This window comes from Anas platyrhynchos, chromosome 3 (assembly GCF_047663525.1).
Source record: "Anas platyrhynchos isolate ZD024472 breed Pekin duck chromosome 3, IASCAAS_PekinDuck_T2T, whole genome shotgun sequence".
Taxonomy (NCBI): Eukaryota; Metazoa; Chordata; class Aves; order Anseriformes; family Anatidae; genus Anas; species Anas platyrhynchos.
Window position 1 is genome coordinate 45,013,395 of NC_092589.1, and position 120,798 is coordinate 45,134,192.

The window sequence follows — 120,798 nt, forward strand, 5'->3', positions numbered from 1 at the left end:
GTCACCGAGGCAGGATGTCTTAAGTTAAGCAGCCCCTCTCTGTTATGATTTCTGTTTGGGTAAGGCAACTCAAGCATGAGAGGGCTGAAGCCTCCTTCTTCACTGTCTCTCCTACTGCCTCTCTCCCTCCTCATCTGTCTGTACTGGACATGTCTTTGATATAAAGTACTAGCCTATACTTAACACATCAGGGAACAGGGGCTATTCTGCAACGTTTTAACAAGATACATGTTCTAAACATGGTTTTGGCTGGTCCATTTTCATACACGAGTTCTACATATTACACACATTCACTATCAATCTTACAGCACATATCATACTTATAAAAATCATATTTTAATATACTCACAAAACAATGGTGTTACTACAATTTTACACCTGGCTTCCAAGACCCATCCCTTGAGAAATTAGCAAACTTCTTTACCTTGTCCATTTAGGCCCAAGGTTTTTTTTTGTTTGGTTTTGTTCTTAAGTTGCATATTAATACTAAGCATTATTACAGCCTCACTGACCAGGCTAGAATTATTTATGTCTTTGGGGTGAGGCATTGACCTGTGTTGTAATGGCTGAGAGTTATCACAGAAATCCATAGCTTTCACTCATTAACTTCAGTGCTCAGGACTGGAACCAGGGACATAAACTCTTCTCCCTGTATTAGTGTAATCAATTTCATTCCCACGTCTTGTGCCCCAAAAGAAAACAAATAAAAGGCAGTTAGTGAAACATCAATATTAGAAAAATACCATTTTTCTGCTGTGAACTTCCATTTCTTAATTGTAGTTCATTGTTTTTAACATCTACTGAAAGCCGCCAACACAGATTTTTTCTTTCACAGTTCTGCCAGAGCCAAGTGACACATTGATGGAGATGTCATTTTAGACATGCAAGGCACTCAAACCAATACATCAATGCTAGCATGGTAGTTTGTCTAATATTATCTACATTTCCTAAAGGTTCTTGGTACCTGGAGCGTCTACCACAAATTAATTGTAGTATCTCTGTCCCTGCATGATGCATGCTGTCACACTTTTCTCCTTTATCAGAAATTGTATGCAATGCCTTGAGCTTTTTAAAATGATAAGAACAGAGAGAAATCTTAAGAATGTGGTGGGAGGTAAAAGTAGATACTTTCCTTCCCAACTTAACTAATGCATATTGGAGGAATGGAAGTATTTCCAAGATAAGTGGATTAGTCATTGGCAGCCTTCAAAAAATGATGACACAATTATACTAAATATGATTTGTCATATCATTATGCAGCCTTCAAAATGTTCTTTATTTGAGAATGAGAAGGGATGCTGGAATTTTTAAAACTCAGCACCCACACAAAAGCTAAATGTAGTTTTTCTACTCTCTGGCCCCTACATCATCCCTGTTCATATAGTAGCAATAATACTGAGATGGACTTTCAGATGCTTTCTCTTCATTCATCCGATGAGTTCATTAATCATACATCATCCCAAAACTGCAGATTAAATAGTGATAACAGCTTTCACAAGACATTTTTAAGTGTTGTATCTTTGTCTCTGGGAAAGGAAGATGGGAAAAAAACTTAAAAACCATGCTTTGCTAGTCCTGGAAATTTTGGAATGACAGTGATGTGAGTCGGGAAAGGAAAAGGTTGAGGGGTTTAATAGTAGAAATGAAATAAATAATACTAGCACAGAAATAATGGAAGTAAAGATAGCTTCATACAACTTTGAAATGGCTCATTCCCTCACTTATCTTCTGTCATGGGGATACTCTGCTCTGTGCATAGCTGTACCAGATGAAGATGACTGCTTATTTCTGATTTTACTGTCAACTTACTGAATGTGTTATCTTGCAGTTTCCATTGGCAAATTATTACATTACCCAGAAATCATGGTTATTTTACAATTACATAAATAAATTCATTGCGTGTAAAGAGGTCATCAATAAATAAGTGGAAACATACTCTTTTTTCTTCAAAGAACTTTGTAAGAAGAACTTTCTCAACAAAAATATAAATGGTACATGTAGGTCTTCTTATTGCAAGGTTTGTCTTAGCGAACAAAAGTGATGTTAAAAAAGTACATGTAACTCATTTTTAAAGCATACACATTTAATATTGCTTAGAATTTTAGTTTCCAACATTCAGCTCATTAAATTAAAAGGATAGCAGAGCATTAACATGGTTTTATTACTATACCACTATGAAGACATTTTAATATCACAACATAAGAAACAACTTTTTGATCAGATATAGTCATAACTACTGGGAGGAAAAAAAAGCGGGGGGGGGGGGGGGGGTTGGGGGGGAGTGTGGATTTATGTGGTGGGTATATCTTTCATGCTTTTCAGCTTACAACACATTTGAGCTAGAAGCCATGTCTGCCAACGTCTGAGATCTCCAAGAGGGCTGGGCTGTGAAATAACAGGCTCAAAGAACTTTTCAAAGAGACAGGATGAGAGTGACCATTTCACTGGAGATGGAGAGCCTGTCTCACAGGCAAGGACAGTCAGCATGCAATGAGCCAGCCAGAGGGTGTACACGACCAGTCATTACTGGACTGCTCAGGTCTTCATCCTTCTGATAACTTATGAAATCCTAACTCACACACCAGCTCACGGGAGCAAATCACTCAACAAATTAGACTCTGGTGTATGGTTTTGACCTGCTAAAACCTATGAAGTGCAGCAGGTCTACAGGGCTTCAGCCCACCCTACCAAAATCTATGCCTGTAGCATCAGGAGAGTTGCTTCCACCTACCTGTGCAGGTGCAGGGAGCACTATAGCAGGTACACTGCTAAAATTGCTCAATACAGCTTTGAACTGAGCTCACTAAGGCAAGGTTAAACCCATAAAGCACATGGGTGAGGAAGGAGGTCATTTTTGTCTTCCATACTGAGGTGGCATACGGAAGCACAAATGACAGCAGGGTGCCTTTTTAGAGCCAAAGTTGCTTTTACTAATGTGCAAGAAACCTCAAATCAAAGATTTTGAAGGACGGATGTTAACAGAGGGTTTGCTGGTGAGCAGGATGTGAATTATGCTCTGATTCCTGATACTCCGCAGTACATGGGCACAAAGTGAAACACACTGACACATATGGAAAAGCTGTTTATGCTGTTAGAGCAGTCAGGCAATGGCACAAATTGCCCAGAGAGGAGCTGGGTCGTTATCCCTGGAGATACTTAAAACCCCAAAGAGACATAGCACAGGACAGCTGCCTCTGGATAACCCTGCAGAAGGCAGGGACCTGGCTCAAAACGCCCCCAGGAGCTATTTTCCACCTGTGTTTCCACGCTTTGTGCACGGCTTTAGGTGCATGAGTCCCTTGTGTGTACTAGGCAACTACTGTGGGGCAGAATCCTTCCACACCTCCCTCCCCATACGGCAAGCCTCCCCCGGCCGCCATTTTGTCCTCGGCGGGCCTCCCCGCCCGCAGTGCGGCGCGGAGCGCTCCAGGGGGCGCTGCAGCGCCCGGCCCGGCCCGCTCATGGCGCACGCCCCGGCCCGCCCCGTCCGGGCCGCGGGGGGGTGGAGGTGTCGCGCTGGCAGCGGCGGCTCCTGGGCCTGGCAGCCCGGCTGCAGCCGGGAGCCGCTGCCCGTCATGGAGGCGAAGAAGATGAACCTGCCGCGGGGCCCCGACAACCTCTGCTTCGACAAGGATGAGTTCATGAAGGTGGCCGGGGGCAGCGAGGGGGCTCCCGTGGGGTGAGGGGGGTGTGCGGTGGGGTCAGCTCTTCTGTATGGCACGCTGAATTTGGAGCGCTCTGTGTGTGCATAAAGTTTTTGCTTACATCCGTCTCCCTTTCCTGTTTGCTTTCCAGCCGGATTTTGACGTTGATCACTTCGTGTCGGAGTGCAGGAAACGTGTGCAGCTGGAGGAGCTCAGAGAGGATCTGGAGCTCTATTACAAACTCCTGAAAACGGCCATGGTGGAGCTCATAAATAAGGACTATGCAGATTTTGTTAATCTCTCAACAAATCTAGTAAGTGTTACAAAGTGGTACTGTCAGGCTCAGGCTTAATACATCTTACTGTGATTTTTATTTTTCATATGAGAAGTACATGGCTTCTCTTTTGGTTTTGTTAGGTTTAAGAAGGCTTAAACTCTGACCCCTTACATTGAGAGAAACTGAAAGACCATTCCTGCAGAATTCACCAGCAATACAGAATTGCTGTTGGCCCATAATAAATGTTTTAGATGTATTAAATACATCTAAAAATCCTAAAAATAATTCATTAGGAAGATAGATTCAAGGCAGACACTTCTTGTTTTTATCTGCTAACACTTGTAAAAATTAAAGGGAATAAGTTATTAAAATATTAATAGCAAAGATGCAAATAAAGCCATTTGTAGAGATTCTTTAGGACTCTTCAAACTTACTATATAGCTGTGTATTCTTAGAAAATCCAGCCCACTTTGCTGAGAATTTTAATCGCTTTCATATAAAAAATTTGTTGTCCACTGTGTCTCCTGCTCTTTTATTCCAATTTATAACATTATACAGGCTCAAAGTTTATCTTCTCTAGAAAGGGGAAAAAAAAAAACATAAATTAAGGTTTTCTTTCATTGTTGGCTTTATATGCCAAAAACGGTCTGATACCTTTACGCCCAAGTTGGAAGTAACATATTTATGCATTGCACTTAAAATTGGAGGCCATAACAGGAGATGTCTCATCGCGGTTCTCTTTAAGTATCTTTAAAATGATAGACTTTGTCAGTAATTTACATATGAATTTACCAAAAGAGTTACAATCTTTTTTGTTGTAATTTCTCTAGGTTGGCATGGACAAGGCCCTTAACCAGCTTTCTGTACCTTTGGGACAGTTAAGGGAAGAAGTTATGGTATGCTCAAAACAGTCATTATACACGGCTTGGTAATCTTTAATTCACTTTCATATAATATATAAACATTTTACTTATGCTAATAATTACAATTGTTTTCTCTCTAAAAATTCTATTCCTAGGTAACATGAGAGGCATTGTTTTCTAGCAGTTGTAGTAGGCTTATGTTTTTTGTAGTGCTTCTCGATCCAGAGGTAAAGATCAAGTTTTAAGTGTGATCAACAAATGGACTCTTGCAAGATAACTCTATGCAGATATTGTAATTATTTTAATATCTGAGTAACTTGGAGATGGGAGTAAATAAGTCAGATTAAAGGCAGTCCCACTGGAGACTTTTTCCTTGGCCCTCTGGTTGAACCATGAAAGATCACCCACTTCAAGTCAGTCTAATTCTTGTTCTTAATAAGTCTCACCGTGACTTAGCATTTAGTGAAGGGCAAATTTCCATCATCTTGGCAGCTGATTCAAGTGGATATTTGTTGCATGAATGTTCCATCAAATATCTTAGCCTTGATGTCTAAAGAATAGGTTCACATATATAACATGAAATAGGTTCACCTAGAGAGCTATTTATTGTATAGAAATTGCTACTTAAATCTGACTTTTAACTTCAGTTTGAAGACATAAAATCATACTGGTTTTATAACTTTGTTCTGGGTGAAAGGTGGGTTGTACTCTATAAGTTGTGGAGAAAACACTTTGCTTGAAATAATGATAGCTGTCGTGGCAGTACTTTAGGAGCAGGTTATACTAAGATTATACTTAAGTTACTTAGTCTTATTTCTGTCTTTTTCTTTTTGAGAGTAGTTGACATAGTATAACTTTTATTTGTCCTATATTCTTATTGATGTCTCCTGTTTCAGGAATTTAGAATTTAGATTTTTGTTTTTTAAAACATGTTCTTCATAGTGGGAATCCAGCTTTTCATACCGACTTTCTCTTTCACAGAGTCTTAAATCATGTGTCAGTGAAGGAATTCGGGCGGTGGATGACCGGCTGTCTAAACAAGAAGATATTAGAAGAAAAAAGGTACAACAAATTATTACCTTGAAAAGATCTTCACTGGGTCGAATTCTGGTTTTGACATTAACCCCAGTAAAATAGAGTTTAAAAAGTTCTATGCTGTCCAGATGCATATTCCACAGAATTTTGCACTTCTAAAAATACGAGGGTTTGGTTGACTGACTTCATTTTTACAGTCTTAATGATACAAGTCTTTTTCTCACTTTTTTTTTTTTTTACTTTATTTTCCAAAAACATTTATGTTCAGTTGGCTTTTTTTTTAGTTACAATTGTTCTTATTTCTGCTTGTAGTATTATATAAACTTGTATATTGCAAATATAAACATCTGGCTATTTAAATTTTGTATGCAGGAAAATTAATATTTGTGGTTTTGCTTAGCTTGGAAAAATTCAGGGGTTTCATAGGCTTATGTGAGCAATACTTTAACTGAGACATGATTCAAAAATTAAGGTGGAGGGAGAGAACTTGGAACAGGAAGAAAAAATTACACCCAAAAAAAAAGTCCAAAAGATTTTCAGGGTTGTTATATAATGTAATGGGATTGGGGTCAGACATAAAAAATCTTTCTTTAATTACAGATGTGTGTCCTGAGACTTATTCATGTTATTCAGTCAGTTGAGAAAATTGAGAAAATTCTACATTCCCAAGGCACTAATGAATTGTCCTCTTTAGAGGGAAACAGGTAAAAACAAACAAAACAAAAAAAAACAACCAAGTAAACACTTTCTTTTTAATATCAGTGGGACTAATTTAATTTCATGATATTGGAGATAAACTTGCAAACATTAGGATATATCTTCAGACATTTAACTCTGATAGAATATGTGATTTATTTTAGTATTTTTTCAACTTTAGTCCTCTGTAAATTTGTCATTCTGAATTACTCGTAGTGCTGAAGTGTGCATCAATTTGTATTTTTTTTCCTAGGAAGTCTCTAATCCTGTCATGTCCAAACTGCTCTCTAGTCCTCTAGTCCTGCAAATGCACGTCTTTTTCAATATTGTTTGGAAGTAAAATGTGGAATAGCTTTTCTTGCTTTCGCTTCTTATGTATAACTGAAAGGACTGCTGCAATAATAGTCTAAGGCAGGCAAGCCACACAAGTAATACTTCTGAAAAGTTCTGAAAAGACAGGACTGTGACAAATTCCAGTCAGACTGCTGAGTTTTGATTTTCAACAGCTTAATGGAAAACATCCTCTCCCTCTACCTTTGAGAGAGGGAAGAAGTATCTTGGCTAGTTTTGGTACCAGTGTACCAGCCAGGCACATGGAATAGTTAACTGGGATGCAAGTGCAACTTAAAGGTGGAGGAAAATGACAATTTCGTAAGCTTGTTTAAATGTGAGACATGATCTGGGGCTCTTCTACTCTGTACACTGGATCACATGGTAGTGAGTGGGGGGAAGTGAACAGACAAATCAGTTCACACCTAGAGTGACGAAGCACATGCAAATATTTTCTGTCACGGTGAGAGACTTTGCAGAATCATGTTTGGAAGTAAGGTTGTATGTACGTGACTCAAAATTTAGGCCAAGTTTTGGGACCATACAGACCTGAGAAGCATAGGACTGCTTCTCTAGAGATAGCTGTGTTTAGTTTTATTTTATGATGGAAAGGGGAAATAAACAAATCTGGATCGTGAAGAGCACTTAATGCAGTTTCTTGAGTTCTGTTAAGACCGACTTTTCTGTGACAATAAGCAGCATTTCATGTAGAAAGCAATGCTTCATAGTGCTGGTGCCGGATGTCTTGTTCCTCAGCTTCTGCTTCACTCATTTCGTATCATAGTAGATTCAAAACAACTCTAATTTTGTAGTCTGTTCCAGATTATTATTGTGTGACTGCAGTAGTACCTATCTGAATTCCAAGTGTTTGTATTAAACAACAAAAATTGGGGGAAAACGTTATCTATCTATTGCAACTGAAAGTGAGTATATTTGCAAGGATCTAACTGTTCTCATTATCTCTCTTCCAGCCCACTCGTAACTGGACAGGTTTTAGAGAGAATTGCCACAGAATTTAATCAACTACAATTTCATGCAGTACAAAGCAAAGGAATGCCCCTTTTGGACAAAGTGAGACCAGTAGGTATTGTATTACAGCCAGCTTAACACTGGTAGGATCAAGCAAAAATATCTAAATAGAAAGACAAATTTCTTTTTCCACAGAGTTCTACTGAATTGATTTACAGGAGAAATGACTTTCAAGAGGCTGTTTTATCAGTAGAATGGAAGTGTTATTTCTTCTGAGTGTTTATGCTTTGCTTACTAACGTCTTTAGGGTAAATTATTTGAAATGGTAGTAAAAAAAACATAACAAATGCTTTTGTTAGTCTATTATGTCTTGCAGTTTGTCTGCATACTGATAGCGAGGCCTAGTTCCGGAGATTTATGTTGGTTTTGTTAACGGCAGTGTACAGATCAAAATACAAGTGGAATGTCTTAGAAGTGGTTGACTGGAATAAATTGAAGCTTGTCTTTTATTGATATTTAGTGCCTAATTCTTGGTATCTGTGCTAGTAGGCTAGTGTCCCTGATAGCCCGTTTTTAATAGCTGTCAAATGTAAAAGATGACTTGGTGTTTGTTTATTTTTTTGCCTTTTTTCCCTAACCATTCACTGGAGAGAGGGAATGAAAAGTAGTGCTTAAAAAGTATGTCATATGGAAATGGGGTAATGTTTTAAGCAGATGAGCATGAAAGCTGTCATCCTTAATGGCTTTTGAGCTAATGAGATGCTTCATAGTTTTTCACTATGTATAAATGCCTGTTGGTGATACAAACTTGTTTTATCTCAAGGCTTTAAGGATACTGTGTTGATTCATGGACTGTTCACAAGACTATTCTGGCAACCAAATTAACAACAGGGGTAAATGTGAGCAGCAGAGTAGTATTTATGGTGGGAGGACCTTTGTTCCTTTGTTGTGTGGCTGGCTTTACAATACTTACCAGGACTTCTGTTTTGTACCTATTGTTGCTGTACTGGTTTTGGCTGGAGCAGAGTTCATTTTCTTCACAGTAGCCCATATGGTGCTATGCTTTGAATTTGTGATGAAAAATTTGATAACGCACTGATGTCGTAGCTGTCATGAGATCATGACAGCTGACTAGTCATGCAATTGGGTTTCCATGACTAGTCAGCAATTGGGTTACTGGTTTTGCATGTTCAGAGCAGATTCTGTGGTTATTGAAAAAATTAGTTTATAGATGGATGGCTGCAATATAGCATGCAAAATGCCAGAGAGAAAATTTGACTTGTTAAATGGGTAGTTCAACTATGATTAAATTATCTTGCATCATTGAACTCGCTTTAAATACAGAGCTGCAAGGGACCATCCTGGGCCAGGAGTATTATCTGCAGCTAGTGTGACAATGAATTGGATATAGTGGAAGAGATGTTACAGATCAGGAAATATGGTTAGCAGGCAGGAGGATGTGTGTTGACTGAAGCAACTGTTAGGCAGAAGCCAGAAGGAGTCTAATGGCATGTCGTTTGTCACCAGTGTAATTCAGTGTCTTTGGTTTGCAGTTGCTTGTCAAGCTGTGCCAGGAACACACCGCAGTTTTAGTTTCTGACACTTAGGAATAAATGTCACAGTTGTCATCCCTGGTAACACATTGAAAAGGTTTTGTGCATTATCAAACACAGTGGTTCAGTTGAATAAGGAACAATTACTGACCCGTTTCTTCAGTATGAAGGAGACCTTGCATAACTTAGCATGTCTCTTTCAATATACAGAGGAAAATAAGTGCCTTTTTACATAACTTTTAACTTTGGTAACCCATTAAGCTGTGTTCATGATCATTTAATGTTGACAGTTATCAAAAATTGTGTACATTTTAAATGAAATTTGAAAGCCAAATGAGGTATTTCTGGAAAAAATGTACTTCAGCATTAATGGCAAGGCTTTGCTTTTAATTTTTTTTTAAACTACTATATTTTGTTTCTCTTCATAGCGTATAGCTGGAATAACAGCTACATTGCAGCAGTCTCTTGAAGGGCTGCTCTTGGAAGGCCTTCAGACTTCAAATGTTGACATCATACGTCACTGTCTTCGCACTTATGCAACAATTGACAAAACAAGAGATGCAGAGGCGTTAGTTGGTCAAGTACTTGTGAAACCTTATATAGATGAGGTAAGATAAAATCAAGAATCCTGAGAAAATGATCTGACTTGCAAGAATACTTGTTTTTTGTTTGTTTTTTTTTTTTTTGTTGTTGTTATTTTCCAGCTTTGGATAGGAGCTTCAGAGTGCTTCTGTGGAGAGAGAAAGAGAACTGACCCCTAACAGTGTCAGTTTGTTGTTCCTATTTAAGAAAGAAGGTGGAGGAATTCTTTCTCCTGTTACCAGTTTTTAGTTATATCCCATTGTCTACATTTTGCTTGGGTCAGGGGGGAAATCCAAATAGCAAACCTTAAGCAAGCACATAGCTGCAGTAAAATACAGTTTACTGTGGAGCTGGGTGCATTGGATCAGGGCAGAGGTGTGCCTTTCTCATCTACTGGCTCAATACCAGGCAAAAGCAGTACAAATAGTTCTTAACTGCTGTTCCTTTTTTTCTGTAGAAGCAGTATCTGCTGTTCCCAGCTGTACCAGGACAGTAGCAAGAACAAGGATTTGTTTGGGAAGTGTTTGCTGTTCTGTAGTGGAAAAAAAATGTGTCAGGTGGCCAATTCTCAATTCATGAGAAACTTATTTGTAGGACATCAGTTTGCAACAGTGAGTTGGACCAATTGCAGAGTACTGATTACATTTTCTGAAATTAGAGGACTTTATGCTAATTTTCTTGACTGCAGCCTTTGCTGTGCCTGTAAAAAGTTTCATCAGCAGTACCTTCTGGTACTGTTTTGTTCTTACTGCTTCCTCTGGCCTTAGCTGAATAATCTATGCTATTTTTTTTTCTTTCTGTTGTAGTTGATGTTAATGTAATCCTTCTGAAAAAGAAGGAAAGATTAATGAGTAACCTGCCACAATAATGGGTCAGCAAGTCAGTCAGTTGTGCCCAGTTTTTCTTGTCTGTCAGCACACCTGCAGTTGCCACTAAAAACATTTTTAAGCATCTATGATTATATCATGGCAGCTCTAGTTTGAAGCTTCAGTGAAAATACAAAAATGAATTTTAAGATTTGATTTTTTGCTGTGTTTAAACAAACCTGATAAAACGAGTTTGTTATGGTTTTAATAGATATGCTGAAGTGGTGTTTCCATAGCAACAAGCCTACTTTTCCCCATTTTTAAGAGGGGAGGTGGCAATAAATGTTAACAAATTTTTCATCAATGTGTTGGGAATTATGTCTGTCTTAGGTATTGACTGTGTATCATTTCAGGGGATATTTGTTCCGTGCTGTGAATCAGTGCCCTTTTTACAGCATAAGCTCTAACACTGACTGCCCTGTTGCAGGCAGTTTCCCTGCCTTTCACTAGGCTGTCAGAGTGTTTCACAAAACCATTAAATTCAGTGGTCTTACAGAGTAGGTTAAACTGGGCCCACAGCAGGTCTGTGAAGTTGTTGAACAAGAACTAGCATTATGAACCTCTCAGCAGTATTACGATGATGAATGGTCCACGGCTTTCACTGTTGTGTCTGTGGGGAGGAAAGGCCATGAAGTATGAGAGCTGCCTTGGTGATTGCAAATAACCACTTGCTTGACCTGGGGTACGTTAATAGAAGGCAGAACAGATCTCCTTTCTCTCATCATTGCCTCTGAAATAGATAGCACTTTTCAGCAGCTTTGAGTCACAAGTTACATTATTGCTGCATACTTCCTTTTGCTGTCCACATTTTATTTTATTGCTGTTACTCTTTAAATGGAGATATTTTTAACTGTTCTCTTTGCTCTATAAACCTCTAAATGAGGTGTGATGTCAGACAATCTTTTATTTTTCCAGTTCCTGAATATTTAAAATGTATTTTCTCTACTCATCTTCCACAAAAAATGTAACCACTCATAGTATAGAGTCAACATTTCTTATTAAGACCCATAAAAGCAATGTGAACATTGTTCCTAAAAGTGTTGAATATGTTCCTTTAGGCAATAGCAATTGCCTTTTCTTACACTGGTGTGACTTTCTTAATATAAATGGAGAAGTGAACTTAATAATAATAAAAATAATTAAATACCTTATTTTTATTTAGAGGCTGTTTTCCATGTAGTTTTTCCAACCTAGGCAAGTGAAAAGTTCGTCTGTGTAACCTCTGGTGAAGGAGTTGTTCTTCTGAATCAAGATGGGGAAAAGAAATTACCTTTTTTTTCCACTCAGTAATGCCTTCTGCAGCCAAGAGATGGAACCTTTCCTTTCCCAGTGGAAGAATAGTCTGTCTCATAAAAGCAGGGCTATATGTCATTGTCAGTAGGATGTTCCTTTTCTTCTGTAAGAAAGGAAACATTTAATTTTTTTCTGTTTTTACCTTGTGTGCATACAGATTTATAAAACAAAGACAGCTGCTGGCTTTTGGATGGTAGAAGAAGTAGAATGGTGGATCCAGACCTTTCCACTTAAGAACAAACTTCCCCCTTGGGTGCTTTCTAATACTGTAGCAACAGCAGTGGGGACTGGTCGTGCCCTCTCAATTTTACCACTATCCGTTCTATCCCCACTTCTGCACCATTCTGCTTGTTTATGTAGTGAGAGGCAAAAAATAGAATAACAAGAAATATAAACTATTGTCCTTTTCCCATATTACCCACATAGTTTGCCTTCTCTTTTCTCAGTGGTTATCCCTTTTCCCTGGGCTTGAAGTACTGTCCTGTGAAACCACTTTGCCAGCTGCTTTAAAGGCTTAACTTTGTAATGGAAGATTCTTGGCTCTTGGCTTACCTGCATTTGGGAGTGGACCAACCTAACTCTACATTTAAAAAAAAAAAAAAAAAGGACATTATTCTAAGGCTTGATTAGCTTTTGCCAGTCACACATTTACCATCACAGACTAGTTGACGTGATAGTGATATGTACAGTGGGTGGGGAGCCAGGCACGTTGGCTAACAACTAAAAGCTAGAGGCTCATTTGTATTCTTGTGGCTGGTCTTGCTGATTAGAGTTATGCATTAAGGAAAGCAATAATTTAAGCTGGCACGTTCCGCTTGGAAACTAGGAAAGTAATCTACCAAATATTGCAATATTTGAGGTTATGATATGGGAAGTTTTGAGTGAGTAGACTTCTGAATTTTACATTACGGTATTTCATACTCACTTTTCTGACATTTAATATTGAAATCTTCCTGGCAGGTGATTGTGGAAGAGTATGTTCAAGCTCATCCTAATGGCCTTCAGGCCATGTACAACAAACTATTGGAGTTTGTTCCTCACCACTGCCGTCTCTTGCGTGAAGTTACAGGGGGAGCTATTTCAAGGTGAATACCTTAGGGTTTCTTACAGTTGCACTAAAGTTACAGTAAATGCAATATATACTTTTGAAATATCTTTCATTGTTACTTACCGTACATAAATGACTTACCTGGTCTTTCCTGAAGATTCATATTCAAGTTTGATTTCTGCCTCATATCTGTGTTTTACAAAACAGTGAACCCATTTTCTTCATTTTCTTGATGTTGGGGCCCAGACCTTCCGAGAAGGGAAGGAGAGAATCCTGTATTTCAGTAGTAGAATTGAGCATTGTTTACAATACAATGTGCCAGATGCCTTGTTGGTTTTAAATCAAGGAAACATGATCAGATGCTTCATCCAAAGAAAAGGGCATAACAAAACTATTAGAAAAAAAAAACAAGTTTTAAAGTAACTGGGTTGTTAGCATACATCAAAAAGTGGGGAAGATCCTCAGAGATTTGACTCACTGTATTAATGGAACTACAAGTTTAATTGATTTGTATACTACTTCCACTGTTTTCTTAAAAAAAAAAAGTGCTTAATTCCTTACGCAGCTAATTTGCCTGTTTCAAAGTTTAAATAATCTGTGTCTACTAAATTGTATCCATTTATCTGCTTGTAGACTGGTTAGTGTAATGGACTGCTGTATTTAGCAGAACTATGGATGTATCCCCTAGGGACTGCAGAATTACTCTTCTAATTATTTGTCCATTGCTGAGCTTGTTATTACTCTGAGTTTTACTAACACTTCAGTTCTTTTAATCCCTCACCAAGTTCTAATCTTAAAAGTAGAAAGTTTTGACTTTTGAGTACTGAACTGGAATTAAATGTTTGTGTGTCTTCTGCTCTCAATTTATAAATTTTCATAATCAGAGTAGCCTTTAATCTTTTGCTTCAAAGCATAATATTGTGCATAAGTGCAACATGGAACAATTAAGACAGAGTTCTTTCATGCCATCATATTAGTCACGTTACTTCTATTTGTTATCTCCGAAGTTTGGAGCTGTTTAAGTCTTGAAAGCCTACAAGTAGGAGTTCTCAGCAGAAAAGTACTTGCTTTCCAGACACGCTTGCAAATATGGAGCTGATAAAATTTTAAAACACTTGCAGAATTCTAAAAAATATTTCGTTGAGACCATGGTATCAGATATGAAACCTGAAAGGAGAACAATTAAAGAGAATCAGCATGCCTATATTAAAAAAAAAAATAAAAATAACGTAGTTACATTTTGTCTGATGCAGTACATGTCTTTCTAGTTATCCCTACCTCCAAATAGAAGCCTGGTGGTGAAATATAACCATGGAATAATTAAACTTTTATTTCAGTGAGAAAGCAGACATTGTTCCTGGATACGATTTCCTAGTGAATTCAGTGTGGCCAGAAATAGTACGTGGTGTAGAAGAAAAACTGCCATCGCTGTTTAACCCTGGAAATCCAGATGTGTTTCATGAGGTAATAACCTTTTTTCCATTTGCTATTCTTGTGACACACACAAGAATTGAATGAGCCATGTTCTCCAGGCTTTTTCACTGCTGCTCTTGTATAAATTCATGTTCTTGCATAGCTGGGAAGAGGAGGCTATCTTACAACACTTGATCTTTTCATAGGCATTCATTCTCTCCTTGTCTTTGTCAGTGCCCTCGTTCTGGCTGGGATAGAGTTAATTTTCTTCCAGCTAGCTGGCATTGTGCTGTGTTTTGGATTTAGGTTGCAAATAATGCTTGTAGTTGTTGTAGAGCAGTGCTTATGCTAAGCCAAAGACTTCTCAGGTTCTCACACTGCCCTGCCAGCGGGGTGCAGCACTTTATTTATTTATTATTGTTTATTATCGTGATATTTTTACTTCATTTGCTGTTGTATTGAACTGTCTTTATCTCAACCCATGAGTTTTACCTTTTTTCTGATTTTTACCTTTTTTCTGATTCCCCCATCCCACTGTGGGGAGCAAGCAAACAGCTGTGTGGTGCTGAGCTGCCTGCCAGCTTAAACCACAGCAGTCAGGAAGGCTCATGCAGAAGTTACTGGAAGCTGTTTAGTCTTGTGAATTTGGCCTTAAATGTTTGCTGTAGGAGTAGATGGCCTATCTCAGCTGTAGAATTTTAACATATATGAAGGTGGGAGAGTATGACAACAATATTTTGGCAAGACTGGGACTTCTGTATAGGAAGGTTTATCGTTCATTTTAATTAAATGTCTGGGTTCTGACTTGCCCTAATGCTTCTCAGTTTCCCATAAAGCTTCTATCATCCTTCAGGTTTCACCTCATGCCCTGCGTAGTGCAAAGTATGAACTGTGCTGCGTGGTTTACACAAGAATGTATTTTCTCTTCAGAAGAGCTGGTTTTAGTGCTTTAAATTAATTCTTAATAGCCTGTTATTTTATGCTAGGCTGATACTGACCAGTGATGCTGCTACATTTATTAAAAAAAAAAAAATCCCAATTACTTTCAGTTACTTCATGTAGTCAGTCCAAAGTTCTTTCTAGACAGCTTTTGTCCACTTAATGATCTCGAGTCTGAGTCAGAATCACAGTATTTTATGTAAAAATCAATAAGAAGTTGAAATGCCAAGTGTAATGCCAAGCTATTACATCCATGGAAAAAAAGAGTAGGAGCAGTTACAAATTAAGAAGGGGAAAAAATTGTAAACGTTTGCTGTCCTGATGGTAATCTAAGTAATGCAACGCAGACTTTAGACAGTGGTCTTCTAGCTCCATTTTGTAGGTTGATGGAAATGCAGAAAAGTCTTTTTCTCCATGTTTGTTTACTTATTTTGCATTTGTATGTAGTTTTAATGCTGAAAAGTAGTACTTGTTACAAGGTGCTTTTATGTAGAGAGGATTGAAAACTATTTTTTTCAAATCATCCTGTGAAAATCAGGTAACAGTCTTAAGCATACATGTTAAAATAACTATTTACTTCTGCAGTTTTTAAATTGTTTCAGGTTATTGTGTCCTTATTTCTGACTCAGGTTTGTGGATTTACAGGCATTTAAAAATAATACTCCCATCTCTAAACATTGATTTGAGACTGTTAAGTTTAAATGCCTGTATTCAAAAATTGCTGCATTTTGTTTCAGACTCTCACAGTTTCTGTTAAATAACTTCTGTGCAGTCAACAATCCAATCCTGGAAGCTGAAATGGGAAGCAGCCTTGCTGTTAGTTCCCTCTCTTAGATATAACGTTATAAATAACTAGATAAATGCCTGAGTTGCCTTCCGTTTTGAAGGTGATAGGTTTTTTCGGAGTGTTTTGTTTCTATCTATGGCTAGAGATAGAAGGCAGCTGAGCATTAATGGCTTGTTTGCCTTTTAGAGTACTGGGTTTATTATCTAAGAAAGCAGGCTGAAAGAGCACTGATGTCTCATTCTCCCTGCATTTGACTCCCACAGCTCTTACGGTTCCGCTGTGTTATAGATAAAACCACGCTGGGATGGGTGTAGTTACCTAAAAGATTTCCTGTGCAATTTCCAGAATACCATCTCCCCACACTGAAACTGCCACATCACGAGAAAAACGTGCTGTAATGGTACACTGAAACGAAAGTCACAAATGTACTGAGATATGCAATACAAAAATGTACTGAGATAAGCAACACAAAAGCATGCCCGTGTCAGTGCTTGGCCTGTGGTCCCAGGGTTGTTTCTGAGAGCAGAACCTGTAAGCAGCGCCTCAGGGACTTCTGAGGATGTTTTAGTGCTTCATCAGAGAATCTGAGTACGTTGCTTGCCTATGGGTTGTGGTAAGAGTCTTGCTGCTGCAGCCCTGCTGCTGCTCTTAGCACCACACCATCAGAAGCACTGAGACGGTAGCTTACTGAACATGCAGAGATTTCAGTGAGACATGTAGGATTTCTTTTATGGCTGCTGTTTTGGGGTTAGGAGTGTCCGTTTTTTTTTTTTTTGTATAGAAGCCATTTGCACATAGTCGAACTTTTTCATTGCAGAGGCAGATTTTAACTGTAGCTATGTTTTTACTCCTTGATTTACATAATCTTTTTCTATGTACTGTTAATACAGTCTGTTTTGTGTGAAATAACATTTTCATGTACCATTTTGCCTCTCGTTTCTTGCTCAAGGCTTTGGTGGCTTTCTGCATTGAATATGTTAATTTATTATGTTTATTTCAGGCTGTTAATAAGTTACTGAGAGTAAGCCCAGAGTGTATTTCGGGATTGATGCATTTTTTTCTTTGTTTGCAACTGGCTTAATACACTTTGTAAATATCTTAATAAACAAACCCTTCCAGTTGTTTGAAGTTTTACTGCAAATATTTGGTATTTGCAATACATATTGTTAGGGAAATGGTTCTAGAAATTCCTGTAGTACAGTTTCTATATAATAGAAAGGAAATACCATACTTCCCTTCTCATGTGTGTTTGGTGATGTCTATTTCTGGATTTCGTTCCTGATCCTTTCCATTTGTTGTATCCCTTTATCTCTAATTTCCTGGGACTGACTTCAGTACTGTGCGCCATTGTTGTTCTACTCCGGTGATTCAGCTCAGAAATACCAATACATCTGTCTGATCAGCTCTGTTTTCCAGACAATTTTACGCTTCTTAGAGGTGCTGTGTACTGTTTTTTCTTATTATAGAGTAACACCTACTAGATCGTTGGTTTTAGTTTCACAGCAATCCAGGATTTTAGCCTTACAAGATTAGTTGATGGCAGCAGTGTCAGCCCATTCTGAGTCTTGAGCTTGACTGTAGTCTAATGCAAGAGATCTATTGAAACCGTTGTGACTTTCATTGCTTAATGGGGCCTTGGAAGTGATCAAAATGCTCATTCTCTTTCTGCAGAAGTACACTACCAGTATGGATTTTGTACGGAAATTTGAACGACAGTGTGGCTCACAGGCCAGCGTGAAACGATTACGATCTCATCCGTCCTACCACAGCTTTAACAACAAATGGAATTTGCCTGTTTATTTTCAAATAAGGTTGGTATGCATTTGTAGTCATCAATTCTTTCAAAAGTAGAGTTGTCACAGCAAAATGATACAGCTTATGGTCAGGTCTCCTCATTATGTTACAAAGTTCCCCTTGTCAACAAAATTATAGAAGTCAAACTATGAGAATATAATTACTGAGCCAAGTCATTGCTTTATGCGTCTTCCAACACTTTAGCAAAATCATAGAGTACATATTGCAGGGTAGCTGGCTGTCATTACACTGAATTTTTCATATGCTGCTTATGAACAGACCTAGGTAAGTCTTAAGTCTGGTTTCAAGTTCTGTTTTTCAAGTGCCATTTCTCCCTGGAGCTAAACTGTATGTTGAGTGATACTGTTTGTGCAAATCCAGAGGAATAATTACAGTGAGGGAAAAAGATTTTCTTCTACAAAATAAAAAAATAAAGGGCTGACAGCTTCTAGCTTTTCCACATCAAGCTATGCTTCGGACTTGTTAATTTCTGTCCCAAAGGACAGTTCTGAAGTTCTAGATCTTGCAGGGTTGTCTTCTCAAAGATGGCCCAGCAATTTTCTTTATGTAAGAAGCTATGTCTTAAACTCTAGCTTACTTTTCCAGCTGGTGTGATGTACCTGCAGCATTATGTTGTAAAGATCTTGTGGAAAGAGAGCAGAGAGAACCAAGAAAGCTCCATTTTAATTGTAGTAAAGCTAAAATTTTACAGAAAGGAACCATATTTGTAGGAGGTCTAGCCTATGCATCTGATTTTAGGGCTGGTTAACAGGCCTCCGGGCAAGAAAGCTGCTTGTTGGTAAAGTCTGTTATTTGTTAAATGTTCTGTGTGTCATCTCTCTTGGTCCAAAGTCTTCTGAGAGTCTCTGGACAGCTTCATACACTGTTACATGAGCAGAGTTTGTTGCCTTGAGGGTACTGCAGCAATGTTAGTTGTGAATCCAGTCAAAGCAGAAGCAGCTAATAGTTTCCATCCCCAGTTTTGTTTCACATGTCTTCTAGTTCCTGTACGTACAACGAGGATGATTACTTGGTTTTGTGGATTGCTTTTGTTTATAGTCCAGTATACTAAGTAAGTTTTTAATATTCTGCCTTTAGTTTTGAACATGCCAGCCCAAGTACTGTATTAAGTGTCTGCAGTGTGTTGTACTTGGACTGTATATACCTTCTGGTCTTTGCATTGTACTTCAGTAGGGTTCAATAACATTTTCTGTGCTAGCAAAACCAGTTACAGGATGTTCTTTCCCTTGCTTCTCAGTATCCTGCTCATTTATTTGTTCCGCCACAGCTGTTGCTGGGGCTAAACTACATGTTGGATCTCTGAAATGATCAGATCTTTTTTTCTTAAAAAGGGAGGAGGCAGCAAAGGGAAGAATTCTCAAAAAAGAGGGAAGAAATTGAGGTTTATTTTTAATGTGGATCACTTTTGTGACTATGTTTATAGCATGATTCTATAAATGGTAGTTACTGTACAGCCGTAGACATATTTATGCAGTTTGTTTAATCCAGGAAAAAACTACAGTAATGCCAAATCCTGGAATCCTGTGAGGGCTGGAGCTAATACAAATCAGTGGCAGGAGTGTGGGTCTGGAAGCAGGCAGGGTCTTCGTGTTTTGGTGATCCAGTGCTTTTTATAAAATGATGGTTCTGGCTTCCTCTGACATCCTCTTCTGTTTTTTTGCTTGCACAACTGTTCCTGCAGCTATGCAGTGAGCCAATATGAAGTACTGTTACCTTGGGCAAAAAAGGCTGACTTTCAACTCTAATCAATTTCTCCAAACCACTTCACTGTACAAATATTGATGCTGCCCCAAGGGAAGGGGCAGGAGCACTCAATACAGTAGTGGTGCTGACTGTGCAGACTCTAAGGGTCTGTGGAACTGTAGCAATTATAAACCTCTTAACAACAGAAGGACATCATTAATAGGTCCCTGAATCTGCCCTTTTGTTTGAAAGTGCAACTTTTCTAATATGTAACCACTTGATCAAACGTTGGTGCTGCTGCTCATAAGATGGAAGTGAAGCTTCAGCATCTTCTCTCTGTTCAAAAATATTTTTTTTTCCCATTGGATACTTTGGGGTCTGGCTAATACAAAGAAAAATAAATATTTTTATTTTTAGATTATTATAAATCTGAATAGTTTGCTATTTCAGTAAATGGTTAGATAACAGCAGCTGCTTCATCTTTTACCCTATCATTCCTTTATACCTGAATCATCTGACAACTTTTGGAATTGCCCATGAATTCTTCAGTGCACAAATGTGAAAATAATGCCATATATTCATTATGTATAGCAGCAAAGCTTTTTCTTTGAAGTGTGTAACTGTCCTCAAATCATACAGGATTTTTATTGAAGTGTTATCTTACATTGTGACATTTACAGTTAAGGTTGCTCTTTTGTTTTTTTCCAATTGCAGAAATTGCTCAGAACAAACAGACCTCACTTAAGCCTGTACAAATGATTCTTTAAGGAATAGATGGATGTAGATGCTTTTCTTTTGTAGCAATGCAGGCACAAGCACCCCCAGTAACTCCGTTCCTTGCCGTCTGTTTCATTTATGTCATTACAGCTGATAGTGGAACTGTAATGAGCCTACATGGTAGATATTTTTTGCCCATCTAATAAATATTCAGCAAAATTTGTATAATTCTTAAAAATCTGATTTGATTCTCTAATACTCTTCACCGTAAGACCTGAAGACACTCCTTTCTCAATGAAGGTGTTGTACAGGCAGGAATGAGGGTTTGAAACCATTTCACAAATATTTCTAAAATACGTGCTATGTCTTGGTAGCAATTGAAAAACATAAGTCACATCACTTGCTTTTTAATCCAACCCCTGGTGTGTCAATCACAGATCGCTACTTACAATACTGTAAGCACGCATCTAGTCCATTAGTAGTTTGAACAAGAAAAGCTAGGTGGGTCCCTGCTCTGATCTGGAAATTACAGTTGAGAGGTTTTAAGATGAGCCTTGCAGGTTCGTAATTGGTAACCTTGGTAGGTGTACGGATTACTCTGCACATAAAAGCAAAAAAGGAAAAATGACAAAAACTTATTATGGAGGACTGTAAAATACAGTTTTATTTCAGCATTAGAAGTAAGAACTTGGTGAAAGGATACATTTCTACAACTCCTGCACAACGAGAGTATTTACCTAATACTTCTTTAAATGTGAATAAGTATTGTAATGTTTTAATATTAATTTTGCTGTTACACCTCAAAAAATGAAGGGGTGGAATTTTACATTTTTATATTTTTTGTTTGTTTCATTTCATTGGTTTCATTGGTTTCATCAATTTTTTTTAAAGGTGGGATAGGGGGTGTCAGGGCATCCTGTGAGGAACTATTGATCTTTCAGGTGCAGAATTGTTTGCAGAACCTTATGCCACTGTTCATTAACAAACATGTAGAAAGCTAAAGGCTCCCACTGTCACATAGCATGCTTGAAGGTCAGCTAAAGCAAGTATGAAACAATGTATTCACTTACAGTGTGAAAACAGTACCGATTAGAGGAAATAAAAAGCAGCAACAAAACCATTTCTAATAAAATCTAAGGACTTGACACTGAGCTATGGCTTTGATAATGCTTGTAATTGTGATTTTCATAATTTCCCAACGTATAAGTTTCATATCTGCCTGTAAAATGTCAAACATTGTCTTTGCAGGATTAAAAAAAAAAACAAACAAGATCTTTTAGTGTATGTGCACTGATAGCATAGATACTGAACATTGAAAAGCATTTAGGCATCAATTTAAGCAATCATTGATTTATAACATTCAAAACTTCTATTTTTCAGATTTAGAGAAATAGCAGGGGCCTTTGAAGCATCGCTTTCAGATTCACTAGAGGAAGCACCAGGTAAACTTTAATTGCAAAAATTAATTATTTCCCTATTAAGAAGGAAACACCGTTTTAAGTAGCAGTGGTTATTATCTGTTTATTATTATTTACTAATGGGCATCCTGAGGGTTCACATGAGCTTTCTGTTTTCTTATGAACTCATTAAACAGTGGAATACATTTTTGTAGGGAAGGCAATATAAAATTACTGTTCAGTGATCGCTTGCTAGAAACCCCTTTTTACCAGCAACAATTAACATATTTGTGGAACTGTCCCCTCAGTGCAAGAAGGAAGTATTGGCATCCTGTAAGTGACAACCAAAAAACAATGCTGTGTTATCTGGGAAAACTTTTCTTTATTTTTATAGACATCTTCCCTGCTACATAGCCCTATCTATTGGCAGCATTCAGGGTTGCTATAGTTCGTTTGTGTTGGTGTCTGCTCCAAAAACGTACGTTGATCTATGAGCAGATGAGGAGGTAAGCATAGGAAGGATTACAGTGGAAGGACAAATCTGGTGTATTTGTTAGAAGTACACTCTAATTAGAAAAGGTACTCCAGTAACTGAAGTAACAAATGCCTGTGAAGGAGGTCGCTAAGAGTAACTTGTGCATGTGTATTTTTACTTCTGACTTTTAAGTTATAGAACTGAAGAGCAAGGAGGAAAAAATAATGGTGATGAAACGCATAAATCCTACAATTTCAAGGCATTTATCTGAATCTTGCAGACACATTCCTTAGCTTTATGCCATATAATATTAGTGCATGAACTGCTTTATAAGTATTTGGTTTAAATATGGATATTCCTACTGTGTTTTCAATAAATATTGAAGACTTCTTTTTAAATCTCAGATACTGCAATTATTAACATCAGTGATGTTCCGTCTTTCACAGTGTGCTTAGGAACTTGACCTTTGTTGCCTGATTGTTTTCAGAGGGCAGCTCATATTGCCTTTTGGCCACTCACATGGTCTGGACGAGTCTTCTGAAGTGCTGGTCAGATCAAATGTTTTTACCACTGTTAGCACACCGTCTGTGGAAACTTAGTCTGCAAATTTTGGCACGTTACTCCGTGTTCATTAGTGAGGTAAGAAAACTATGTACTTAGGGTTTTGGTGATTAGTTATGTCCATCAGTAAGAGACCTCTTGAAACAAAACGTGTAACTTGTTTCTAATTACTATTCTTCTGAACTTAAAAATGCTGAAGAAGATCACTCAACCAGTTCATGAGTTTGTTTTATATAAAGTATCACTGCAAAACATATCATTGGGCACAAATACCAGTATTGCTCAAGTATTATTGCGTGATGCTTGCCAAGATTGTACTGTGTTTAAGGCTGCTTCTTCCACGGACAGAAGTAGCCATAATCTTGTGTTTCGTACAGTTGGTATCAATATGTTTTCATATTGATACTGTGAACTAGATTGTGAAACTGAGCCAGGGGAAAACTAACCTTGCAAAAAAATCAGGTGTTGAGTTAATACAAATCAGCTGCTCCATGGTCAACTGACTCAACATCGTAATTCACGCTTCTAAGCAGTGGATCTTGTGCTTTGCCCCATTCTTAGCCATACAAGTTTCTCTCTCCCCCTTTCTTGTGTCACAGAATGACAGCATGATAGAATAATTTGGGTTGAAAAGGAGGTCTAGAGGTCGATGATCCAAATTCCTGCTTGAAACAGGGCCAGTTTAGATAAGGTTATGAAAGACCTTTTCAGGTTGAATTTTGAATATCCAAAGGCAAAAATTTCAGTCTCTTGGGGAACCCTTTTACAATGATTGACCACCCTGGTAATTAAATATCTTTTTCCTTTTGATATAAATCCCTTTGTTGTACTTCATATCCATTGTCTCTTACTGTCACTGTATCTCAAGGCAAAGTCTGATTCTACCTTCTCTATACATTCCACTTAGGTAGCTGACGACAGCAGTAAGATCTCCCTTTATCTTTCTCTGGAGACTGAATAGCACAGTTCTCTCAGCTAAATTGTCTTACTAAAAGTGCTCATTAGAACAGCTGCTGAGTGAGGCGTGTGATTTACAGCTGAGGGCTTGAGGAGGTGGGAGAAAGGAGATGATTGACAGCAGTGAGTCATGTTTTCTGAGACCAAAAAAAGACATTGAGTAGCCTTGTTGCAAGCACGATAGAAGGGGAGGAAGGGGGAGACCCAAACTGCTCTATTTGGTGACTGTTGGCGTAGAAGGTGCTCAAAACTCTTGTACACAGATCTCTGAGCGTTGCTCCTTGTAGTGTTGTAGTAGGACAGGTTGACTGAAAGACTGAAACAATCTATTGTTTCTGCAGTTGGTTGTCTCTGCAATGGAAAGTTAATTGGCACAATCCACAGCTGGTTTTGTGTTCTGGCATATGAAAATAGTCTATTTCTGCAAAGCAAATAATAATCAAATTTTTGATCTAGCACATTCTGTTTATTTGAACACCACACAGGTGGTAATTACTCCAGGATGGTATTGTCCTGTGGCATAGTAATAAGAGCTCTAAATTACTGAGCTATTTTGTGCACCAAAAACTGTCTTAAAAATACTGCTTTTAATGCAATTTAGTAATGTCAGTATCCCTTGCAAGTGTTACATTCTAATGCCAAAATCTTAGGAAAACTTTATGCTGTTTCTGTATATACAACTTTAACTGCTTTTGCTATTGCTAGGACTCACATCTCAGTTTGATGTTTCAGGTTTCTGTAAGGCCCATTTCCAGTGAGAATGCAAAGGAAAGCAAAAAATCAGTGCCAGCTGGCAGAAAGGAATCTTCCATAAGCCTCAACCCTAACGAGGACCAAGGGAATGGGTCTTCTCCAGAAAGTCAGCCTTTGCCTTCTATATCCAGTACTCAGCTGGTGTATATTGCTGCAGATCTGGACAAACTCCAGGAACAGGTTTGTGCTTGAGACTTTACTTACAGAAGTCTTTGTCAGTCTGTGTGCCAGTACTATTTGGCGTTTTGTTAATGACATTATTACCAAAAAACCACAACGCATTTGTTTAAATATTTTTTTAATTCTAAAACTGGAGTAGTTTGATAGGAAAAAATACTACCTGAAATACAGGGTCTATTCTCTGTGTAGTTTAAGTGGCAAATTACAGAGAAACCACTTCAGGTATTTAAACTTTTAATCAGTAGCTGCTGGACTTTACCACTAGAGCATGTTGTTTCTACTCACTTCCACTGTAAAATGCAACTGTCCACAGATCTACTTTTGCTAGTAATCTCTCTGATGTCTCAAAGTGTGGTACAGTATTCAGCTTTAATGTTATTCTCTTTTATATATTTACTGTTTTTAATCTTTCAGCCTCAAAAAGGTTTTATAATCAAGATTATTGTTCTATCATCATGTTTTACTAATGAACCAGAATCTTTGAAAGAGCTGTATGGTATTTATTTGCTTTCAGTGGGGACTCTTTCATGTTTTTCAGCCAATGAGGCTGGAATTCCTGTATCTTGTGAAGTTGCCTCTGGGTTGGTACTATTTTGTTAATTATAAGTTATTTCCCTGAGGATAACTGTAAGGTAGAAAATTGAATGATAGACCTTAAATCCAATTAATATTGTATTTTCCTGATATTAGGTTTCGATAAACACAATTAAAAATTCAGAAAAGACCGAAGGTGTCTTTTAAAGCACTTGTAACTTGCAGAATGTAGAAGAGCCATTTAAATATATTTATAACAGGACTCTTGTTTGTTTGTTTGTTTGTTTGTTTGTTTAGATTCCTGACATCATAGAAATGGTTAAACCAAAACTTGAAATGATTGGCTTCAAGAACATGTCTTGTATTGCAGGTAAACCTGAGAGGCTGAATTCAGTCTCTTTCCCCATTCTCCCAAGTCCCTCTACTAACCAAACAAAATCAGCTTTTATGTGAAGTTTTTTATAATTTAAGTGAGAAACTTGAAATCACTCATGTTTTATTGCCTAATGATGCCTGCTTCCAATGTTAACCATTTTGTGAAAGAGCAACTACCTTGAAGTCTAGAAAACATTTGATTAAAATTCAGTGAGTCCGAAGTGCTTTTTTGGGGAAGTAACTTGTCCAATAATTAGGATGCTTCTACAGGAAGAGAGGGACCCACTTAAATCTAAATCAAGATTACGGGTAAATGGATAGATGTCTAAGTCCATAAGAGTGGTAGCTGCTTGTGTAAATCCCCAACTCAGTAGATGATCTTTTGTCAATCACAGCTTTGTGTCAAGCGTTTTTCAGTCAGTCCATGGGGAATTGAGGTACTGTGAGAGAGAATTTCACAGCCTCAGTTTCTTTGGTAGGTTTGAGCCTTTTGATTCAAGCCCCCTGCTGCATCGATAATACTGAGAAGAGAAAAAAAGTGAACCTGGAGAATATCAAGTTACCCTTTTTTAATTGTCTTCCCTGTATCTGTTTTTTCTGGCTGAGAAATGGTTGACATGAAATGGTTCACATTCGTGGAGATACTTTATAAATGGTTGGTGTGTATTTATTTAGCAAGCATCCTGTATTCAGCACCAGCAGCCATCTAGGACAGGGAATGAGATTGGGATGATGCTGGATTCACATAATTTGTAATGTGATTGGGCAGGGTAGCTCAGTCTAAACTTCAGCTTTTTTACTTGAATAGAAGCCTTGGAAGACTCAAAGACTTCTTTATCAGCCTGCATGCCTACCTTGAATAACAGAATTATCCAGGATCTGAGTGAGTCCTCTTTCACTTACCTGAAGAGTGCACTGGAAATTCCAAGATTATATAGGAGAACCAATAAGGTTAGTGCTGGTTGCAGAAGAAAAAATAAATCTCAGAAGGGCCTGTACTAAGAATCTTAACTGGGCAGTACATTTACGATTTCAGGGCTGTTCATACCTGCTTGAGAGTCAAGAAACATATTAAATACTGAGATGACTTAGTCATTACTGTTTACCTCTTTGAAAAGAAAGAATTGTATTTTCAAAATTTTAGGTAGGGTAACAATGATGAGAGCACAGGTTGAGACGGAAGGAAGGGCAAGACAAAACTGTTGTACAAAACCAGAATGGTTAATAAGAATAAATTGATTTCCCTCATCTCATAGCATGTATTGTAAGATGTGCTGCTGTTGGGTGGCAGGCTGGTAGGGTTTGTTTTTTTTTTGTTTGTTTGTTTTTCTGTTTTTGGAAGATGGGTTGATCACAGCAGGGAGTGACACTTCAACGTGCTATGTCAAGAATTTTTTTCGTGGTGAGCTAGCTTCCTAGATTTCATTCAGGAATGCCACACACAGAAGGAACAAGATAAGAATGGTTAAAAAAAAAATAAAATGTTTTGGTGAAAAAAAACAAGAAAAAGTAATTAATAAATATGGTTCCAAAACCATGTTCAGACCTTAGCCTGTTTTGTTGCTGTGCCTTGTCCTTGCCAATTCGCACAGTTGTTATGGTAGCTGGTTTAGTCTCATATAAAAAAAAAAAAATGGCAGTATAAGAAAGTTTAAGTAACAGGTATTTCAGATGTCAGAGATTGTGTACCCTGGGTATGATCTGTTCCCCTGCAATGCAGGAGGTCTGTCCAAGCTATTGCATGGATCACCCCTGGAGAGATGAAGCAGTCTGCTTCCAAGACCATCTCAGAAGAAAGTAGAGAAGGGATATTAGAGCTATCCCAAAAGCTTTCTTCTGAAAAACACAGTGAGGGGGTGGGGTGGTATAAGAATAGAAGGAGCAGTGGTTTCAGTTTAGTGAAGTATGATATGAAATAGCAGCTATTTTAATGAAGATGAGGTAGGCTGTTGTGTATACAGAGCGTGTTCAACTTTCTGAAGTCAGCATGAGCAGCAAGTGGGCAATAATAGGGGTGGCTGGCGCATGCATCTCTCCAAAAGCTTTGGTCATTTTGGACCTTGTTTCATAGCATTTTACATAGTATAAAGCTGCTGAATGATTTGGTCAAGGTTTGTTCCATGTGTATGAAGATCTCTTTATTGATTATTTGTGAATAATCTATTTATTGGTTTACATGCAGGCTCAGCATTTCACATATGTGCTATAAATGGTGTCCATGTGTTCAGTAAATAAATACAGATTCTTTTTTCCACCTTGTTTCCCTGCCTTCTCCCAGGAAGTGCCAACTAAAGCTTCACCTTATGTTGACAGTGCTCTTAAGCCCTTCTACAGACTACAGAATGAATACAGAGATATATTGAAACAGCCCATGATTCATCAGTGGTTGGAAGGCGCCCTCTCTGAAAGCACACAAAAGTAAGAGAGCCATGCACAACATTCTTTGTACTATTTAAAAACTTCATTGTCAGTTGAATGGGCACAGGAGAAAAGAGAAAACACACTACAAGTTAACACAGCTGTGAAGATAATGGGAATATGTCCCCTTTTTGACCTGGTGGATTCGTTCAGATTTCTATTAGTGTTTTGTACTCAACAGATGAAAAGCAGGGCTGGGAACTCGAGACCTGACCTCTGCTCAGATGTATACAAACTGACATTGTGGATAGAGCATATGGAAATTGTTTCGCTCTAGTAATGCAACAGTAAACTAAAACCTTGCATTTTGTCTCAGAAATTACTTAAGTCCTTAACCTCATGTTATGTCAGCAAATCACGGTCAAATTCTCAAGAAATTTGAGTTTGACTTTCCTTTGACAATTTCATTGTATACAATGATAATGCAAATTTTAGTGCTTAAAAAATAAATAAATTTAAAAAGCTGAAAAGCCAATTGTTCCCAGCTTTATAAGGCAGTCATAACACAGTGCTTTCCTTCATTCTGGTTTCCTGGCTAGCATCTTGAGGACTTCTGAGTGTGAATATCCATCTGCATTAAGTTCTTTAATGAAATTTGTTTGTCCGTCTACTTTCCTTTCAACTTCATACTGCTGTGAGATGTTGTCTTCTGTGAGTTCAACCATTTCAGTGTGTACAAAAAGAAAGTAATAATTGCTTTTGTTTGGATGTTCTGCCTGATAATTTCATTGGATACGTGCTACTTCTGGCACTGTGGAAAATGAGAAGGAGGCTTCAACACTGAATTGTAATCTTTAGGTTGGCCTCTGTAATTAATGGTAGAAATATCAGTAGCTTCTTCTCAAAACCATTCCTCTCAGCATTCCTCATAATTTTTCTGAGGGCCAGTGCTGTGCATGCAGTAGGCTTTTCTGTAAAAGTGTAATTTTTTTCTCATTAATCTTCCTTTATTTAGGTATTATGAAACTGTTTCTGATGTGTTAAATTCTGTTAAGAAAATGGAAGAGAGCCTGAAAAGGCTGAAGCAAGCCAGAAAAACTGCAGCTTCAAATCCTGTTGGTACGAATGGAGGTATGAGTGATGATGACAAAATCCGACTGCAGCTGGCCCTAGATGTCGAGTATTTTGGAGAGCAAGTAAGTTAAAAGAGAAGTTTGCTTACTGCTATTAGGGAAGGGAGTGAGATACAGGAGAAAATGGGAGCTCAACTTATTTTTTTGGTCTTAAAAACTTTGTGCTTTGTTGGTTGTTTTTTATATCTGTGTAATTCAGGTGACTTGAAACCTTAATGATCATAGAATCTCCTTGAGCAATGCGTGCTTTCTGTGCTTTTGTATACAAGTGAAAAAGGTATTTCTCACTATTCAGAATTCAAGTACTGCTTAGTACTCAGAAGCACAAAGAAATACTGAGTGGACAGACCAAAGGACAGGGTATTTTCTTAGCTCTGATGGAAAATTCTTTATGGCCTTGCTTTTGTTTGCCTTCTGCTGGGTAATTCCTGCCTTCACTCACTGCATAATCAAAGGTTTATTCCCAAGAGCTTGGAAGGGGTCAGATTTCTTTCTTGTTGTGCTATGTAACAGTAAGTTCCTTTTGATGCTGAATACAAAAACTAAAACAACAAAGTAGAAACAAGTAAAAGAACAAAATATTCCAGGAAATGGGTGTAGTAGCTTAATCAAATTGTATAAGCATGCTGATTAGTAGTCATTATTTCCATGTGTAGGTTTCAGAAAAAAGTAGACTACTAATTGCACATCCATGTCATTAGTTACCAAGCACTTGTTACCAGTCTTGGTTATGAGCAGATGCTGTCTGTACAGTAAAACAGGTAGGTAAATTCTTCCTGTGTGTAAGGAGATGAATCTCTTATTTCTGAGGCTTACCACAAAGGAGGAAGATTTGGGTGGAAGCATGGAAATCTTATTTACTAGCAGGAAATACTATTTGGCAGTTTTTAACTCGGAGCTTGAGTTGGGTTTGTTCTTCTATTCCTATCCAATGATGTGCATTAACATAATGTGAATTTAAGTTAAACTGGGATAGATTATTCATAATCATTTAGGAGCTGATTTGGTACAGGTGGACATTACCAAGAGTTCCAGCAGCAAACACCTTTCAGGATCACTTTATTATGGTTTCATTTAGATTTCAGTGTACTTTTGTTTTTCTCATGGTTGTATTTTTCTAACTGCCAAATCAAGAGATTCCCTAGGTAAGAAATGACTTGTAGCAAACTCTCTGTTGTTGTCCTCATCCCACAGGAAATTCAAGGCTAGAACAATGGGCTCTTGCAGCTTATTGAAATGCTCTTGTTTCTGTGCTGTTGGCTGTTGTTGGGTGTATCCATGTTTGCCTTAAATCTTTCCTCAAACCCCAAATGAGGATTCTGGGCAAAATTTCATTTGAAATGAATGCATTAAATGCATAGTTACAGCCAAGGTTCTCTTTCTGACTGTTTCATTGGAAACAACTTCCAACTGACTTAGCTTAAAAGTTGCCTAGAAGATGGTTAATTATTTTACTGTGAGACGCTCTGTTGAATGGAAAGACTTAACTGAGCAAAGCTGGATACAGCTTTTTTTTTGTAGTGTGCACTACATGCAGTTATATTTCTTTGCTCATCAATGCAGGACAAAACATATGCTTTACTAATTGTTTTAAGGAGAACAATCCATAAACTTTTGTTGTAAATAAAATCAACGTTTCTCTTGTCTTTCTAGATACGGAAGATGGGATTGGATACAAGCAACATAAAAAGCTTTTCAGCCCTTACAGAGCTTGTCCTGACTGCCAAGGATCAGGCTACAGTGGAACAATCCTAGATACTTCTGAAGCGTGTGATTGAAGATAAACACTGTCCATAAAAAAAAAAAAAGACTTCACTGTTCTTTATTTTACCAAATAAGTTGCAATGAAGTGCTTCCTGTTGTATCTTAAGCAACAAATAGGTGCATCAGCTGTCAAGATACGCTCGTTTCACCGAAAGATTGAGAGTTTACCATAGTTTTCCATTATATGGAAAGCAGTCAGAAATTCTTAACTTTTTACTATAGAATAAAAGTGGAAGGAAATATTTTTTTTCTTGTTTTATTTTAAATCTTATCTTGTAAATGAATGAACTTACATGATGAAAATAGTATGTAATAAATTGTCTTCTTATCTTTGATGTCCTATATGTTTTCGAGTCAAATATATTTATTGCTATCTGTCTAAAGCTTTCAAAGGGACAGCTGTTATGGAATAAAGACAATGCTCACAGGAATAGAGTCTGCTATTTATTGCTACAGCTCTGTACTTACCACCTTTCCCTCATCACGGGACATGGTTAGCTCTTGTTAGGGTTTCATAAAAACATAATGTTTTTATGTTAAAGATCACTTTTTTTCCATGGACCTTGTTGATTAGAAGTGCTACATTTAAAAAAAAAAAAAAAAAAAAGCCCCTAAAGCACTTCACACTTCAAAAATAATTTATAATATCAGCACCTAACTTTCTTGCTGTTACTTTCTGGCTACCTGCTTTCTTTCAAGGTAGAACTTAATTTGCTAAGCTAGAATGTATCAGTGTTGGCGTAATTGTGATTCATCTTATATTGTATATTAGAATTCAGAGCTATATTTTGCCTAAATACATGCAGAATTTCTCAGACTTCACACCTAGCTACCTCAGTACAAGGTGCATCTTTATGTAGCAGGAAATCTAAAAGTTTTACCATGATTTTAAATGGTAGGAGGACTACTATCTGGCTATCTGGAACCTAGAGTGACTTGCCTATTGAAACTTTATGTGAGGGATAGGTAAGTCTGGGATGAGTTGAAGAATTTGAGAATTTCAGCATAATTGTCAGCTATGCTCAGTGATAAGCCCTGTTGTTTCGATGACACGTTAAAGAGTCTGTTATCTTTTGTTTTCTTTCTCCAAATCTCCCATGTTAGAGCACGATTTTAGGTGCTAGTTCACCAGACTGCTGATGAGCAGTTGACTGCAGCTGAGGGCTGGGTGAATGACACTTGGGATACCTGGAATGTGTGGTACTGTGCCTCTGGCAGAGGAATGCAATGGGAGACCATAAGTGTTTCCTACATTTCAGTGGGGTTTTTGCATCTGGATTCTGATGGGACAAACAGAGGGCTGGCCAATATGTGGCAATAAGAGAAAAGTTACCAAGAACTGGCAGACCTAGAAGCTGATGTGCTTTGGTGGTGGTTAGGATACGGTTATGTTATATACAACGTGAAAATTGCCAGGAGAAAGCATGTCCTAATATGTTTCAATTTATAAAGAGGATGAGAGCCTTTTTAAATGGTTAGCCTGGCAACTTTCCTCAAGAGTCTGAAAGTCTGTCTTCAGTTCTTTTTGGCTTCTACATTGCTACCTGTACTCATGTTTCTGCAACTGGAACTTGGGCATCAAGAAAACTGATAACTACACGGGGAAAAAAAATGTTTGTTAGGACTTCATTAGCTCTACAGAGTGAAGAATAAAATAAAATAAGCATTTTAGACATAAAATTGATGTCGGAAACAAGTCTCAACAGAATATACGCTGTTGGGGAAGCAAAGGGATTTAATTGTGGGTTGTTTTCTTCTTTTACCATTTGAATGGTACATACACATAGAGCTTATCCTTTTCATACTGTAGTGCTCCAGCACTTTCCAGTCCTTGCTCTGTCCTGCTCAGTTCTAGTTCCCTATCATGTCCTTCCTTACTTTGCTTTTCCAGGGTGGCAGGGGGCAGTATTTTGTTTTTCTCCGTGTAATACTGACCAGGGTGTGGAGTTCTCCAGCCATGTGTGGTCCTCACCTGTGAAGAATGTTATTTTGTCCCAGAGCCTGCTGGCAGCATGGCCAGGGGCCCCTTTTATTTGTCTTCCATCTCCATGGTAAAAATGGAAACTTTTGTGGTCTGAAATTCCATTTGTGGCTGATGCTACACACTGACTTCAAGGAATAAACGGAATAACTTTTAATATAGCTTATATAAGCACTTGGAAGCTGTCTCTTCCATGCTTACAGCTATACTGGTGGCTGTATTGTGTGATAATTGGCAACTTACTGTCTTATAAAACATAAATCTGACAGTACATTTCAAAAGCTGGAATGAGATCTGACTTAGACATAAACCCAAGTGAACTGTGGCAAAGCAATTTGGAGGTGGTTTTATTTGCAGTTTTCCTATTCTGCGTATTGATAGCTAATTGCTGCTGTATAAAATACAAGCACAGTATTTATGGGTTAGAGCATCTGGAATACATACATACAGTACAATATTCATGCATTTATCCAATTGCAGCATTTGTAATCCTAGTATTCTTAAGAAAGATATTCCTCAGTCTCTTCCTATTAAGACAGAAGAAGGTCATCTACCTACGTTACAAACAGCAAGGCACTGGCTTTACTGGGTTTGGATTAGATAGAAATCTATGCCACTGTGTATGATGGTGAGCTACCGTGCTCTGCAGAATACACCTGGCACTGTACCCCAAAGACGTTTGCAGTTACTGTCTGAATGCCATCAGCACCAAAGACAATCTAGAAATGTGAGGTCAAAGTCCATGTTCCAGTGTAATCAAAGGAAAAGCTCGTGCAGGCTTTCCTTAGTACCAAAAATTCACTTCCAATTCCTCTCTTCCTCATTCACGTTCAGGAATCAAGACTAATAATTAATCTGCTCTTCCAGTTTTTCAAACCTTTATGACACTAAGAGTTGCACTGAACTGCTGAAGCCATTTTATTCACATGTATCAGCACAACAGCCATTAGTATAGATCAGCGCCATTAATAGTGGGGGATTTTTTGGTTCTTAATTCTTTTAAGAACATATGGTTTGGATGTGTTAAGGTTTACAGATTTGGGCTCTAACCAGTAATGTTCTTTTTCACTACAAAGCTGTAATAAATGCCTCTCAGGTTAGAAGATATTCTAAGTAATGGAATTGTATTGGCATAGTAAGCCTTATTATTTTCTAAAAAATCCAGAGATAATTCTGTCACATTATGAGAATTCATACATTGCAGTTCATTAATGCTACCAAACCACATTTTTAGCTTTTCCATGGAGTTAAGAAATAAACATACCCATCTGGGCTGCAGAAAGAAGAAACTTCCTATAAATGTGTTTTTGCTTCTAAGGCAAAATCTTGTCTCAGTGGGACAAGCAAAGCCTGCCCATGATGTTGGCAGCATTTTAAAGGAAAATAGTGCTGATCAAGCTAGAAATTTCTGTGCATAATTATAAAACTTTCTCTGTAAAAAGTGAAAGGGAATGTCTCTTGTGAAACTGACCAAAGTAAAAGTGACCTCTCAAGAACAGAAGAGTTTCCTTTTTCTACCTTTCTGTAGTAAATGCTGCTTGCGCTCATAATTTTTTTATTATTATTATTATTTTTAAGTCAGTGGCTTGCTGACTACTGTTTTGTCCCCATTGTATCGAAAAGATTGCTGGGGCAGAAGGGAGACAAGATGGGAAGAAGGAAAGAAGAGAAGCTGGGAGAGGAGTGTGAGTCACCACCCCACGTGAAACAGATGACCGAAATTGGAATGTTGCAAATTTTTAGCTTTCAAAAAGCTGTATTTCAAACACTACCTGCTTCATATCAAAGCTAACTAGAACACTCCACATGATCATAAAAATAGCTGATGAATAAGAAAAAGGTGATGGGAAATGTGTATCGTTTTTTTCTTCTCCACACCTTCCCCCCTTCCCTCTGCCCCAGTTCTTGGTGCTTGCATTTAAACACTCTGCAGTGGGTTTGTTATTCTGCCAAGGAAAAGCATTGCCCTTGACTTCTCTTCAAAAACAGCTAAAAGGAATGGCTTGTTCAGTGTTACTTCAAGTGGTCCCGAATCTTCCTTCTGTGCTGTGGGGTCTTCTGGTGGATCTGTTTCATCGTTTGTCAGTTTGAAAAAGGCATTATTTATGATCTGTAAAGGAAAAGATAAAAGTAATCGGAGTCATGATAGTGAGAGCTTAAGTAGATGAAAAAGCACATGAAGTAATCAGTTGAATTAGATCAGCTGTAGCCAACCCAGGACAGACTCCATGGATGTTCAAATAAACCCTTGATGCACTTGTTCCATAACATGAAAAGTCTCTACAGCAGCTTGTACACTTGGGCTGTATGAAATCCCAGTACCCATTATCCTGACAAAGCTTCAAACGTAGGACATCTTCCAAAAAGAAAAAAAGTCAAAGGCACTGAAATTACACTTTTAGAACATAATTTGCTGCCTTTTAATGGAAGATAGCCCTCCCCTTTAAGATCCCCTTTCTTTCCCTTGGGACCTGAATGGTTGAACCTGTCTTCAGGTGAAACAATGTGCCATGTTTGGTTCTGTTTTTTGCAATTTCTGGGAGCAGTCCCACAGTGGTCAAGGGAACAGCCCGATAACTGCCAGAGAAGCTGTGGATGCCCCGTCCCTGGAGATGTTCAAGGCCAGGTTGGATGGGGCCTTGGCCAACCTGATCTAGTGGGTGGTATCCCTGCCCATGGCTGATCTTTAAGGTCCCTTCCAACCCACGTTGTTCTATGATTCTGTGTACTGCAGCCTGTATCATTCAGTCTAGTTTTGTTGCTTTGAGTTGTTCAAGCTGTTGGTATGGAGGCTAATTTGTGTGCACAGAATCTAGTGTGCCCAGACCTCAAACCTGGTGCTTGTGTCGCATCCTCTGCTGTAATGATGAAATGTAAATGCTGTAGAGCAAACCTGTTCTGCTGTGAGATTAATTGAAAGAGGATTCAGTACCATTCAGTCATCTTGAACGTCTGCTGCTGATCAAGTATCCCTCATTGCTTGTACTGTTTTGTTTTAGGTCAAATTTTACAGTTAAACAGACTAAAGCTGAACAGAAAGCATTTTTTGCTTAACACCAGTGATATATACCATACCTTCCTAACAGTTAGATTGGTGTCACTTATTTTACTGAGATCTGCCCCTTTCCCCAGCAATGCAGGCAGTTTCATATCTGCAAGAAGTTCCTGTAGATCAGAGCTGTCTTCTATTTTTAACTCTGGCAAAGTTAATTTAATATCTCTGAAAAAGATGGAGAGAGAGAGAGAGATGAGAGCATGTCCTCTGATATCAAAGCATGGTGTTTAGGCGGTCTTTGGGCAGCCAGTGGACATCTCTTCTACTAATACTGTGTCATCCCTGTGTTTCTGTGAATCTCTGCACTAGTTGTTACACCCTCCCTGACAGGATCCGACCCCTGCAGGAAAGCAGGGAGCAGGCAGGGCTGCACTGTGCACCCACTCCCACTGATTCCTATGGGAGGACACATGTGTGTCCAAGCTGTACCTTGGGGACAGATCCTGGAGCCAGGCCACAGACTGCAAAGGGAGCTTGGACTCTACTTTGTCCAGGTCGTTGCCATTGATGGGCTGCAGCAGCACCAGAAGAGCGTTCTTGCTGACAGGGACTTCAATCACAGAAAAAGTCTCACTGGCGTCAGTCTTGTACTTGAACGTCCCAGTTACCGACAGCATGGGGACCGAGATCGCTATGTTTGAATCGACCCAGAACTCCTGAGGCTCTTTTAGCCGGGAGGCTTTCTTAGCTTTCACTGAAAAACAGACCAAGAAAGAAGTTGAATCTTCCCTTTCATCCTTCCTCCCCTCTGTCCCTTAACCGGTATATTGTTTGTTTAAAAACAACACACCACATTAGATAAGGACAGTGTGTGTAAAATCACATTTAGCTACTGTAAAAATACGTATCCTCTCTTTAATATGCTTTCTGGTAGCATCAGGCAAAGGCAGTGCAGATTTACAGAAGAGAGTCTGAAAAATCATCAGGACTGTGACCTGCTATGTTTCTACCAGCTGTGTGACCAGGAAATGCCATAAATTTGGTAGAAATTTCTGCTTGCTCAGTTACCTGCTCCCTCCCAAGCTGCCAAGGTGGTTCCTGGGTGGCTGATGGGTCTGATGCGGAGGGTCTGGATTTCCTCGCCATCCCATGAGCAACTGTGATGACCATGTGCTAGGATTGCTTGTTTGGGACCATATCTGGCAGGGCCAGCTGCTGGAGCGCCCTCACACAGCTGGAGCTGGCTGCTGAGGCAGCCAGGGGGCTGGTGCAAGGGAAGGTGGTACAAGCTCACCCTGGGGTCTTACCTTTGGCCATCTTGAGAATCAAAGCAACGGGGAAAGTAGCAAACACAACACCAAAGGATTGATTGAGCCTAGGAGGTCAAGAGGGACATACCTGAACACTTGCTAAACCTTGATGTAAATTTCTTACCCAGTTCACAAGTATGGGAAGCCTTGCTCTCACCTCCTGCTGCTTCTGTGCAGCTTTGCATTTCAACATGTTATCTGCTCATTGCCATAGATCAGTGCTGCTGCCCAATTAGGCAGATAATCCTGTTGACATTAAAGAAACTACTGCCATCAGTGAGAAGGGCAAAGATCAGTAGTCTTGAAATTGCTGTTTTGTGGAAAGGGGAATTAGGAAAACAGATTTATACATTCTGGTAAAGAAAGGAATGCCTTCATTAAAGTAATATCAGTATAAAATAGGAGCTGGCATAGCTGTACTGCTAAATAGTCTATTCTCCAATAAATCCAGGGAAATGCTGGATCCTAATACATTTAGTATATAATAAGGTGTGCATAGGAACACTTGTCTCCTAAATAACCTTGTATAAAAAGCACATTTAGGCACTTCCACTTAGTGTAAATTCAACAAAAAGCAGCAGCGGGTAGGAGATGTGAAAGGTATAAGCAAAATAAAATAAAATAAAATAAAGAGTTGTTCACTGTTTTTTCTTATCTCATAAGAATGAGGGATGGAAGCTGAAAGCAGAAAGGAGATGCTCTGCTTGTGTAACCTGCGGAACTTACAGGACAGCAGATGTCAACAGTGTAACAGAATAAAACAAAAGGGGGAAAAAAAAATAAAGCATTCAGAGAGTTAAATGTATCAAGCTGGGATAATAACTTTTTAAATAGTCTTGGGAAGGACATAAGAAATGTCACAGATAGAGGAAGCAGTGTCTAACTGCCTGCAAGGCAGCAGGTGAGGCAGTAGGCTCCTTACTGGTGGCTCCCATCATTTCTGTGAAGCAGCACTGCCCTCTGGCAGGGTGGACGTGTGAGGGCACAGACCTTGGATTAGCTCCAGGCAGTTTTTATGTTCCTGTTAAGTAAAACGACCTCCCATAAAGAGTTGACTCAAAGTGCCAGGAAGCTAATTGCCTCTGGAACATTAAACATGAATTTGGATGCAGAAAGTTTGCTATCTGAAGCAAGAGTGCTGCACATCACAATTTAGTTGTATGCAGATTTGTTAAATGCTGCCAGTAGGGAGAAAAACAAACAAATCTGATCTGGCAAATAAACCAGACTGTTTCTTCAGCAGTACGATTTAAATTATTTACTAATTTACAATAATGCATTTGGATCTGATCACACAAAAGTTCAAAGCTCTAGTATTGACTTTGGGGCTGAGTCTATTAATACTGGGACAGCCATGAACCACAGCAAATCAACCCCACTGGGTTTGAAATGGCTCCCCATGGCCATCTGCTGCTGAGGGTCTGGATGCCTCTGCCCTCAAACATGCAACTAGGTGTGTAATCCCCTGAAAAGGCTCCAAGAGAAGTTAGAAGTCTTGATATGACTATTCACATCTGGGTTTACAACAGTGTTGTTCTTAGGACATGGGAGAGACCTGTTCATAGAATCTTAGCATATCCTGAGCTGGAAGAGACCCTCGAGGATCACTGAGTCCAACTCCAGGCCCCACACAGGACCACCCAAAAATCAACTCATGTGTCTGAGACCATTGTCCAGACACTTCTTGAACTCCAGCACGCTCCGCGCCATGACCACTGCCCTGGGGAGCCTGTCCCAATGCCCGACCACCCTCTGGGTGCAGACCCTTTCCCTAACCCCCAGCCTGACCCTCCCCTGCCCCAGCTCCATGCCATTCCCTCGGGTCCTGTCGCTGTCCCCAGAGAGCAGAGCTCAGCGCCTGCCCCTCCGCTCCCCTTTTAAGAGAGCTGCAGGCCGCCATGAGGCCTCCCCTCAGCCTGCTCTGCTCGGGGCTGAGCAAACCAAGGGACCTCAGGGGCTCCTCAGGCATCATCCCCTCTAGGCCTTTCACCGTCTTTGTAGCCCTCCCTTGGGCACTCTCTGACAGTTTTATGTCCTTTTTATACTGTGGTGCCCCAAACTGCACACAGTGCTCATGGTGAAGCCACACCAGCACAGAGCAGAGCAGGACAATCACTCTCCTCAACCAGCCTGGCAATGCCATACCTGATGCACCCCAGGGTACAGTTGGCCCTTTGGGCTGCCAGGGCACACCATTGATTCATGTTCAACTTGCTTTTGACCAGAACCTCCAGATCCCTTTCTGTGGGGCTGCTCTCCAGCCTCTCATCCCCCAATATGGGTTGCTCCATCCCAGGTGCAGAATCCAGCATTTGTTCTTGTTAAACTTCGTATTGTTAGTAATTGTCCAGCTCTCAAGCTTGTCAAGACTTCTTTTCAAGGCCTCTCCACCCCCAACAAAGTCAACAGCTCCTCACAATTTAGTATCATCTGTGAATGTACTCAAAACACATTCTAGTCCAACATCCAAGTCATTTATGAAAACCTTGAAGAGAACTGGCCCTAAAATAGAGCTCAGCAGAACCTCATAAGTGACTGGCCACCAGCCTGATGTAACTTCATTTACTGTAACTCTCTGAGTCTAAACCATCAGCCAATTGCTCACCCATTGCATTATGTTTTTGTCTAGCTGAATGCTGGACATTTTGTTTAGAAAGATACTGTGAGAAACCGTATTGAATGCTTCACTGAAATCCAAAAAGATTACATTGACTGGCTTCCCTTGGTCAACTAGATAAGTGACCTTGTCATAAAATGAAATTAAGTGTGATAAGCAGGACCTTTGCCTTGTGAACCAACGTTGCCTATGACCAATGACCACATTATGGAGTATCTTCTGACAGAACCCATGGAAAGCAAAGAAAACTGGAAATCCAGTTTGCAAGTGGGAAGATAAAGGCACAAAAGCATTTAATGCACATCTGAGCTCCACCCTTTATCAGTAGAAACCTATTTAGAAACTTAAATCTCACCGCAAATTTATTGAAATACAGTCACCAGTATACAAACTGCCCTAAGGTGTGCCATCTCCGGTATTACATTCAGGCACTAGGATGCTGAAAAGCAAGTACACTCTGGTGTACTGGTTCTGGTGCAGTAGTATTTCTGGGAACAACCCTAGGTAATTAAAGGATTGCTTTACTTCCAGTTTCCACTCTTCCAGACTGGAAGAGTCTGGAAACTCTTCCAGTTTCACTAACTGGTAGCTTACTTTCTGACCTAGGAATTGCCTCCAGACTATGGAAAAGTATTGCTTATGCTTGCTTTAAATCTACATCCTGATGATTTTTGCCAGAAATCCCTCATGACTTTTAGTTCTTTTGTGGTAAGAAATCAAGTATGGTACTCTATTATTCATCTCACCACACCTTTCCTAACCCATAGTTTCCTGGTCAAGGAAACTTTCCCTGAGGCCATCTCCCTCCACCTCCTCTCCATTGCCCTTGCTGGCTTGTGGCTGAGTGAGGGGAGGCAGCGTGCAGGCAGGACCCTGGGAATGGGACACTGCATGGGGCTGTGCTCCAGGTTCTCATCTGAGCTGTTCCCCCTTGCTGTTTGACCTTGCCTCCTTCCCAGGAGCAGGGCTGCTACCTGTCCACCCAGCCTGCCTCCAACACAAGTGCTTGCTCACCTGCCAAGCGGACATCCACTGCAAACAGCAGATCGGTGGATGGGTCAAGGTCTGTCAGTAAGCATTTGCTTCGGCCCTCGCTTTTGGCCTCCACAAAGGTGTTTATTTGCTTTGTTGCCTCACTTGGGTTTGTAAAGTCCACAGCTCGGGTGTAGAAAGCATCAGCTGAGGGGAACAAATCATGCACGAACTGTTCAGATAAGGGTATGCCAGGGGCAGTGAAGAGGCAGAGTGTCTTGGAAAAGAGCAGCTCCTCATCCCTGTTTTTGATGAGGCTTTCAATAGTCCTCAGGCTTGCAAGAACCTTGTGCCCATCCACCCTAGAGGTGCAGTCAGGATCTCCAGAGGGGGGAACAAATCCCAGCAAACCCTGCAAATCAGCGGCCGTCTGGTTGGATGCACCCAGGTAGAAAGACACCAAGGAGCCATAGAGACTGGTTGGGGACAGGAGGACATTTTGGCCTCGATGTGCTTCCCTCAGCTCACTGTAAAACCGCACACCCAGGACATACACAAAGTCCTTCAGGTAGCTCAGTTTCTGCCTCCCACGGCCACTCAGGTTCGGGGTGTCCAGCTTGACTTTGTCCTTCAGGTCATCTTCATAAGCAGGTGTGGTTTGGGACTCAATGGAGGCAGGGACAAATGTTTTCCTTCCCTCTTGGGCCAGGTTTTCCATATCCTCACAGGTACTCTTGTTGAAAGAAAACAAACTGAAAGGATGGACATAGACCCGGTCACAAGCCACCACAGTGAGGCAGAGGAGCAAGCAGAGAAGGTCTGCTGCGAGGTTCATGTCGGAAACCACTTCCACAGTGTCTGCTGAAAGAAAAAGTGGAGAGGAAGGAAGACCGATCAGCCTGTTGTAAATACTATTTCTTGTATTCATATGGTGAGGTGCCCATACTGCATTGGAGTTACAAGGACAGGAATTGCAGTGTATAGTGCCAGCTGGGCTGCCTGCTCCCTGAAAAGGACGGGGTGAAATGGCCAACAGTTTCATGGCAGCAGGTGGGGATGTGCCAAGCATGGATTTGACTACATTACCAACTGCGATATCCTGAAGATTGAGCACTGGAAGCAACATGGTAGTGCTGTGCAATGAGTTAGGCTTGCGAGCTAGACTGTGCTTGTTCTGGCAAAACATTATAATAATGCAGCTATATTGCTCCCAGGACCTAGTCAGAGCTATCTCTGCAAATTGCTGCACTAAATCTTGCTGACACATGGACGAGTTAAGCGATTTGCCTGCTGTTACAGGGGAAGTGGGTTTGGAAACCAGGTCTCTTAAGGTCCCACTGCTGAATTCTCCTGCTTTGTATGTCTAGTCAGCATAATATCTGGCACTAACGAAGCATTTTGTGTTTCCATAGCCCAGTGCAAACATTCTTTCTAGCTTCTAGGCAAACACACTCAGGGCTCCCTTACAAAAATGTGCTAACACGGAAACCAAGAGCTTATTTTCATAGCACCTTCATTATTTGAATACAGAGTTAGAAGGGATAAACTCTGGTTTTCTCTTCTGTGCGAACAGTTCTCCTGTGGTAAAAGACCTCCTGCTGCTCTTGTTTTTCTTGACTAGAAATAGAGAAATTTCTTGAACATTGATGTTGCCAGTGTTTCGGAACAAAGGACCTGGTGCATATGGGAATGCAAAAGGCATAGACACACATACATGCATGTACTTATGAACATCCACATGTATACACAAACACACTGACAAACTGTGTTTATAATTCTCACTTTTTCTGTATCCAGTTTTTGATAACTAATAGCTCTGTTGTGCCTTCCTTGGATTTGTAATCTATATCTTTGGATTTGCATATCTGAAATCCAAATGAGTCAGAAATTACACTTCTGTATGAATAATGCTTATCATTTGCCAAAAATGCTGTTAATCAGAGCTGTATTTTTACACTAATAGCTGTATCTTGTTAATTGCAACTCTGTTCACCCTTCTTATCTACCTCACAGAAGCCACTGCTGGCAGCAAGCTCCCCAGCCCCACTGGTGCCCAAAACTTGCTTCTCCCCTCAGCCACCATGCCGACCTTCATGGGCAGAAAGAGCAAGAAGAGAGTCCTCACTGCTAACACTTACACCAGGCCCGGTCAGTGGTGAAGCAAACGTGATTTAGTTCCCTAAAGAAGTCAGCCCAGAGCCTTTCAGAAAAGCAGGAAAACTTGAGCTGAAAAATTGGCATTCAGAGCAGATCCATTGAGTGTGCTTACTAGCCTCTGTCCGTGCCGGTGTCCCCCCGTGGATGATGTCTCCTCTGGGGCAGGCTCCTTGTGGCACCTTCTTGCTCCGGGAGCTGTATGTGGTGATGTTTGGGGCATTTATGCCTTTCCCAGAGGAGGGGCCTTTCTAAAAGTCTCCAGTGGCATTGCACAAAGCTACTTTACATCACGGGCTGGGAGGCCAAAAAAAGTTAGTTCAGACCAGATAGGGCCTGATAAAACTGGAGCATGATTTATCACTGGGTGCACAGAAAACTCCAGAGATCAATACACAACCTTTAACCCGACCCAGAGCATTTGTGCAGCCTGCAGTTACACATTTACTGGGATGGACACAGGCACTTCATTATGTAGGAGAACTGATTATAGGACCTGAAAATAACTCTGCTCATTTTGTGCTGGACTCAAGGAAATGCAGGTTTCCTTGTGCCTGCATTTGGTGCACAGTCAGACCAGATCTTTTCCTGTTGGGTAAGTTGCCTTTAAGCTCTGACTTGTGGCTTGTGTACCCATCAGTGAGTGGCATGTCAATTTTTACCATTTTTTACCCTCTTGACCTATCCAGAAGATCAAAAGTTTGCTTGTTTTACTCTTCAAAGCAAAATGTGGTGGAGAAGATGAAAACTAGATGGATTAGGTCACCAGATCCAGCTGACAGGTAATTCACCCCTTCTACTCTCAGCTTCCCAAGTCCTATTTAGAAAGATCTTTCTGCTGCTTTTGGAGTGGTCCTTCAGCTTTGGCATGCCCCTTCTTCCTCTTTAAGCAAACAAATAGCCAGTTAAACCAGGGATGATGCAGTTGATCTGTGCTGTGTTGCCTGGTTACATGGGGGCACTGCTTTTCATTTGAACAATTTGACTACTTTAGCTGTAATGAGTCCTGAGCATAGGCCCGTATGACATGCTGTCATGTAATGAGGCCCAAGCAAACAGCTTGAAATATTTAAGGTGTTTTCTCCTCTTGCTGCTGGGGCATCTCAATCTGAGAAGCATCTGGCAGCAGAACAATCCCTGAGCATCTGCACCATCTCCAGATGGCTATGAAATGCATGGAGCCTGGCCATGGATCCAGGCAATAGGAGAAGCAGGCACTCTGTGGCTCCTGCAGTGCACCGTGGTCTCCTCTTGATGTCTGCAGGCACGAGCCCCAAATCTCTGGCCACAGGGGATGCTGCCCTATGGAAGAGTGGGGGCAGGAGGCAGCTGAGCAGAAACTCCCACTGGTAGTAGAGCCTTTGATTTCACCCCTTGTTTATGCCCCAGTTCAAAGCTCAGATAAACCTCACCTAATTATGCTCATTCAATTAATATTTCCCTACTAAGATGCATTATGCACTAGAGTATTTCTTAGACCTTTGTCATTTATCTTTTCAGTTTCTAATAAAGGAGGAGATTTTGAGCTATGAAGAACATACACTGCCACACCTGGGAACATATTTTGCCCTATTATGACTTAATTACACTCAGTTTTACATTCTACTTCTGAGCCATTTTAAGGTAGAGTGCACAAGCGTTATTCCAATTACTATATGTGGACTTTTTTTTTTTTTTTTTTTTTCTGTTGGGTTGCCATGGTTTTAGGAATGAACATATGCTTGAGGATAGATCTAGACTTCAGCAAGAGGAGAATCTCTATCGTGCTTTTCAGCTGTGGTGTCCGCAGATTTTTTTCCCCAAAGAGAGCTGTGCCAGAAAAATTGCACTGGGAAAAAAACAGGTGAAAAACTTTCCAACAGCTAGGGAATCCAGAAAGTAAAAGCAAGATCCTTCCCAAAAGCATTGCCTGTACAAAGAAAGCCCAAGGCCTGCACCCATTGCCTAACAAATCTCATTTTGCAATTGCCACAATAAAGGTATAAACAAACACAGACCTCTCAAAGCCTCTGTCCAAGGAAGAGGTTCCCGTCCTTCTTTTGCTCCACTCCTCCTGATCTCAGGAAAGGACTCATGTCTCCCTTTTATACCCACCCTTACATAAGCTGGCCTGAGCTCCCTTCCCCCCTGCGCTGCCCTCATTTCTCTTCAAAACCTGCCTCTGTTTTTCCTGTTTGTTATTCATGGTCACAGCTGCCTTCTCCAGAGAGGGAGCACAGAGTGGCTGAAAACCCTCTCCCGCTGGTACTGTGGTCCCTGCTCCACGTGCAGCCTTGCTTCTCACCCACCTTGTGGCATTGAAATGAAATCCCATTGCCAGCCAGCCTTTCTCTTCTGCTATGCAAGTCGGGGAGCAATGTGCCACCCCATGAAAACTTCTGGGTGGTGTTGCTGCCCCTGCTGCCTTATGTAAATGCTGGCAATTCTGCTTTGGAAATTTTAACCCTAGCAGGGGAACGCTGATCTTAAAACCAAGAGTGAGTAATTAGGTGTTGAATAGAAAAGCATGTTTTTTTCCAAGCTCAAATTTCAATTGATTGGCAAGCCAGCGGGGCCAGACATACTAGGAGGATGTCTCCCTGTCTCCTGTGAGGTTAGGATGGGATTTATGGAGAAAGAAGTCACCATGGATAGGCGATAATGGGTTGTGCTGCTCACAGACTTGGCCCACAGGCAGTGCTGAGATTTTTGTAGAGATCTTTGTAGGTGGAGCTTGCACTTCTGACCTCTGCAGACTGTGAATCTGTATTGGGTTAACTCAGACAGCCCGCACATAGTTATGTGTCATTTGGTACTAAATTTGAGGGTTTCTTTCTTTGAGACTAAAAGTACCCGGAATGGGAAGCAGGCCATAAACCATCTGCACAACCTGTGGGTTCAAGTTGGTAACTGCAAGTCTCTACACCCCATCAACACTCATAATGCTTCCCTCTCTCTTTTCCTTTGGTAAGGGAAGACCACATGAGGTCTGGACAAGGCACCAAGAGGAGAGAACAAACTGCAAGGACAGGAAAAAAGGGAAAAAGAGGAAGCCTGTGTGGGAGGGCCTGACCAAAAGGAGACAAAAAAGTATTGCTTTATCAGCAGGTGCAGTGGTTGCTGCAGGGGTAGCAGGCAGTCATCATGCTGGAAGGGAGAGCGTTTCTGAGACACCTGAGAAAATCTCTGCAGAGCAGCCAAGTGCCTGGGGAGACCAAGGCACTTTGGGTTGGAAGAGTGACCACTGGGATGGGGAGAGTAAAGGTAAAATGATGGAGACAAGCCCCAAGTCCTTACTCACTGTTTTGCCACAATCAGCAGGATCCCAGTAAAATTGCCATGCAGAAAATGTAGCTAAAAGGAAGTGCACTTCCTCGTATATAAACTGCAGAAGGCACTGCCATAAGATGCTGTGGAGACTGAAAGCGTTAACTGGTACAGAAAGAGATTAAATGAAATCACTGAGGACACAGCCATCAGAGGCTGCGGAACACAAAGGTCCAGGTACAACAGCTAACTTGGGAAATCCCCGCACAGCCGTCTGTCTTGGGTTTAGTTTCATCCATGTAACAGCTCACATGCTTCTCTCCAAGGGCTTGTCTACAGCTTGTGATGGAAATAGAGATGTCTGAGCGTAACTTGGCCGGTTTAACTTGGCTCACCCTGCATCGCCGACGGGAAATACTGTTTTAGTATCCCTATGTCAGTGAAGCATCACACCTAGCAAACCTGACCCCAGCCATGGCACTGCTGGGCACTGCTCCATTGCACAGCACATTCAGGAGCCTGCTGTTGACTCTTCAAAATCAATAAGTCTTGGACAATTTGATCAATTTTCAAAAATAGTGGGTAGGCTCCAAATATTAGTTGGCCACTTTTTATGTTCTGTTTTGTTTTCCTTGCTTAGTCAAAGTACCTGTAATAACTGGTGGCAGAGTCACGGCACCAGGGGCTTAAATCTGTCTGTCTCCTGCCAGACCTTTGGGCTCTGCTCTCCCTTCTGCTGCACACAAAGTACTCGGTGGCTTTTTCCAGAGTAAACACGTAGGGAAGAGAGAGGGGGTAGAGATCTGCTGATGGGTCAGGCAGGTTCCTGCACGGTAGTAAACCAATTTTCCCCGGTTCTGTGGGAACTGTGGCAAGTTGCCGTGGGCCTGATTTTATTTGTTTGGTTTTCCTATCTCTGGTGGGGAAAGGCTGTGCAAAGTAATTTTTTTTTTGGACTATTTTAATGAAACTTTGATAAGGAATAGCTTTGTATGTGATTTTTATTTTCTCTCTGTTTTCTCTGTACACCTGATTCCTGCCCTTGTTGGCTGGAAACACTCTTCTGTGAAAGCAGCTGCGGAGCACGGGGGATGTACTCAGTGCTTGCCCAATTTTTTGTGTAAAGAGGATTGCAAAAATGCTTCTCAATAATAGCATTCAAAGTACAGATGACGAAAGAGAGATTATCCCGCTTCTGCTGCAGGGTCTCACAGCGAGGAGCAGCACGGCTGCTACAAAACTCAAGGACCATGTGCGTACAGTTTAACCCCAATGCCAATTTTTCAGTACAGAAACTGAACCAAACTCGTGCTTGACTTGGTGATTAGCCAGCATAACCGCTGTGGTCCTCCCACCTTGGCCTTCACCTGCCTCTGTCCCGTACTCATCCCTGTGCTGGGACAGAGGGACGCAGCGTGCCAGCCTGGATGGTGCCAAAATACACAGGGTGAGTGGGAGGCTGGAGGCTGACTCATGTAGCTGACCAGAAATGATGCATGGGGCATGATGCTCCCTTTTCGCAGGGGCAGAGGTTCCCTGCAGGATCGTCACCAGCTTTATCTTCTTCTGCTCCTCAAGGAACGGTCCCCTTGAGGTCTTCGTGCTGGTGACCATCCACCTGCAGAGCTCATCAAACGGTGCAATACCTGCAAACGATCTGGGTCCTTCCCTGCAGCAGGTGCTGTGAGGAGTGGAGACAATCCCAGACTGAAGCAGCCAGGACAGCACAAGGCTGTCCTAAGAGGGAAAAGGGATACAAAGATGTGACATGATTCACCTTCAGCCACACAGCAGGCTAGAAGCACCTCAAGGACAAGAATCCAAGTTTCTTGCCTCTCAGCCTCGTGCATTACCTACTTGATCACGCTGTACCTGAATACCTCAAATGACATCCACGAGGCAGAAGAGCAGTGACGGCAATGCCTGCACGGTGTGATCCCTGCCTCAAAGAGCTGGAGCAAGCTTTGTTGTGAGATTGACTCACTTTGTGAGATGCTTCTGCTGAATGCTTTTGTGTCAAGGAGGGGTTTTGCACCTTTCCAATGTTTCTCAGCTGGGTCAGCCACTGAAGTCTTCAGGCTGTTCCCTGCAGTGAGTGAGGAAAGCAGCCGGGTGACTGCTGTCTGGGAGATGCTACAACACCGGGTCCAGAAGGCTCTGCCACCAAGCATCCTCCTCCCCTGAGTGTTGTGAGATTGCCACCACAAAGTTCAGTGAAGCTTTACTCCCTGGGGATCCTCTTGGTGAGACCTGGAGAGGTTAATCCTTGGTGGCCCCACTGGGATATTGAAATTCGCATTGCGACCCCAGGGCACCATTCAGGGCAGTTATTTCCTAGCCTGGAAAAATCAGTGCAATTAAAAGCAACACCATAGAAAGACCTTTGGAAGCTGGGGTATCCTCACCCCAGCCTCCCTCAGCCACCTCTACCGCTTCTCCTGCTCCTCTGCCCACACTTTCTTGCCCCGGGTGGGCAGGTAGCAGCAGGACTCAGCTATTTTGGCTGCAATTCAGTGTTCCTCTGAGAAGAATATTTGCAGCAGTTTCCCCGTTCTCCCTTTCTCACTGGAGGAGTGGTTTTAATCATACATGGTAGATGCAGTTTGTTAGTGGGAAATGGACTGGCTAACTCCCTACTGCGGTGGTGCAGGGACTCTCTTCTTTCCAGGAGTTGTAGCTGCCAAAAGGAAGCTCCTACCCACAGAGACAGACAGAAATGGGGGCAAAAATGCAACTCTCTTGGGCCAGCAACCACAATATCCCCCCCCTCCAAATACAGTCCATGCTATAAAAAAGGCAGAAGCCTCTTGAGACCTGACATAAGGAGGTGGTGTTTGAGCTGGCTTGGATTTAAGGGTACACAAGTGCTACTAGCCAAACTGTGGGGCACGTTGGCCTGCCTCCCATTCTCAGATCCCATAGACAGATGAAGAGAGGTGGAAAGCAGCGGGGCAGACAGGGGCAGGCAGCTTTACAGTAAGGCTGCCCGGGCTGCTGGAGCCCCGCAGGGCTGCATTGCAGACACATCAGCTCCAGCAGGGCTAGCTCCAGCCAAGGCAACAGGACTACGTGCAGAGCTCAAGCCTGCAGAAGGAAAACAGCAAAGGCAGGAGCTAACCCAGCAGCCTGCAGAAGCTCTCGCCTTCCTCTCCTGAGCCGAAGCTGCCTCCATGTGGCGAAGCTGCCTCCAAGTCCTCGCAGCACCTGGCTGCCTCCACCCTGGCCAGGGGTACTGGGAGATGCTCTTGCCTTCCTTCGCTTCGTGCAGCCCATAGTTCTGAAAAAAATGGGGAAAAAAAAGATTAAATTTATACCCACCGGTGGCTTTTTGCAGGAAATAATAAAAGAGCTTGTGACTGAAGTTTCTGAGGTTTCTGAATTTCCTGCTCACTCCTTTCTACTGGGTGGTTTTTAAGCAAACACTGAAATGTTTGCTGCAGTTTAGGATTAATTTTATTTTTATCTTGCCTTATTTTTCCACCTTTTCTATGTTAATGGTAAAATTACGTTTTAGCTTACTGCCTAAGGCAGAAAGCTGAAGAATAGGAAATTCGGCTCGGGGTCCTCCTAGTGAGAAAAGAATTAAGCCTGCCTCCCAGTCAGGCTGCTGAAACACATGCTGATGAAAGCCTCTGTAAACCATAATCCCCCCTTTAGCCCCCCCCAAATAAAATAATAATAACAAACAAAAAAAACAGTGGAAACAGTGGGAGCTCTTATAACCATTCTCCCAGGAAAATCTGAGCTCCTGTAGGGCTTTCCTCTGACTCATGGGGTTTGAAGAGATGCTGTAGCTTGGCTCCTCTCCCACACTGCCACTTGGTGTTTCACAGTCCAAAGAAAAAGAATAAAACTAATCTTAAAAGCACCCTTTTGTTTGTAAAACGACCCCTTTCCAAAGTAGCGAATTAATGAAGCAGCGTTGGCTCAGCTCTGACAAAAGCCTGGAAGAGCAGCTCGGAAAGCTGTGCCTGTTTGTCTTAGTAAAGTACTCAGATGGCTGTCTAACAATGACATTTCAGCTGCCAGCACAGATAACGCTGTCATTACTCACCAAAGCACAAAAAAAGATGTGTTTCATGTTTTTTTTCTGGGCATGCAACAGAGGGGAGTAGCGATGTTGGGCAGAAAGAGGACAGACACGGTCAGGGAAGGCAGAGATGATGCCTGGCCCTGGGATGCCATGAGCATCAGGGACCCCCAGGCACCGTGGGCTACACTGGGGAAAAGTCAGCCCCAGGAGATGTCTGCTCTGTGTCAGCATTTCATAGCCAGGCAGCGGGCAGTGGTGGCAGAGCTGCATGCAGCGTGAGCATGGCTGAGTCCTAAAACAGCATTTGGGACAGGCACCTCTTTAGGACAAGGCTCTTTTGCTCTTACACAGCACGGAGAAAACAGCCTGGCTGTGGCCTCTCGCCTCTTCCTGCTGTGCAAAATGATAATGAGCACCCACTATAATTTTGACTTCCTGCTCTGGATGAGATCTTGATATCTTGCAATTCCTCCAAGGTACATTTTTTCTTGACTAAGCCCAGAGCAGGATTTCCAAAGGGCACTTATTGATGTCCCTCCCCTTGATTTCCAGTAGTCTTTTTCTCATTGCTCTGCAGCAGTTTTCACTGGGATGGCTGTGACATTTAGTAGGGCAGTCTAGTCCTCAGGCCTGGCTTGCAGTCCCAGCACAACCCCTAAAACCCTGCACGACCTTCCTGACCTCCCCTCCCTTTGCTCTCTTCTCCCTCTGGAAATGAAAGATAGAGAAGGATGCTCCGGCCCCTCTCCAGAGGGCAGGCCAGAGAGAGCCTGTAGGGCCTTACTGCTGAAAGCTGAAGGAAAAGTCCTAAAATAAAAATAGCCCCAAGCTGGGCTCAGTTTGTCTGGTCTCAGCTGTAGGTGGAGCATTGTAATGTCCCAAGTTAGCAAAGATGCGTGCAGGAGCATATGCAAACTCTGCCAGGCTGCAAGCCACCAGGCAGAAGTCCACGCTCTGCATTGAGCCAAAGGAATGGAAAGTATAAGAAATAGTGTGGTTTCATGTGACTGTGGCTGTGACATTTGGATTCAAATCAATGCACAAGTTCAGAGGGCGCCAAGCGGTTTAAAATGAGACTAATCTCAGAGGCAGAACAAAGATGTTTTATATAACTTCATACAAAGTCAGAGGAAGAAGGAAGGTCGGAGAGCTACCCAGTTTCACAGATGGCACCTCAGTCTATGTAATATTTATCCATAAATTGTTGCAAATGTAAGGAGAGCTATAAAAGGACTAAGGCAAAACCAGTCATGCCTCTCAAACCCCTAGAGAAGAAGCACAAAATGAAATCATCTAGCCTGAAAGAGTCCCTTAGAGAAAAACAGATGACAGTGAAGGGGCTTAGCTAGCAGTCAACAGCACTGGAAAACTTGGGATCAGTCAGGTCAAAGGCTATGGATAAGCCCTGCGATGTTAAACTCATGACAGGGCATGAGGTTTACCCATGACAGGGTTATGAAAGACTTAATCAGGTTGCTGTCATTTGTACAACCAACTTTAAATCCTGAATGACCAGGGTCCACCTGGTGTTGATGGGGAAGGAATTACGTAAGTGTGACTAAGAAAAGCACACGCCAGATGTTAAAAAGCGGGGGCTGAGAGTCAGAGCTGTAGCGTGAAGCTATGCAGGATGCCAGGGAGAAGTGGACCTAATAGTTTCCTACAGCAGGCCTTTTGGGTTCCCTTTATGTCTCCTTCTACTCCTTGAATTACAGCTTGAGTGAGAGAAAATGGGAGTCTCTGGCAGTTAAGACAACAGAAAAACAAACTAGACCCTCTGCCTCCTCAATGAAAAGGAGACAATTCAAGGACGCCTGACCTGATAGCAATGATGGTGGGAAAGATGTAGAGCTTAGGGATATGGTTTAGTGGGGACTGTTAGTGTTAGGTTAGAGGTTGGACTCGATGATCTTGAGGTCTCTTCCAACCTAGAAATTCTGTGATTCTGTGAAAGGAAATGACAGAAACGCCTGCTCCAGCACCATGGCTGTGCCACAAGAAGATGGTGAGAAAAGTCTCATCAGCCCAAAGCTCTGAAGAACAGGAACAAAGGTATCACCTCTGGGGCAAAAGAAAAGCAAAACACCTCTCCAGACTCCACTCCTAGCCATGGGCTGGTGGGATTTCACAGAGCACTTGCCTATGGGCTCCAAGAGCTGCCGACATCCTCGCTGCCAGTGATCCTCATCTATAGCTAGTGGTGTAAATGATATCTGTGGGCAGAAGCAGTTGAGCTGGTACTCACAGTCTCTACAGGCTTTAGAGCCAAGGCTGAGGGTAACAGATAAAGCTCCAGGTGTTCCAGGAGTAGACATTTAGTGATGGTGCTTGGGGAAGAAAACAGCGTTCAGCTTTAGCATACATTGCCGGCCTATGCATCGCTGATGTTGCTACACTGCCAGTTTGAAAGCCTGCCTCGTCCCGTGGCTCGTAGAGAGATATCTGCAGACCACATGAGCTTAATGGTTTCCAGAGCTGGCCTGTCAGGGATTAATTGCATTTGCTCTGACAGCTCTCTCTCAGCTGGCAGTGCCTTTACACCTGTGCAGGCACCCACTTTGCAGGGCAAGAACAGCCCTGCCCTATCAGCCCTGCTGGGAGAGGGTCGGGGGGCTGGAAACTTGCTGTCCCCCTGATAGTGCAACCCTGGAGAAAGGACTTCATTGCTCAGGGCTGTCACAAGCCCTGCTCTTACGTTGCTTCAGTGTCACAGTATGTTCATTGCAATAGCTTGTCAAGTTAAAGTGTACAAAGCCTGGTGTCAAAGCCTCTTATCATCTGTGTTTGCCTACCTTCCCTGTGTTAACACCTACTCTGCTTTTTCTCAGTGCACCAGCATGTCTAAGGACCAAAGCCCTTCTACATTGGCTGTTTGTCTGCCTGTATCCTGAGGTATCTGAATATTTTGGTGCCTGTCCCCAGTGGAATACCACACAAATAATTGCTTTGCTTGGCATCCCTGCAGTTATCCCCAGCAAAGAGGCCAGGACCAAATAGGTGTAATTGTCCTTTTATTTGTATCAGGGTAACCCCTTTGTGTCAAGCCTCCCAGCCATACCCACCTTTCAAAAACACAGAGGTCAAACCACTTCTACAGCATTTCCCCTTTCTCTCTTATCTCCCCATTGCCTTATACCTAATATGTATATTGTTGTTCCTGCAGGGCAGGAAATATCTTGAAATTGCATATCTACACAGCAACGAGCACAATGCAGTTTAATAGTCCCTACTATATATAAAACTAATACATATAATTTTCCCTATCCCGAAACCAATGAATGAAGGGACTCGGCCAGAGATGCTATCAATTTATTTAGTTCACTCTTTTCCTAACATAATTTTGTGATTTATTGCAGCATCCTATCCTATATAGGATGCAAATATTCTTGTGCATGAGAGCAAGACCCATGTTTCACTTTCCTCCCACCTATTACAGTCCCTGAGGATCTGCAGACAGCACCAAGCAGCAGCAATAACAAGAGTTGTCTCAGGGGAGAAAAGCACTTCTCACTGGTTTCAAAAGGGAATTTCATGGTAAAAGAGCAAAACTGCTAGAAGTCCTTTTTCTTGTAAAACTCTTGAGTGTAACTAGTTAGATACAAAGTTTTGTGTATAACTGAGAACTGAAATATTTTGTTAGCATTTTCTGCTCACTCCTCTTTTTCCCAACTGCTCCATCTCTTCAGGCCACTTTCAGCCAGGTTTGATACCAGGGCTGAGACCTCAGAGATGTGAACTTTCCTGAAGTGTCAGGGGAAAGTTGTCTCTGCCCTCTGAGGGAAAGGCTGAAGTGTGAAACATCCCTTATTAACATACCAGAGCATTCACTTAGGACAGAAACTTTATGAATTCCCCTACAGCACAAAGAGCACCCATCAGAGCTCAGCCCACACATTTCTGATTGCAGCTGAACTCTGAAAAGCGGGAACTCCCTGAGGTGATATGTGGTCACTCCCCTTGGGCTGTAGCAGGTGTGGAGGCTGTGTATCCAAGATGCTGAATGTCTCCTTCCCCGGCTTTCACATTAGTCTGGAGTGTGAGAACATGCCTTGCCCCACACAGAGATGTTGGGGATGAAGTGCATTCCTGTTTTTTTTACCACTGAATGTGGGATGTTGGGTACATCACATCTCTGAGGCTCACATTGGCACTTATGACCTTCTCCTGCCTTAGTCCCTTAGCTGGGATCCATCTCACATGACTATACACATTTAATAGCTGAGCATCTACCCTCAGCTACTCCACAAGGCTTCACCTAAAGGGAAATGAAAGACGTGGTCATCTCCAGAGAGATCTTATGGATGAGGACACAGAGAATCACTTCCTGGAGGCACTGCTCTTCTGTACTGACTGTAGAGAAAGCCGAGGTGAGTAGTTTGGAGTCTGTTCTGCAGACCTAAAGTTCGGTCAGATGACTGCCACGTTTGGAGCACAAGGCCTGCCTCTTCTCACACGTCTGGACAGCATCCATACATTTGGACAATGGGAACTTGGTCTCAGGAGGGAGTCTGCAGACATCAACAATGGGTGCAATTATGGGGAATAAACATGGGAATATATGCTGTGAAAAAGAAAGCTTTCCTCACAGCGCTGCTGTGACAAATAGCAGAACAGAAAGGAATTAATTCTGTTTCACCTAATTGCTCTCCATTAATCATCCCTTGGCAGCAAGCTCGAGTGGTCGACCAAAGGGCCAATTAAAGCAAAGGGAGGCTGACTGGTGTTTGTACTCAGGGCTGTGTTTTGTGTTACAGGAACTGTAATTTGTTCCCAGGGCAGCATCTCTTGCCATTCCACGCATGGAGGAGTACCCATGCCTGTCTGGCTCTGAACCCTGCCGTTATTTCTTCAGAGCATCCATGGTGCATGGACTGACATCCTCTCCAGGACAGCTTTTTGCTGTCTAATGTGAGATGTGATGTGGCAGGTAGACGCTGGGCAGCAGAAGAAACACAACAAGAGATGAGCAAGGTCATGAAACCCAGAACTCAGTGTCAAGTATGTGTGTATTTGGGTTCAAAATCCTTTATTACAACACACACAGAAATCCTACAAGGCACAGTGTGTTAAAACCCTTTCCCCAGGTAAAACACCCTGTCACTTGCCCTGCCCTGAGCTGTCCCCACAAGATGCTAACACCCCAAACCCGGGGCCAGCCCTGGGCTACCCCTCAGCAGAGCAGCCCTAGCCCTTACACCTCAGCCCTGGTGTCCCTCGACAGGGACAGCACCTGGCCGCTGGGACAGCCCCACCATCGTCATGCCGGGCTTTTCATGTGTGGGACAAAAAGGGCGAGCCTGCCGCGGTTACAAAGGCTACACCCCGTCCTGCAGCTTGCGTTTCGCTCCATTGGCTCCCCATACCTTGAAGTCAGCGGCCAGGGGTGGCGGGGAGAGGTGCCAAGCCCCACGCAGGCCCGTCACCGCCGGGTGGGCACAGCAGCCCTGCCCCGGGGAGGATCTGGCACCACCTCGCCACTCCCGGCCCAGCAGCTGGCGTGGCCAAGCCGGCCGCCTTCCCTCCCTGTTTGCTTTCAGGGTGTTCATTGTGCTGCTCCCGCGCTGCTCGGAGCTGCTCCCACTCCTCTCTCCCTCTACCCTTGTCCCGTTAAGCCTCATCTCCTCGTGTTTCTCCCTGGTGGGAGCCATGCCCTACCTACTCCGGGACTCGAAGCCCAGGCCGCCACCGCTGCCGCGGGAGGCGCGTGCCACACACAGCTCGGGGAAAGCCTACGAGGAGCTAAAGCAGGAGTGCCTGCGCAGGGGCAGCCTCTTCGAGGACCCTGACTTCCCCGCCAGTGACGCCTCCCTCTTCTTCAGTGAAAAGCCACCCGTTCCCTTCCTCTGGAAGAGGCCTGGGGTGAGTACACGACGTCCTCACACCCCATCATCTGGTGGGAGTGCTCCCATGTACAGCAGGGAAACCCAATGATTGTTTGGGGTGCTTTGCTGTTTGTTTGGGGTCCTTGGCAAAGAGGAGGGTTGGAAGGTTTCACCCCATGGAGCTGCGTGTTGCTGGCTTACATCTGGTGACAGAGAGTGGAAAGGTAGGGGCACTGTAAGAGAAGCTAAAATCTGATAACTATTGCAGGTATTTCTGAAACACCCATTTTTTTTGAACTGTCCTGTAAAATCCTATACCTTTTCCATATTTTCTTGTCCTTTTGAAGGTCTTTGGCTTAATCATTTTAGAATATCGTATGTAGATTTTCTTCTTTTCTGCCTGCTGTAGCTTATTGTGCATATGTTTACGTACATGCACAAAGAATTTCTAATTGGGCATCTCTCTTACATTATTGCCAAACAAAAGCAACATTAAGATGAAAATAAGATGGCATGCAAGGGATTAAGGGTAAAATACATTATGATGACATGACTATTTGAAAACCAACTGCCATTAATGGAGGAAATTCATAATTAAAGTTAAACCTAAAAAAATCAAAACTTCTAACTTTTAGAGCATGAGACATACTTGCTTCCATCACGAAACACTGAGAGGCTGTGAATACATGCCATGATCGCTGAGCCATTCAGCAGTAGCCAAGGGCTCGATGAGTATCTCTTAATGCATCTTGCGTAACAGACATTAATAACACGGGGATAGCCCGAAGCTTCGCCAGTCACATGCTCTCAGATCACGAAACCAACATTGCTCCTGGTTCCTTCTCCCCAGTTAGCTTTAACTAGTAGCCAGGAAATTTGTGGCTACTTTTCATTTCTTTGTTAATGATTGACATTTATTCTCTTTTTCTTCATGGTCTGAAAGCTTCAGAATTAGTAGAAAATGTCTCTTTGCCAATAGTGGTACCAAGAGAGAAAAAGAACAAAATGGGCTTAAAATGGGTTTACGTTTTGGCTTCACTTAATCCACAATGAGGGACATTCAGATGCTTTGGTGTCTGATAGCTAACGTAGTGTCACTACAGAGCATTATTATGGCTATTACTCCTAGACAAGTTTCAGCTATGAAAAAGCAAGAGATAGCCCCAAAGGCAAGTGCAGACCCTCAGGCACTGCTGCCCACCTTGTCTGGAAGTACCCCAAAGGCTAGGTGTGCTTTCAGGCTCCCCCAAAAAGCAGGCTGGAGGTTTGGGGTTGCTTTGCTCAAAGATGTGACTTCTGTGTCCTTATGAGTGGTGGTAAGGGACATAGGAGAGTAGACTTTCTGTTATACGCAGACTCTCATCGTCAGGATGTTTGTAAGCTGAAGTGGAAATATTTCTACTAGGAGTAAGCTACCTGAAACAGGCTCTGCCTTTACACTCCAGTGCCCGCCATGCAAAAAGGTGAACTGTGAGCAGCACAATGAGAAATAAAGCTCAGGGGAGGCTGTAAGGATGCAAAATTACAAAGTTTCAACTCCTCAGCATTTAAACTAAATCAATTTAATGTCTATTAGCTATCAGTGTGTTTACACTGCCCCTGTGTGTGTGGGTATCGGTGTTCAGACTGCTTCTCATGGTGGCTGGTTTTTACTGCCTTCCTACCAGTGTTTTACAGTGGTTCAGCTCAAGTGTAGCACAGTATATGCAGGTAATTGCAGGCCCAAATAACGTTAGTCCTCAGATTTACACCTTGTTACAGTTTATTCTTTAGTAATGAGGGTAGAGAAGGCTTTCTTGTTATTTTCACATGTATATATATACCTGCAGGCACAAAATTTTGTACACAGAATAAACAAGACCCTCTAGCTAGCCCAGATCTGTACATCTCCCACTGCAATCAGTGAGCTGCACTGATTTGCACCTGGTGTATGTCTAGATTTCTACATAAATCTTAAGTGCCCTAAGATTCAGAAAGATATTTAGTGATTTTGTTTACCAATCCCTTATCTTTACAAATGAAATCCTTGAAATTACACCTTATCAAAAAATTAGAATAATTTGAAAAATAGATGACCATTTTCTCATTCTATCTTCCCTTCCCTTCCCTTCCCTTCCCTTCCCTTCCCTTCCCTTCCCTTCCCTTCCCTTCCCTTCCCTTCCCTTCCCTTCCCTTCCCTTCCCTTCCCTTCCCTTCCCTTCCCTTCCCTTCCCTTCCCTTCCCTTCCCTTCCCTTCCCTTCCCTTCCCTTCCCTTCCCTTCCCTTCCCTTCCCTTCCCTTCCCTTCCCTTCCCTTCCCTTCCCTTCCCTTCCCCTCCATTCCTTGTCCTGTAAATTTAAATCTAAATTAAACTGTTGGGCTAGTATATCTGTCATTTATTTCTAGTAGCTCAGTATCTGGGAAAGCAAGAGACATATATGTTGAAGAATTAAAAAAAAATAATAATAATAATAAAAAAGGGGGGGAAGACAAATATGTTTTACAATGCCAATTGAATCTGTGGTCTACAGGAGGAATTAAGAAGGAAATTCTCCTAATATGAACAGCCGCTGGCAACCAGTATGACAGGAACTATATGCTGGAACCAGAGAGATAAATACAATCACAAAAATAGGGCCACCATAAACAGCCTCAGCCTCAGCTTTTCTTAGATCTCTAAGAGGGAGATCTTTTCTTAGACCTCCCTCTACCAATGTATGCCAGAGGCTCAAGGGATGCAATTTGTTTCCCTTTGACTCGAAAGAAACATAGCTTCAAAGCAGCAGCAGGAGAGTTGCAGGCACCTCCTTTCATCTCCCTGAGAAATTCATCACCCTAATTCTAGGCAATACCCTTACGTAGGTGAATCTTTGAATGTGCTGTGTGTGGATGCAAGATCTAGTCCTGGGTTTTGTCTTTTTGCATACTGAAAGCACAGATATGTGTTATTACACCATCCAGTCTGAAAATCCCTTTAAGTTTAATATTATTCTTGCAAGTGTAGCTCTTGGTTTTCTTTTGTGTAGCAGAGAATGTGACACGGGCCCATTCAAAGTCCTTTAAATTCCTTTTCATTGTTGGTGTTGTGTTTTTTTTTAATTTGTGTTTGCTTTAAACACAGAAGATTGAAAATATTTTCTCATCTGTCCGTTGTAGAGCTGCGTAACAGGCACCGAGCCATGAAACTCTCACAGCACTCAGCAGCATTTGTGTCCATGTCGGTGGAGAGGCTTTTTATCTCAACCCTCGCTAGCATGCAGTTTCTTGGTAACACTAAGCGCTGTGAGAATCGTGTTCTCCAGCAGCAACAGCACTAAAATAAGGCACGTTATTAAAGATCAGCTGCCTTATCAGCTGTCGTACTGGTGTTTAAAGGCAATGAGCTGTGCTCTTTATCGCTCGCATCCTGTCACACATGGCTGGGTGTGTTTAACAAGCAGGCGGGCCAGCTGATGAGGGGGTGACGTTTGGTTTCCCCTTGCCAGGTGCGCTGGGGACATGGCACGGCCTCACCACCAGCTCCTCCCCAGAAAAGGCAAATAAAAAATACACAAACCAGCTTCATGCCTGAATATCTCCTCCGAGGGATTAGCTTCCCAGGAAAGTTGCTTTCCTCATCCGTGTCTGTGTGCCGTTTTCCTCCGCCATCCAGGCAATCATTTCTTATTGTGTGCTGCCAAAACTGCTGAGCCACCAAAGTCACCAGGTCACAAAAGCAAAGCAGAGCATGCCCTGACAGGACAGAAAGTCAGGCTGATAAATTTGGAACATGGCCAGGCTGTGCTGGCCGAGATGAGAACAGCAGTACCAGTTCATCAGGGACACTGTCCTGGCCACAGCTTTGGCCAGTAAGAGATGCTCCAGGAGTAAGTGAGGGAAGCTGAACTGAATTACCAATATCCTACCCTGATAGCCTAAAAAAACGCAGAGACAGGAACCAAAAAGTAACTCCGTTTCCTTCTAGGCAAATGCAGGGGTTAAGTGACTGAGTGTGCTCTGCTATATTTCCTCCCTCCTTAATTTGCCTTTTTTTACAAGCTTCTGTTGATTACATAAAAAAAATTCATGCAATAGGGCCTGCAATAGCATATCATGGCAGACTGAGAAGCTCAAGGAATATTCCTCCAGTAGTATATTAGATGCTCTCTTCCTCCTCCTCCTTCTCCTTCTCCTCCTTTTCCTCCTCCTCCTGCTCCTTTTCCCTTTTCTGTTCAGTTCAATCAATTCAATTCAATCTGCAGTTCATGGGAAAGGGGAGAAGGGAGGCAAAGTCCTGCCACATATATTCGTTTGCCACTGTGATTTTTCTGTCCAGCTGAGATACAAGAGAATTGCTTTAATGCCACCGTGATCACACAGTCCCTATAACTTCTGAGCACACAGGTGTGCTCAGAAGGGTGGGTAATGTCAGCTCCTCGTAAAACCTGACTCTCTAAAACAAACAAGGCTGGAGTCTGCCTTTTTTGTTTCCTTGTTTGAGGAGGAAATAGGGCATACAGCGTCTGGCAACCATGAGACTATGTATTATGTACAGGTAAATACAAGGCCTAATACTGTGTTTGCAGGTAAATTGCCAATTTTAGGGTGTTGGGGTTTTTCTCAGCTGTTGGGGGAAAAAAAAAGTAGCCAGGGTTGTAACTGAACTTTGAGATTCTGGACCAGGATGTGCTCTATTTTAACAATTGCCTATGGGTGAATAAAGAATGCCAGCCTTTCATTAGCAGACAACTAATTAGGAAAAAATGAGGATAGCTGATTCTTTAATTGCTCTGCACTATAATTAATTACAAGGATTAATTACAAGCATTCCCCATCTAGTTCTTTGTGGTGGCTTACACTGCTGCATGAAAATATAGCTCGTGCACACACAGGGCTCACATCTGGGCTCCGAGTGACAGTGACATTTTCCTGGCATATTTTCAGTCACGTCTGTGTCTCACTCCCACTCTTCCAGGACATTGTCAAGGATCCCAAGTTTATCCTTGGAGGAGCCACGAGAACTGACATTTGCCAAGGGGATCTTGGTGAGTGATTCCCCCCGGGTGAATGCGTGCATGCCATGCAGAGCAGCAGGAATATCCTCACACACAAGGGGATGTTGTTGCTCCTGACCTGATGGGAGCAGTGAAGCTGGAGGCACCTCCCACGCTCACCTTGCCCACCGCCACCTCTTTGGTGGCACTCTCCCATCTGTGCCAGGGACCATCCTGGTGCAGAGGGATTCAAGGCCAGAGAAGGATCCCCATGCAAGGGTACTCTGACCCCAAGGGAGCTTTTCATCCACCTGCACCTCCAGACTGCCCTGGCTGGGCAGGGGCACACTTCCTGGGGACACACAGGATCTCTTTTCAACGGGGGGTGGAAGCTAACTGTGACATCTCCCCTCACCCCCACACCATCTTCTTTTCCTCTCCATGGAAGAAAATGAGGCTTTTTCTTCCCCCGTCTCAATTCACAGGTGACTGCTGGCTATTAGCAGCCATAGCTTCTCTCACATTGAATGAAAAAACACTAGCAAGAGTGGTACCACTGGATCAAAATTTTGGGCCAGATTATGCTGGAATATTTCACTTCCAGGTAAGATGAAAATCTAGCACAGCATGACCACATTTCTGGGCAGCTGGTCATTGCGTGTTGTGGTCTGGTTTGTGGTGGGGTTGTGGGTTATTCCAGAGGAAACATTAAAAAAAAAATAAAAATGGGGGGGGAAGGATTGCTGAACTTAATCTGTTGTTCATGTTTTGAGGAACAATCTTGAGGGCTATGTCAACCTCCCACATGCACAAGCATAGGCACTTCTGTTCCGTGAAGAGAAATATGGCTTTAGAAATCATTTCACATTTTCCACACAAACTCCTCTTAGGATGTAAAGCCTTAAAGATGAAACAAGATTTTGTCTGTGGTCTGTAATACGTATCTTGAAGATGGTTTGAATCACCTAGTGACCACTTGTATGTGACTCACTGGGGACCATATGAGTGCCATTATCCAGCTAAGGAGCTGTGGTGCAGATTTACTCTGTTAGACTTTTTTTCAGACAGATTGACTTTCCTTCAGAGCAGTCTAGCATGGTAGAGTGGGAAGGAATGGTTTACATACGATTTCTGAGCAAGCCTATCCTTGTCACTAGCTGACACTTAGAAGCATTGGGACACGAATCTCCTACACTCAGGAAATGTCATGCTGTCAACCAACTCATGCTCCATCTTTTCTAAATAGTTTTGGCAACACAACGAGTGGCTGGATGTCGTGATTGATGATCGATTACCCACCTTCAAGGGCCGGTTGGTTTTCCTGCACTCAGCTGAACACAACGAATTTTGGAGTGCTTTACTAGAGAAAGCCTATGCCAAGTAAGTCTAGTGTACCACACTATACATAAATGATTTATAATTTGTACATATATTATACACAATTCAAGTTAACAGCTTCTATCTAATATTTTTTTAAGCTATTTTTCATTTTTTTTGCACTTACTGCTGCCCTAATCTAAAGAGCTTGTGAGCTCATCCAGCTCCCATCACAACATTAGATACAACCCTAGCTGTTAGCAATGGAGTTGGATCAAAGCCTGAATCCTACCATTTGTGTCCCCGCTGAGACCTCAGATGATGGTTCTGGCCAGCTCTAGATTTTTAACTGATTTGGCAGGCAACAAGCCACTGATATGCGAAGATATTCAGTCCTTGCCAACCTGGTCACTGACACTAATAAAAGAAAAGCCCCAGGCTTTAAGAATATCGAGGAACAATTTCATTAAAAGTGTAATTAGCAAGGAAAGCAGAAGTATCCCAATATACATCATATATCTCCTGAGTACATTCTGGGGCACAACTCTTCAGTGCCCTTCTGTGCTTTGAAAGCCTGTCTCACGGTTAGCATGTGTTTTCCAGGCTGAATGGCAGCTACGAGGCTCTGAAAGGAGGAAGCACAATAGAAGCCATGGAGGATTTCACTGGGGGAGTAGGAGAAATGTATGAGGTTAAAACGGCTCCTGACAATTTCTATGAAATCCTAGAGAAAGCTCTGAAAAGATGCTCAATGGTGGGCTGCTCTATCGATGTAAGTAACAAATGGGGTCTGATTTTCTCAGCTTAGTTTTGTGGTTTCTGCATTAAAAAAAACCTACTTTTTAAAGGGTGGTTAAATCATTAACAATTAGATGGATATACATTTAACTCTCTAAATAATAGCTGTGAACTGATAGATATGATAGATATGTAATATCGATGTGGTCCTTAATACAGCTGTCAAAAACAAAAGAAGATTCATCACATTTCAGCAGGTGACAGCTACTGGATTTAAAACAATAATGATGTTAGTATGAGCACTTGGGGAAGGTGAATTTCCTGTCTTACTTGGCCCCTTGACATTAAAACCAGCCATAGCTTTGTGAGGACTTAAAGGCTCTACAGACTAAAAATTGATTTGCTTCATTCCTGGATTCTGCAACAACATCTCTTTGGTCTTGTGAGACTCAAGAAAGTTTTCAGGGTCAGTCTGTTTGTAAACAGGGGCTGGAGCTTAGAATGCATCAGATTTATCCCTCCAGGTACGGAAATCTCTGAAATATCAACACCTGAGCCCACCTGAGAGCACCTTTTCCCATCCCTTACCTGACTCAAACTACATTTGAATAGCAGTTTAGGTCGATATCCTGGAACTGTGCATGGTGTTGATACAAAATCATAGGGACATAGAAGGGATCTGAGCCAGGAACCACCTTATTTTCCCTCTGACTGTATAGTGCTCCAAAAGAGAAATCCCCACAGCTCTAGGGAGCTCCCTTTCAAAGGGCACCATTGCACCATCACTGCCTGCATGGAGCAGAAGGACAATTTCCCTATTCACATTTCCCCGTTCTGGTTAGCCACTGACCTCCCACATAATGGCTGGAAGGGACCAAGTTACACCACTTCAGATCTCACTATGAAAAGAGGTATTCACGTTTTTTTTCCATATTACAGACCAGCAGTGCTGCCGAGTCAGAAGCCAAAACCCCCTTTGGCCTTATAAAGGGCCACGCTTACTCCGTGACTGGCATCGATGAGGTACGTTTCCTGTGGTTTGTGTCAGCAGCACGGGGCAAGGAGAAACTTGGTCAAAAGGCAAGGGACTGTCCCCCAACCTTAGGCAATGGGAGGCATTATCCTGGGGGAATTATCCAAATTGCCATCCATCTTTCCCTGCCACATCTTCTGTAGCAGTGCACTTTTAGCCCAGCTTAATGACACGCATTTTCTCTTTTTCTTTCTTCCTCAGGTGAGCTATCGGGGCCAGAAAGTGCAGCTCATAAGGATAAGGAATCCCTGGGGACAGGTGGAGTGGAATGGCCCTTGGAGTGACAAGTGCGTGCGCTGTGCCATACAGGCCATGCAAAAATCAAGCTGCTGCTCCACATCTAGCTTTCTGCAGGCACAGTTATTTCACAAAAAAATTAAATCAAGAATTTGCATGTGCTTAACGGTATTACTGCCATACTGGTGTGTCACTCTCAATATTTTCAAGGCTGCTCAGTTGACACTGTCAAGGATGTTTAACCCCCAAAACCCAGTATTAGCAAAAACATACATTAATATAAATTGGATATGTTCGTTCTAAGACACTTCCAATAGTAAAGATATATGTTTGGTGTGATTTTCTCTTTATTTTTTTGCAACCTAGTTCCTGTAGTACTTGTAACATAACATCTGTTTTTAGTCCTACTACAGGTAATCTATTAACCAATTTTGTATTACCCCCTCTGTCTTACGAGTTTGTCATTGCATTTACTGTTCTGTGTTTCTAAACGTATTAGGAATAGGCAAAAACTTTGCAAGTTATATTATAGATGTGTAAGACAGGTGATACCCTCTATGTGGTACCTGCTAAAGTTATGGAAGGACACAGAAACACAATAGGATTGGTCTGAAAACCAGTCTGCTTTTACTACTAAGTTAAATGAAGTATAAATAATACAAAAGAAAAAAAATGTATGCATTAAAAAATAACACTATATTCCCCCCTCCCATCCCAAACATACACTTTCTGATACATTTTTACACGTATGAATCACTTCCTTTTTGTTCCACTTTCCTCTACTGAGTTTTTTCTTATTCACACAGATGTAGAGGAGAACCATAACCTGGCTGGGCCTTTAAAATTGCTGAGACACATAGTCATCGCTAGCATGCCTTTGAATGTAAATAAATGAAATATTTTCACATCAGCTCAAATACTTTGTTGTGTTTATGATTATATCTCAAAAAAAAAAAAAAAAAAAAAAAAAAAAAGAGGTTAAGATCAGGACAGGCATCTGGCAGTTCAGGTCGTTTATTGAAAATGCTGTATCTGCAAAGTGGAGCTCTGACTGCACTTGGGAGGTTTTCTGGAGCTCTGGATGCCAGTACAAAGCCCTGCTAAAGCAGAGGGGCTCCCAGGTGGCTAGAGGAATCTGTAATAACATTTTGCAATGGTTGCTGGAATTGAAAACCTAACACAAAATGCCCTGTGTATCCTATCAAATTGGAAATGCAGTAGGGCATTTCCATTTTTTTCCAAAAAGTCTTGGTGTTTTTTTGTTTATTTTTGACCTGCTACAGCTGGATCTGTAGAGGTGAGTAAAAAAGAGGCAGAGATTATATCTGCAGTCCCAGTTAGTCCAGCAATTCTCTCTGTACAGGGCAAAGAGCCTATTCGGTTTCCACTGAGTCAAGTTTGTAGAAACATCTGTCCCTAAATTACTGAGAAACCTAAAAGAGGAGATGGTGCTACAGATGGCAAACAGATTTAAGGAGGAGTGTGACTTACAAAAATCTTGTGGTTTAATGATAACCATATTTTACTCAATCCCACCACCTGACAGCAGTCCCAGTGCTGAGTGCAGGGAATAACTCAGGCAGGACTCTTCTAAGGCAGCTTTAGGATCTTTGTCCCAGTCCTGCTTCCAGATACATTAGTTGGGTCTCTGCCGCTGTGTGGACTGGCAGCAGGGTTCAGGAAACCTCTTAAAGGCCTTTGTGTTTATGTGTGCTGCTCAAATAAAACACTTCTGGATGAAGAGCAGCCTACTGATCTGTCCAGGTGGTTGTTCTGGGCCAGGGAAAATTAAATGCCATAGACCCATAGTAAAGCTTGGCTTTGTTTTCTTGCAGCTCTCTGGAGTGGCGTTTGGTCAGCCCATCAGAGCAGAAACGCTTGTCTCAGACAGCACTGGATGATGGAGAGTTCTGGTAAGCCACAGGGTTTTAGAGCCTGACTCCAGTAAGAAATTGAGGTGCTGGTGGCCAAAATGGGTGACAAGGAAGAAATCTGAGTGAGCAAATGCTTGGTTTACTTGTAGGAGGAAGCAGGTTCTGCATGTTTTGTGTGTGTGAGTGTGTATTTTAATAACAAAAAGTCTTTTGAAGGTCAGTTTAGTTAATGGCATTAGCATATTTCAAATACTGTGTGTCTCCCGTGGTTGTAACAGCCTTTAAATCCTTACCAGGAACATACGCACACTACAGAAGGGAGCATTGTACTGCACTGTAGCGCCTATGAAATGCCTTCAGGGTTGATGTTAGTCATACACTGGTAGGGAAGGAGCGCTTAGAAGCATTGCTGCTTGTTACAGAAAGTACAAGAACACCAGGATATGTGTGAAATGATGGAAAGATTTAAGAAAAGATGAAAAAAAAAAAGAAGTAGCAATTGCTTTAGAAGTGTGAAGCGTTCTTCGTGCCAAATTCACTATCTCAGACAGAGCAGATGGCTGACTTGCACATGATTCCCCCACCCCACCCCGTATCAGCCACGCTGTGCACTACTGACAGTGTGTCTGGTCGTATTTTCCAGGGCCAGATGCTAATCTCGTTTGCACAGAGGTAAATCCAGAGAGGTATTCAGCATGATGATTCCAGACCTTAAGTTAAACCAAAGTTCACCCTTTGGTCTGGAAAGAGATCTAATACGGAGCATTACATCATATAAAATGGTTTATCTCACACTGATAGCTCTGGAAGGAAGTAGGTCCAGTGACTGATCCATTACTTAAGCATTTTTACATAGCATATCTTTTAGTTATTTTGCTACTGACAGAAAAAGGCAGCAGGGCATTTGAGTGGGTTTTTGTTTGGTTTTGATCTTTTTGGTTTTTAGATATGAATAAAAAAGAGGCAAAGACTTTACCTGCAACTCCAGTTCCTCCAGCACATCTATCTGTTCAGGGCGTGGCTTAAAGCCTGGCTGTGTACTGGAGATACAGGTGTGTAAATAGGCATCAAATGAGCGATGAAATTCATCAGAAAGTTGTCTGTCCAACAGAGCTAAGCTCATAGTTAAATAAGTCCTCAAAAGGTCAGTAAAAATGAAGAAATATGAGCACACCCAGGCAAATGTTGGCCTTCCTTGTACAGCGTCTCAGACATTGAGGGCAGAAACAAAAGCCATCAGGGCTGAAGTTTTCCCTGAAGGGTTTAAGTGGCCAAAATTCATATGCAGAAGCTAAGAAATGCTTCCAGAACCAGTCAGGCAAGTCTGATACCAGCTAAACCCTCCACCCAGTCCATCAGACTTATTTGTCCTAATGTCTTTTGACTTGTTTGTATTTCTCTCAGGAGTGTTTGCCCCGTTGCCCCTTCTAAGCTCCTTCTAAGACACAAGACACACCTTGGTAGTTCCCCCATCAGGCTGCATGGACAGACTTTGCATGAGCAGTGAATGTGGTGTACCCATAGAGACATTAAGGTGGTCAGATGAGGAATGAGATGAACAGAGCTGCTTCTCTCCAGCTTTCAGTTTGCTCCTCCTGCTGATGCAGTTTACCTGAGGAGCTGGAGAATGAGCTATATTCCTCCTTCTGCAGCAGGGGGCTTCCAGCTAGTCTGTTCACCACTCCTGGTGGTGACTTTGCTTGCCTCCCTAGAAAGCTGGGGTGATCTTTGTGAGGTGTTTTGAAACCTGCTACTAGAAACAGTGAGTAGCAAAGTAATTAGGTCTTCAAGAGTTCAAAAGGTGTTCTCCATGACACACATTTTATCTTTGTGCTTAGCATATAACATCAGGTACAACAGAGCTCTTGTTGATGACAACCAGTTTGTACTGAATTAAACCTAATGGCAGGTTTCACCCTCAGCAAGCTCAACAAGTATTCTCTTGGTACATCATTTCTTCAGGTGTCTGCAAGGTGACAGGGAGCTCAGGAGACCTACTGTGCATTCAGGAACAATTTCTGTAGCTGTGCTACAAGTTTGGGACCCGGCTTATTCCATGTGCTGACTGCATACAATGCTATGTTCATTTCTCCTGCACAGGCTCACTTCTGTTAATTGAAACAGAAGAAACGGAAGAGGAAATGCACCTGTTTATTCTCATGTATTGTTTTTGGTTTCATCCTAGGTAGAACAAGAAGGTTAGGAGGAAAGGCAGTGTAGGGAGGGAAAGTTGACTAAAAGGTATGGGACATTTAAAGCAGGATAAGTGTCATGTCATCAGAGTGGCTTCACTCAGTGTCAAAAGGCACCACGGCTTTGGAGAAATACATGGGGTAAGGCAGCCAAGGTGGGAAAAGTGATCTGATAAGACCTTTTTTCCTTTCTGTTCTTTGGAGTTGGGAGGACTGAAGAAAATCTTCATGGTAACATACTCAGGGACTGCTGACCTCATTATCTATCCCGAAGATACTTTAGCTGTGTTTTTGCAGTTCAGATCTGTCCTGGGCAGATGACATGGTGCTTCTACTGAATAGGAAGGAGGCATCCTGCTGTTGACTAAGAAATCAGCTTCTCACTCACCCTAGTCTCTTCTCTACTAAAATCACAGGGTCAGAGTCTTCTCTTGCCTTCACCAGTGCAAATTCAGGACAGCTGCACAGAAGTCAAAGAAGGTGTTTTATCTCTTAGGTTCCAAATCTGACCCATAAAGTGCAAGTACTTCATCTGCTTTGCAGCATGCTTCCAAAGAGCCCAAAATCACATAGTGTGGCCAGGAAACTGAACCACTCAAGAGACAGAGATTTTGCTATACTGCCCATGCTATAGTGTAGTGAGCATTGCAGTGAGAATTAGCAGTGTTTGTGGCATGCAAGGCTAGCATTATATGAGAACAGCTGATGAGAAAGAGGACAAATCCCAGGAAAACAAGTCCTGCTGTTTCTTCCCACCCTAAAAACAAGTTGTAAAACGTCCCAGAGCAGGTGTACATTAATGCTGCCATGGACACCTCTTCCTTATACAGCATAAAAATGGAACTAGCTTTGTCCAGTGAGCTGCGCTAAGGGCTAGCTGAGTCCTATTTTCCTCTGCCACAGATACACATGTGGTCGTGGAGAGCTTTTTCTTTCCTGCTACTCCATTTTGCTGTTATGCATCAGTCACCAGAGAAAAAGGATAGCTACAGAAGTTCATGTCAGGGAAGAGCAGTTTCTCTGCTCTGTTCCCATAGCCCATGGCTGCATACCATGCCCAGCTGGGTGCCTGGCTCCAGCTGTCCCTTTTCCTGGCTGTTTGCTCAGTCCTGAATACCAGGCTCCTCAGCCAGCAGGTCTGTCAGTATCTCTTTGCCAGTTTACTTGCTAGCTTAAAATCACATGGCTTATCAGCTTCTCAGCATGCTGAGTAGGCTAGGTTCAACCAGCCCAGCATAGAAACTCAGAAATAACTGCAATTTGGCATTTGCTTCCTCCTTTCCATGGCCATGTATATGTATCCACCTTGGGTTTTAAATAATTATGCTGCAATATGTATGACACAGTAGCAGGAAGCAGTGTCTATCACCATCAAGGGCTGGTTGGAGCCTTTACTTAAGCCCAAATGTACCTTTTGTCCCTCTGTTTGGCATATGTTTTTGCTAGGACAAGGTCCTATGCACCCATAATTGAGAGGAGGGTGAGCAACTTGAGCCTAGGCACCTTACCAGAAGGCCAAACGTGACTTTAGCTGCATTGTGGACAGGCTAGTCGTACCATGGCCTGACTAATCCATTGCCACGTGTCCCCTGTAGTGCTGTCCTGGGCTGGTGTTGAACGCACAGATGATTTGTAGGCAGACTTGGCTTCTGCCATACAGGGTCCTGGATCCTTTGGTTGGCTCTCCATCAATGTGGATGCAGATCTTAGGACTAGGATATAGTAGCCTGGGGGAAGGGGATGGTCAAGTATCTTTTTCCACAGTAGGTTTTCTTCCAGTGTCACTTCATTGTGTCCTACACTCAACTGTACCTGAATAAAATTAGTGGAGTTACAGTAAAAAGAAAGGTGTAAGAAGTGTCAAAATCAGACTGAGACAGTAGGGTTGCTTATGCTTCACACCACAATGAATGAAAGCAACTTCTCCCCCAGTGTACATCACCATATCTCCACAGTCACTGAAGGTATTTAGATCCACATAGGGCGGTCTGGCCCTGGGCATCCTTCACTGAAGTTAATGATTGCCTGTTCCTTTCCATGTCTTTCATCCAGGATGAAATTTGAAGACTTCAAAGTGCATTTTGATAAAGTTGAGATCTGCAACCTGACTCCAGATGCCCTGGAAGACAGCACTGCCCACAAGTGGGAGGTGACCATCCATGAGGGAAGCTGGGTCCGGGGGTCTACTGCAGGAGGATGCAGAAACTTTATAGGTAAGTAGATGCAGCTTTGAAAGTGAGAAGCAGGCACAGAAGTCCTTACCCACCCTCAGGCACCTCTCCTATTAACCCATAGCCAGGATTGTGGATGCAGGTCAGGCCAGCTGAGTCTCAGCTAGTAGGAACCAGCCAAAGGTACAAATACAGTCCAACTTGAGGCTTTCTTCTTTCACAAGTCTGTTGGATCTGATTTGTCTCTCACTTACATTTGCATGAGCAGGACTGGCTCCAAATAAACCACTTAAACTGCAGCAGTAAGTGTAAAATGAGACAAAAACCCAGCTCAGACAGCATGTTTATGTGGCTCTGAAGTAGCATCAAGGATCTGAATTGTGTTACTCCGTATTGGCACCAGCACTGTGGAATCATTGTAGCTATGTATTTTGAACAAAATTCCATCTGACAGCTTTATTAAAACCATGGTAACTTAATAAAATATCGGGCCCAAAATCTTTTCTACACCTAACTCCATGAAGAACTTTGGGATTCAGCTAATTTTCTGCAGAGCTGAGTGGAAAGAAGCATGACAACTAATGGAAAAAATAAATTTGAGCAAAACCTCAGCTTAATTGTCCTTTTTGTCTACTTTTTTTTTTTTTTTAATAGTAGTAGTGGTGGTATTATTCTGAGGCAAGAAATGCTCTGGTGTTCTTTACATTGGCAGACACTTTCTGGACAAATCCACAAATCAAGATGCATTTGACAGAGACAGATGATGGGCAAGATGATTGCACATTCATTGCAGCGCTGATGCAAAAGGATCGCCGCAAACTCAGGAAGTTTGGAGCTGAAATGCTAAGTATCGGCTACTCTATCTACGAGGTACTCTATTGCTCTTGCAATGCTTGCAGTAGCCACCCTGTCAATATTACCATCTTTCTCTGGATTTGTAGTACTGGCAGTCATCAGATATTTTTAGGGCCCTTGCTCTTAAAATGCTCTTCTGAGTTACATCAAGCCCCATGGAGAATTTTGCCTTGGTTAGGATGGAGTCCTTTCATAGGAGGATTTAGGAGTCCCATGGGTAACCAGGACCAACTCCTCAGCCCCATGACTGTGTTGTCCCCTGCTTGGATCGCAGAGAGGGAATGTTGCTTCTTATGAGTCTCATGGGGCTCATCACACACAGTGGTTCCTGTCCCTGTGTGAGGTTGGAATTGGAAAATCTTTTGAGGCGCTTTCTCCATGCAGAAGACAACTGTGAGGTCTCATCACTCTGTGACATGCCACCTAGGATTGTGATATTTAATAGCAGAGAATGTTTAAGCAGGAAGGAAGTGTCCTAGTGTCCTCTTAGACTGTCTTCAGGGTGGGAGAGAAACCCTGGTAACAGGTCCTTGCTGTAAAGCAGGAGCTAGATTGCTGCAAGTGCTTGGGTGAGGGTGTGACAGTCAGCACTGCAGCTGGATGTCAGGCTTGTGCCAGGGAGAGTTTGGGTCTGTGACTGGGAAGAGGGCAGGAGTAGCCCTCAGTACACCACAGCCAGTGCAATGCTGCCTTCGATCCCCTCTAGAGCCCCAGTGGAGATGGACACCTGAACAAAGACTTCTTCAGGTACCACGCCTCCAAGGCCAGAAGCAAAACCTACATCAATTTAAGGGAAGTATCCAACAGGTTCAAGCTGCCGCCAGGTGACTACATCCTTGTTCCAACCACATTTGAGCCACACCAGGAGGCAGACTTCTGCCTGAGGATCTTCTCGGAGAAGAAGGCCATCACTGAGTAAGTCAGCAGCAAGCACTGGACCCTCTGGTGCTCTCCTGTGCATAGGGCTGCCAAATCCTGGAAAGGGTCTGGCTGCCAGCTGTCCAGCCCTACAGCAGAGCCTTGGTGTGGGAAGCGCCTATTTTTTTCCCTCTCTGGAATTTTTATGTGCTTAGTAAGGAGAAAAAGGGAAGGTCTGAAAATGAGCTTTTGGTTTGCAGTGTGCCCTCCTGTGCCTCACACCTCCTGTATGAGGTTGAGTTGGGTAAGGGCTCGTTTGCCTTCAAACTGGTTGGAAAAAAATATCTGTCTGCAGATGCATTTGCCCGTTTTTGCTAAATCTGGCTTTTTTGGAGAGGAGTTTAGGAGGTAGAGAAATCGGGGCCCTGGTGAATCCACTGGAAGCTTACAGGGAATAATTGCTAGCTGCCTGCTACTCAGCTCGTTCAGTAATCTGCGAGTGCAACAGTGCTTCCTTACAAAGTCTGTCCACATATCAATTTTATATTAAAAATTGAGGAAGAAGTGTGCACAATGAATACAGAATTAGATTAATTCTTTAGCAGAAAGCACACAGAGGGACTGTGCCCTCACAGAGTCCTGCTTAAAGTATGTTTTAATGGCTTATACCAAAATTTAAATAAAGCAAAAATCTGTTTGATGAATTTCACCCAAATGTAATCAGTTCAGTAAAAAATGCAGTTTTATCTTTCGCCTCTGGAAAATGTTAATGAGCAACTTGGTGCCCTTTCCACACCAAGCAGATATTGAACATCTTCAGATATTGAATGTGGTTTTGTTTTCCCCAGGGATCTAGATGAAAACGTTGCCATTGATCTCCCTGAGGTAAGTCTACAGAGTTAAAATAGCAAGAGGAGAGCTCAGCAGAAGCCAGCACACACTGCTTTTACTGTCTTTGGCTAAAACATGTTCATTTCACAGGAATGCTCCACAATTGCCAGCTTTGTGCGAGTGACTGAAACATTCAGTTCTGCTGAATATGGTAAAAGAGCTGTAACAATCAAAATCACAATCGTTATGCTTCTGCAGCTGCTTCAAGGCAGTCAGAGTCAGACAGCACCAGAAGCTGGTCTCAGCCACCACAGGTGCACCGAAAGTACCCCACTTAGCCCTGGGGAGGCAGGTGGCCTTTCTAGCTATTAAAATTCCATTTATTGTGAAAAAATAAGGAGCAAGAGTATTTCCACAGGCTTGCATTTGTCTCACATACAAACCTAGCAATATCCTCATGGTTTGGGAAGGAAGGCTTGATACGTGTGTACCTAGTGAAATTCTTTTTGTTCCTGGATGACCTGGCCTGCCTGCTGAGTACTAATTGCAGCTGAATCTGAGTCAGCTCCCATTTAAATGTATCCCTGCACATAATCTGTTGATTGTAGTATGAATTCCCATGGAAACGAGCTAAATCATAATCCCATGAGTCCCTCTGTATTAAAATCCTCCTCCAGGGACCAGCTAGCAACTGAACATCTCCATTTCTAGGATCTCAGGGCCATATTCAAGGTCAAAGTAAATCCGTACAGTGTCATTAAGGGACCGCATCTGAACTTGACTAGTAGAAAGTAATAAACATGAATATAGTCAAAAAATAAGTGTAAATGGCCAAGCAGTGTCACCAGGGTGACAGTACACTAAATGTCACCTGTATTATATCTTCTGTTGGTAGAGAAGATATCAGCATCCTGTGCTGTTCTGTTAATTGCCTTCTTTTCCCCAGTTTTCTGGCACAAGAACTGCTCCCTGTTTGCATGGTCACCCCAGATATAGCAATGGCCCTACGTGGTGGCATCTCTCATCAGTGTAGACTGAGGCCTGGGCTCTACACCCCTGCAACAGCACTGAGGCTCTCAGCTGGCTCAAAGTGCTTCCAGGCATGGGTTGACTCTGTGGAGAGCACCAAATCACAGCCAGTTCCAGCTGCTGCCATCAAGAGAGGCCAGAGGCCCCTGGATGATGTCTCTGGGAAGAGCTTCATTGGGCTGGGTTGTTCAAGGACTGTGGAAGCAGAGTGGTTCAGGGATGGAGTGAGAGGAGAGGCATTTTACAGGATAGGTGCCCTTGTTTTTAAGATAGCCAAAGCAGTGGTACGCTGTGCAGTTCCCCAGGCAAAGGAAATGAAGGGTGAGAATCCCCTCAGGAAGCTTGGTGCTTGGGAGGCCTGAGGTCTGCAGTCAAAGCATAACAATGCTCAGGAACCCATACACCTATTGTAAGATATACTGTGCTCCCCTAATGCAAAGTGGAGCTGTGTGCAGGAGAAACATCTTGTTTTACAATTCTTATAAATGTCTTCCTATGGTTGATGTTGCAGCCTCCAAACCCAAGTCCACAAGCAACTGAAGAAACTGAGGAAGAAAAACAGTTCCGGGCACTGTTTGAGAAGATCTCAGGAGAGGTGAGCGCAAAACCCTCGTAGGTCATAACACGTAGACAGTAGGAGAGAATTCTGCTCCTACTCGGGGCAAGGTGGGGCAAAAATGCTGTATTTTTGGGGGCAGTAAGCTTAGTTGCAGTGTGCTGTTTAGGCAACAGATGTCACCATGCCTTATATCTAGATGGAAAAGGGCGCAATCCCAAATGAGCAAACCAGAGGACCAAAGCTAGAATTCAAGCCTGAGGGAGCCGACCTAGTTCTGTGTCCAGCTGCATTTATATTTTTCTTCAAATCAATGGTTCCATCTTGAGATTGCTTTCAAACAGCCTTCGGCACAGCAGCACTCCAATATTTTGCTAGCTGTTTGCTTTTTATCCTTTTCTGGGTTCTGTATGATTCTCTTTTCCTGAGATGCAGCAACGTACAGATGGGTGATGTTTGTGTTTTCTGAGGTTTTTGGTATGTCTGATTCCAGAAACACTCAAGTAACAGATGCTGCTCTTTTTTTTTTCTTCTTTTTTTTTTTCTTCTTTTTTTAATTTAGGACATGGAGGTATCCGCAGAAGAACTTGAATATGTTCTGAATGCAGTATTAAAAAACAGTAAGTGCTGATAACCTCTGTACTGTTTCAGTGGCATGCAGCAAATGGCTGTGAAGAACTTTATAAAAGCTGCCATTAAGCTCACTTACGAATGTGAAAGTAAAGGCTGTGTTAAAAATCTTACCTGGTGGCCTCCAGCCAGCCAGGGCAGAGCTGGGTAGGCATAATGTCCATGATCTAACTTCAACTGTGTCCTGCCTCCAGCATGATCCGTGTCAGTTCAATGAAGCCGGTTCTACATTGCACTACTGCTCTGCTCTGGTGAAACAGGGAGTGGGACTAATAAGATCTGGATGTGGCTCATGGCTCTGCTCACTACAGGTCCTCCCACAATGAGGTCTACTAGTCTGCTATCTATACTTATAAAATCCTGTTTTCTGCTATGGATTTACAAACAGCAGATTTGCCCAATGACTTCTGTCTTATTGTTGTCCTTTTGCAGAAAAGGACATCAAATTCAAGAAGTTAAGTCTCATCTCGTGCCGAAACATCATTTCTCTTATGGATGTATCCTTTCAAATAAGTACTTGTGAAGCTAAACAAATACTGAATATAATTGTTCATAGCAGAACATTATGTATATTGGAAATGGGTGGGGTTATGTCATGGAAGAACACTCTCCACAGGAAAAAAAGTGTGAAAGTTGTATCCTTATTTTTACTTAAGAAATTTAGTGTTAGGAGCTTCAAGACAGACAATTTTCTACTGCAGACTTCAGAGGGAGATGCTTTAATCTAAGCACTTGTAAATCTCAATTATTTACATATAGGACAGTGCATTTTTCAAGCTGTGATTTATTTGAAAAAGATCTGGAAGAGAGAACCCAAAACTGTTGTCTGAAGAGTAGACTTCACCAGAGAGAGGGGTGCATTCAAGTTTTGGGTCAGAAAATTAAGAATGAACAGATTGGTGAAAATTACTGGTATCAAACCTGTGGGTTTTTTTACAGCCAGACAAAAATCTGGAAAATCTGGTCTTTCATCTAGATCCTGGAACTCCAGGAAGCAGACATGTGGGTGAGATTTGTCTGTCCAAATTTAGGCATTTGTGGTGTAGGTGTCTACATCTAAGCTAGCTTTCTAGACTTCCTTTGTAGATAATGAAAAGGATGGTGTAATTATGCTTGTTCTCGATGTGCCTAACTGTGAGGGAAGCTAAATGATGGCACAGACACTAGGTGAGATGAACCACAGCCCTGGTACTTCTCCACCAGACTCATCCTTTGCAATGTTCTGCTGTTGAATTTAGTATGGGTTCTCTTTAGGTAGAGCAGGTTTTGGCAGTATGCTTTTCTGATAGCTTTTTTTTTCCACACGTGAAACAAAACAAAGACTGTATCAATCCTGACAAGACTAGTATCTTAACACTTGTTTCTTGTTTTGCTTAATACAAGCTAAGCTTGTTAAGCTAAGAAGTTTTTATCTTATCCTTTTGTTTCTCCAGTCCATGGCAAAGGTATCATGCTCTCAAACAACTTCTAACACAAAACTAAAACAGACAAAAAGACAAAACTGTATTCTGGTAAAGCCATGTCTGTAATGTTAAAATTCAGTGCAAATCAGTCACTGTCCATATCCAATGAGAAACAGAGGGCTGGTCCTATATTTTCTCCCTCAGCAACCAAGCTTCAGTAGGGAGCTGGTCCACGTTCACATCTCATCCTTACATGGTATTGGAACAGAGCCAGGGGCTACACTTGACCCCAGAGCATAACAGCAATCCTAGGTTTACTATTTAGGATATAACCAAATAGTTTCCATGATTTGCAATGCTTTCAGGGAAATCTCTGCATAGTTTTGAATTAGTGGGGAGACATCTCTTCATCTGCTTTGGAAGCACGAGGAATGCAGACAGAACCATCCCACTCTGGACGTGGCATTTAGAGCACAATGGAGGAGCAAAATGACACAAATGGAGGCCTGAGCTGATGCTGGCAAGTCACCTCCATGTCACATGCCACCAAATTCCCTGGTTGTAGTCACCATGTAACGGTGGGGATGGGGGTGAAGTATTGACACGACAACCAGAAAGAAGAACCTGTCTGGCTATAAAGACAGACTTCTTGTAGGAATGGTAATGTCCTTGGAATCTGTGAGTGCCCTCAGTAATGTTGCCAGTATAGGTGCTTAAATAACAGCATGCTATTAAATAATGGTGGGCTATTAAATAATGGTGGGCACGTGTTGGCCTTTGTGAACAATTGCTGAGCTAGTGTCCATGGGAGAGAGGGCTTTGTCTTGAAAAGTAAGATGTAAAGGGGAAGGAGAATGCAAGTGAGATCTACTTGGGGGACATCCGTAGCTCAGCACAGTAAGTATTAAGACCCTCACACATCAGGAAGAGGGAAGTTCAGGCACATCTAATCACCACCTCTCAACACTACTATACAGATGATTATTTCAGACTTTAAAGCCCAGATTTTGCTAGCCTTACCACACAACTCCCATTAATCTTTGGTAGAGACATTGCCGTAGAGCCTGGTCTCTAGAAAACAATACTGAATAACACATTGGTTGACTAACTCATTCGAGTACAGTAGCAATTTGTTTTAATCAGGTAATTTAATTCTCTGAATCATTTATGTGCTATTTACATCTAAAGCTGTTCTCGCCTTAGAACAATCTGTCTTTCTTACTTGCATGGAGCTCAGCTGTGTTTTTGTGTCACATAATGTTCCCCAAGTATTACAGCCACAGTCATGAGCTGCACCTCATGAGAAATCCCAATATCATGCTCAACAGCACTGTTGGCCTGCCGGCCAACGTAATGTTATATGTTTAAAGGGATAGCAATGTTAAATTCACTCAGAATTTGGCTCTTTATGTAACAAGTCATTTTCCTTAATTCAAATTACTAGACCAGCGGCAATGGGACTCTGGAATTCAGTGAGTTCAAAGTTTTCTGGGAAAAACTGAAGAAATGGATAGTAGGTGACATTATGCATTCTATTTGGTTCTCCATTTTACTAGCTATTTCTTGTGTAGTTTATTATGTATATGCAGACAAAAATAGAGACAAAAGTGTTTACAAGCCACAATTTTTTACTTAAAACAAAAGTTTTAAAAGTATGGGGGCTTGTTTTGGATCTTCAAAGGCATTCTTAGCTTTCCATGATGCTAAACCTTAATGGTTTTCTGGAAATAACAGAGATTTTTGTAAGGAAATCAACTACGTTTGGGACAAAGAATGTAATGGACACTAACAAGGAAGCCAATAAAAATGAAACTTAAGGAGTTTCTGTTACTGTTGCACAGAAGAAGAAATGATGATTCATGACAATCATTTCATAAGTCACTACATTGCCATTATCGATCTCTCAGTAGACAACAGTACTGAAGTCTGGGAAAGTTGATTCTAATTTTAAACACATTTCCCTGCCACTGTATATGGCAGTAAAAACAAGCAGACTTTCAGAATCAGGGCACAGACTGAATATTCAAATAAAGACATCATAATTGTTTCCTCATGGTCATTAACAGTTTTTTTCTGAATTCATGCTTCACCCAAGCATTTAAAATATGCAGTTCTCTGCTTCTTGTCTATCCCATCAGAAATGACATATACTTTTTCTGGGTCCTAATGTCATATCTCTTTTATCAAAAGATGCATTGTTTTTGAACAAGGAGACTTGAGAAATCCTTGTCTTCTGTAAGAAGATTTGCACATATATCTGATGGAAAAATTTAAGCTGGATGTGACAACAGCTCAATTTAACCCATATTCCAAGGGCGAATCGTGTTTGTCATCTCATTAAAACAAAGGAATTTAACTCCAGTTTAATAATTATTTAATATTTAGGTCAAAATTCAAACCAGTTGTACCAGACCTCTCAGCTGCACAATGAATGTTTAGATCCTTTATACCTAGAAGCAAATGAGTAAGGGACAATCTCGACTTCATCTTACACATTTTTTTTCTAGCCTTCAGGATCATACAGAAAAACATGAAAAGAGATTAAGAGAATGCCTCAGGAGAGAAAAGCTAGAAGACAAATGAAAGTATATCTTTCCCAAATAAAATTACTTTTTAAAAAATCATGGAATTTTTTATAAAGAGCAACTCGTTATATCTGAAAGATTGGGTTTGGCAGTACTTGTTTGAATTTCACAACAGCCTATTCATATGACAGAGAATTGGGACCCAAATTGCTCCTCAGTTACAAAATCAGAATGGATCTAGACCATGGATTTTGTCAGCTTTCTTAAGTGCTTTGTGCCACACTGTTAGAGATAAACACCTTGTTTTTGTGTGCCATATCTGTGCTCCTTTCATGTGGAAATACTGAACTTTACATCTGCTCTTTTCATAACAGAATATCTTTCTCCGGTTTGACTCTGATAAATCCGGCTCCATGTCCTCCTATGAGCTCCGCAGTGCTCTCAAAGCTGCAGGTAAGACAAGCCCTACTTTTTTATTTTGGGAAACCTGTTGGACAGATCTGCTGTAGGCAAAGAAGTCTGCAAGCAATTACACCATCTGGGTGCCCCCTAACTGGGAGGAGGGATACACCACAGAGAGGACCTTGGGACCTAGAGGGAAAATTGAAAGGACTTCTGGCAAAGCCTCTTTCCAATGGTGCAAAGAGGTATAGGTAGGACCAGGTTTCCCTTTGGTTAAAACACTTTCTCAGCCAACCTTAGCTTTCTTTGTGCCCACAAGGGTTTGAAGCAGCATGGCCAACCTGGGGCTGGGAGCAGCAAGTGAGGGGCTGATGGGCGAAGAGTCTTGCCCAGTCATCCTGGTGGGGCTCACCATCCCAATGCAGAGCACCCCATGGTCCTTGGGCCATGGCACTTCCAAGGAGAAGTGGCAACAGTGATTTCTGTTCCTTAGGCTGTCTTGGAGAGGAAGTGGGATATTTTTAGGAATTACTTTTGGGAGTGTGTCTGTGTGGGCTGCCACTGGCCCTTTCATCTAATTATCTCAACACATGCAGGATTGGACCCTAAAACAAAACATTTCAGAGCCCAGGTCCACTTGAGGGTTTGAGGAGCTGCAGGTAACCTGTTTGTTACAAAGAGTAATCAGTGGGCTTCTATTTCATCACAAAGTATTTTTATTAAAGCACGTAGTTTTGCAGAAATCCCTTCAAATTTTAAGGAATCTCTCATATGCAGTGACCGCAAAATTTGTGGTTCAGATATACTTATTCATTCCAAGCTTTAAAAACTTTGCAGTCAGATCACTTTCTGTGTGGATATGTGCCATAGCACATTCTCCCATTAACTGATTTTCTAGATTAGTTAGTAGAGATTTGCAGATTCCATCCTGGCCTATGAGGCTGCTCAATTTTCCTATGTGTGTGTGTTTTGGAAGGATATCAACTCAACAACTACCTGCTGCAGCTGATTGTCCTGCGGTACTCTGATGAACAGTTCCAGATTGAATTTGATGATTTTCTGAACTGCTTGATTCGCTTAGAGAATGCAAGCCGTGAGTATCTTCTTCCTCTGGGATTTCTTCCCTTTTGGAAAAAAAAATATAAATCCAATTTCTGCTGTCACCAAGCATATTGCATAACATCTGAGATCAGGTGTGTAGATTGAAAGGCTAACAGAATGGAATTATGTTTAGCATTTGCTTTTAGAATAGCTTTTCCCCTGTAAAATGAAAAATGTTCTGTTACTGACGGAAAATTTCCCCATGTGAATAAAGCCTGCTTCAAAAACTCCACAGTGATGCAGAAGGCATGTGAAGAATGTTGGCAAGGTCCTTGTTGTAGCCTTTCTTGTGGCTCACCCATCAGAGCAGTGGTGCCCAGACAGCTTGTAGCTAAATCTCATTTGTAAAAAAGTGGAGCTGTTGTGTCTCCTACTGAGTCTAGCCCCTAGACTCCCCAGTACTCACACTCACTATCACCATTTCCCTCAATTCCTGCTGAATTAGCTGAAGATATGGTTCCCTGTATCCCTTCTGGTTCCCATCAAGGCACCCTAGGATCAGTTCATTTACATGCAGGGTCTCCCTTGTTGCAGAGCAGAAGTAGTAGAGACAGGTAAAATGTCTGAAGAGATCATCAGTGTGGCTTCAACCTCAAACTCAACTCACCTCGATGAAATTCACAATCAACTTTCCTGTGTGATATTTTTCTTTTTCTTTTTCTTTTTTTTTTTCCTTCTCTTTATTTCCTGGTTCAGTCTGGGGCAATAGAAGTGTTAAACTACTGAGAGAGAAAAGTTCAGTCAGATATATAAAGAGATGCAAATTGCTTGGCTTCATTTCAAAGCATCCGAATCTGAGTGCTTAGATACCCGCTTCCAGTTGAGTCCTGAAGAGAGACTTGCACAAAGGCCTGAAGTCAGCAAGACTTTTCCTCCTGCATGTTCATTTTTCAAAGTAGTTACCACCTCTAAGCAACCCCAAGCGACCAGACTTTGCGCCAGCCCCCCCCCCTCATAGGCACAGCCACTGTCGTTGTGGGATGGGGAACTTATATATGAATATGAATGAGGTGTATTTATGGCTCCTGTGTCCTGTTTTTCATTTCAGGAGTATTCCAAGCACTGAGTGTGAAAAATAAGGAGTTCATTAACCTGAATATAGGAGAGGTATGTGCACAGCTTTATAAACACTAGCAGAATTATGGGGCTTCTCTACAGCTTTTTCTTCACATTAGAACTGGGATATTTCTGTGTGACACTTCAGGTGAAATCCATGGCCATGAGAGCACAGAGGGCATCTGCCGTAGATGTCAGCAGGGCTGTGATTTTATAGTGCACACACTGATTACATCTTTCCCTTGCTATTTCCTTCCTTGCCCTGTTGCATGCTGACAGCTTCCCATCCCCCTTTCTGGCTTCTCTGCTTTTTCCTTCCTCGGGTGCCAGCTCGCTGTGGGGAAAAGGGGAGGCAGCCAGCCTGGGATGGGGAGGTCTTTTCACTCTCACATCAGCTTCTCCTGTGCATGTCCATCCTCTGCTTCTCAGCATGGGTTTGTTACTTTCTTGTGCTCTCTTTGTCTCCCTGTTACACATGTGGGCTGTCTCGCATTTTATACTTACCCAAAGTCTCCTGGGGCAAGGCACAATGAATTCTCTGGAACAGCAAATGTGGGAGCTGATGTGGACTGTGGGGATGCAAATGAAGGGCCTGAAAGTATTTACTGTAAATTTGATCTTTCTTCTGATATTAGTTCATTAACCTGGCAATGAACATTTGAAGAAGTTTGACTTGGATGCCAGGAGTTTCTTGGGACATCACTACCATGGCTGCTGCCCCGACAACTGTGGTCCCCTTCTGATGTAGACTTAACCAGAGCTTTTGTGTGGAGGAAGACACGTGCTGCCCACCCTTTCTGGTCTCCAGCCCTGTTGTGTTCAGGAGCTCCACAGTCAGATCACATTTTGTTTTTAATTTTGATAAAACCTGCTAATGGATTTGTTACTGGAAGAGGTATTTGGATGGGGCACACATGCCTCTCAAGTAGACTGAAATTAATGCCCCTAAGTTAACACAGTCTTTTATAAAATAAGATTGCATTTAGTTTCAGCACAGCACAGCCTACAATGATTAAAAATTTTTATTGCTGCTTGGTTACAAATTACTGTGAGGTGCTTTTAAAAATACAAGGTTGTGTAAAACTGTTCAATTTTGAATTTATTTTGAGGCATGCTGTGTGGCTACATAACAAGTCTCTTGTCACAGCCACATGAATTTCAGTCTGATAGACTATGAACAAAGGAAGACTAGGGAATGCATTGATGAAAATCCATCCTTGAATATTTGTAACAGAGGTCCCTGGTCCAGGTTTCCTTAGAAGGATGTTTAAGCTAAGATTTGATGTTCATCACAGATTTAATTTAGGGATAAATTGTTGCATCTCACCTCCCTTCAGTCCTTCCTCTGCTATCAACCTGTCCAAAATGTGCCCCACAAGCCAAAGCCTGCAGAGTTGCATACAGCTTGCCTGTATCTTCAGAGAAACGTGCCTCTGGAGACAGTGAGCTCTTGCGTGGGGCTACCTTTCCCTCACGGAGTCAGTGCTTGTATCCCATACCAACCATGCCTTTAGAAGACCAACTATAATCATTTTAGGTGAACTAAATGCAACCATTGGTACGGCCCTGATCTCTGCAGCTATTGCTGTTTTGCATTTGTCTCTTGCATTGTATTATTCATGTGACATTGATAGTCAGCGCTGACTTAAAAAATAACAGTAATAGCAGCCAGGAACTTAAGAAGTCTTCACTGGATTTGTTTCTATGTTTATCTTCATAACTTGTGCCTATTTTATAATGAATCAACTGTCTTGATTTGTTTTCTAAAACTTTTCTTGCAGCGAAACAGATGGCCCTAGAAGAGCTTTGCATTCCCTACTGTCCAGGATCACTGAGGCAGACAGGGTTTTATTTTCTCTACATTTAGACCTAATGAGCAATTCTGGAACGAAAATCAAACCGTAGTAAAGATTAAGTTCAAAGAACAAAAAAAGAAACAAAAAAAGAAACAACAACAAAAAAAATACACCAAGGGTCACAATGTTTAAAATTCCCATTTCTTTTCCCTAACAATTACAGTCTTGTAGCTATATAGAAAATGCTCTGGAGCTAACTGGAATCTGAGAGAAAGCTAATGCAGTATTTCATGAACTGAGGTACTCAGCCCCATCAGGTGTATTGATTTCAGATGTGATGGTTGTATGCCCTTTCAACAGCACTGGAGGCAGCTGTCCAAGTTTGTGAAAGTTTGAGTTAAAATCTAGACCATTCTATAACTATTTGGCCACATACTTGAGAGTAAATTTATAGATTCTTATCTGGTTCACTGCGTAAGCTTGAATGTTGATATAAATTTGTTGTAATATATTTTCTTTCTGTAATGATACTCACAAGGTATGCAGAAGAAAAGAGACGTTTCCATGCCTGGCACCTCCACTGTAGCTTTCTGTGTCTTCACACAGAGCTGGGGATGCCTTGGAGAAATCTGGTTTGATATAAGCAATGGGGCGCAAGTAAAAATTTCTGCATTGAAGAGAAAATTCATGCATTTAAGTAAAAAACACCCCAAAGTGTTTTCTTCCCACTCAGAGCAGTCTCCTGCTGACTGTATGCCAAAGAATCTGAGAGTTAACGTCCAAATCCTTTACAAATTAGAGTAAGACCCAGCTTCAAAAAGAAAAAGTAATCTTAGGAATAAGTGCATCTGAAGGTGGAGGATTACATAATCCCCTGTAAGTTTTATTATTATTATTATTATACTGTTTGCATGAGTGAACGAGTGGGTGAGTGAGAGATGTTTGACTTCAAAGCCCCATCAGAACATGATAGCCCTTCTCAGCGCTGTGCCCATGTGGTGCCTGAACAGGAGGGCAACCTGCTGTCCAGAATCAGGGATCTGGGCTTGCTGGTTTTCTTTTCTTGTAATCAAGAATCTTCAGTTTAAAGACAGACCTTGCTGCTTTCTCTGACATGAGATCTGGATGCATTTGGTTCTGTACAAGAGCTGGGGCTAATCACTTAGGGTGGTCTGAAAGCCGTGAGAGCTGTACGTTCCCTATTGTGCACACAGATCTTCTCAGCAAGTACCAGCTCATGCTGTGAGCCCTGCCTCTCTGCTAATGGCTACATTAATGGGGAACATGAGATGCATTTTTCATAATTATGTTACTGGGGAAAAAAATCACTTAGCTACAGGGCTGCAATTTGAGCATGCTCTTCCACTCCCTCTCAGAACCAAAAATGCCTCTCTAAAGCCTGCTACTGAAATCTCAGGCCAGATGTTGGCTGGGCTCAGCAATGGTGAGTCTTTGGCAGCGACACCTCCCTCAGAAAAATCACTTTTCTGTCACAGGCCTATTTTAATCCCCACAAGACTTAACGCTGGTCCCAAAACACTTGATGTGTCAACGCAGGGGGTGCCTGAGGCATTACAAGGGTCAGGAGGTGAGGGAGAGAAAAAAAAGTGAAGCGCAGTCGTACTGCTGGCAAAGCCCCCTTCTTGTAGTGCTGTGGCATCAGGCAGGAGAGATGCTTGAAACGATAAAGCTGTTCTCCCAATTTATAGCGGTTGTGGTTGCTTCCAATCATCAAAATTAAATATTTGTGAAGAGATAGCTGAGTTATCTAAATCATTTTCATTTCAGCTGCATCATCTCCCTGCCTCTCCCTGGAAATATTTGAGTCTTTGTGCTTTTCAGCTAATGGCAGCGCATCTTTTGGAAGCACATCAGAGCGCTGAGGGTAGTTTATAATGTTCCCAGTTATGTCTGGAACTTCAATATTTTTTAAATAAATTACAAATACTTGCTGATTGAGGTAAACTAAAGCTGTCAACTGTCGCAAACAGCTATCTTCTACATGTCAGCCACTTGTGAGGGAAAGTCTGTTATAAACTGCCCTCCCAACAACTCCAGTTTTCATCCTCTGCCCTTTGAGTGGCCCTCGAAGGGAGGTCCATGTCGCTGAGGAGGACTCGGCCTCCGGGGGAGAGAGAAAGCCTGGGCCCGACGGGGGTGTTAGACACCACAGAGGGAGACGGGGCAGGCTGGCCACACGCACCAGTCCCCTTACTTCCCATTCTTCCGTCCCGCTGAACATAGAGCCACAGCTCCCTGTCACCATTTTGTCTTTGTGTTTATTTAAAATGTCCAAAAGCAAGGCGTGGTGGGGATGGGGACAGGGCGGGGACGGGGACAGGGCTCCCAGTCATGGCCACACTGCCTGGCAGACGGCCCCACGGGACACGGCCCTGCCCCTGCCCTGTCGGGGAGGGCACCGCCAGCATCTTGTGACAATTTTATCCAGTTGCTAAGCAGCTGGGGACACAAATACAGTGGAAACAAACTGCCCAGAGGGAAAACTGCTGCATTGTTCTGGAGGGCGCCAGGCCTCCTCTCCCCTCCAGAGCTCCCTTCTCTGCCAGGGGGCACAGGCCTGGCTCCTTGGCCCCTCCAGCTGTGGCCGTGCCCATTAATCTGCAGCCGTGCTGGAGAGCAGAGCCGTGCCCAGCTCCACAGCCTGGCCATGGGCACCCAGCCTGGAGATGGATGCAGTCTCTGCTCCTCTTGATGGCTAAGCCTGGGCAGCAGCCACATCGCACTGCAGCCCCCGTGGCCATCCTGCAGCCTGCTGCCAGGGCGGGCAGCTCAGCGCCTGCCCCAGCTTGAAAACAGATTATCTGGTGCTGCAGAGAATGGATTTATCATGACTGATCCCATCCGTTTCCTAGAGGACGTGCTGAGTGACCGAAATAGAAATGGGGTCAGCAATTAACAGGGTAGCTCTCAGTCACTGTCACCGTATGTTACGATGAACGTCTGGTTTGCATATTTACCTGGTAAATAACTCGCTGGGAGATTTAGCAGAACACGGTTCAAGCAGAAGGGAGACAGAAGTGGTCTGGGGCCCTGAGAAATTGAGGGGCTGTTGTACAGAAACTGCTGTCCCTGCAGATTTCTCCTCCAACATGAAAACGTGCGTAAGTGTTCCTCCAATTTCAGTGAGGGCTTTTTATGGCAATGGTGAGAGGCAACTGGGTGGGTAGCAACAGTGATGCTCTCAGCTCAGCTTTGTGGCCCCCCCAGACTCAGCTGAAGAGCCTGACTTTATCCCTAACAAGGATGTTATATACGCTATCTTTTGAACGGGCGAAGGCAGACATTTGGGCACAAGAAGCAGAGGTTGAGAAGTGCCTTCATGAGTGCGCCGCAATGGCAGTGACCCAAGTCATGTCCTGCGCTGGTGCCAAAATCCCTCTTAAGGCCAAGAGTTCTGGGACATCTTTAGCACCACAATGGCTGTTTCAGTTTCTGAACCTTTTAGCAAGTCCAACTTCCTCTGCAGTGAAGGGTAACATCTCTCCAGGAGAACCCACTGCACTGTTTGAGAGACATGTTGTTCCTTCCAGGGGCAGGAAACCTCAAGCTTGCCGAAGCACTTTTCCGAGCCAACAAGAGCTACAGTAAGAAATTTTGATTGAAAACAGGTGCATGGCTGGCTGTCCAGCTGAAAAAGGAGTCATGGTGAAGTTTGCAAAAGCTCTGGGGGAAAGGCGTGCATGCAAGGTGATGAAAAAAACATTGGCACTGGGTTTGGTTTGGCAGGGGAAGCCAGCAAGGGGCCGGGGAGGGACGGCTCCCTCAGCAGCCTGCACTGTGGCCCACACACATTTCATTTCAAGCACCTGAAGAGCAGAGGCCTGTTCAGCAGAGGGCCCTTGTAATGATGTCAAAGAGTGATTTGCAGGGCAAGCTCTTCTGGGAAGACAAGTCTGACCATATGCAGGTATTTAAATCCCCACGTTGGTCCCACAGGTCTGAGAATTTGGCCAGTTCCTTGGGAGGAAAGACAACAGTCAGTGTCTGACCTTGTGCTCTTCCAGGCACATCCTAGAGGGCAGCTGTCTAACTTTTGTATTGCCTGAAAGCAGATGCCTCTTTGGGAGTAGACTCTCATCATGCAAAAAAGTCCTGTGGGAGCAGGGAAGGAAGAGAAAGGGAGAGAAAGTAGGGGCAGCATGAGCAGTCTTCAACACTTCAACATAATTATGAAAGCCTATTTCTTTTAGCCTTGGGAAAACAAATTCCTATGGGTGACCACCAAATCTGCAGGCCAACATGGCAAAACTTCAGACACGGGAAACGCACGAGCACCCTTCACACCCTCCCCTCCTTCCTGTAGCCTGCAGCTCGTCCTGCTGGCACTGACCTCCCTGCAGAATCGTGTCCCACCACTGCTTCTCTGAGAGCACCGTGGCAGAGCCAGCACTTGGCACTCGGGGACCCCCATTTGCCTGGGTTGGTGCACCCAAGGTCCATTCTCCTGCCAGGTTTTTCTGTTTAAGAAACAAGGTGTCCCTTAAGTGACAACCCATTGGAAGAGTAGTTTTGCTGCTGGGATGCAACAACCTGTGTCCATGGGTCCTGGGCATGGTCCCATGCTCCTGGGCAACCTGCTTGAGCAGGGGGTTGGACCAGATGATCTCCAGAAGTCCCTTCCAGCCTCAATCATACTGAAGTGGCCTTTTACTCCAGCCACCCCAGTAAGGATGGCTTGACTGAGAGAGTAAGGGTCTGGGAGGGGAATGACTGGATGACTCTGCTGTGGGTAGATGAAGAGGTGTATCCAGAATACCCACAGCACCAGGACAATGCGCGTGTTTAAGGCACTGTCCTTATTTCCCTTCATAGACTAGAGCAAATTTCTCCAGTGAGGTGCCATTATCACCTAACACCTGGACCTAGGACATCCCAGAAGGCACAAGACAAGTGCCAGTGTCACTAGATTTTGTGTTCTACATAAAGCTTCAGCTCCAGATGTTGCGTGAGAAAGTGAGAATTCTGCCATAAGGTTTGGCTTTTATGGCAACAGATAAAATCTAAAATGGTACTTGAGCAGGTTAAATGTTCAGAAACTGAATATAAACAAAGATCAAGCCTATTTTATTACTTTTTGAAGTTCAGACCATGTTGATAATTTTAGTGGCCTTAACTCATGACTCATGAATGCTTTGATGTGCTGTTACTGCTGCCGGTATAAAATAACCCTGTTCTGGCTTTGTTTACAGGCAGGGATTTCCTTCCCTAATAAATGATTGAAAATGTTCTGACAATTAAGTCTCCAGAGCTGTTAATTTTGTAGTTTCCCTGATTACTAACAACCAGCTCTTTAAAAACATTAACACCAAACAGGAATTAGTGATTTAAAGACCTTTGGAGATGTAACACTAGTTTTATAACGCTGCAGTTCTGCACTAAGCAGAACCACGTTCCTCCCTGCAGTCCTGTTGCCCCTGTGCATCACTCAGATGCATAAATGAAGGCAGAAGTGGAACACCACCATTTCAGATGCATATTAATATTTACATCAACTTATGTTTATATACAATAAATAAAATCTGTAACATATATAATATATATAAATTTGTTTTATATACATGTGGGCCAGTTTGTGTAAATAATCCCCAGCAATAATCCCCAGCAGGGGAGTGGCTGGTCCCCTACGCTGACTGACAGCCAACTTCTGACTCACCACACATGGATTGTCCAGTTTTAAAACTAACTGGACAAAAAAAAAAAAAAAAAGCCCAAGTTAGTTCTGCAGGGTCAATTGGCTGCAGTCACAGACCTATCTCTGTCCCAAGGGAAAATGCAGGTTCTCTGATGAATTCAGCTTCACTCAAAACTCAGTTTTGAGTGATCTGGATCTCAAGGGCATCTACACTGAAGGCTGCTTGGGAAGCTGCAAACTGCACATCAGAGGGACATCCCCCACTCCACATCTGGCCTTGGGGCCAAAGCTCCGTGGTTGCTTTGTGCATTGCATCTGCTGTGTGCCTAGCTTCTCCCATGGTCCAGGATTTTGCAGGAATTTGGGGGAATTTGCAGGAATCTGTTCAGGTATTTCCAGAAATTTGCTTTCCTGTCCCGGTGTAGTACTGTGGCATTTCTGTGCAGGACCCAGCATGAAGCCTGTCAGAGCATGGGGACATTTATTCCTCAGCTAGCCCATGCTTTCAGCTAGTGCTCACAAAGGCGTCTTTCCCATCATCTCAAGTGCCTTACAAATGTCTGTTCCTTGCACTTCCCACCGTGAGATCGCTTCCACGTGACTTCAGCTGATGCTTTTTGCTTTTAAGGAGGTTAAGATGACGCTTCGAGCTGTGTGCAGGCATTCAGCCTAGGGGCGAGCATTGCCATTTGATATTAAGATCAGTCAATGGCTTTTATTCAGTCTCCAAAGAGGAGTCTCAGCATACTTTCTGATATCCAGTGAAAATCTGAAAGAGTTCAGTGTAGAAAACCTCTTTAGAATAATTTCAAAGCTGGAACAAAACGATGTCCTGTAATTATGAAACTTGCAGCTTCATTCATTGGGCTACAGTTCATGCAGTACAAAAAGCTGAAAGGGCGTCTTCTTTGGCTCTTAACAGTGAAGAACTGTGCACCATGAGCAATTTGTAAGAGGAAATTCTGTAGCCGAGAGTCTCGCCGAGGCAAAGAAATGCCACAAGTGGCATGAGCACATGGTCTTCACCGTTGTTATTTGCAACCACTTTTGCAAGGAAGTTGCAATTTTATTTATAACAAACTGAAGCACTGAGCCGATGCACAGGCCCCCATAGTCTTTGTTTCACCAGTCCTTGAAAGATAACAACACCTTTGCTGACATACATGGGACCTGCACCCCCTCAGGAAGTCTCATGAGGGCATCTCAAGGTGGAATGCGGTACCTGAGGTCACACAAAGTTTGCCATCAGGCAATGATGCCCTCACTAGAGGGCATCCACCACGGCTGCGGAGCTGGAGGAGGTTCTGCTGTCGAAAAGGCCAGCAAAGAGTGGGCTGTGCCACAGTCTGCTCCGAAAAAAGTGTGACGGATGGAGCTGGCCCTCAGGGCATCCCTAAAAGGGGAAACGCTGGCAGATCTTCAGGGTTTCGATTTCTGTTAGCAAGAGCCTGCAGTTTTCAGCCCCAATTTCTTGAATTTAAAAATATATGTGTATATACACAAGGACACGTTGTGTCCTTGAGGACTTACAAACACCCCGTCCCCACAACCACCACCAGTGCAGGGTTCTGCTGCCTCTTGCAAGGACTGCGCAGGGAACAAAGACCCACGCTATGCAAAAAGGAGATGGATGCTGGGGAAGCAGTTTCGAAATGAGAACATTTTGTAGGTATCTGTTTGCGAGTGCTGAGGCTGTTGAAGTCAAAAGGGATTTCAAACGTGGCAGAAATAACTTGAAGCCTATGAATTTTTGAAGAGCAGAGCTCTGCATAACTCAAAAATCTTTTCCCGCACCTCTCCAGTTACAAGTTATTTGCGTGCCGCACACTTTTCCTCTCTTTAATTAGATTGTAATTATTCTGTTTACATTGCTGTGCATGGCGAATACGTGTGCACGTTTCGCCTGCTCTCCTGGAGGCGAACCAGCCACTGGGAGCCTTCTCGGATGAGAAGGGGCCTCCCCTGAGGCAGGCAAGAGGCCTGGCTCCCCTGGCTCAGCATGGGAGGCTGCTTCGTCATGGGCAGGAAGGGCTGGGGCTGGGAAAAACTCGTGGTTTGGGTTTTACCCACGCCTGGACAGAAGGAGGATGGTGGGGTGGGCACAGCTGTGGCCGGGGGGTCTGGAGGCTGGTGGCTTTATGGAAACCAGGACAAGCTCCACTGACGAGAGGATGGATGGGCGCTGCTGGACGGGCAGAGGCTCCCACGCGATGGACTCGCTGAGGGGAGCGCATCTGGAAGGATAGATGCAATGCGTCCTGCAGTATGTTTCTTAATTGGAGGTTCCATCATTTCTTCCCTAAGCGTTTCCACTGCCTGGCTAAAAATGGTATCTAAAATTAGCTCCCCCAGATAAAGGCATTTTTGTCATATTTAGTACATTCCTATAAAAACACTGAAAGCCAGCTGTTTGCGCTGGGTTACAGAGACAAATCTGTTTGTAACTATAATGATCTGGCATTGTTAGTGCTGGAATTAATAGTTGTGCTTTTTTTTTTTTTTTATCTGTCTACATCCTATGCTCATTTTTTCCGTACTGAGGTAGTGCCAGAGGAAGCATTATAAAGGCTATATAATTAAAACCAGAAGTGCCTTGCAGTGAACTTAACAGTAAAAGCTAATGGAATTTCTAGCAAAAAGAAATGCCCTGGAGGACTAGTTGGGAAGGAACTCGGAAGGACTCGGTGCTGTTGCTGTTGCGGATTTTAGCTGAATCTGTACAGTTGAAAGGAGTCGAGATTGCGATTTTTCTCATGCCAGCTGAAGTTCTCTGTGAGCGCAGTCACCAACTGCTGGATGCAGTCTGTGAGGCCGGGGGCACCGAGCCAGGACCCACCTTGCCAGTTCCCAGTTCCCACTCCATCCATCAGTGCCAAAACCCCTACAGCCCAGGAGAGTCCACGTAACCCAAATGGACTGCTGTCTGCTGCAGTGACCTAGGCCAGGGGATGCCGGGCCTGTGAGACAGGTCTTGGTCACCAGAGCACAGCTGTAGGCCTGAGACCTGGCTCAGTGACTCTTTGGGCACTGGCTCCCTGTCCTGAGCTTGGGCAAGTTTCTGCCACGCAGGGATCTGGTGGGGAGCAAACTTCTGTTCCTCACTGAGTGGTGCCACTTGTGTCAGTGACAAGGGGCTACAGGGCCTTTGTTTGTTTGTGCAAGTCGTAAGAAGCTTCACGTGCTCCTAGGCAGGACTGGATGAAGTGGCTGGTGGAAAGACTGTACAGGAGCACACGTTGCCAAAACTCTTCTTAGTCATCTGTGATCCCAAAACATTACTGCTGATATCTCAGGGGCCAGGAGCTTGCCTTGCAGGACTTTGACACCATCAGCTCAGCTGATATCAAATTTAGCCTGCCATCCTAAAGCTTGGGTCCAGGCTGGTGGTACAGATGTGGTACAACTTGGCCAAGAAATGGGCACTCAAAATGGTTTGATCTGTGAGGAAATACACAGGGATCTGTGTGAAATTTAACATCAGGTGTGCCTCAGGGAAAGCAAGCACCTGATACGCTGATAAGACACTGCACGACTGTCAGTGACAGCAAGACCATTCCCTTGGTGAGACGAGAGCCAGAGCAGACAAAACGGAGGACACACAATAAAAAACACTCCTGTGCTGGCAGGGCTGAGGGCCAAGAACCTCTCATCTCCCTGTGGGATTGCTGTGACTTTGGCCAGATGCAGTTTGTGGGGCCAGCTGAGCGTGCCTCAGGCTGCGGGTGAAGGGCTCGGGGGCCGCTGCGAGGCCTCGGCAGCAGCTCACCTAGGTGGGCAGGAGCTCGGTTCCTCCTGGGGCTCTGGATCGCCAGCAGCAGCTCGGTTTCTCCAGAATCCAGGATGGAGTAGTGAAAATAAGCTGTAATTAGTGGCCACAAGTATTTGCCGTCCTTCTCTGCTGCAGAGGAACTGGGCTGCAGCCAAGCGAGAGTGGAAGCCAAAGGGTTCAGCACAACGCAGAGGCCCGAGCAGTTTCTTAAACATAGGCTTATAGGCACACACCAGAAGTTTCCTTCTTGGCAGATACAGACCCTGAAAAATGTGGCAAGGAGAGCAGGATGTTCAGTCAGCCCTTTAATAACAAACAGCTGTAATAAAATCCGGGCTTCCTGCAAGTCAAAATAAATTTTGCCACCAAGTTAGCTGTAGCCAATGCTTCAGCTCGTGTAGCTGGAAAACGTCATGGTGAAGAGGAGCAAAGTGGTGAATTTTCTACTTCCATTTGGACTTTTCTCCTTCTTCTCTCATCTTTTTTATCTGGTCCTTCACGACGATGCTGTGTGCCACTGCACCTTTCCATAGCAGCTGGCACCTTGCAGCAGCAACAGCAATCCCTATAGAACACTTTGTGCCTGGCTGATGGGGGAAATTTTCAAAGGCTGCCTTCACTCCGGCTCTCTGACTTCAGAGCACAAACCCAGGAGGCAGATGGCCAGCTTGACTTCGGGGTCACCGGCACTCTTGCCACTTTTGGTAAGAAGGGAAGTCAAGGCTGAGGGCAGGCCCCTGTGTAAACCTCTGGTTGGTTACTGAAATGTTGAGCCATCCAAAATACACAGACGTCTCCCCTCTCCCTCCCCCCTTATTTTTTTTCATTCCCTCATTCTTTCTGGAGACAAGCATTAAAGGAAAATTGCAGCATGCTATTTTCAGAGCTGCTACATGTTTTTTGACTCGTTGGCATCCCAGTAAAGCACCGACCTGCCAAGGGCATTTATCCCTGTATCTTGGCTCCAAAATGAGATCCAAGTTTCACAGCCATTAGGCAGCAGAGCCGATAAACGCTGCGATTTAGAAGTTGCTTAATGGAATCTTTTGCCCCAGAAGACATTTGGAGTAAAACCTGGAGTGATGCTTAAGGCCAAAGAGTAAGCTTTCAAAGCAGTGTGCTGGGCTGGAGGTGAGCAGAGACAGGGCTGCCAGGCTTTCAACCAGGCCGGTCCTAGGGATAATGGGTGGCTGGCCAGCCCGCAGCCTGCTGCCCTAAGAGTGGGTACCCGTACTGTGTGGGACGTGGGCACTCATCCTGGCAAGAAGTTCAGGGTGCTGGAAAGGAGCAGGATGAACTGTGGCCTCTCCCCTGGTGTCTTCACTTTGGACAGAAGGTATGAAGATGGGAAGGACCAATGCCCCTGGGAAGGGGATCTTAGGGACAAAGGACTGAAGGAGAGGGATGAGGTAACTGTGAGATTTTCTTCTCACAATAAATTCGACCTCAGATCAGCATCTCTTGGATGCTGTTCAGTGCTGAAAGGAACTGCTGGATCCAAACTGCAAACAGATCTCGTGGTCATCTCTCACCTCACGCTGACTCCAGAGGGTGCTGCCAAGGCTACCCTAATGGTGGGAGGTCAGATGCAAGTGCCAGATCCTCGCTATGAACTACAAGGTTATATCAAGTACTGAGGTGTAAAGCCTACTTGCAAAAACAGGACAGTAACAGATTTTAATGATAAATCTAGAGTCCTGTTGCAAAGAATCAGGCATGCCAGGCTTACCTGCTCTGTAGAGGCTTTCACTGGCACTAACCCATAAATGTAGGACAGCAAATTATGGGCTTGTCTCAGATATGCAGTCATAATTCTTTCTCACTTCTGCTGCATTTGTACCTCACGGTAACAAGCACATACTGCTACAAGTAGGTCATGAGCAAACTTGGGCAGCAAAGTCCAGGGGCCTGTCTGTGAACAACGCCTGCAGAGCTGAGTTTTGCATCTCCTGCGCGTGACTTGCCAGCCCTCTGGGGGTGCTGCTGCTGAGCAGCGAACAGGACTCACTGCTGGGTGCTGCTACGGTACCCACAGCCATGACCTGGAAGCCAGCTCTGTGCTGCCTGAAGCAAGGGTGCCACCAGGGTCCTCATTGACCCTCAGCAACTACAGCAGGAGTCACCAGTAGCTAACTTGATCTACAACCTGCTGGTCTCAGGCAGATGGCCACAGCCTTTTCTGCGCTGTCTTTATTCAGTTATGAGACCTGCTGACTCCAATCACCCAGACAACCCCCAGAGGCTGCAGATTTGCCCTTTAGAATGGATTTTTTAAAGTTAAGATAGAGCTCAAACAAGGCTGAGGAGAGCTATGTGTAAGCCAGATCCTAAATATAGTTGGAACACCACCCCTTAATTGGCTGTCGAGTCTCTCCAAACCAAATTCTTCTTCAAATGCCTTTTTAGTTGTTGATAGAAATTTAGCTCAAGCATAAAACAAATTGAGCTGCTTTTCAAAATACACTTCTGTGAAAAGTGGAGGTGGGCATGCAGAAGAAGAACCAGCCTTGTAGCTAAGTGTTTGAATCTCTTATGCAGCAAGTTCTCTAAGGGTAAGACAGAAGGCAGCAAGTGAGGCTACCCAGTGGCCTCTGCCAGCATCTTTTTGTGCCGTACTTTAAAACCTGTAGGTAACCACCCACTGACAGCACAACTGCATGAAACAGTCAATGGTATTTCTGGTCATATCCACCAAGTATAGTTTTCAGATTCCTCCTACAGTATTGCTCCAGATACTGATTTGGACTACCTGAAGATATGGGGTTTGTGTGTTAAGTTTAAAATCCACTATAGCAAAGTTAAAATAAATTACAGTCTTCAAAGAAGTCCCAAATCTCCTGTCCCCAGCTGTCAGGTAAAATGATAAAGCAAATTATTTCCCCAGACAGTCTCACTTAGAAGTTTGAAAAACGGCTGTAGTGTAGAGATTTATTTATTTATTTATTTATTTTTTATATGAAAAACTTGGTTTCTAAATTCTAAACCAGATTGTTCTTGACTGCCTCTTAGGGAAATTCAACATGTACCAAACAACTCCAATGGCACTGAGGAGAGCAGGGTGCAAGCGACAGAACACAAAGCAGTACAAAAGCCTTGTATGTTCTATTTAAAGTGACTTTATTAAAACATTGTTAATATAAAATGTGACCAAGTACAATTTTTTTTGTAAGAATGTTTAATAAAAACATATGAAAGAAAGAAGGAGCATCAACTCTTGTCAAAGCACAGGAAAAACCTACCAGGATAAGTAAAAAGTTCTGCAGCATGTTCTACCAGCTGGTCCCAATGTGTATTAGGGTAGAGTTAGCCAATGGAAGAGACAGACAGCCCAGGTTCTTCTTTAAGAGGCTTCAATGTAGTCAGCAGAGATTTAATGTAACGCTCCTCAACAGTAGGAGGCTTTGCTTTAAGATCTGCCCCTATCAAAGTAAGATTAGAATGCACATCTTTACACTGGATTTAAAACTTTTCAGCAGCTGAATGCATAGAAAATTAGGTTCAATGGCAAAGGTAATATCCAGGGTTAGCATTTCTCAGCTTTGAAAAGAAGGTGCAAGTCAATACTAATTATACACCTGAGGAGGTTTTGCTGAAGGTGTTCTAAGCTGTATTAATGCCGGATGCTTGTAAGGAATCCTAAAAAAAGGGCAGCTAAGAAAAAGCCAGCTGTAAAGCCTAGGCCAATAAAAACAATGAAAGTATTTTGTGAACTGCTGAATGCAGAGACAATATCCCGAATTACAGGAATTTGTACATCTCAAGAAGGATGTAAAGAAGCTTTCAGAATTCTATAAATAAGTCTGTGCAATGGCTTATATTCTGGCAATCTGCCCCCTTAGCTACGAAACCTTTTAAGAAAACACTTACTAGAAAAACTGGAGGTTTGGGGCTTCTATTTTTCAGGGGGTAGGAGGGCAGCTTACGGCATCTTCCTTGATCACCAAGCAAGCTTTTAATGCTCTATCAGCACACAATGCTTGTTCGGAGTAGGCGGTACAGCAATTAGAGGCGAGGACTCTTCCAGTACATTTCCAACCCTTCCTGTAACAGCCTCACAGCAGGCAGAAGGGAGCCCTGCAGCAGCCGGTTCTGCACATGCAGCTGCCACGGGCATCCAACCAAATGCCAAGCACTAACCCAGGAGAAGCCTAGCACTGGTATGGTCTAGTAGATGGCGACCTTAGGGCTTTGGCGGGGACCCGCTCGAGCCGTTAGAGCCCCGTGTTTTGCCTTCTACCCCAAACAAATGCTACGGGACTATTGCTGAGGTAAAGGGAAGGTCAGACCTTTGGCATCGGAGCAGACCACCCACTGGTTGTGCGTAGGGGAAGTTAAGGCTTCGAGGTGAGGTAAACACAGTGAGAGTCAGTGTGTAAACCATGCTGCATTTCAGAGACAACGGACTCACATGACAGCTAACCTTGTTCTCTACATTTAAAACACCACACGAAGATCATCCGAAAGCACAACTGCTGAGGGCCACCTTGAGATGCCTCTTTGCACCTCGGGAACAAATGTAACCCAGATGTCGAATGCTACCCACCAGGAGGAAAAAGCACCAAAGTTGATAAGTCCTTGAGACGATAAGCTGCTTAAAAAAAACAAAGAAGCCTCATACAGCTATGACCTCCCATAAACATAGTGGTTTCCTGACACAAAGGTAATCCACACTCCAGCAATCACCAATGCTGTGCATCCAGCACTACTGCTACGAGTTATGCTCTAGCAAGGAGGCAGTGAAATCATTAGGCTTGTGTTCCCTGAAGACAGTTTCTCCCAATTGTAAGGTGTTGTCTCGTTTCCCTTCCGCCCCCAAGTCTTTAATCCAAAGACCAGAAACACCCGTCATTTTCCCAGGTCATTTTTCTAACACTCTTCTGGTTAACTTAGCAGATTTGTAGGGTACAGACACAGTGCTTCTTTGGATCCATCATTTTGGCAATGCCTTTGCCCTCTTCAAAAGAAAAGTATTTTCATAAAAGTGGTATAAAAGTTACTTTCAAACTAAATGAGATAGAGAAATCAATACAATTCTTCTGTAAGTGTATTTTTCGTACTGTTTTTGCTAGTTATCTAAAGTACGGAGTTCTTTGCTTATTTGGAACCATTGCATATGCTATGCTATGCCATTACTTACAGGCCATGCTAGCAAAGTTTCACATGAAAATAGCAACCTGTTTCTGTAGGTTCCACTTCTTGGATGTGGAGACTCTCGTTTATTTCTCTTTAACGAGTATTTGGTAACTTCTCCCACCTTCTCAATACAGTGGCTACTAAAAAAAATTGACAGATTTTAAAAAATAAGTCCAAATGAAACCACACATCTATCACTGTTTAAAAAAACAAAAATGCATCTGGTATTACAAAAGTTTATACAAAGGCAACATTTAAGAGTTTGAAAGTTACTTCTAGAAAAAGACACAAATACTAGTAAATTAACACACAAGGAGAAAGATATTCCACTCCTTCCCAAAATTGGTTTGAACTATTTTGATGCATCTTTTACCAGTTGTCTAGAAAATCAAAGCCAGTCTTCAAGATAACATTGCTTGTACTAGTCTGCAAGAGAAGAGAAAAAAAATGAAATGAGATGTGGTTGTTAATTATGGTATTACAAACTCAGTACTTGACTGCTTATCTGCAAAAGAAAGCTTAAAATGTTGTCTGCCGCTATTTCAAGTCTTTCACCTTGCTCTAGCATGCCTAAGAACCTATGCCAGAAAATGCTAGACATGAAGATACACTCACGATGGCCAAAGAGGCAAATCCAGATAAGAAAAAAATCCTTGTAGTGGTCTGAAGGCAAAATGCTATTTTACTCATGAAGATCAATTTTCAGACTAGAGTGGGAATTGCAGAGAATGAAACAAAAAAAAAAAAACACCAGAGAACGTAGGCATTACTAATTCAAATGGATTGTCTGTTACAGTGACAGACAGCTGCTTCCAAAAAACTGCATGTTTTAAACCCTGCTGACAAGTTACCAGGCTTTCAAAAACGTGCTTGCTCCTGCAGCACTGCGCTGCCAGCCATGGCATTTGAGGCGATTTCACCTTTTAGGAAGACTGCTCCGGGGACACGTCTGAGTCTCTGGAGTCTCTTCCTAGAGCACGACCTATCTTCATTTCCTCTTTCTGGAATCACTTCCCTTTTTTGGGGAAAGAATCCAGAAAGGAAATGAGAATTCTTTCATGGATCTTTCTCTGCTACTCTGCTCACATTTTGACATGGGAGGATTGTTTCTGCACGGAGAGGAAAACCAGGCTTTTCAAACTATTCCAGTTGGCTAGAAAACACTCACAGAGGAATTAACGCTGAACAAATCATTAATTTGTACGAAATCATGGCAAAGTCCTTATCTAAAATTAAATAACTACTGCAGTCACAATTTGTGGCAAAACAGCTTCAGAAGAGTAATGCCTTAGCTCCAGGAAAAAAAATAATGGCTAAACACAGGGCTCCAAATGCTGAAGTGGCTTAAGTAATGTTCTCTCATAAGTGCTGCCACTCACTTTGCTTTCAAGTATGTACCTCAGCCTGCATCTTTCTGACCTTACATCATCTTGTTTGGAATTTAAACAATCACCAGTGTGAAGATATGGTATGAAAAGCTACGTGACATGCTTGAGGTGTACAGCAATATGTCAGGCGTATGCCTGAGTGCAGTGCTACAGACCCCAAACAGAACTGCATGGCTTTGTTTCAACCACAACTCTCCTTCTCGGCTTCAGTTTTTAGGCTTCACATCTCTTTCTTTTCTTTCCCTCACCATGTCATATCCTGTTGTTCCCTCTCTTTTCTCACAGGTCAGCATCTGCTTTTTAAATAGCTCCAACGGGCTATTGAGCTGCTTGAGGATATTTTTTGTTGTTGAGCTATTTGTTTTTCTTTAAGAAAAAGAAAAACACATTCAGAAGGCTAATTTTGGGAGCTCATTCCATTTCCATTTTGGACTTTAAGAGAAAATACTTTTGAAAGCCGCCCAGCTGCTTGGGACAAAACACTGGGAAGTGGCTGCCGGGCTACTGCTTAAAACAGCTGAGAAACGAGCTCACCATTCACTGCTAAGCTGCGTGTACCAAGAAAATAGCCTAGACTCTAGCTGATCCACTATTCAAGTTGAGCTTTTTCCAATGAGTGTTCTGCTGTTTTAAGAAAAAAAAATAGTTTTATTTATTTATTTATTTACTTGATATAGTAAGCTCTTTACCCTAAAGTGTTAGGTAGCTTGCTATCAGTCAGCCAATGGATGCCATGTCAGTGTTTCTTGTTATTATATCCAAATGATGCCCTCATCCTATGAATTTTACTATATTAAAAAACACTTGACTGAAACAAACAAGAGCAGTTAACAGGTTGGTTATATAGACTTCCCTAAAGTTGCAAGTTAAAAAACAGTAAGCTTAGTTATGGCTTAATGCTTATGGAATTCCTGATCTTCCAGAATGACCTTATCATATTTTAATGTGTTGTATTTGTTTTTAAATTTAAGGATCGTGGATACAGCAGTCCTTACCTGTCCAGGCGTTTGTGGATCTGAAAGTATAGTACCATCGTTATCTTCCTTGTTTGTCCTAGAAGATGCCAGGTACTGCGGTGGGTCAGGAAGAAAGAAATCATCTAGAGAACTAGCAGGGAGCTGAGAGGGTCGAGGTTTCTCCCATTCGAGAGATACAGAAGGTAGACTGGGGGCTACAGACTTCTCTGGTTTAGTGACGCTGGGCTTCTCGGCTTTCACCACCTCCTTTGGAGCAGACTCCTGTCTGCAGAAGGAGGGCAGGGGTTTCTCTCCTTTCTCCATGGACTTGATCTGGCTGGGGGTCAGGGACTGGAACTCAGACTTGTCTCCTTCGAACTTGGAGCGCTCTGCATTTATCTTCCAGAAGGAAGACTCCTCATCCTTTCTGGGTGCTATCAACCCATCAGAGCCGGGGGTCTTGGCAGCCTGAGAAGGTTTAGGGACTTGGACACCAGGTGCTGCTTTAAGTGGCTGCCTCTGTTCGTTTTGCAGCTGGGCACCACCTTGCTCTTGTATGGACAGAGATGCAACGCTGAACTCCATCTGACTCTGTTCAAGGTTAAAGGAAAGAAAAAAGAGTATTTCAAAGCCCTTCATAACGTCAGTTTTGAACTTCTGATCTTGATGCATACAGATAACACCTTCACCAACAGCCAGGCAACTCCCACACAGCAAAGCTAACTCATTTTTTCCATAAATGTCTATCTTTCTAGCTACATTATAACAACTAACAAAAGACTGAAATGCAAGCAAATGTAGGAGTCCTAGACCTGCTGTAGAGGAGTCAGGCAGAGAGAAAACAATCATACTTGCATTACTCAGTGCCATCCAAGGTAGAAGTGCATAGCTTGCACAGCTCTGAAACATTAGAATAGGTGGGGATGCGTCTTGAAAGCTACAGATGTTTTACATGAGAAGATTACGCAAAAACGCACATGCTTTACTGAGCAGCTGAAAAGGCCGTCTTCCAGTAAGGTCTTCAATACAGTTGGCAACATGTTACAACTCCATCTACTTCCAAGATCAAAAATTAGATGCAATGGGTGTGTGTAATAAGCAACTTTTATGATTCTAATACTTAAAGTACATCTCTGAAATAAGAGAAACACCTCCAGCAGGACCAGTTCAACACTTACTCCAGAGCTGTTTTGCTTTTACTCGCAATGAGGATGGCTGTACTCATTTCTGGGAAGTTACACTGGGTCAGGGAAGCAAGTGACCAGAGTTGAGGCATGAAACAGAGCTTGCAAGAGCCACCCCAAAGTGAACAGTACCACAAAACGTTCATTTTGCTTACCGCCACTCCGATACTCTTGATGTCACTTGGCACTGTTTAGGCTAAGAAAAGTTAAGCCTTATTTCACTCTGAGGAATCCCCAAGTGTTCCTGTATGTACTAGCGCACCACAGCAAGTGCCAGAAAAGAGCAATGTCATGCCTAGTATTTTGTATGGAAAATGGAACAAACAATGCAAAAAAAAAACCCTGCATTTACAGTTAGAGCTGCACTGTTGTCATTATGGGCTTGACTAGTTTTCAAAAAGCCTAGAGGACGTTTCAGATACTAGATTTGGTTATTACCTGCTGATACTTTTGAAGTTCATTACAAATTTGTAAAGTTTTCCCAATTCTCTCTCTTTCTTGTCCCCTCCTGAATAAAATTGCAATAGCATCTGTGGATCTAGGTTTAAAACAAGTCCAAACTGCTCATCTGTTTTACTAGAAGTGTTTCAGACCTCTGTTATTGAACATGTTATGTTCAGATGGACTCTAGATCTGGGACTTGCACACCTAGCATTTAATAATCCGAAACTTCTCAACAAAGTCCAAATGTTAACCCTGCAACTCATTATTTATAAACCAAATTTGTTTCAAACTGTCAGCAGACAGCTACTTGTAAATCAATCATGAATTAACTTCTGAAGTTTCTAAAGAATTCGATACCTTGGGTGTTTTTCCAAGGTTATGGGCAAGGAAGCAGCAGGTTGCATGCTTCCATTAGGAATATACTGTGTCATCAAATGAGGCAGAACATAAACGCTGTGAGCAATTACAGCTCGGCTGGATTCAGGTGCGAGTCCTTACCTAAGAGCTCAACTCCCTGCTCCACCCTCAAAAAACAGAGGGAAACCACAATGCTTTATTTTTTATTTGTCTTTTCAAACCCAAAGTCATGACTTAAAGACAAGAACAGGAGAGAAATTCTGTGTTAAACCACCTAGGAGTGCAATGATGCTGAAGATGATTTGCAGTGACTGCCATTCCCTGTATTACATCATAGGGATTCATTTCCCCAAGAACACTTGGCAATACTGTTGAATTGAGATTTACCACCCTGAAATTAAGATGCATTAAGAGTCACAGCTGACAAATTCCAAGCTCAAAACAATACAAAGCAAACAAAACCCCACAACACAATATTAAGTAGACCTGCATTTCACCCATATCAAAAGAAAAACGTAATTTTTTCAGTTTGTTTTTATTGCACCTTGGAAGACTTGATTCCTACATGACAATGTACTTAAAACAATGCTACTTTTTGTCCTTCAGCAGTAGCCTTTTCCTTCTTGTGAGCAGCCTGTCCCAAGGCTTACACAGGAGCTCACATTAGCTGAGGGCCATCACAGCAGCAGTTTCAGTAAAACAGCCAAGTGCCAAGAGCAGAGAGGGGCCACCCCAGCCCCACACCTACCAGATTGGTGTTGGAACCAAAATCAGGGCAAAACACTGACAGAAGGGCAGCGGGGGCCTGCTGGATCAAAAATAAGAAAAAAAAAAAACAAAACCACCAAGATGGCTTTGCCCTTCAGCAGTAGCAGGATACACAAATAACATCAGGTCTCCTGGAAAATCTCTGTGTTGTGGAGCAGAAGCCTCTTCCTGTGGTCACGTCGTGTTTTCTTTCACAAGGGCCCAAACGTCAGCTGAGAGCCCTGGTTTGGAAGCAGCGGGCTGCTTCTGGTGAAGAGGAGAGCGTGGCACCACAGGAGAGCCTCGGGCAGTTTTACCCTTTCCAACCCACTCGTCGGTGTGTGTCTGGGAGAAGATATGCTTTTGTCTTATAGATGGAAGACCTTGCAGTGGCATGGGGTCGCACACATCTTTGTATTTTCACAGGACTGTGGATGAGGCAGTCATCCCAACCCAAAACTGATTCCGGGGAATAATGTACCAAAATAAGACCACAGTTTGAGTAGCTGAAGTGTGAGATTAAATCTAACAAAAAATAGAAGCTTGGTTTGAGAAAGAAAAATATCTGCTTCTCGGTTTGGACACAGCTTCTGTAATTTTGCTCTCAATTCTTGGAGATTTTCATCTTTCATGTGGTGAAGGAACTTTCTGAATATTCATTAAATCGGTTTTCTGTGTAGATGTTCTGTCTAATTTAAACTAAATCTACTTTATCTACCTTTGAAATAAAAAAGAGCTAACCTCCCCTTTCTTGGTCAGTCTCTAATACCACATTCAGTGCACAGCTATGGGTGACCGTAACTTCCAGCTTCACAGGAAAGGCCCACACAACGTTTAAGATCACATATTTGTGTCACAGCCTGGTTTGGAAATCAAATAGTTCCTTCCCAGGAACTTCTGGGGGTCAGTCACAAGTTTTCTATTTTCCTTGAAACATATGACATTTCTGTTTGACTTTATAGGTTATTTAAGATGTCTGAACCCCTGAGAAATGCCGGTGATGAAAGAAAATGACTAATATGTAGTATCTTTCAAGTCACAAAATTGGTAATATTGACCCAGCCAGACTCGTGGCAGCAGCTGTTCCAAAGAGAGCTGTGCTGTACGTTTGCTCGCACGAGGTTGATGGTGCTGCTGTCAGCTGAAGCTGGGCAGTTGAACATTTAGCAGCAGAACTGCACTTGTGGTGGTCTACTGACAGTCTTTTTGGGGAAACAAACCCAAAACATTTTGGTAAGATTAGATAATCAATAGAAAATTGACATTGAGGCACAATTTGGAATTGTAGAGATTGGTTTTCAGTCTCTTTCATAGGCTTTGTATGATTTTGAATAAGCTACAATTTTTGGACTTCAATTTCCCATCTAAGGAATAAAATAAAAACACTTCCTTTCCTACCATTTGCCCAAATCATAGTTCTGGAAACTGTTCAGCTCAGAAAGTATCTCAGTAGTTTACAGACAGGCTAATACAGTCCCAACTGTAATTTCTATGTGTTATCAAATTTAAATAAAAGCTATCAACAGCAGTAGTATTTTCAGTATTGCCTGCAAGAGCGAGCAGTTCTCAGTGCGTGAGACAGGGAGAGAGAGAGAGAGAGAGAGCAGACACAAACACACAAAGTAGTATTTTGAGGAAGAATAAACGTAGAAGTCTGTTGTTATTGTTTTTGTGTTATAAATCTTACCCCTCTGGTCCCAAACACCTGCAAGGAAAGGGTTAAAGTAAAGGATGCTTAGGTCTTGGATCATCTCTCTGTCCAATAGACTAAGAAGAAGAAATATTCAAAACTGTAGCTTTTAGGAATCTGTGTATCCACCTTTCCGTCAAAAGACCATGGAAAGGTATCTATCAATTTTATTTATTGGAATAAAAACATTGAGACCTAACTTCAGCATCCCACAGGGAGGAGGGACAATCCACCAAATCATAAAACCATCTGTGTACGCTCCTGCGAAACAATGCAGCCTGAAAGGGAGGAACCTAATGATGATTTAATAACATTGTATAGAATCACGTCTCATTCCTAAGTCTGTATTATAAACAAGATGACCACAAAGAACCCAGGAGCTTTTTGTTTTGTTTTTAAGCAACTTATTCACTCATCAGGAATGCGTAGTATTTTACTAAACAGACACGCAAACACAGCCAAAGCAAATAGTTTTGCTTGGCAGCCTGAAAAATCTCAGTCGTTGGGACAAAGACTGCAGAAATGCTGTCAAAAGCAACTTGTTTTAAGCACAGCCTGATATATGTAGAGGTAAGAAAGCCAAGATAAAAATGATTTAGAAGATGACTTTGGTTTGCTGAATGGACAAAACCAGAATAAACATGGACACGAAGTAGTTGCAGTTTTTGCTTTGTTTCCTGTGCACACAGTGGGTGTTTTCAGGAGCTTTTCGGAAAGAAATCCTTAGGTCAGCAGAGACTAATGGCAAGGGCAAAAATAGAGCAAAAACAATCTGAGTAATTTTAGTCCATACCAAGAGATAATGTGGAAGAGGCACAGCACGTAGCTTCAGGGGAAATTTCCTGATCTGGACTCAAGTTTGTCACTCTTACTGGTGAGCCTGAGCAAACTCAGAGTATCAGTACCTGGTATGTGCAAGGTTTTATGCTCAAAAACAGCTGTCCAAAGATTGATGCAGGTGCCTGAATCCTTAGCCAAGACCAACTGGCCATGCAGATTAAAATAAACTTTGAACACAGCTACTATTATCACAGTTTATTTCTTTTGCTCAAGAATTCAAACTCAACAGTAGTCTAGCAGCGCTGTTTTTTTTAAATATCTGTAGTCTAGATAAAAAAGGGGAAGCGAAAACCCCAAATCTCAGGCATCACACTTCTTACCTTCCAAGAAAGTATTGCCATTTGTGCCAATTAGATAAAAATAATTGCACCAAATTATAGGTTGAAAAATTAATCTAATATCAGGCTACTAAGCAAGGAGGGGAAAAATATTTTCTGCTACTTTCTTCCTATTTAAATAAATAAATAAATAAATAAAACAGCTAGGAGTTGTACAAGTCAGGATATTGAAGACTGCCTTTTAGTTTTAGCCCTTAGATACAGGAAACACAATTTGTATAATACCATGTATTTGATTTATAAGTAGTACATTTTTATTTTCTTTCTAAATCATTGCTGGAATTAGATCACTTCCATAAAGACATAAAAAGGTGAATTCAGACACTGAGCTAGCAAACAGATTACTGGAGGGGATTGAAGCTTGATGCTTTTTTTGTCTTTTTTTTTTTTTAAATATCACACCTTGAAGGCTTTTCTTTTCAACTAACATCTGAGGGGCTGTCATAAGTAAAAGAGAGCTGAAGGAGGAAAAGTCAGGAGCTTTTTAAACAAACAAACACACAAAAAAAGCAACAAAAAATAATGAAAACAAAACAAACGAAAACCCCACACCTATAGAAAGGACTCTCTAAAGCTACCTCCACAACTATTCTAGCTGTAGCAAGACCAACATTTTTTTTTCATGAGCATGTTTCTGTTTTAAACATCTGGAATGAAACCTATTTTAGTTAACAGCATGAATTAGAAATAGATTCCAACTTATTCCCATGCTGCTCTATGTGTTCGATGTGTTAGCTGAGGCAGCAGACTGAAATTATTTTTTCTGCCCACTACTAAATTCATTGAAAAACAACAACAGCAAACAACACAGAAAGTTCTGAGTTCAGGAAAAGTTTCACAAATTTTGTTTCCAAAACCAGGCGTGATTCTTGTTTTCCATTTCTGTCTTGAGGTCCATGCCGAGTTTCACTGAATTTTTACATCAAACAGACCAAGAAACCTCAAAGCCTAAACTCAGCCAGAATGTCAGCTTTCATCTCACTTAAACCTGAAGCCATAAATAGAATGACCTAAATTCACAAACCTGGCTTTAGCTTCAGTTAAAAAAATGTAGCCCACATTTCATGATGTGTTATATTCACGAGGAGGACTCCACCCATGAACCAAATCACTCTGTCCAACTCTGTCCCTAGCTTTAAAATGTCAGCTTATTTGCAGTGCCATGAGAACATGTTGCTTCCTAAGTGATTTTCCTTTTGAGAAGTGCTGCAGTTTTCTATTAAAAATATTAGTTCCTTCAAATAGCTGCCTAACAGCTAGCTCAGAAATTTATTGTTTCTATTTTTTAACCTGCAAACAAAGCAAAGAGGTAAGACAAGAACTTCAAATCACTTCAAACAGCTTCAAATGCTAGAGACACTCACAGGAGTATTTGATATGTTATGAACAACTTAATCTTTATCTCACATTTGGGTTTAAAATGAGAGCACAGAACATTTACTTTTGACAGAAGAGAGGTTATCGAGCCCTCCAACTGCATTCTGTCCCAAACGAAAGCAATTTAGCACACTGTTCTCATGGCAAGTGGAACAGCCACGAAATCAGGGAATTTGCTGCACTAGCTACTGTAAGAAAAATGTGCCCATGCCTAATCAGCTGGAAGCAGCACTGTCATCACTGCAACAGCTGAGAGCGGCTCCAACCTGCAGAAACCATCCCCTCCCCTCTTCCCTACAGTTCTCACTACCCTCTCAGCTGTCCTAAAATAGTTGCCCTACAGGCAACTACTGATTTCGTTACTTTATATTTTTCGTACAGTCTCCATGTTAAAAATAAAAATCAAGCCTATTGGCTTTACTGATTTGAATCTCTGTTTTCTCCTTCTCTGCAAAAGTAGACATTAAATGTCACGTTCCCTTCTGTAGGTAACCCAAAGCACATCGTACAAAGCTGCAAGAGAATGAAGGCATTCTGCCAGCACGGCAATAGTGTGGAAAAACAGAATCAGAATCACAGAATTTCTAGGTTGGAAGAGACCTCAAGATCATCGAGTCCAACCTCTAACCTAACACTAACAGTCCCCACTAAACCATATCCCTAAGCTCTACATCTAAACGTCTTTTGAAGACTTCCAGGGATGGTGACTCCACCACCTCCCTGGGCAGCCCGTTCCAGTGCCTCACAACCCTTTCAGTAAAGAAATTCTTCCTAACATCTAACCTAAAACTCCCCTGGCGTAACTTTAGCCCATTCCCCCTCGTCCTGTCACCAGGCACATGGGAGAACAGGCCAACCCCCACCTCTCTACAGCCTCCTTTAATGTACTTATACAGAGCAATAAGGTCACCCCTGAGCCTCCTCTTCTCTAGGCTGAACAAGCCCAGCTCCTTCAGCCGCTCCTCATAGGACTTGCTCTCCAGGCCCCTCACCAGCTTCGTCGCCCTTCTTTGGACCCACTCAAGCACCTCGATGTCCTTCTTGTAGCGAGGGGCCCAAAACTGAACACAGTACTCGAGGTGCGGCCTCACCAGAGCCGAGTACAGGGGGACGATCACCTCCCTAGCCCTGCTGGTCACAGTGTTTCTGATACAAGCCAGGATGCCGTTGGCCTTCTTGGCCACCTGAGCACACTGCTGGCTCATATTCAGCCGACTGTCCACCATCACTCCCAGGTCCTTCTCTGCCTGGCAGCTCTCCAACCATTCCTCTCCCAGCCTGTAGTTCTGCTTGGGGTTATTGCGCCCCAGGTGCAGGACCCGGCACTTGGCCTTGTTGAACTTAGACAAAAAAACAAAAACAAAATAAAACAGAACAACTCCTCATGAGCAGGAGATCAGGGAAAAGAATATTATGGAGAGAACAGCCCGTCCTGAGGTAGAGCTAATGAAATGGGAAGAGTCTGAAAGGCTAAAATAGCAGTGGGAGATCTGGCTAGCAAGACTCTGAACATGCATCACAGCACAGCAACCTTATTCAGGCTCATTCAGGCTTTTTTCTGTTTCCCCATGCTGGACTGACTGGGCAAGAATATTTTCTACTCAGGCACTACTTCACGGAGAAATTGTGTGTCCAGCATTCTCCTGTTAAAGTACTGGTTAGGGACGAGATCAAAGAGTAAGCATGAAGCAAGACATCAGCCTTTAGAAGCAGGAGAAGCAGCTGAAGGGTTGGGCTGAGAGACTGCCACAGCACGATGAGGCACTGGGAAGAAAACAAAAGGAGGAACCCACACAAAGCAACCAACCCACACGCCACGAGGCAGGACAAAATGGATTCTCCAGAGCTTTGCTCAAGGGAAAGGTTATTCAGCTTCTCACCCTGCAGCCGAAGCACAGCTTTTATCTCCCTCCGGCCAGCAAGGAGGGAAGGGGAAAGCCAGAAGCACATTTTGATTAGCTGAGACAAATAATTATTCCTAAAGCAGCCTCCCCCCACTTCACTTTTCTTCAGCAGTCACACGAGGGCTTGCATGTCATTCTGTGATCCTCTGTTTGTTACAGCGAGGCAAGAAACTGGAGCATCATCCTTTCCTCTGAGACACCAGGAGGACAGCAGAAAGGGTCAACAACAAGACAGAGCCTAGAAATATGATTACACCTGCCATGTTCCCAAGACGGAGTTCTGGGGTTTGCATCAAGAAGTATGGGAGAGACAACTTAACTGTCTCCAGCATACGATTTATTTCTCCTTACTGACAATGAGTCCCACACTCTTCTCACCACTATTCTTGAGAGAAGCACACGCACATTACAACCCTCTACAGGATTCTCCTAGAAGCCCTTCATTACTTCTTCTACGAGTCCTGAACAGACAGGAGGGTTTCACTAAGCTAGCAGGCTCCCACCGCCAGAAACCCTCCTGACCCAGCTGATAACACAGATGGGGTGCTAGCCAGAGGCAGTGACCTTGAGCAGGAAGGCTGACAACAATTTTAGGGCTGGGTCAACTGGATTAATTTAGTGTTCACTGGCGTTTCCAGGTAATTACCCTGCATTAGCCTGAGATTATATACATAAGCTCATACATGATAACGACGTATTTCAAGGGCGAAAAAATGAAGCTGGGGGAAAAGCAGCTTTCTCTGGCAGATAAATCCAGAAAACAAAAGGTCTGAAATGTGTGATTAAATTAACACGGCCACCATTCCCAGCTGAGAAAGGGTGCACTGTGTTTTCCCACTGGAAACATGGTACAACTGTGTTTGTTTCCTCACACTGCAAGTTCACAAACATGGGGAAATCTGGCTCTATTTTAGCCTGATGAGAATCCCATTGTAAATAATGCTTCAACAAAATATTGGGGGCAGAATAAAGTAAAAAAAAAAAAAATATATATATATATATATATATATAAATATATATACATATAAAACCACTACAGGGAAAAAAATTAAATAAATTTTGAAGGAACTGCCTTTTGGAAAGAACACAATGCTTTCAGCACAGCCCCAGGTTAACCAGATTCATTACACTCCACTAAATAACAAAAAGATGAAGCATAAGAAAGTCTACAAGAAAACAAAAAATGAACTTCTAACGGAGTTACTAGATATATGTACCTTTCTCACCCCATTCCCTAACTACTTCATTCCTGCCTTCAAAACTGAAATGCAGTTATGCTTTCCCAATAACTGACACACGTTTTCAAAGATTAAATTTCCTGTCCTCACAAAACATGAAAAATGCTTTTGAAAGTTCGCAGTGAAAAAAAAAATCAAATAATTTGGAATGAATCAGTTCTACACCTGCACCTGAAGTCAGAACATCAGTGTAGAAAGTACATTTTGTGGTTTTGTTGCCATAAATCAAAGTACACCAGCCCTGTCCCATTTGAGTACGGTCACTTTACATACAGCTCCCATAGAATCGAGGAGACATTGGCCTATCAAGTATCGAAATGAAGATAATACAAAAGCAGAAGGACCAGCATCAAATGACAAACCAACATTAAAAATAAAAGCGCTGCATATTTACCTTTGTTTCCCAGGAGAATGGAGCCGAGTGTTCATCTTGCCAAGTTATGTCCTGAAATAAAATTCAAGAATGTAAAAATCAGAACAGCTTTACCTGCTCAGAGAATCACACAGGTAACACCATGTTGCGCTGCTGGAAGCATCACCACCACGGCAGAACTAGCTCAAAAGTGAGAGCACTGCTTCTAGATGTCACCGATCACATTTTAAGACTGACTGAGTTCTCAGAGGGAAGGACTACCAATTAGTATTCCACTTTAACCTGACAATTTAACCCAAGTATATGAAGATTTAATGTGGTCTAAACTTCTGGAAATGATTTCCCTATAAATCGCTTTGAAATGTATTAGAGCTCCAATTTTCTACTCTACATGCTCCTCGGTAGCTACTAGCAACACGCAGGGATAGAATTAAGCAGAAGAACGGGGGCCTTAGGGAAATAAAGTCCCAATTCCCCCGCTCCACAGATGGATGGCGCGTGTGCAAGCGGGCAGCCTCGTGGCAGCACAAGAGCTGCACATCCATCCCTCCAAGCCACAGCTGGGTCCGGCCCCAGCAAGATACAGCTTTATGCACGTTAAGAACAATTGGTTCAAAGTGTTTGGTGCTGATTAAGCAAGAGTAAAATCCCAATCTGAATCCAAGAAGTGCCTCTCTGGGAATGTACGGTGAGGTTTCATGACTATGGGAGACTCTGGTCATGTGCAATGCTGCTGGAGAGGGGTGGGGAATTCCTTAAGAGCTCTGAGTAAGCTCTGCTGGTTTTGATCATCACCGTATTCCAGCTTTATTACTAGGGCCAGAATGAGTAATGGAATAAAATTTAGGAAGCTATTATTATGAAAATAATCCCAGTTTGACAAATTCAGGTAATCTCTTCACACATAGCATGCCCTCCAGAAAGATACACAACCCACATCAAGAAAGAAGGAGTGCAAAATAAACAAACACACGTTGTGCACATTTTTTCATAACTTGCAATATAATGGTTGCACTTTTAGTTCTAGTCATGGATGAGACTTATTTGGACATTGGATGCTCACGCTGGCAGAGGTAATGAGTTGCAGCCTCCACACCAAGTGTAGCACTGCTTTGCTACCACAGGGGAGGCACAGGGGTCAGAAGGGTGGATGGACGGATGGATGGACGGATGGACGGACGGATGGATGGATGAAAAAAGGCCTGGAGTAACCATGCATAAGGAAGGAGAGGACAGGACAAGACCTGGAAAGCTTGTTTCACACTTCTAAATAGAACTAGACCGTGTTTTAAGCTAACTACTGCTCAGGAATCTGCCATCTAAACATGAAAACATGGCGATCTCCAATTCTTCCTCGCTTGTGAAGCACAGGGTTTCTAGCAGCAAAGTGTGGTGTATGACAGTAACCCCTCACTCCTTTGTGAGGATATAAAAGCAAGATTCACCTGCCTAATTCTTTACTGGCCAAGATCTTAGGTGAGGATGGATGAAAATACTTTCGAAATCTAAAGAACCGGGCTGATCAGAGCCCACCAGAAAGGGAAAGCCTGGGCTCTGCTGGACCAGGCATTCTGACCAGAAAGGAAGTTTGACACAGGAAATTGCCACGAACACGGGTGTAACACTAGGTTCTCTCATTCTAGGAAGCGGATACTCTTATTTATTACTGTTAAAGGGAAACAAAGCGAGTAAAAGTCTGTTTTTATTGTCTGTTCTATCAGAATTTGCCCTGTGCAGTGCTGCTGACCGCATGGGAATGCCACACCACTTAGTGGGGATGCCTTGCAGCAGGTGAGCTGTCAAATTCTTTCAAAACCCTTTCAGAATGGGATCTTTCGCATCTGAAACTGGCAGAGTGGTAACCCCATCTCTGAAGGATGCCCGACAGGAATCACGGCCCAGGGGGGAACACATGTTGGAAAGAGCATTCAGTGAGCCCAGCTGCTGGATTACGGCTCACGCACTGGAGGTAGGACTACAATCCCTGTGCCCACGTGAGGTCTGGGCAAATTAGTTCTGGCCTTTAACCACAGCACTAGAGGACAGGAGCAAAGTCCAAACTCCCACATGCTGCCATGGAGCCTCAAAGCTCCAGATGTTAACAGAGCCGTCGGTGTATTTTACCTCAGGAGTTTAAAGGAAGCTTCATCTTCTTGTCAGAAGGCTCACAGTTCATGAGCACAAGCTGGAGAGCAGGGGAAAAACACTTAATATGAGACTGATCCCAATAATAAACTGGGACAGATTGTAGGTCAGCCAGCTGTACACGTATGGGTGGCTTAAATGAACTCCTATTAACTGTCAGACATTTCCAGTGGAAAATAACAAAAGGAAATCTTGTGTTGGTAACAAAGAGGGCACATTAAGTCAAAATAGACCTTGTAAAGGACTGTGATACAGGTCCATTTACACAACATGCAAAGCAGCCACAAACCAGTCCTAAAATTGGCAGCAAGGCATGGCCATATCGTCCTGGATCCAAGACAGACAGTTCTTTCTTTTCCTGTATTTGGGACAAGTACAGGCAGCGCTGAAGGAGACACCTCTTCACCCGAAGTTCTCTGCACATCCTCAACTCAGAGAAGATGCTGGTGCTGCCAGCAGGCCCTACTGACAAAACGCTGCCTGAAGAGGGACAGGAAAACAGCATGGGGAAGACTGAGTGAACATATGACATTGTCATACACCAGGACAGATCAATCCCTACAGAACGGAGTGAGTCAGCTGTCCACTTACTAGAAATTGTTGTCTTCAACAACCACTGAACTTGTGGGCATATAACCTCGATCTCCAGCTTCGGTAGACAAAATGCCCCTAAAATAAACCAACGGTGTTTTGGTACTGGTTGTTAAAAGGTTCTTATCAGAGACAAGACCTAAGACTTCATTGGGTAATTTCTAAAGATGTAAGTGGTAGACACTTGTTAGGCTGGAGAAGCTCCCTGAAAGAAAAGCAGATTTTCCTTCTTCCACATATGGTTCATTGTATTTCAGGCTCCGCTTCAGCACACTTGCACTTCCCAGCCAGTAAATCTGAAGAGCTTTGCCCTTATTGAAGAGGTCTCCCACTGGATCTAGCAATCTATTTCATAACACACGGTTCGAAGCTTCAAGGAGTTGATGTCTGTGGTTACCTGAAGTGTACCTGAAGCTAGGATAAATAGTTACCAGTTCTGTCCACTGTCACAGAAGGGAAGGAAGTTTGTGGCCTCCATCTCTTGTGCCTCAGAGGACACGCAGAGGCCCGAGTGAGCAGGAGGAGAACAGCACAGTTCTGCCGCTTCCTCTCTGATGTGTCTGATGCACGTCCGGCACCAACTCAATCCCAGAACGAATTTTGCTTTCTGTGCAATAAACAAGTTCTCTCATGCTTGAAGAAAACAGGAGCAAAACCATAAACAATTTTAATATTCACAAAAGTAAATGGAGATTTTTTTCAAAAAAAAAAATTATCTTTGAGGCTATTTAGCATCAGCACGGATTAGAAGAGATCCATATCTGATCAGCTTTTGTTTTCAGCACACAAAGCTCTCTTCCAGAAAGAAGCCAAATAAATAAACTTTTGTTCACCAGTGTTAAAGAAACCATTTGTAAGAAAGAGGACCTCATGCAACATATTTCATAGCTTAAAAAAAAAAAAAGAGGGGGGGGGGAAGTAGAGAAAGAGAGACAAAAATCTGGTCATACACTTGATTTCAACAACCAGCTGCAGAATATATTAAAAAGATTCATGTACTATGCTGGCTACATGTAGGCACTGCGTTGCCAAACAGCATGAGAATTTCGAAATGGAAGACACTGGGAGAAAGATGCCAGGCTGTCTGACATAAGCATTGCTCAGAGCAGCTGACAATGACCATGCCATCCCAAAACTACCATGAAATGCGTTCCTGTGCTGGCAGATGCATCTCAGAAGCATTATCGGAACAGGACTTGCTGGTTCTTGTGGTTTAACTGCGCTCAAAAATTGCACTGTGTTTTTTATTTAAAAAGAAAAAGCACAGATCTATAACAGACATTACATTAGAGCTATTGCTGTCTTGAATACTTGCTGCTTTAAAGCATTTTTAAGTAGGAGATAAAAGGGTTGATCCTTTGGCTTGGTTTCAAACCTCTTAAGGCTAAGTAACATGAATACAGCACCCACCTTCAGGTAGGTAAGTCAAGCTTCCCTATTAAAAGATGGGATGAAACTAACAAAACTCTCTTACCTGTCTTTCCTCCACATAAACTATTTAACATTTTCTAAATCACATGGCATGTTCTTCAACAAAAAGTTTATTTATCATTTGTCCAATTCTTTGAATTGCTCAGTACCTCTGAGTATTCAATATGCCTTAAAAAAAAAAGAATTAAAGATAAAAATAATCAGGCCTTGAATCTATGTGCATGTCACACTTGTGGATAAACAGGGACTGTATGGAGAGATGGCAGAACTTGCTGTAAGCTAAATATCTAAACTGTCCTTCACTAAACTCAAGGGGGAGGATCCAGTGGCATCAACTATCATCATGTCAGATGCTTAACACAATTTATGATGTATAAATAAAAATACCCCCTTTATAATTACATTTACATTAAATCCCAAATTCCACTTCCAGATTTTTCTCTGCTCAGTTAACCCTATTTTCTGCCAGCTGGGGAAACACCAGAAATTGGAGCCTTCTTAGGGAAGATGAAGCTCTGCTTGAAGGTTGCAGCATCCAAAAGCCCTTGGCCAAAAGACATAGACTGCCTGGACACAGGCAATGATGGTGAAGTGACAAACAGTTTCCTGTTGTGCCCACATGCAGATAACAAGTCACTAAATCTTCAGCAAATAGGACAAAAAATCTTTCATGGGGGTGTAAATGACCCTGTTAGCCTGGAAGAGATAAAAATATATGCCTGACCTGGAGCACATGACTCTAGAAAACAAAACCTGAGGGGCAAGAGATGCTTTTTGCGAAGAGCGGGTGTTGGAAAACAGCAAGGTCTGAGACCCCATCAAGGATGTGAAGCTGGTGTACTCTGGAGCCTGTTTCAACTTGCAAGTCTTACTTGACATCGCGAAGCTGACGGCGGACACGTCAGTGGCTGGCGTTTTTGGTTACGTGCATCCTCACCATGAGTGTGGAGCACGCAGGTAGACGTCAACCGTGCTGGGTGCCACCCAGCCAAACTCTGTGGTAGTGAACCAGTAGAGTTAGAGAATCTGGTTCCTGTCCTTCCATTCCTTTCATCGAGCTTTTTGTAACTTTTCAAAGTACACTCAGTTCTTTGACAGCGGGGTGGCAGATTAAAAAGCAGCACTTGAGATTCACAGAGCACGCACATCTTCAGGCATTAGGTCGGGGTCTGGCAGTGCTGCAGGGAGGGTAACAAAAGGGAAGGAGCCGTGGGACTCGGGTGGTTCCAGGCATTTGCCAGCAGTCACACATGGTGCCGCAGCACCCTGGCACTACGACACAACTGGATGGTGGCTACAAGTTGCTGTGGTCCTGCTACTGCGCATCTATTTTCTGTCACAGCCTTCCCACGCGGGCAATGTACTGAAAGATGTTTTGAAAATGTAAGAAATGGAAATGCTTATACTTTGAGAGCTTGCAGTCCTGCACTAGAGGTTCAGGAAATCGGTTTGGTGTTAGAAAAGATCTATGGGAAGAGGTGGGAGGAGAAAGAGGGAACAAACCGTCCAGAAATATAATATATACCACTAAATATATCCTCCGTACCAGCTTATCCAAGTGGCCACGTGCATTAAAGTGGGAAGGAAATGCTGGGAGTTCTGGATGGGTAAATCAGCATTTTCAGCATTCATCCTTGTTTTGCTTTCTCCCAAGTCCTCCAAAGAACACAAGGAGAAGGAGATTAATATTTCATGCTTGAGCAAGCACAGGTAGATCTCTACAGATTTCAGCACTAGTCACCATGGAAGAAGAGCAATACTTCTGTGGCCAAATGTGACACCTGTGGAGAGGGTGTCACCAAGGACATTGTTGGACCAGCACGCTCACGCTGTAAGGGCTGCAATATCAATTAACAATTTTGGGGTATGCAGGCTACTCTCTGCTTCTTTGCCTAAGGATACCCTACACCAAGAGACAGGGGCAGGAGCCAGCACCAACCTAACTGCCCTCTGAGCAAGTGCGAGGTGACCGCAGTATTTTCAGCAGCTACATCTTACGGACAGCAGCAGCACATTTGGTATGCTGTCAGCTCAGAAGGCAGCAGGGTAACAGAGCTCCATAGGCAAATCGTTTGCAAGCCTGGAAAGTTGACCTGGAATGGCAAGGGACTGGCTGTGGTGGCTCTGTAACAGTAGGACGCGGAGGAGCAATTACTGAGCCAGGGCAAATGTCCAAAACTCAGGTCGGATGCCAGAAGGGGAGCGGGGGGAGAGGAAGCTATCAGATGAGGAGCCAGGAAAAGCTCCGAGGCTCAATAGTGCTATTGGAAGAACTAAAATGGAAATGGAGGATGCCAAAACAAGTGGAATCTCTTTCTTCAGAAAAGCAATTTATATTAACTTCAGCTTGGAAGTCAAGGGGGAAGTCAGTTGAGGCAGATGCTTCCAAAATTAAACACTTCACATCGAGTATTTTGATGAGCCACGATTTCTTTAGTTAATGGTTACAAAAGGGCTAAGAACAACATTGTTTACTTCATAGCTGTATTTTGGGGGAAGAGGAGAAAAAACGACTTGCCAAATTTCAGATGGACTCTCTAGTTGTACTTTTGTTGAGCAGGAAATGATTATTTCCATATGGTGCAGCACAACAACCTACTACATGCTTGCTTTCCTTCTGGATCCACATAATTCAAAGCAGAAATCACAGCGGAGCTGTCTGAGACCGGGAAAGCTGAACACATTCAGTTTCCACAGCCATTAACCTCAGTCCTTTCACAAGTAACTTCAAGTTTAGGTTTCCTTGCAAAGACTGCTTGTGCAAGCAAATTTGTCCGTGCCCTTCTGTACACTCTTTTTCACCAAAAACGATGGTTTATTACCAGAAAATATGTACCCAGAATTTCTGGTATCGCTGGCTATATAAACTAAACATGAGCATACGTTGGCTCTAGATGTGATGTGTGTGCTGCACGTTGTCCTACCTTCCCGACACGTGAGGCACCACAAAGCCAGCGAGGAACCACGATGCCTCAATCACTTCTTCCAAACCTCAGTGCACAAGATACCGGTGAGGTAGCTAAAAGAAGCGCTGCTCAATTTAAACTGGATGATTACAAGTGCAGGAGCAGACTGCCTTGTTCTGGCAGCAGTCACGCAAGTTGATGAACAATAGGTCACTTGGAGAAATCAAATGAGCAGGAGGGAAGATATGGGCTCTGTAATCACACCAAGACTTAAAAACAAAGCAAAGCAAAACAAAGGAAACCTCACACAAGGAGTAAGAGGGATACAGGGTGTGAAGAGGTGATTGTTAGTCCTTCTTCACGGCAGCACTCTCCGTACGGGGAGCAGCCCGGGCACCCTGTACCTGCGCTCTCCGCCACACTTTGCCATGAGGCAGGTGGCTCTCAGGAGCTGCAAAACCCACACTTTTTGTCGCCTGTCTTTCCACACCGCGGTTTTTCCTGGCACATCACGCGGAAAAGGCCACACTTTCTGAGGTGTTAGAAACCCCAGGAGCCGGAATGTTTTCAGCGCTGCATTTTTAACCGCGTCTAAAATCAGGCGCAAAAAGGAAAGGACTCAACTCGGGGCAAACACTCCCTGCGCTCCCTTATCCAGCCGGGGATCACACCCAGGGAAGGCCTCCTCTCTCGGTTTATTTATTTATTTTTAATAAAATCCCCTCCGGGATGGCTCCTGCTTCTCTCAGACCAACTCCGCCGGGCCGCCTCCAACCCCCCCCCCCGCCTCAGCTTCCAGCGAGCACCGCACCCCGCCCCCGCGCCCCGTCCCCTCACACACAGCCCCTCCATGGCGGATCCCCTCGGGGCTCGTCCCCCTCGGCTACCTCGTCTCCGAAGCGCACCAGCTTCTGGCCCGTGTTGAGGCGGAGGCTGGGGTAGGAGGAGGGCGGCGGCGGCGGGCGGGCGGCTCCGCGGTGCGCGGCGTAGCGGGCCTGGACGTGCGGCTCCACCAGGCAGCGGTCGATGATCTCGTCCTGCTGGCGGGGCGGCAGCCGCTCCCACTCGGGCCCGTAGCGCTCGCGGATCCGCTCCTTCTCCGCCATGATCTTGCGCGCCATGGGGCTGAGCGAGGAGAAGTAGCTGAAGCGCTTGCGCTCCCGCTCGTCCAGCGGCCGGTTGCCGTTCATCACCGCCGTGCGGGAGGCGGCGATCGCCGCCGCCATCGAGGCCATGGCCACCCCGCCGCCAGCCCCGCACAGCACCGAGCCGGCCGCGCTCGCACGGCGGGAGCGGGAGCCGCCTCCTTTCTCCCTCGCTCCCTCCCTTCTCCTCCTCCCTTCCCTTCCCGGCTCCGCTCCTGCAGACGCCGCCTCCCCTCGCTCCCTATAAACGCCGGCCGCCGCCCCCCTGCCCGCCTCCCGCACGCCCAGCGCTGCTGCCCGGGCGCCGCGGGGCTCCTGCAGGACCCGGGGAGGAGAAGCGCCCCCGGCTCCCGGCAGAGCCCCTGCGGAGCCCACCCGCCCCCTCAGCCCCCGGAGAGCCCCCTCCTGTCCCCTGCTCCCCCACACGCACCGGCCCCCTGGCGGAGCCGGCCTGCCCCTTTCGCCCGACCCAACAGGCTCGGCAGGTAGCCGGTGGAAAACAACCGCGTTATGTGGTGAAATAAACCCCAAAAAGTCGCTGCCCAAGTGTGAGGGCTCCACCCGGTAGGGCTGAGCTTGGAGGATGTACCCCAAACGCCAGAATAAAGGCATCGCCCACGGACTGAAGCTGTGGTGGCTTTTTGTTTTGTCTTAGGTGTGCTGCCAGAGAAAGAAGAATGCTCTGAAAAGATCGATGAATTAGGATAAGTGTGGGGTGGAAAGCTGGGGAAGACCGGCAGTAGTGTATGTTCACTGTGTCACAGCACTCCTGTTCCTACTGCCTCAGTCACTGAGATTAAGGAAGACAATTGTGCACTGCCGAGTTTCCACGTGGCACTGGCCTCTTCCATAAATTATAAGGGATTTCTGACAGCCACAGCACGAGTCTGCTCATGAGTTTATTATCTAGAGCAGGAGCGCAGTACAAAACCATCATCTTAAAAAAAAATTACCAAACTGCCCCCAGTATATCGGTATCCCAGAGGGGAGCCCATCACTGTAATGTAACATCTTCAAAATATTCCTGACATAATCAAGAATTTCATATGCCTTTCCCGCAGCCAGATGATAGCTGCAAATTGTAGGTAGGTTGCAACTAATAAAGCTTGAAATTATAAGAGACTTGATTTTTGTCAATTATGATTTCCAACCTGTTTCAGGTACTTTCAGACATGGAGCTCTCCCTATCTGCTATTCTGAGCCTCATTTTGTTAACCCATCCCTATAACCTGCAAGTTTCATTGCAAGATTAGACTACAAACCTGCTTGCCTACCACCACCTTATTTCTCCCTTTCAGAGATCTCTTCATCCTCTGTACAAGTGTACTCTGTATCAAGTCCTAGCATACACAAAAAGGAGGCTTACCTTTTTAGCATACACAAAAAAGCATACACAAAAAGGAGGCTTACCAAAGACAGGTCAATATATTGAGACTAAATCTGTTTTGCCTTTTGTGCTGGGTAGTTGCACAAGAAATTTTATGATCTTCAAAATATATTATGAAG

General features: G+C 42.9%; 4 protein-coding genes across 14 annotated transcripts; 2 read left to right on the forward strand and 2 right to left on the reverse strand.

Moving 5' to 3' along the window:
* The first annotated feature begins 3,467 nt into the window (after positions 1-3,467).
* Positions 3,468-31,428, forward strand: COG2 (component of oligomeric golgi complex 2). 3 transcript variants are annotated; one of them, XM_027454182.3, is made up of 18 exons: positions 3,468-3,647; positions 3,796-3,957; positions 4,752-4,817; positions 5,766-5,846; positions 6,420-6,523; positions 7,817-7,925; positions 9,796-9,975; positions 13,069-13,193; positions 14,494-14,620; positions 17,967-18,106; positions 21,891-21,952; positions 22,870-23,021; positions 24,633-24,833; positions 25,665-25,737; positions 26,551-26,693; positions 28,021-28,160; positions 29,116-29,296; positions 30,887-31,428. In XM_027454182.3, exons 1-18 carry the CDS (start codon positions 3,576-3,578, stop codon positions 30,986-30,988), a joined length of 2,220 nt encoding a protein of 739 aa, XP_027309983.1. In that variant the 5' UTR covers positions 3,468-3,575; the 3' UTR covers positions 30,989-31,428. The 3 variants fall into 3 exon arrangements, with proteins under 3 accessions (XP_027309983.1, XP_038032628.1, XP_027309984.1); XM_038176700.2 differs by lacking the exon at positions 3,468-3,647 and having other exon boundaries at positions 3,883-3,957; positions 5,766-5,845; positions 6,418-6,523; XM_027454183.3 differs by lacking the exons at positions 3,468-3,647; positions 3,796-3,957 and having other exon boundaries at positions 4,764-4,849.
* Positions 31,429-33,299: 1,871 nt separating this feature from the next.
* Positions 33,300-45,183, reverse strand: AGT (angiotensinogen). Of its 8 annotated transcripts, none has more exons than XM_021272890.4 (5): positions 45,024-45,183; positions 40,915-41,733; positions 36,463-36,727; positions 36,054-36,198; positions 33,300-35,088 (listed from the first exon to the last, which is right to left on the reverse strand). In XM_021272890.4, exons 1-5 carry the CDS (start codon positions 45,166-45,168, stop codon positions 34,897-34,899), a joined length of 1,566 nt encoding a protein of 521 aa, XP_021128565.4. In that variant the 5' UTR covers positions 45,169-45,183; the 3' UTR covers positions 33,300-34,896. The 8 variants fall into 8 exon arrangements, with proteins under 8 accessions (XP_021128565.4, XP_021128566.4, XP_021128569.4 ...); XM_021272891.4 differs by having other exon boundaries at positions 40,915-41,730; positions 45,024-45,122; XM_021272894.4 differs by lacking the exon at positions 45,024-45,183 and adding an exon at positions 43,146-43,300 and having other exon boundaries at positions 40,915-41,730.
* Positions 45,184-55,731: 10,548 nt separating this feature from the next.
* Positions 55,732-84,257, forward strand: CAPN9 (calpain 9). Of its 2 annotated transcripts, XM_005020213.6 has the most exons (20): positions 55,733-56,164; positions 61,061-61,130; positions 61,565-61,683; positions 62,326-62,459; positions 63,000-63,168; positions 64,074-64,157; positions 64,369-64,454; positions 66,240-66,317; positions 70,523-70,683; positions 71,354-71,511; positions 72,203-72,411; positions 73,203-73,239; positions 74,726-74,809; positions 75,333-75,390; positions 75,833-75,897; positions 78,248-78,316; positions 79,703-79,781; positions 80,707-80,823; positions 81,880-81,938; positions 82,523-84,257. In XM_005020213.6, the coding sequence occupies exons 1-20, from the start codon at positions 55,952-55,954 to the stop codon at positions 82,547-82,549; spliced, it is 2,076 nt and encodes a 691-aa protein (XP_005020270.4). In that variant the 5' UTR covers positions 55,733-55,951; the 3' UTR covers positions 82,550-84,257. The 2 variants fall into 2 exon arrangements, with proteins under 2 accessions (XP_071891897.1, XP_005020270.4); XM_072035796.1 differs by lacking the exons at positions 75,833-75,897; positions 78,248-78,316; positions 79,703-79,781; ... (1 more) ...; positions 81,880-81,938; positions 82,523-84,257 and adding an exon at positions 75,595-75,796 and having other exon boundaries at positions 55,732-56,164.
* An 11,948-nt stretch (positions 84,258-96,205) lies between these two features.
* C3H1orf198 (chromosome 3 C1orf198 homolog) lies at positions 96,206-119,520 on the reverse strand. The gene is made up of 4 exons (XM_027454187.3): positions 119,035-119,520; positions 111,096-111,146; positions 100,622-101,173; positions 96,206-98,664 (listed from the first exon to the last, which is right to left on the reverse strand). Exons 1-4 carry the CDS (start codon positions 119,380-119,382, stop codon positions 98,608-98,610), a joined length of 1,008 nt encoding a protein of 335 aa, XP_027309988.1. The 5' UTR covers positions 119,383-119,520; the 3' UTR covers positions 96,206-98,607.
* Positions 119,521-120,798: the final 1,278 nt, after the last annotated feature.

Coding starts and splice junctions, on each gene's coding strand:
- COG2 (XM_027454182.3), top strand. CDS start 3,576: ATGGAGGCGAAGAAGATGAACCTGCCGCGGGGCCCCGACAACCTCTGC. Junction 5,847..6,419: donor AAGATATTAGAAGAAAAAAG/GTACAACAAATT, acceptor CTTTAATTACAG/ATGTGTGTCCTGAGACTTAT. Junction 21,953..22,869: donor TTCACTAGAGGAAGCACCAG/GTAAACTTTAAT, acceptor GATTGTTTTCAG/AGGGCAGCTCATATTGCCTT.
- AGT (XM_021272890.4), bottom strand. CDS start 45,168: ATGAGGGCAGCGCAGGGGGGAAGGGAGCTCAGGCCAGCTTATGTAAGG. Junction 41,734..45,023: donor TTGGACAGAGGCTTTGAGAG/GTCTGTGTTTGT, acceptor TTTTTCTTTCAG/CAGACACTGTGGAAGTGGTT. Junction 35,089..36,053: donor CCAATCTAACTGTTAGGAAG/GTATGGTATATA, acceptor TTTCCTTTACAG/ATCATAAATAATGCCTTTTT.
- CAPN9 (XM_005020213.6), top strand. CDS start 55,952: ATGCCCTACCTACTCCGGGACTCGAAGCCCAGGCCGCCACCGCTGCCG. Junction 74,810..75,332: donor TTGAGAAGATCTCAGGAGAG/GTGAGCGCAAAA, acceptor TTTTTAATTTAG/GACATGGAGGTATCCGCAGA. Junction 79,782..80,706: donor CAGTGCTCTCAAAGCTGCAG/GTAAGACAAGCC, acceptor GTGTTTTGGAAG/GATATCAACTCAACAACTAC.
- C3H1orf198 (XM_027454187.3), bottom strand. CDS start 119,382: ATGGCCTCGATGGCGGCGGCGATCGCCGCCTCCCGCACGGCGGTGATG. Junction 111,147..119,034: donor TGGTGCGCTTCGGAGACGAG/GTAGCCGAGGGG, acceptor ATTTTATTTCAG/GACATAACTTGGCAAGATGA. Junction 98,665..100,621: donor ATCCACAAACGCCTGGACAG/GTAAGGACTGCT, acceptor CTTCTCTTGCAG/ACTAGTACAAGCAATGTTAT.